The 125,399-nt window shown below is 34.1% G+C and overlaps 10 protein-coding genes and 4 long non-coding RNA genes across 19 annotated transcripts in view; 6 read left to right on the top strand and 8 right to left on the bottom strand.

Annotated features, from left to right (window-relative positions):
* The window catches only part of LOC108839714 (protein DA1-related 4-like), a 25,767-nt gene extending 17,613 nt beyond the window's left edge, over positions 1–8,154 (bottom strand). Inside the window, 1 exon segment of the mRNA XM_057001522.1 lies at positions 7,647–8,154. Coding sequence (XP_056857502.1) covers positions 7,647–8,035 — 389 coding nt within the window. The 5' untranslated portion in view covers positions 8,036–8,154.
* A 4,709-nt stretch (positions 8,155–12,863) lies between these two features.
* On the top strand, positions 12,864–20,109 carry LOC108839713 (disease resistance-like protein CSA1). The gene is given in 8 exon segments (XM_018612490.2): positions 12,864–13,656; positions 14,523–14,689; positions 14,692–15,579; positions 15,582–15,658; positions 17,977–18,066; positions 18,069–18,293; positions 18,382–19,272; positions 19,338–20,109. Coding segments are annotated over 8 exon segments (3,462 nt in total). The 5' UTR covers positions 12,864–13,153; the 3' UTR covers positions 19,959–20,109.
* Positions 20,110–20,712: 603 nt separating this feature from the next.
* Positions 20,713–21,263, bottom strand: LOC108840227 (50S ribosomal protein 6, chloroplastic-like). The gene has a single exon (XM_018613061.2). It carries the CDS (start codon positions 21,205–21,207, stop codon positions 20,887–20,889), a length of 321 nt encoding a protein of 106 aa, XP_018468563.1. The 5' UTR covers positions 21,208–21,263; the 3' UTR covers positions 20,713–20,886.
* Positions 21,264–26,083: 4,820 nt separating this feature from the next.
* On the top strand, positions 26,084–28,626 carry LOC108842158 (cation/calcium exchanger 1). The gene has a single exon (XM_018614988.2). It carries the CDS (start codon positions 26,725–26,727, stop codon positions 28,453–28,455), a length of 1,731 nt encoding a protein of 576 aa, XP_018470490.1. The 5' UTR covers positions 26,084–26,724; the 3' UTR covers positions 28,456–28,626.
* Positions 28,627–35,765: 7,139 nt separating this feature from the next.
* On the top strand, positions 35,766–37,209 carry LOC108836487 (probable F-box protein At4g22165). The gene has a single exon (XM_018609642.2). It carries the CDS (start codon positions 35,877–35,879, stop codon positions 37,041–37,043), a length of 1,167 nt encoding a protein of 388 aa, XP_018465144.1. The 5' UTR covers positions 35,766–35,876; the 3' UTR covers positions 37,044–37,209.
* Positions 37,210–44,451: 7,242 nt separating this feature from the next.
* On the top strand, positions 44,452–45,619 carry LOC130506809 (uncharacterized). 3 transcript variants are annotated; one of them, XR_008942128.1, is made up of 3 exons: positions 44,452–44,761; positions 44,833–44,949; positions 45,315–45,619. It is a non-coding gene; the product is annotated as an uncharacterized LOC130506809 (long non-coding RNA). The 3 variants fall into 3 exon arrangements; XR_008942127.1 differs by having other exon boundaries at positions 44,826–44,949; XR_008942125.1 differs by lacking the exon at positions 44,833–44,949.
* Positions 45,620–46,274: 655 nt separating this feature from the next.
* Positions 46,275–48,526, bottom strand: LOC108816013 (cation/calcium exchanger 2). 2 transcript variants are annotated; one of them, XM_018588568.2, is made up of 3 exons: positions 48,359–48,526; positions 48,143–48,261; positions 46,275–47,957 (listed from the first exon to the last, which is right to left on the bottom strand). In XM_018588568.2, the coding sequence occupies exon 3, from the start codon at positions 47,941–47,943 to the stop codon at positions 46,288–46,290; it is 1,656 nt and encodes a 551-aa protein (XP_018444070.2). In that variant the 5' UTR covers positions 47,944–47,957; positions 48,143–48,261; positions 48,359–48,526; the 3' UTR covers positions 46,275–46,287. The 2 variants fall into 2 exon arrangements, with proteins under 2 accessions (XP_018444070.2, XP_018444078.2); XM_018588576.2 differs by having other exon boundaries at positions 48,143–48,257.
* An 8,092-nt stretch (positions 48,527–56,618) lies between these two features.
* Positions 56,619–60,006, bottom strand: LOC130508594 (uncharacterized). Its single transcript, XM_057004176.1, has 4 exons — positions 59,669–60,006; positions 59,130–59,567; positions 56,753–56,914; positions 56,619–56,674 (listed from the first exon to the last, which is right to left on the bottom strand). The coding sequence occupies exons 1-4, from the start codon at positions 59,760–59,762 to the stop codon at positions 56,619–56,621; spliced, it is 750 nt and encodes a 249-aa protein (XP_056860156.1). The 5' UTR covers positions 59,763–60,006.
* LOC130499428 (uncharacterized) lies at positions 58,481–59,143 on the bottom strand. Its single transcript, XR_008938297.1, has 3 exons — positions 59,024–59,143; positions 58,845–58,909; positions 58,481–58,781 (listed from the first exon to the last, which is right to left on the bottom strand). It is a non-coding gene; the product is annotated as an uncharacterized LOC130499428 (long non-coding RNA).
* Positions 60,007–66,308: 6,302 nt separating the features above from the next.
* LOC130499134 (uncharacterized) lies at positions 66,309–68,340 on the top strand. 3 transcript variants are annotated; one of them, XR_008937994.1, is made up of 4 exons: positions 66,309–67,096; positions 67,170–67,299; positions 67,381–67,820; positions 68,035–68,340. It is a non-coding gene; the product is annotated as an uncharacterized LOC130499134 (long non-coding RNA). The 3 variants fall into 3 exon arrangements; XR_008937995.1 differs by having other exon boundaries at positions 66,314–67,096; positions 67,389–67,820; positions 68,040–68,340; XR_008937993.1 differs by having other exon boundaries at positions 66,317–67,096; positions 67,389–67,820.
* Positions 68,341–79,312: 10,972 nt separating this feature from the next.
* On the bottom strand, positions 79,313–81,619 carry LOC130508593 (uncharacterized). The gene is made up of 2 exons (XM_057004175.1): positions 81,533–81,619; positions 79,313–81,388 (listed from the first exon to the last, which is right to left on the bottom strand). The coding sequence occupies exons 1-2, from the start codon at positions 81,617–81,619 to the stop codon at positions 79,313–79,315; spliced, it is 2,163 nt and encodes a 720-aa protein (XP_056860155.1).
* Positions 81,620–86,883: 5,264 nt separating this feature from the next.
* On the top strand, positions 86,884–88,785 carry LOC108840715 (peroxidase 57). The gene is made up of 3 exons (XM_018613542.2): positions 86,884–87,201; positions 87,417–87,865; positions 88,276–88,785. The coding sequence occupies exons 1-3, from the start codon at positions 87,004–87,006 to the stop codon at positions 88,559–88,561; spliced, it is 933 nt and encodes a 310-aa protein (XP_018469044.1). The 5' UTR covers positions 86,884–87,003; the 3' UTR covers positions 88,562–88,785.
* A 5,244-nt stretch (positions 88,786–94,029) lies between these two features.
* LOC130498302 (transcription factor MYB56-like) lies at positions 94,030–96,100 on the bottom strand. Its single transcript, XM_056991539.1, has 3 exons — positions 95,666–96,100; positions 94,864–95,313; positions 94,030–94,450 (listed from the first exon to the last, which is right to left on the bottom strand). Exons 1-3 carry the CDS (start codon positions 95,994–95,996, stop codon positions 94,275–94,277), a joined length of 957 nt encoding a protein of 318 aa, XP_056847519.1. The 5' UTR covers positions 95,997–96,100; the 3' UTR covers positions 94,030–94,274.
* Positions 96,101–115,658: 19,558 nt separating this feature from the next.
* Positions 115,659–116,483, bottom strand: LOC108815903 (uncharacterized). Its single transcript, XR_001943766.2, has 2 exons — positions 116,058–116,483; positions 115,659–115,954 (listed from the first exon to the last, which is right to left on the bottom strand). It is a non-coding gene; the product is annotated as an uncharacterized LOC108815903 (long non-coding RNA).
* Between the last annotated feature and the right edge of the window lie 8,916 nt (positions 116,484–125,399).

Here is a 125,399-nt window from a genome sequence, read left to right as displayed (position 1 = left end):
TAGTCAAATCCTCAGCTGGAGAAGACCATATCTCCCACTTAAGGGAATGCTTCGATATCCTTAACAGTCGATATGAAGCTCAATCCCACTAAAATACTTCGGGTACCCTCAGGCAAGTTTCCTAGGCTATCTCGTAATCCGAAAGAGGCATTGAAGCCAACCCGCAGCAGATAGCAACCTTCCTAGAAATGCCGTCACCTAAGACAACAGAGAGGTACAGAGATTGACTGGACGAATCGCGGCATTAAATCGATTCATATCCAAGTCCACCGATAAGTGCCTCCCATTCTACAATCTTCTAAGAAATAATAAGAAGTTCTTATGGGACGAAAAAATGCGAGGAAGCCTTCAAGCAATTGAAAGGTTACCTCTCCGAACCTCCGATCCTATCAAACCTGTAGTAGGAGAGCCATTGTACCTGTACCTCGCTGTATCGACTGCTGCAGTTAGCGGCGTGCTGGTACGAGAGGAACAAAACGAACAATGACCTGTCTATTACACCAGTAGAGTTTGATAGACGCCGAAACAAGGTACCCCGCAATGGAAAAATTAGCTCTAGCAGTCGTAACAGCTGCCAAAAAATTGCGACTTTACTTCCAATCGCACTCAATCGTCGTAATGACCTCACAACCATTACGAATGATATTGCACAGCCCTAGCCAGTCAGGGCGATTGGCTAAATGGGCCATAGAGCTCAGTGAATATGATATTGAGTATAGACCTCGAGCAGCAGCGAAAGCTCAGGTCCTTGCCGACTTTATCATTGAACTAGCATCCGAGCAATTAGACTCCGAAATGGAATCTCCGAAGTGGAGCCTGTATGTCGACGGAGCCTCATCAAACAGGGCTCCGGTGTCGGTCTAAGGCTAACTTCTTCAGCAGGAGAAACCATTGAGCAGTCATATAGGCTCGGATTCAGCGCCTCAAACAACGAAGCTGAATATGAAGCACTAATCGCAGGGTTGAAACTCGCCCTAAGCCTCGGAATTCGAGAGCTAAACGCTTATAGTGATTCACAGCTAGTAGCTAGCCAGTTTCACGGAGAATATGAAACGAGGGACGAAAGAATGGGGGCATATCTCGAAGTCGTCCAGAACCTCACTAGGCAGTTCGACAAATTCGAGCTAACAAGGATCCCACGAGGAGAGAACTCCTCAGCAGATGCGTTGGCTGCTTTAGCCTCCACGTCAGACCCCCTCGTAAAACGGATCATACCCGTAGAAGGAATCGAAAAACCAAGCATCGACATAGCTACTAAAGCTGAGATAGACGACAAGCTAACAGAGCAACCCGAAGGTACCTGCCCTGAAACGGTAGCTACCCAAGTTCTCACAACATTTTGGTTCCCAAAAACCAGAATACGTAGCTCTAAAAAGCATACCTCCCGGAACACAATCCAAAACACGGAAGGTATTCCTCGAAATTCAGACTCCTTGGAGCCTGATCTCACGAATACCCCCGGGGCACCAACTCAGACCCACTCGTCTGCATAATTAAAACCAGAAGCCGTTCAGCTCTCCAAAATTCATCTGGGGGCACCATCCAGACTCCCTGGAGTCCAATCCTACAAATACCTCCGGGGACACCACGACACCAGGTCCCGAATAGGAACCTCCCTCGTCTCTTCATAACAAAGTTGTAAGGAGAGAGGATTGGAGAATTCCAATCACGCAATACATCCTGGAAGAATAGACTCCACCCAATAAATGGGAGGCTCGGAAGCTCAAAGCATTAAGCGCGAGATACTGCGTAATCGAGTCTATCCTCCACAAACGAAGCGTTTTCGGACCTTACCTAAAATGCGTCCATGGCCTCGTTGCTATGAGACTCATGAAGGAAATGCACGACGGCTCCTGCGGGAACCACTCTGGAGGAAGAGCTCTAGCCATCAGAATCAAAAGACAAGGATATTTCTGGCCTACCATTATTGCAGACTGTGAGGCCTATTCCTCTTCATGCGACAAGTGCCAGAGGCATGCACCGATTATACACCAACCTGCGGAAAAGCTGTCCAACATATCTGCCATTTATCCATTTATGAGATGGTCCATGGACATCGTAGGACCACTAGTAGCATCAGGAAGTGGAAAGAAGAAGCTACGCTTCCTCTTAGTCCTAACAGACTACTTCACAAAATGGATAGAGGCTGAAGCTTTCCAACAGGTAACCAGAGTCGAGGTCGAACGATTTGTGTGGAAAGAAATCGTGTGTAGACACGGCGTCCCATACGAAATCGTAACTGACAATGGAGGACAATTCATATCCCACGATTTCAAAATATTTTGTGACAAGTGGAATATTCGCCTGACCTTCTCAACACCTCGCCGACCTTAAGGAAACGGCCAGGCGGAGGCTGCTGATAAATCAGTATTAGCAAACCTCAAGAAACGCCTCGGAACCCAGAAGGAACTCTGGTCAGAAAAATTACTTGAAGTACTTTGGGCATGTCGAACCACCCCACGAAAGGCTACAGAAGAAACCCCTTTCTCCTTAGCATATGGGATGGAAGCTGTCGTCCCAGCTGAAACCATTGCAGGTAGCCTCCGCCAGGAACTCTGTACATCCGATCCCGCAGCTAATGATCAGCTCCTAACAGACAGCCTCGATCTAATCGAGGAAAGACGGGACCGAGCTCTGATTCGCATTCAGAACTATCAGCAAGCAATGGCACGACAGTACAATTCCAAAGTCAGGCCCCGACAGTTCGCTATAGGTGACCTAGTACTTAGGAAAGTTTTTGAAGGAACCAAGGAACCAGATGCTGGAAAGTTAGGAACCAACTGGGAAGGTCCCTATCAGATCATCCATGTAGTACGACCTGGCGTTTACAAGCTCCGAAAGGTGCGAACCAGGGTACCTGAAATCAGATCGTGGAACGCCACGAATCTTAAGAGATACTATCATTAGGTACCTAAAAATTCCTGAACTACGTTAGGCTTGATCCTTGACTGGGTACGTAGGCAACTCCGTCATGAGTGCAGCCCCAACCTCATTTCAACACTTTGTTCACCACAACTAAATGGGGCATATGTCTGATTAAAATCACATAGCCCAACCAGCAAGTGTATGATCATTATAATACAACAATTGTATGATTACCATGATACCATGTATCCAATTATCAATAAAGTAATTATTCTCGATGGCTCAATTCTTTAGCAACACAGGTCCCTGCAAACACGGACCTAGGGTCCTAAAATCCTTCGGATCAGCTCAGGTCTCCATGAACCTGGACCAAATGTCTTAAAATCCTTAATAATCTTGAAGGTCATGAAAATCCTTCAAACGAAATCAAATTTGATAAACTAACCTAAGGTCTTAAAAATCCTTAGAAACCACTAAAGGTCTTAAAATCCTTCAAGCAATATCAGGTCTCAACGAACCTGGACCTAAGGTCGTGAAGTCCTTATCAAATCTCAAAGGTCTTGAAATCCTTATCAAATCTCAAAGGTCTTAAAATCCTCATCAAATCTCAAAGGTCTTGAAATCCTTAAAAACAAATGTCTTAAAATCCTTATCAAACCTCGAAAGGTCTTAAAATCCTAAGCAAGTCTCAATGGGTCTTAAAATCCCACAAACGAACTCAGGTTCCCAAGAACCCCCACCTAAGGTGTCTAAGTTAAACTTAGGTTCCTAAAAACCTTAAGCTAATCTCGATATTCCAAGAATTCCTCTTAAGGAACTAAAAACGACCAAAGTCTTCCAGACTTATCATAAAACCCGATTATGATAAAATGTCATATTTTACGACTAAAGCGGAAAACTTAAAATAAAACTGAAAACCAAGTCTTGATAGATAAAAGGTTTAAAGGCCTCCTCAGGCCGACGAAGGTTCAAAAGACCTTAACAGAAACAAAGGTTTAAAAGCCTCCTCAGGCTATAAGTCTTAGAAATAAAAGAAACCAAAGCCCATTGGGCGGAAATCCTAGAAACACATGAAAGAGCCTCAGCTCTTAAACTTCCTTGTCATCCGAGCTCTTCTCAGCTCCCTTGCCAACCGGATCATCCTCCTCAGGAACCTCTTCCTCCATCTCCTTGTCGCCATCTCCAGGGGCGGCTTCGACCGGGGCTGAGTAAGAACCCACCAATCCCAAATTAGAACCGAACTCTCCAGAAAAGGAGAGATTAAACATATTAACCTCGAAAGTACCTGAGCTCTCAGAGAGCTGGGGAAGAGGGAGCTTGCCGATCGAGAAATCCGAGATCTGAGCCTTCTCGTACGCCGCAACAGCCTCTGGCATCATTGCCACCAAGCGATCATACTCGTCTTGAGTGCTCTTAATCTCACCATCCAGCATGTCTTTCAGGAGCTCGGTGTTGGCTTGAATCTCTTGAGCATGAACCAGGAGATCGACTTCATCCTTCTTCTTGGAGAATTTCTCCTTGACAACAACCAGAACTTTGTTGTAAGCATCAGCTACCTCCTTTTTTCTTCTCCGGACGGCTAGCCTGACCTCAGCTTCCTTGTTCTTCTGGCTGCTCTGGGATGAAGCAATCAGCTCCTTGACTTGGTACTCGGCTATCTTCCGAGCAGCATCCAAATCCCCAATCTTCCTATTCTTCACCTGGAGGTCAATCAACTGGCTTTTGATTGTCCCTTGCTGAGCATCACACTTGGAGCCGAGTCTCTTTACCTCAGCTTGGAGATCCGAGATCAGAGCCCGAGTCTGATTGAGCTCAGTCTTGTTGGCCTTGACCAGATCAGTGACCTGAGCTAATTCCTCACCACTGGGGGCATTGCGTAGGGCGTCCTCAAACTTGAACTGAGCCCTGTTAATAGCGCCAGCTAGCTACAAAAAACAAAAGAAAACGATTTAGTAAAAATCTTCCAAAAATAAATTAAGCTAAAAAGTTGAAATAAATTTCATACCTGACCCATGTGATGGGCAATGTCAACGTACTCATACTTGTTCGTGAGATTGGAGATCGAGGGGAGGGAACACCCGGTACTCTTCATATGCCTCATCAGAGTAGCCAAACCCCACGAATCATCCAAAACCGATCCAGGCTTCGAATGAGCAAAGTTCCAGCCAACGGTTCCTCCTCTAGAAGAGGAGGAGGAAGACCTCGAAGGTCTGTCAACCTGGTCAGTCCGGGACCTCTTGCTCCTCGGAGGCTCAAATTCTGGAGGATCCCTCGCCATTTGAGGATTAGCTTCAGTCACCAGAACCTCGGAGGGAAGGCCAACTTCCTGAACTTTAGGCTCCGAAGAACCAACACCTTTATCAGGAGCAGAGCCTCCCTCGTCAAGAGCTTCCTTCACAGAGTCAAGGAAGGATCCTCCTTGGTTCTTATCGCTTCCTCTAGAGGAGCTGGCAGCCTTGGTCGATCTGCCCCTGGAACGGAAGGAAGGCTGGATAGGCATCTTCTGTGAATGAGTCTTCTCGGAAGTACTTGCTCCGGACGAAACTTCGAATACTGAATCACCTTCAGAGACTGAATCGTAAAAAAAGATTCATTAACCTCACAAGAACATATTCGAATAATAAAAATTAGAAGTTATCAAGGGAAGGGTACCTTCTAAACCAGCAACCATCACTGAGTCAGGGAAGGACGCCTTGTATCGATCAGGGAATCTAGCTGACCCAACTCTCGAAGTGGTATAAGCTCCCCAATTATTAGGGCTGTGCTGCAGCTTCCTGTGAAGAGCTCTGGTGAGTTTACCAGACAACTTGATAGGATCCTCAACTTCTGCAAAAGGAGTCAGAAGACAATTAGCACATCGTGATAAGCAAAAATAAACATGCAAGCATATCCCTAAAGTCCTAACCAGAAACGTCAGACCAAGAGGTCCTGAGGTCTCGGCCTAAAGGAACCGTCGAGGGATCAATCTTGACATAAAAGTACTTCTTGCGCCAGTCATCGTCACTGGCCGTGAATTTGAATATGCCTAGCCCTGGACGACCGGGGAGGTAGTAGGTACCACTTCCACCATCCTTGGAAGTACTCTCCTTTATCGAAAAAAGACTCATCAGCTCGGCCAACCCCACAATAACTCCTTCCTCCTTGGCCCTAGTGATGAATCCGTTTATCACTCGGATAACCGAGGGACAAAGTTGGGGAAGGGCCAGTTGGTAGTGATTTAGGAGGTCTAGCAAGAGGGTGGGGAGAGGGAACCTAAGGTGGCATTTAGCAATATACTTCTCATGAACACAGAACAAACCCTCCGGAATGCTTTCAGGGGTTTCATCTTCGGTACAAGCCCTAGCTAGGTCACTAATGCCGTGGGCTTGAACGATAAGGTTGGCGACGTCTTGGCTCTTTAAGAGCGACGGAAAGTGGGGTCCAGAGGAGGCACCCTTGCCACTTTTCTTCTTCATCCTTTTGACTCTTGCCCCGATCGAATCTTTAACTTTCTTCTTCTTGGCGTCCTTCATCTTCTCTCCGGTTTCTTGTTTAACCTTCATAAGACGAGCACCGGAAGTAGAGATTTGAATTTCGCCGGAGCCTTCTTTCTTACTCATGATAAGTAAAGGGAAAAGAGAAGGGAGGTGAAAAGGGAAGAATCGAGTTGAGATGAACAAGAATGGGTTCTCTAGAGAGCTTAAGGATGAAGATCAAATTCGATCTAGAAACAGAGATATAAAAAAAAAAAAACATACGGTAAAATAAAGGAAGGGGGAGAAGTTACCTTGGAAACCGTCAGAGGCGTGGAGGAAGTGGAGAAACATGCAGTTAATACTCGCAGCTTTATATCCCATCATGTCTCGAAAATCGGAAACCACATTTCAAACTCCCCTTAATCTGAACCGTCGATTTAATCGAAGGGAATCAATAGCCGTTCGATTAGATAGGAATATACACGGTTGAGATAGCTAGTAATCATGATATCAACAAGAAAATCTAGGCTGGACGGCTAGGTCTAGCTCCCGAGAATAACGAAACCTAGTCTCGAGAGCTGGGGGCAACTGTTGGGCCCAAATATGGCCCATTAGCTGACGATAGAACCAAAACGAGCATTGGGTTAAGATGAAGCCCAACGCGTATCGGCGACCTGAGCTAAGGTTTATTACGAAGCCGGAGGCTGGAAGCTAAAGGCAGTCTTCGAAGAGGTCACGATGAAGAGGAAGCTCACATCACAACAGAAGGAGCATAGGACCCGGTCAAAGGGGAAGCTGTTGCGGATTTCTCAATAAGCGGAGAGGATCTCGGAGATCAGTTGAAGACAATCAAAAGAAGTCCAAGGCTATTTAAAGAGAAGGTTGAGGACTAAGGAGAAGGACGAGAAAACCCTAATTCATTTACATGATTACTGACACCATCTTTTAACATTTTTGCTATCTTTGTAATCATCAAGAAAAACATCTTTTGTAACCACTCTTTTATCAAAATCATCAATACAAATCGAAGTTCATTCAACAAGTTATTACGGCATTCAGCCCGCGTTATCTTTCTTAAACCTTTCCTAAACCTTAAACCTGATCTAAAATCTAGGAGGTCAGTTTAATCCCTCACACTAACCATGAAGTTTGATACCATGTTACTAATATGTCTAATTCTCACCTAAAAGCTACCTATATCACTTATATAATACCGCTATTATTCAGAAATAACTTTAAAATTTAAAATTTGGTAACTGAATAAATGTTTTAAGAGCACCAAGTATAGATATACACAAAATATGATAAATATAAACATATATGAACCTTGATTGGTGCATTGTGATGTATCCAGCCTCCAGCCATCTATTGGCCCACCCGTAAACACGGGTTAACGGATCAACATCGTAGAACACTGGGACCATCACTTGCATGCACTTGTCTTTCGGACGCTCGATGACCTCTACGAACTTATGACTCCAGGGATCGTTTACCTTGACTACATCGGAAGTAACCACCACAGAAATCGCATGATTCTGATCACCGGAGAAGGAGTTGATCTCCGGAAACTCGCATGCGTCCACAGAAAAAGAGATTCCTTCCCTGTGCAAAGCAGTAGAGAGGTGGCTGACGAACGAGTACTGTTCCGTTCCCTCACAGAAGATTCTGACGCTGTGACTATTGTTTTGTGGAGCTGGTGGATTCATAGGACCCATCTCTCTCTAGTCTCCTCCCCGACGAACGAGAGAGAGTTGGATGGAAACCACTTTACCTTGATTGAATATGCAGCTAATATGTCTCATCTCTTTTTTTTTTTTTTTGTAACACCATCTCTTTCTTTTTATTATTAATTAAAATTGGTTTCAATAAACTTCTATATTTCATTTACAACAAGGTTTGGCTAAAATGTAAACATAAAGAAATTATCGATTGTGTACTACTTTTTTTTTGTTCAACGATTGTGTACTACTTTTATGCCTTAGGGACCACCTAGTTTTACACAGTGGTGTATGTAATAAGATATCCTGAATTTTATTATCACATATTAAAGAAAATTATTGATTAAGTTTTCAAGTTTAATTTGAAATATCCAATAATCTATATATTATTTTGCATTTTATTACTTTTTAAAAATTTATGAGAAATTTGAGATGTAAACATTTTTAGAGCATTTTTATTGTAAATGTTTTCAAACCTGAGTATCTCGCATAAGTAAAAAAAATTGTATTTAAATAAATTGATATCTCAAGTGTTAGAAATAATCATGTATAAATACCTCAAAGTAATTTAATATACCTCTGCATGGATAAAATATCAGTTTTTTTAAATACAGGTTTTTTATTAATGTGACATACTCAATTTTTTTTTTCAAAAAAAAACCCTCCAGTAAACATGTCTCTTATGGATCTACATTTAAGTTAGAATCAAAGAAAATTCGACGGAGATGTTTCTCTAAGCACATATGGTGGATAGAATAAATTGGTTGGGGGACCTCCATTGAGGTGCTGATATACAATAATTGGTAACGACTGGAGCAGGCGAAAACAGCCGTCATTGTAACGACGAAATTTCTTCTCTAGGTAGCTGTTTCAGTAAATATCTATTTGAGCCAGCCGTCATTATTATTATTACCTCAGAAATAATTTTAATCGAGCGAGAACGGTCTAATGGTTTTGATGGAATTTCGGTTCCAATATAGATCTGGGTTCGAATCCCGTTGATTATTGAAGAATCAATATTTCGACATTATCAGAAATAGATGACCAACATGTGAACTGAAAACATAGTCTGGACCCACTTCTGTGGAAGTCAGGATACCTCTGTATAATCTAAAAAAGACCAGTGGCAGTCCTAATAGAAGGACACCAAACACCACAAGCTTTCAGCCCACTCAAAAAACTTGAAAAAAATCTGCCTTTTTAGAACAAATCGTTGATAATATAATATATACTAGATTTGTGCGACCGCGCGGATGTATTTAGAAAATATGTTTATATTTGTTTTTCATGTTAATGTTAGGCTGGGGCAAAAAAATCTGAATCCAAAAAATCGAACCAATTTGGAACAAAAAAAAATAGTACTAAACTTGAACCGGAATTAATTAAATATCCAAATTACTCAAAATTTTAGTATTTATAGAACTGAAACTGAATCCGGTCTGAACCAAAATATTTCGGATACCCGAATGTATCCAAAATAAATTTATATACTTATATATATTAATTATTTTTAGATTTAATGTATATAAAAACATCCAGAATATATATGGTACTTTTAAGTTTGTTTAAATACTTGAAAATATATGTAAAAAACAAACATATAAAATAGTTAAAGTATACTCAAAACACCAAAAATACTTAAAATAATTATTGATTCTCTATTCAAATATTTAAATCAAATCAATTTATATGTTAAGTTTAGGTATTCTGACATATGTTATTCAAATTTATATGTAATATTTTATTTTGTTTATATATTTTGAGAAATTTAAAGTATATAATGAATTTTACAATTTTAAGAATAATTTAAATGAGTTATAAGAATAATTTTAAGCAAATATCTGAATCGATTCCGAAACAAAATTAGAAATATTCGAATGGGGCTGAAATTTTTGATCCTAGAAACCTGAAATCCAAACAGATCCGAACCGAACCCGAATGGGTACCAGAACTCCAATCCTTACTCAAAAACTTAGTACATAAACACTCACAAATAATTAATCGTATTTTATATTTACCATCATATAAATAATCATATTATTAATAGTATTTTATACGTACTATCATATAAATAATCGCATATATTATATTTTTAAAATTTAATGTGAAATATAAAAACCATAATTTAAGTTGTTATATGAAATTCGATTTTGTATCGTATTTTTCTTATATATATTGAAAACATTTTTTAGTAATGGTTATTGAAAAATATTTTAGTAAAACTAATTTTTTGAATATATGTATTTTTGAATCATTTTTCGTATACTTTAAAGCTGGCTCAGATAGATAGTTTTCCATAATATAATGGATTTCTAATTTTTTTAAAACATAAATCTATTTTTTAATATATTGATATTCATTTTTCCAAACAACATTATATTTTTTATACTGTTATTCATTTTTCAAAATATATGTCTTTTATAAATTGTTATTCATGTTCCGTGACAAACTTTTTCTTTTAGTATGCTATATACATATTTAAATAATTTTTTTTAACTGCTATCCATGTTCCTAAACACACCTAATTTGTATTTCAATTTTAATAATATAAATGTTATTTAGTTACAGATACATAGAATACGGCAAGTTTTTAAAAAATTGCTTGTGGTCTTTGCCATGTTAGGACCGGCACAAAAGTCAAAAATGCACAAGACAAGACCTACCATCCAAGGTATTTACAATCAGATTTGGACAAAAGATCATCGACATGCTATTCATTTGATGCAAAAACCTCAAATACCCATTTACGTCTGATTTATTTTATAAGAAATGTCTAGCTTAATAGTTACATTTAAAAACTATGATTTCATGAAAATATTCCACAAAAAGAGGATAAATTTCCTATTCAAAATTTATCAAAATAAATATAACTATCTTATATCGCTTGAACTTTTCATACCAAAAAAATATTCCCGTAAATTTAAAGAACCAATTTGGTAAAAAGTATATAGAGACTACAACTTGACTAATATTATTAACAAAAACTTGTGGTTTGGTGGTAATTAACTTGAGTACAAAAGTTCAATACGGTGAAGCCACCAGAATCCCGACCACTAGAGAATTAATATTTTGATATTGCAAGATATATGTGACCAACATATGACTAGTATGAACCACTTCTATGAGAAAAGAAGACCTTTGTATAATTCCAAAACAAAAAGAACATATACTATTAAAACATATGACTGTTTATGAATCTGCCTCTGAAATTTCTAAGTAATTACAAAAATTGCATGTATTTTTTTGCCAACATTATTTGCAACCAATCAAAAGTCATTATTTTGCAATTACATTAAAGAGTATTTAATATAATTCAGTTCTTAGTCTTTTTGAAAATTTTGTTTCCTAAATGTTTGCACCATATCTTTCCAAAAAATCTTTCACATTATTAATTATTTGAAAGCATTTATTAAATGAAACCTTAAAATAAAATTAAGTTGAAATAACAAATGATTAAATCAACAAAATCATAATACGGGTCTGAATTATCTCAACTCCTTAAAAAACAGTTTCATTTAAAATAAAAACTAAATCACATAAACTAAATTTAATAAAATTATAGAAAATATTTTGAAACGCACAAATGAATTTTTCAATACAAGAGTGTTGAAGATATAAAATATTTTATTTAAATTAAAAAATAGTGTAAAATAAGTTTAACTTTGGTTTAAATAAATAAAATCATATTACGAGTTAAAATTATTTAGAGTCTTCTAAAATTTAGCCATATTGAAAATAACAAAAATAAATCATATAAGTAAATTAAGATAAATTTCATAAAAAGTTAAAATATATAATTTATCAAAAATCATAATTTTTATTACGTAAAATAATTTTCCAACAAAAAATATACCCGCCCTTTTTAAGGGCGGATCAAATCTAGCAGAAATTAAGATGGATGTCTTATTACTTATTAGTTAAATAGCAATTAACAAGTCAATCTATTCGAGTCTCCTCCCTTCCTACAACTTTCCAAAGTGAGTAAGTGATGACTAATGAATGACTTTGGAAAGTTGTAGAAAGGGAAATATTTTATTTCAAAATCCTTTTAATGTTAAAGTATTTGGATTTTACCATCCGTAGTTGTTATCACTTACCAATAATGTTCTTAAAATCGGATCGATCCGAGGGTTGAACCAAGTTCGACCATGAACCGGTCATGTAACTGGATTGATTCTAATAACTGGTTCGATCATAACCGGTCATATAGCCAGATTATGTCTGAAAATTATTTAATTGAATAAAAACCATTAAAACCATCAAAATTAATAATTTAACTGTATAAACAATTAATTAGTTCATATTTACAATATTTTATATTTGGTATTTATTTATATTTCAATTATGTATCATATTTACTAACATTACTTAAAAAATTTATATAGTATTAAAATATATTGAACCGAATTATTGAACCAGGTTTGACTCGATCGAATTATATTGAACTATGACCTAAATATTTTTCGGTTCAGTTTTCTGTCCGGTTTTAAAAACACTGTTTACCAGTTACAGCTTGACTTATTAGTAATAAGCAGTGTTTTTAGAACCTGACCGAAAGCTGAACCAGAAAATATTTGGATCACAGTTCAATATAGTTCAACCGAGTCAAACCTGATTCAATAATTCGGTTCAACATATTTTAATACTATATAAATTTTAAAGTAATGTTAGTAAATATGATACACAATTAAAATATAAATAAATATCAAATATAAAACATTGTAAATATAAACTAATTTTTTGTTATATAGTTAAATTATTAATTTTTGATGGTTTTAAAAGTTTTTATTCAGTTAAATAGTTTTGAGATATACGAATCAGTTATTAGAATCAATCCGGCTATATAACTGATTCATAGTCGAACCTGATCCAACCATCGGATCGGTCCGGTTTTAAAAACACTGACCGAAACATTTACGGTGGATATCTATCTCGATGTATTCCCACCACCAATAAGATTATTAAAAATAATTAAAGAAAAAGAAAGAAAGAAGCATTGACTTGTCCTTGGGAATGGGAAGTCTACTAAAATCTACTGCAAAATAGATCACAACGTTGGGTAGTTTTGAGAAAACTGAAACCAGAGGAAGTGTCAAAGTTAGGAAATTTGTTGCCATGGCACGCTCTTCCTCTTTCTCTTCCTCTTCCTCTTCCAGGGTTAAGGGAGAAGCTGTGATACCTCAAGACCAAGTGTTCATTAACTTCCGTGGAGTCGAACTACGCTACAACTTCGTCAGCCATCTCGAGAAATGCTTAAAAAGAAATGCTATCAATGCCTTCATAGATACTGATGAAGAGATGGGCCAAGAGTTGAATGTTTTGCTCAAAAGAATCGAAGGGTCGAGGATCGCCCTAGCCATATTCTCTCCTAAGTACACCGAGTCGAATTGGTGTTTGAAGGAGCTTGCCAAGATGAAAGAAAGAATGGATCAAAGTAAGCTCGTTGTGATTCCTATCTTCTACAAGGTGGAGCCTGCAACTGTTAAAGAATTGAAGGGGGAGTTTGGTGATAAGTTTAGGGAGCTGGTCAAGTCTATTGACAAGAAGACAAAAAACATATGGAAGGAAGCTTTAAAAGCTGTTCCTCTCTTGATGGGCTTCGTGTTGGACGAGAAAAGGTAAACTCCTACTTATGGTAATTAGACAAGATCTTCGAAACTAAGCTAGAATCTGATAGGAGTTGGACTCAAACTAAAAGACTTGGTCGTATTTCAAAAGTATTTATTTATTAAAAATTGAAAAATTGATAAAAAAGAGAGGATCTTGTAGTCAGTGGTAGTGGACGGGCTTTGAATGCAAACATATTTTGAATTTTATCTTCCTGTTGCGGAAATTAAGTCACATTGTTATGTTTACAATGACTGCGGATACGTTTGTATGAAAATCCGGAAAAAGATCTGTCGCGAGTTACATCTCCCATCTGAGATCAGATCTTTATCTTTAATAGATCCAGATTTAACCATTTTATATTCAAAAAAAAAAAATAGAACGAGAGACTATAAGAAGTTAATCTCATTTGAAATATTAAAAAACTCTATAAAAACATCACGATTTTGCTAAGTTTTTAATATCCTAATTTTTTGCTATCAATTTCAATATTATAACTAATTATTTTATTTATTTGATACACTAAATTTTGATTTTTTGATCATTTGAATACTCAAAATGTATTTATTTTAGTCAGAAATATTTATAAGTTTCATATGATTTTTTTTAAAATCAAATTTTAAAACAAATCTTGAAAAATTTTAGTTTTGTTTTAAGTTTTACAAATAAAATTAACTAAATTATAGATAATTTTTAAAATTTAGAAAACCTTAGTTTTGTGTAAAAATAAATAAATTTTAAATTTCAGAAAATAAATTAAATGTGATATTAAAACTAAAACTATAGTTATAGAATTATAATTTTTAAGATTATCAACATGGGACCTTTCCCATATTCTTCTTATCAGAAACATGTCATCTCACTCATTTTACCGCAGCTATGAGGGCGAAATCATCACAAAAGTAGTCGAGGAGGTTAAACAAGTGCTAAACAGGCTTTCACAGACTTCTCTCAAACCCTCAAAATGTCTTGAAAAATCACCACATAGACACCCAAAAGGCCATGAAAGCTCTTGGGGAATCCAACACCGACTTAAGCAACTGGAATAAGCCTTGGGTTTGAAGAGACAACTCGTATTATTGGTGTTGTTGGGATGCCTGGCATAGGCAAAACCACTCTAGCTAGGAAGCTATACGAGAAGTTGAAGAACGAGTTCTTGAACCACGTGTTGATCCCAGACATCCATGAAATATCAAAGGAACATGGGTTGGATACCTTGCCCACGATGCTCTTGGAAGATTTGTTGAATGTTAAGGATCCCAACATTGAGACCTTACAAGAGGCACACCAACCTTACAAAGACCAACTACTAAAAACCAAAGTACTTCTTGTTTTCGACAATGTTACTAGCAAGAAACAACTTGATGCTCTTCTCAGCAACCGCAACTGGATTAAGCGGGGAAGCAAGATTGTCATTGCAACAAGCGATAAGTCGTTGATACAAAGTTTGGTTGATTATACTTACGAGGTGCCTAGATTAACAGACAGAGACGCCTTGCAACACTTCAACCATTATGCATTTGATGATGATAAAGGAGGAGATCATGCCCTAAACTTCTCAAAGCTCTCTAAAGATTTCGTGCATTACACGAAAGGAAACCCACTAGCTCTGAAGATACTGGGCGCAGAGCTTCTAGGGCAAGACGAGACACACTGGGAATTAACACTAGCTGCATTGGCTCAACAGCATAAAAGTCCACCAGGACAAAGCACAACGAAGATGCTTCACAATGTTTGGAGAGGGAGCTATGATGGATTGAGTCAAGTACAGAAAGATACACTACTTGATATAGCGTGTTTTAAGTCGCTAGATGAGAGTTATATAACGAGTTTATTGGATTCCGATGGCCTTAAGAATGAAGTAGAAGACCTAGTGAACAAGTTCATGATTAATATTTATGCTGGCAAAATAGAGATGCATGATTCGTTGTATATGCTACTGCTACAGATGGAAAGGGACGTCATAGGTTGTGGCACCATCACGCAATAACTAATGTGTTGGAGAAAAATAAGGTAATAGTCTAATACTAAAACCTTGATTGTTACTTATGTTTTCATTTCCCTTCTCTTTAGAAGTAAAGTACCCTTAAAAACTAAATCATGTTTTTTTCTACACAATTAGTACACAAGAGAAATTTCCTAAATTAGCATTAATTAAAAGTTAAGAATACATTTTTGTTTTATATTGAGTAGGATTTAGAGTTTAGTATTAACTATTAAGTGGTTGGGTATGAGATAAGGATTTAGGAATTAGAGTAATTTAGTGTTTTTCTTATCAAATTAGTGCTATTTTGCAAAAAAAAAAAAAAAAAAAAAAATCATTGTATGCAGTTTTTAGATAAAACTTAAAAGTGTTAATTTAGAGATTGGCCATTTAAATAAAAACTAGAGTTTGATACGCACACTCGTGTGGATATTTTTATTTTAAATATATATTTTTGATATTATCGTAGACATTTTAAATATATGATTTAAATTTAGTGTTATATATTGTAGAAATCTATAATCTTAGTATTTAAACTTTTTATTCTTCATTATTAATATATAGTGATTTGTTATTTTTTTCATTTAATGATTTGTTTTATACATTTCATATTCTTATTTATTGTTATTGTTTATTAATACATTTTTGAGTTCAATACATAAATTATAATCTGAAATAATCAAATATATAATCTCTTTTAATATATCTTTTTAATTTTTACAATTTGCATACAATACATTTTAAAATTTATTTAGTTATACAGTAGATGAATATTTGTTAATGATCATTTAATATTTCCATGTTGTGTTTAAAAAATAACACTTTAACATCTATCACTTTAGTATTTTGCAAGATTTTATGAGTAAATATATATACTGTTATGTTTAAATAATCTAGCTCTATTATTTCAGTAAATTGTATACATAGTAGTATCTATCATATTATCTTAGTAAATTTTATTATTATATGATATTTTTGATGTTATGGTTTTAAGTTTTATGATTTTATAATTAAATTAAGATTTTTAAAATATTAGATTTCTGTGGATTTTTACAGCATAACTTTTTGTGTTGCATTTTTAAAAAGACATATATTTTAGCATATATGATTTTATTTTTTATAAAATTTGAAATATTACCATTTTTAATATTTATTTTTACAATTGTATACCTGTTCAAGAGACATTTAGAAAATTACACAGTTATTTATTTTATCTTTTGGAAGATTATATATATGGTTTTTGATTTTTTGTCACTGAACTAATTCAGTATTTTAGAAGTAAAGTACCCTTAAATAACCAAATCATGTTTTTCTGACACAATTAGTACACACGAGAAATTTCCTATAATTAAAAGTTAAAAATACTTTTTATATTGAGACCCCAGCCATTAAAATCCCGAACTTTCAAATTAAAGCAAAAAAAAATCTCAAACTTATGTTTGAGTTAAAAAAATCTTCAACTTTTAAATATTGGTCATTTTAACTATCATATTTTGTTGATTCGGCCATTTAAGAAACTTGAATAGTCAACGGTTGAACTCAATTACAAAATAGATGACGTTAACTCTCTAAACGATGTTGTTTTAAAAAATTAGTCAAACGACCTTGTTTTACTGTTCTAAACACTTAAAATATTTTTTTCCATGAAACTAAAGATTTCATATTTCTCACTCAAAAATGAGGAAGATGAAGTCGATTTGCGGTTTTGGTTTCCCAAAAAGATGATTTGAGTGTTTACAAAAGCAAAACTACGTTGTTTGATTAATGTTTAATCATCTTTAAAACAATGTTGTTTAAAGAGTTAACATGTTTCTATTTTTTCAATCGATTCCAACTCAGTTGACTATTCGGGTTTCTTAAATCGTCGAGTCAACAAAATATGATATTTAAAATAACCAATATTTGAAAGTTAAAGATTTTTTTAGCTCAAACATAAGTTGGAGGTTTTTTGGCTTTAGTTTGAAAGTTCATGGTTTTAATGGCTTTTTTTATTATATTTTATATTGATTAGGATTTAGAGTTTAGTATAAAGAGGCTTGGTACGAGATAAGGGTTTAGGAATTACAGTACTTTAGTGTTTTTCTTATCAAATTAGTGATATTCTGCAAAAACAAATATCATTGTATATATGCAGCTTTTGGATAAACTTTAAAAGTGTTCATTTGGAGATTTGTCTGTTAAACAAAAATGTTTACTTGTTTCTTTAATTCAGTCCAAAAATATGTTATGGGGCCTTGAAAAGATTATAGTTTTTTTCTAAAATGTGAGTTTTCTTTACATGTAAACATACGTTGACATACTTTCTTGCCAGTGATTTTGTGTTGTTGTTTTGCTACTGGTGTAACAGGGAGCATCTAATGTCAGAGCTATTTTCCTTGACTTGTCTGATATAACAAGAAAAATGAGCTTCCACAGCCATGCTTTTGCCAAGATGAGCTATATCTACGATATCTCAAAATCTACAGCTCTCAGTGTCCTCAAGAATGTGACCGTGACATTAAACTAAACTTCCCTGAAGGACTCCAGCTACCACTGAATGAGGTGAGATGTCTCCACTGGTTAAAGTTCCCATTGAAAGAAGTTCCACAAGATTTCAACCAGGAGAATTTGGTTGATCTTAAGCTTCCTTACAGCAACATTGAACGAGTTTGGGAGGAAAACAAGGTGCTTTCTCTAGTTTCTGCAAGTGTTTTTGTCTGAATCTTTGTGTAATTAGTTGATTTTATATTTATTTTCTTTTTTTTTGTGCCAGGAAGTATCAAAACTAAAATGGGTCAACTTGAATCACTCAAGGAAGTTGATCACTTTAAAAGGGTTAGGAAAGGCTCAAAATCTACAAGAACTAAATCTTGAAGGCTGCACAGCATTGAAAACGTTGCATGTGGATATGGAAAACATGAAGTGTCTTGTTTTCTTGAACCTAAGAGGATGCACAAGTCTTGAGTCTCTTCCACGGATTAACATAATGTCTTTGAAATCTCTCATCCTCAGCGACTGCTCAAATTTCAAAACCTTTCAGGTTGTTTCAGATAAGCTAGAAGCTCTATACTTGGATGGCACGGCAATAAAAGAACTTCCTTGTGACGTACGGAACCTCCAGAGACTTATCTTATTGAACATGAAAGGTTGCAAGAAGCTGAAGAGGCTCCCTGACAGTCTTGGTGAGCTGAAAGCTCTTGAAGAACTTGTACTCTCTGGTTGCTCAAAGCTCAAAGAGTTTCCAGAAACTGGAGGAAACATGAACAGTTTAGAGATTTTGCTTTTGGATGAGACATCTATAGAAGAGTTACCAATAATATTTTCAGTGAGGCGTTTATGCTTAAGCAGGAATGAAAGAATCTCCCGCCTTCCCAATCTGATCAACCAGTGTTGTCGACTGCAATGGCTTGATTTGAAGTATTGTAAGAATCTTACACATGTTCCTCAGCTTCCACCAAATCTTCAGTGTTTAGATGCACGTGGCTGCAGCTCTCTGAGAACAATTGCGAAACCAATGGTATGTTCTGTCCCAACAGAGCAGATCAACTCCAAGTTCATTTTCACTAACTGCAACAAACTGGAACATGCTACAAAGGAAGAGATTTTAGTCTATGCTAAACAGAAATGTCAGTTGCTATCAAGTGCACTTAAACGCTGTAATGAGGTATCTCTCTTCTTCCCTGTTGTATAACTTTGTTGGAAGAGAGGTTGATGACTTTCCTTTTGCAGGGTTGTGTTCCTGAGATATTGTTTGATACTAGCTTCCCTGGATGTGAAATGCCTTCATGGTTTTCTCACGATGCAATTGGATCTCTGGTGAAGTTTGAATTGCCTCCACATTGGAATCACAATAGGCTTTCAGGGATAGCCTTATGTGTTGTTGTCTCATTTCAGAACTGTTCAAAGCATGCCAGCTTGACAGTCAGATTCACTGGAGAGGGCTCTTCCACCAGCATTACTTGGAAGGTTGGAAGTTTGATTGACCGAGACACTTTTGAGTTAGATCATGTCTTTATTGGCTACGCAAGCTGCTTAGACTTTATCAATCTTTCTGAAGACCAAGGACCTCGTGAATGTGCTCCTATAAAGGCATCACTTGACTTTGGTGTGACAACTGGTACTGGTGGGGAAGGTAGGTTTGAGGTTTTGAAATCCGGTTTCAGTTTTGTGTTTGATCCTGAAGAGACCAAAGCTCCATTACCAAGGAATCATGACGAAGTCAAAGGTAAAACAAAAATAAACGGAACTCCAAATGCTAATGGTTGTTTCAAGGATCAGACAATTAATGGATATAAATCTCCAAAGGGACAGTGTCCGAGTTACATCACATGTCAAGCACATTCTTCCTAACACAACTGGTTTTGATTTCACTAATTTGTATTAGAGTTATCTGCTTTAAATCCAATAAAGATCTTGCAGAGTATTTTTGTTTTCAAACTGCCTATACATTGAACCCTTTGTATTGGTATCTTCATTTTTTGCACCTTTCTCTCTTGGTTAATGCTTCCAGGTCAAACAGAGGGTTTAAAATGGGTTCAAAGGGGTTAATGTTGTTTAATTCAGAGGTATGTATTAGAGTAATGGTTTGATATGGTTCAATGTATTGTATTGGTTATCTCATTCAGGTTAACTAAAACCTACAGTATATAAAAGATCATACATTGTAACTGACACTTTAACGTATATAAGACCATCTCTAATGGTCACCTCTCTTGCTAGTATGGATGGCAAACTCTGTTAGAAAATATTAATTCTTCTTGAACAAGACACACAAAGGTTTCACTTATGAAAGAGAAAGAATGTCGTGCTCTGTTTTATGAAGAGGAACACAGAGTACACTAAAACTTGTTTATATTGAATATGAATTAGACTTGTTGTTTTTACATCACGACAATAACGTTTAAATAGTATAACATACACGACTCAACAGATAGAACTTATTGTTTAGAAAGACATGACTCTTCTCTAAACAATTTAACTCTTGGATGTGTAACTAATTTAATACAAATCAATATTACTAATCTTACTAACTATACAAATGCTTATGTAATTAGAAACTCAATTATATTCAACAAACTCAACACAGACCAATGCATAGATTAAAGAATGAGAGTGATCAACCATTTAAATTTCAGACACACAAACATATAAGAGGGGGCCCACAGAATAACCAGACAGCAGGAAGAAAAGAAAAAACTGATAACACATTAACAGAAACAGAGAAATACAATATGCTTTCAGACATTATTACAAACAGACCAGCAGATAACACTCATAACTATGCGGCGGCGCCTGAAACCAAATCTCCGGCGGAGGTGGCACCACTGTCGTCGGAAGAAAGAGCGAGCGGAATCCAATCCGGAGGGAGAGGAGGAAGAGGAGCATAAACAGTAGGCTTTCTCTTGATGTCCCAAGGCTGCGTCTTCTTCGGCCTCGTCTTCCTGTGATGAGCCGTAGATTTCTTCTGCGGCCTCGACGAACACTCTATCACCATTCCCAATCCTCCTCCGTTTCCCAGTTTAGGAATTTGGAATTGGCGGAGCGCAGGAGAAGCAGCAACAGTGACGTTTCCAGTGCCAAAGATCGCTGACAGAGACATTGTTTCGTCTAATCTTTCTGCTGTAGTGGAAGTGAGTATGAGACTTCGGATTAACGACACCATATCTTCTTTAGGCCTTTTCAAGCTTTTATGTGGGCCGTTCTCATAATGGGTATATAGTGGAAGATGTATCCCATAGTTTTAACGGCCCATATCTAATTTTTTATGCTGCAAGCCTGGATATAAACAATTTAAAATTTACTTTAGCTTTTGAGTACACATTAAAAATATGTATAGTTTATGCATGGGAAGTGTTAAGAAGAAAGAAGATAATGTAAATACATTAGCTATGCTATTTTAGAAATGCATTACATATGTCTTGTTCGAATTTAGATGATGGCGTAACAATAACTGTGATATTAGACATCATGATATTCAAATAGTTCCAAGGCATTTTCATTTTTCGTGTCCAATTATCTAGTATTAAATAAATAGCTTTTATTTCTTTTAGGAAATTTGAACAGTCTCCGATTTCAAAGGAATTCTTGGATATCCCCGGAGAAACTTATTTTTGTAGCAATTTAGATTTTAATTTTTTTAGTTTTGGTGTTAGTTTGACTATTTTTTCTTAAATACCTATGCGTTTTGAATTTTTGGCAAGTGTAAAGTTATCATTTTAGTTGTAACCGGGTTATAATATCGATATTATATGGTGATCTTTTGAGAAAGCGTACAAGAAACTGAAGATTACACGAGATGCACTGACATTCTAGTACATTCATTTTGTTTTAGTGGCTATTAGGGATTGTCAATGCTGCCAAAGCGATCAATAAATATATATCATGTCCAAACCATTTATAATCATGGTTATGTATAAATAACACGCCTAAATTAGGCTTCAAACTAACTACTATCACCAACATAACTACCAGTTTCAGTTCTCCACTCTCACTCTCCTTTCATTTCCAATTATTATCTCTTTATCACTTACTTTCATTCATTTCTATGTGCATAGGATCATCACCTCTTGTTTTTGTCTGTCTACAAATAACTTTTTTGGTTTCTTTATATTCACTTATTACTACATATCTACACATCAACAGCTCAGCCATATAATTTATCGTACAAGGGGATTCTGTCGATTAGACCAAAATTGGGCATCACAAACCTATGGTATATGTGCTTTGAAAACCTTATCCTTATCTTTAATACCGTTGAAATGATAATAATCGTTATATAAACCTAAACCAAATTTGTTTTTCTGATGCATGTATATCAAGGACCTGACAAACCGAAAGAAACATTCGTTTTGATTTCCAAGTTTAAAGAACTAAAAAAAAAGTTTAAAGAACTATTCCCTCTGTTTTATATTAAGTGTCATTTTGACCCATTTTTCTTGTTTCATAAAGAGTGTCATTCTACAATATCAATGCAATTTATACAACCTTTCAGCTCAAAATTAATTGTAAAATGCATCGATCTTATAAATAAAACTATTTATCTAAAATACTATTGGTTAGATATGTGATATTAATTAAAACATAAATGCATTTTAATAAATTTCTTAATATGTGTGAAAAGTGTCTAAGTGACACTCTTTGTGAAACGGAGAGAGTATAGTATATAGATTGTATAGTTCCCAAATTGTTGAATTTAAACAAACTTAACTTACTAATATTTATGATTTCCTATGATTTCCTAAATTTCAGACCTTATATCTAAAACAAAAAGATGGTTAAAATGAATATCATGCAAAATAATATAATGAATATGTCATTTGTGATATGTCTATAGTTGTCTGTTTTACAGGTAAGAGTCTTGTGTGAAGGCCTAATTTGAGCAAATTTCAGCCATGTGGTTGCTTCTGGGGAATAAATTTTGGTACATCGAGAAGAGAAACATAAAAATCGAGTGTTCTCGTGTTCTTAAATTTATTGCGCTTTCTTATAAACCGGAGTATGTTCTTGAATATATAATAAGAGTTTATATTTTGTACTACACTGCCATGCCAGCTAGATAAAAATATCGAGAATCTGAAGACTTTTTTTTTTACTTCTCAATATTTTAGCTTCCCACCGAGGTAAACGTTCGGCTTAAGACGCGTTTGTACGATTTTCGGTGTTTGATGGCGGATCTGGTTTTGGCGAGTCGGGTTGTCCGACGGGTGACTCAGTGCATGTGACGGCTTCGCCTCGGGATGATATCCCGTTTTGGTGCGGTGACGTTCTCAGACGAAGGACGCTAAGTGGTGATAGATGGTGACTTCGGTAGTTTTGGAGGAGATCTCGGAACTTTTCCGATGAAGCTCTCCGATGGAACAAAGGCTAGGCGAAGGCCGATGGATGGGGTGTTTACAGTTTCCGGTGAAGTCCCGGCGAAACAACTGTTTGTTTTCGTCTTCTCCGACGAAGACTCGGTAGATTGGGCCACGGTGCGGTGGCGGTTCACGAAGCGGTGGAGTACACAGGACACGTGTTCCTCAATGGTGAGGATGAAAACACGTGTCCCTTTCTTTGATCAACCATGAACACGTGGGCCGAGTGGTTCTGCACGTGTTGGGTAATGTTTGTTGGGCTTCGACCCATGTTTTCATGTAGCCCTTTATGTTTTGGGCTGTTGATGTAATATTAAAGCTTGTAGTTTCTGGGCTTTGGGCCTATTTTAATAAAACATAATTTAGATGGCAAAAAAAAACAAAAGAGTACCGATCCTTGGTGGACTAGAATATGACAAAAATCATAAAAATGTGCGACTTTTTTACAAGATTGTACGTGCATGTTAGTTTATAAATGTTAGTTGGTTGTTATGATGATATGATCACGTATTCACGTGCCATGTGCTATAGATTTTTGTAGCGCCTCTCGTTTATATTATTGATCAAGATTTTTATAACAACTGCAAAGTACTTTTTTTTTGAACTTTAACTGCAAAGTACTTTTGAGAATTGGTTAGGAAGAATCAAGGTTTGTATTACCCAATTCAAAATATTGACATGTTTTGTTAATTTAATTTAAAACTTTAATTAATTTCAAATAATACGTATTGATAAAGGTGATTAGTTGTCCAATCAATATACTCCATAAAATGCTATGTACCACTAGGTTTGAATCTATACATATATTATGGACTGAAATTTAGTCTTTGTATATTTATTAAACTGTTATTTATCTAATATTAAAACAATCTTGAAAGTAGGAAATTATAATAGACGAAAATATTATTCATTGACGACAGAATCCGATTTGGACAAAGAAAATATTGGTCATATAATTTCCAAAAAGTTAAAGGTAATATATCTAACTATAAATTCCAAAAAAAAATTATTTTTAATAATTTTATGGTTTCTAAAATCCCATGATCTATAACTAAAAATATACACTTCAAATATATATATAAAAAAGAAATATGCCAAATAACACAACTGCCAAAGATAAGAGAGGAGGTAATTTTCCGAAAAAAAAGAAAAAGATGAGAGAGGAACTAATATGAAGACAGAGCATCTCCAAAGGTTCACTCTATTTTTTACTCTAAAATAGAGTGACTCTATAATAGAGATGTAGTTTGCTTCAATGATACTCTATTTTAGAGTAGAAAATAAAGTGATGAACAAAGAAAAACAATTTACTCTATATTTAGAGTAAACATATTTTTCACTTTATTAGGACATCTCCAATGGTACACAAAAATTCACTCTATATTTTACTTTAAAATAGAGTAACTCTATTATATAGTTGAATTTGCTCCAATGATTCATTCTATAATAGAATTACTCTATAAATAGAGTGAATTATAGAGTAACTCTATTATAGAGTGAACCATTGGAACAAATCCAACTCTATAATAGAGTTACTCTATTTTAGTGTAAAATATAGAGAAAATTATAGAGTGTTATTGGAGATGGTCTTATAAAGTGAAAAATAGAGTACCATTTGAGCATTTCTTATTCTAAACTCTATTTTAGAGTGAAAAATAGAGTGAGGTTGGAGATGCTCTGGCATCATATTTTCAATCCTCTCAAATCATGGATGAAATTATTCAAAAAAGCCGTCGGTTTCCGACAAAAATAAAAGAAGCCGGCGCGGCGGTCCGAAATTTATCGCCATGATCTTCTCTTTGTTTGTTTGTATCATCTATCAATTTTTACATATCTTTACGGTTTAATTAGTCGTGTATTTCATTATGCAAGAAATCAAATCATAAGAACATGGTGGATTTGATCCCAAAAAAAAACATGGTGGATATGATTACGTTTGAAAAGTCATGATCAGTTAGGATTACGTCGCAAAAGATGTCTCCCTCTGTGATCGGCCAAGATACTTCTTAATAATAACGATCGACCTTTAGGTTTGGACTTTGGAGTTTTCTCCATTTTTATTTCTTTCAAATTCTAGTTTTATATATTAACTATAAACCAATCACATGTATATTTCCATCAGGCATATATAGCCATATATATATGATATACTATTTAGTTTAAGTTTTATACCAAACAGTTAGGCCTAAAACATTAGGTAATGCACAGATTTTGATAGCCGTAAAAATACAAAAATCTGCAAAAAAAATCCTAATTTTGATGTTTTCAATTTTATTATTTGTAGAGACCAAGTATAACCTTTGGTGATGATTTCGACCATTATATGAAAACTATTGCAGCACTTGAATAGTTATGCTTTACTATGAACATGCTTTTATGATTTTTTATACTACTATTCTTCGAATATTAAAGTTGGTTAACAGATTTTTTTTTTGTCGAAAAGTTGATTAATAGATAACTGCAACATTTCTACCATCATAGTTCATACCCAAAAAAAACATTTTCTACCTCGTTCTCAGACTTACGTATTGGCACAAAATATCCCAACACGTGTGTTTTACATGCTTCGGTGACACACTAGAAATTGGACTCCAAGTTGGACCATATAAATATAAAATGATGTCACATACGAGAGTATCTCGTAAAAATCAATAATGGATAAACAGATTTTATAAAAGAAAAAAAAACTTTAGGCATGTTCTTTTGGCGAACGCCGTAATCAGCGGCAGCGTCTGCAATTTAACCTATCACCACCGGAAAAAACAGACAACCACAGCACTCATAAACAAAGCCAGCCTCTTTTCTTGACGCTGCGGCAGTCGCCGAGGAATAAAAGGAACGCTGAATATTTCAGCGGCAACTGAATTCCATATATTGCTCTTCCTGCAGTTCGCTAGCGTCTACTTTGATTTTCCTTGCGTCAATTTTAGTTTTCCGATCCGTTAAATTTGCTTCCTCCGCTGTGTTATCTTCTGACGCTGCCGCTGGTTTCTGCGTTTATCAACTTCGATTTTTCTTCCTTGTGTGAATAATTGAATGTAGCCTCCCCCAGGACCCCCACTCAATTTTTCTCATAAAAAACAATAGCTCCAAAGTCCACCTACTCACATCCGCATGAAAAGGAATCTTGTATGTTTCAAAATATTAACCATCCTAAAGTCTCACATAAACAAATAAAAAAAGATATTATGTTTTCTTTATTATATCAAAAAACCTAACACCCCTCATCATTACTCCCACTTCAAACCAATCTGCTTCCTTGAATGGCAAGTCTCTTCTCCTCACCTCTCAGCTCACGTTCTCTCTCTCTTCTAATCAACCTCTTCTTCATCTTCCTCATCTATCTCCATTTCGCTTCACCAAATCCTCCTCCCTCAGGATCCATCAAATCCCTAAACTCTCTAGCCGGCGGTGACAATGACAGCTGCAGCCAAGGACTCGCAGCCCTAGACGACCAGCGTTCCAAGTGTTCTTACGTTATATCTCAATCAAAATGTACCCCACAAGGTTACGTAGACTATCTCAAGATCTTCTTCTGCATCTTCGGACAGTCCCCTGTTTTGGGTCATCTAGTTTTATCCCTCTGGTTATTTGTTCTCTTCTACTTGCTCGGAGACACGGCCGCGAGTTACTTCTGTCCTTCTTTAGACAAGCTATCTAAAGTCTTGAAGCTATCTCCCACGATGGCTGGTGTTACGCTTCTCTCTCTAGGGAACGGTGCGCCAGATTTGTTCTCAAGTGTTGTGTCTTTCACTAAGTCGAATAATGGTGATTTTGGACTCAACTCTGTTCTAGGCGGTGCTTTCTTCGTCTCTAGCTTCGTTGTCGGGACGATTTGCTTGTTGATTGGTTCTCGAGATGTCTCTATCGATAAGTACAGCTTTATACGCGATGTGGTTTTTCTTCTGGTCGCTCTTTGTTGTCTCGGTTTGATCGTCTTCGTTGGAAGAGTAACCATATGGGTTGCACTCTGTTACATTTCTATTTATCTACTCTATGTAGGGTTTTTATCAGTTTCTCATTTCTTGGGCAAGAAACCTATATCCGGTCAGGTTCTTCGTACTAGAGAGGATTTAGCCGAGATGGGCGTCCCATTGCTCAGCTACATCGGTGAGGAGAAACCGATTCAGCCGCAAAAAGTTGCTCAAGAATCAAGAACTCAAGAACAAGAATATGAGATTTTGGTTCTTGATTTGCCAAAGAAACAGCCGTCTTGCTTCTCGGTGCTAGTGAGCATCGTAGGACTACCTCTATATCTCCCCCGGCGGCTCACGATCCCCGTCGTCTGCCAAGAGAAGTGGTCAAGACCTTGCGCGGTTGTTTCCACAGCCATCGCACCTGTTCTACTAACCGAACTTTATTGTTCTCATTACACCGGGTCCAAAAGCAACCTAATCATGTACATAATATCTGGACTTATCGGGTTATTCCTTGGTTTGGTAGCGTTCTTGACCACGGAAAGTTCTCGTCCACCAACGAAATTCTCACTGGTTTGGCTTCTAGGCGGTTTCACAATGAGTGTGACATGGACATACATCATAGCACAAGAGCTAGTCTCGTTGTTAATATCATTAGGGAACGTCTTTGGTATTAGTCCTTCCGTGTTAGGACTAACCGTCCTGGCATGGGGCAATTCGCTAGGCGATTTAATCGCTAATGTGACCGTGGCAGTTCATGGAGGGAACGATGGTGCGCAAATAGCACTTTCCGGGTGTTACGCCGGTCCGCTTTTTAACACGGTGATTGGACTAGGTGTTCCACTTGTTATTTCCTCTTTGGCTGAGTATCCTGGGGTGTACATCATTCCAAGTGATAATTCGTTGCTTGAGACACTAGGATTCTTAATGGTAGGCTTGCTTTGGGCACTTGTGATAATGCCAAAGAAGAAGATGAGGCTTGATAGGCTTGTCGGTGGCGGCTTATTTGCTATTTACTTGTGTTTTCTATTCTTGAGATTGGCTAGGGTCTTCGGAGTCCTTAATATCGACAAGTGAATTTTAAATATTGTGAATGTTTAGAATTTTGTGTTTTTTTTTTGCAATAGTTGTTTACTGTTAAAGAAGAAATTTGCAAACAGATGATAGTTGTGGGTCGTATGTAATTCCTTAAATTTTAAAGTGTTGTGAATATTGAGAGTGATAGTTATATTTGTTTGTTGCTGAACATTCAGTTTCTGTCAAACTCACTTACTAGGAATAGGATTAAGAAAGTATTGGCATGTTCTTCTAGGTTCATTGTTCATGGATTGTAAGTATATACAGTATACGTCATTAGTATTTCATTTCTACTGCCAGTCAAAACTCACACTGCAAGAAAATATAGTGATTTCTGGTCCTGACAGAAAAAAATCCATAGAAATTTTTTGACGGATTTTCGGTTAAATATCGATGAAATAAATGTTTGTTGGAATTAAATTCGTCTAAAATCTGTTGGTATTTTCTGACGAATTTCAAACAAATATAAAAATACAATTATTTTTATTAATTTCATTGGAAATTAGTAGAAATTTTTAGATATAATTAATATTTAATTTGTAGGAAAATTTCATATTTAATAAATCCAACAGTAATCCATCAGGAATTTCCAACAGATTGCCGACGATTTTAGTTTTTGTGGTTTTAAAATAGGTGTAAATACATAATTTGATTCATTAAAGATCATGTTTACCATAATAAGGTTCAAAACTCCATATGATATAACATGAATATTACCAACTTTACATAAAGTAAATCAAAATAATCAAACTCTTATGTAAATGATTTTGAGAATTTTTCCATAGTACTTTCAAATATATTTTACAAGTGATTCTGAAGGTATAAAACGGTCATAAACGGTTAATACAATAATACCCACTTGTAAATTGGGAAAGAGAAGCAAATTATTAAAAAAACTTAACTGTATTATTTAGTAGTGATATTTCGGCGCTACGCGCCGGATTTTTATGTTTTTTTCTTACTTAAATTTATAATTTATTATATGGTTTTAGTAAAGAAAATATGTAAAATGAAAATATGTAAAAATAATATTTTCTGATCTTTTTATAATGATTAGCGACCGTAATATATTATTTTGTTTGAAGTTATTTAGTTCAAAGTAAAATAGCATAAGTAGTTGTTATTAATCGATTTAATAAAAATAGAATAAAAATTAATAGTCGTTAAAAAGTTTTTTTAGTTGGAATCTTAAATACTCGTGTCATAGACTGAGCTTTCTTTTAAAAAATGTTTAAAAGTGTTAAACCTAAGAAAGTGATTAACGCATGTAGAAGCACCACCTGAGAAAGGAGATGATGCATAAGAAAACTGCTACTTTAAAAGTAAAAAATCATTAACTGGTAAACTGAAATAAGAAATTGGTGTACCTTCCCATTAATCAACAATATATCAACCCTAATATCTTTCACCTTTCTTAACATTCCAAACTTGCCAAAATTGTTGTAGCCTAGTTTGAACATCTCTACACTGATTTGTCTTTAACTCCGAGCAATGAAACTGGAAATTCGACAATGATTGAATTGGAAAAAGTAAAGGGAGTATCGTCCGAACTCTCACACCATCTATACATATACAATGAAACTGAGAAAACAGGAACTAAAAAAGCATTCAATAGGAGATAGTGAGATGAATGTGATTTCTGGATTGATTATATGAATGATTACGTCGATTGCGTTAAGGAAGGAGAATTGTAGAGGCTATATTCTCCATCGTCAACATCAAATACAAAAAAATTCTATAAACCAGTGTTTTGAAATCCGACTCGAACACTGAATCAGATGATTTACCGAATCACTGGATCATTGGATTAACCGCATATGAATTACGGGTTACTAAATAAATTAGTTTTATTATATAATAATATATTAGCTATGAAAATAAATATATATAAAAACTAAAGTTAGGAATTTTAAGTGTATATACAAAATATTAAGAAATAGTTTAGACTATTTATAAAAGTTGTAACATAAGAATTATGACATCTAAAAAAATCAAGACATTTTCCAATCCAAAATAAACCAGAATTAAAACATTATTGTAATAAATTGTCAATAACAAAAATAAACTAATATCAGATCACATCAACTAATTTTAGTTTTCTCAAATTTTAAAACTTACCAACAATTTTTTTCTAAATTTGTCACTTCATCATTTTTGGGATATTTTTCAAAAAGAGCATTCTCTAATTTATTATAATCAATTTCGTCAGATTTTTCTTCTTCAACAATCCAAACTCTGTTTTGTAATTCATATGATCATATGATTTTTTTTTTGATCTGTAAATTAAAAATGTAATGATTTGTATTAAATTAAACTAAAAAAAAAATTACTCACCTTTCTTCCCAAAGTAAATTGTAGTGTAGGGGAATAATAAGTCTCATCTTGCTTTAGTCTGTTTTACGGACGTGCAGCTGAAGCACAATCATGACTCACTTTTTTTGCCAACGTTAATTGTAGTGTAGAAGAAGAGGAAGACGACAATAAAACTGAAATTTCAAAATTTTAATTAGAAATTTAGAATATAAAAATATAACTTAAACTAAAAATAAAAATTATCTATTGGTTCAACCAGTGCTGCAATTAAACCCAAACTCGATTTCTATTGGGTCATAGATTTATCAGTTCAATTACGGATCTGAGTTACATTCAAAACACTCTTATAAACGCTTGGACATGTATTAAGAAAAAGTTTAACCTCCCCTCCCCCATTTATTTCACAACTAATACCAAAATTCATTAAATTTAAGTTGAGAAAATATTTTAATTATTAAAAAGAAAATGCCACATGGCATTTTTCTCCCAAGGAGATAAAAAGCCTACTTTATTAGTATAGATAAATATTTTTACAGTTTCATAAGCTAACAAAAGTTCTCTATTGTTGAAGTGGTAAATGCAATATTGATGTAGTTAAAAGTACATAGTTCAATTCTTTATATATATGATTTGCCTATTATATAACTTTTTACTCATTTATTTAAAAAGGGGAATATCGTAATTTCGTTTTCATCTTCTTTCTAGACCTAATTTTTTTCTTCTGTTCGCGGCAACCATTGTTTTCACTAGAGCTTCTGAGGATCTCATCACGAAATCAATTAGATTTAATATTTTCAAAATAAAACACACAATCCTCACGTGTTTCCAATCCAAAAATAACAAATCTGAGTATTTTTTGAGTGCTTACGAGATATGAACAAAACAAGACTTCAATTTGACGCTGCATTCTGTTATTCAACGCCCGTTGTTCATAATTGGTTCGCTCATCATCCGTGGAGATCGGGATGGCCATTCCACTTGCATGGATGATATTGAAGGGTATAATGATATTAAATAAAATATAAATACTAATTATCTAAATAGTTATTTAGAAATTTTATCGGGACGAATCTAAGTTGAAAATGTCTTTTTTTTTTCAATTTCCTCTTATTCTAATCTTCACATCAAACTATTTTAGAATATACTCTTCTCTATATTTGTCTTTATAATAGCAGTCACTTGAAAAATTATTAGGGAAAATTGGAAAGAAGAGACACTTTTAACTTAAGTTTGTCCTAATAGAACTTGTAGAGGATTATTTGGATAAATAGGATTTATATTCTCTTTAATACCATTTATGCCCTTTAGTTAACCAAATTAATTTTATTATTTCATAATTTATTTAAGCTTTAAAGGAAAAATAGTAAAACCAGAAAGTAAATATATGTATTGCGTGACATAAAAAGTTGGAGAGCTCAAGAACAGCCGCCAGCCTTCGTTGATTTTTTTGTTTGTGGACGTTCTTCGCCGCCACCGGAATGACTCGTCCCCTGTATTTTATTTCCTCTTCACCTTTCTCATCATCTCCTCTTTGTTTCTTAACAGATCTAAAAATTTTGGGGATTGAATTTTTAGATCTACAGATCTTGAGTTTTTTTCTTTTTAGTTTCTGTTTCAGATAGTGCTGTTTTGGGTCAGTTTGTTCGATTGCTTCGGCTTGGCTTGTGCTTCATATTTTTATCCCATATGTTTTATTTTCCTTGACAGAGATGTTAAAAATCTGAAGCATTCTTGTGGGGTTTTAGTGTTTGTCCTTTTTGTTTTTGTTTTTATCGGTTTGTATTTCATCTAGTATATTTTTTCAGTTTCATCAATCAAATTCAGAAGGCAAAAAAAGAAACAGAAAGTGAAAAAAAATTGTTTTTTTTCTATCTTGTGTTGAAAATAGATTATATGAGTTAGATCTATAAAGTTTCAACTAACTTAAGTACAATAATAATGAAACTAATGAAAAATCTGAGAAAAAACTTGAAACCGCCATTTTTGGAAGCAGATAATAGCAGGTCAATGTGGAGAAGACGATATGCAATTTATTATTTTGCCCTTCATTAAATAAAAAAGAAAAAATAAGACAAAAAGGTAAAGAGGAGGGTTCGAACTCAGATTATTTGAGCAATATGACGACCACTTACCATATGAACCGGCGTAAATCATTGCTTATATATGCATCCTCTGTATTTATACTATATACATTCGTAAAAGCTTATAAAATATAAGATGAAGAAGAGTGAGATACAGAGTACGAAAGAGAGAATGATCTTTGGGCATCCATTCACGAGATTTAACATGGATTGTAACCATGTTGTTGATGGAGAAAAGAAAAGATAGGGCGATGAAGAAAAGAGAAACACAGAGAATGAAAAGAAAGGAAACATGGGAGGAGGAGAAAAACGTGGGGTGTCTACAAAATATTCTCTCAGATTTTTAGAGTAGATTTAGGAAAACATCTATAATCGAAAATGGAAGTTTCCATATTTTTCGGATTTGATTAGAATACGTATTCTACCTCACCCATAACACAGTACAATACGTGGGAAGCCTATTCTTCCTTAGACGTCATATAAGGTAAAAAGTAGAAGACTATATGACACAAAACTACGTAAGATACAACATAGAGTTGAGGCTATATATCGTTATATAGCTGCAGGTAGACTGAAGACATGTTGCTAGATTGTAACGTAACAAATTCTATCTCAGATATAAGGTAGAAGAAATTTTAGTTTACGGTATATACCCAGGATATATCTATGTATAAAAATTAGTATCTGATTTCTAAAAGAAGTAGACTACCAGAATTTGTATTCTAACCTAGGTTAGAAGACAAAATAAAATATGATTCCCCACTTAAAAAAAATAATTTTAAACATATATATTGTCATACCTATGTTTTTAATAGTTTTCATATTTTTTTACATTTTTAAAGTTATGGTTACTATTTTTTCCATGAACGAAGGGTAAAACATGTCCAGAATTGCCAAAAGTATGAAAAATCCTAAATGGACAAACAAAAATTTAAAGTGTCTCTTTTTTCCATTATTATTGAGTTATACCAAAAATAAAGAGAAAATTGGTCTCTATACCCATAACTACTCTCCTAATTTGCCACTTACCCATCTAACTAAACAACACTATTCTTTTCCACAAATGCCCCTATACTCTATTTGATGTGCTACATCTAGCTGTCTCAAGTGAAGTCAGCTTTCTCATTTTTGTCTTCTTCTTCCTCTAGTTTCACGCTCTCTTTCTTCTTCCATTTTATCTCTAATTTCATTTTCTTCTTGAATCTGTAATTGCATCGAAATAAATCAACCAAATTGCACATTTTTTTTTGTGAATTCTTCTTATATATCGTTCTTTTGTTTTTTTTTCGTTTCTGGTTACCGTGAACCAAAACCCTACATATATCTGAAATCGAACAAGAACTTGGTAGTTGATTTCGTTTCAAGGAAAGGTGATTCAGTAAAAAGCTTACTGTCAGCGGTGAGTTCCTGTCGATCATTTTCTTCAGTTGGGTTGTTTGTTTTTTTCTTCTGTTGTCAGATCTGTTGTTTCGATTATTCGGTATAGGAATTATAATTTGTTTCTCAGGTAATTTTGTTTGTGTATCCACATCTGGTAATTTTGTTTTGATCTTTATCATTATCTGTGTTCTCCAAAAAACATTAATGTTAGCACGTTAAAACATATATATATATATAAGTAAATATATTTGTTATATGATACAATTATTGTTAACATGCTAACTTGTTTTATAACATGGTAACTGTTTTTATTTTGCTCGTTAACTTTAATATTAGCTGGTTAACTATATATTTTATCCATTAAATAATGTATTAAATTGATAAATAATACTAAATTATAGTTTATTATTAAGTTAATGATTTGTTTAAAGCTCTATAAATAAATATAACTTGATAACAAAATTTGTAGCGTGTAACAAATAGTATTTCAATGTTAACAAAATTTGTAACATGTTAAAAATATATTTAGTCGCTAACAAAAAATGTAAAGTGTTTGATGGAAATTCATCCTATATGTTTTATCCATTAAATAATGTATTAAATTGATAAATAATACTAAATTATATAGTTTATTATTAAGTTAATGATTTGTTTAGAATTCTATAAATAAATATAACTTGATAACAAAATTCGTAGCGTTTAACAAATAATATTTCAGGTTAACAAAATTTGTAACATGTTAAAAATATGTTTAGTCGCTAACAAAAAATGTAAAGTGTTTGATGGCAATTCATCGATAAGTTATCATGTTGTTAATTATATACATAAAGAAAAATACTTATCAGGTTTTCATTTTGTATAAGATCATTACCACAAGCTTACTTTTTTTTAGCAACTCCACAAACTTGTTTTCTTTATTGAATTTTTTTCGTTTTTTTTTTCTGTTGATTTTTTTTGAGATCTTAACAAAAAATTTATTAAAACTTTATCACGGTTTGTTTGGATCTAATTTAAAATGATGAAAAATTAATCTTAAAACTGGGTTTTGTTTTTTTTTAATCTGTAATCTTGATTGAAAAATGAAAGAGAAGAAAAAATAAGTTAGATCAGAAGTGGAATATGAAGAAAAAAGAATAAAAGAAAATATGCTGTAGGAAGAAAAATGTGGAGTTTGAAAAATAGGTGGAACCAGAGGAAAAAGATATCAGATGAGAGGAAAAAAAGCGTAGGTTAAAAAAAAAGAGACTGAAAGGCATATTCGTCATCCTGGTGAATAAATGGTATGATCTAATTGCTTTAAGTCAATGGATAAATTGCCAATATAAGCTTCTGATATGGGTATTTGACCAATTGTCCCAAAAATAAATTCAGCAAGTGCGATGGATAATCACCGCAATTCTAACAAAATCAACCAGCTCTCCTAAAAATCTGTAAACGTTTTTTTCTCATTTATACAATCTTTATAAAAGTAACAAAACCGAATTCACCGGTTGGGTGGGCCTATAAAGCCCATATACACATGACCAACTTGTTCCTAGTTTAGGTTCGAGTGGGACGGTCTTGTTGTGTAATAAGTACGGAACTTCTGAGGGTGAGAGTAAACACAATTCAACCGTCTCGATTTTATATAAAATCTCTCTGCTGAAGATGGAGGAGAGTCATGAGCGTCTCAAATCCTGGTCGGAGCTCCCTTCAGATCTCCTGAATTCGCTGTTGGAACGCCTAAGCTTTGCTGATTTCCTTCGAGCTAAATCCGTATGTTGGTCTTGGTACTCCGCTTCGAGACAATGCGTGCCCAAAAATAATCACATCCCCTGGCTCCTTCTTTTTCCCGAAGATAACAGCAACAGTTCTTGCACCTTGTTTAATCCCGAGGAGAAAGACAAACTTTACAGGACGCAAGATCTTGATTTGGAACTCCCAAGGCGTTTTTGTTTGAAGAGCTGTGGAAGTTGGCTCTTGATGCAAAACCGTTTGCATAATCTCTACGTTGTGAATCTCTTCACCAAGGAGAGGATCAATCTGCCTCCTGTGGAGTCACAGGATGGAACGACAAAGCTGGAGCCGGCCGTATTTGGGTTTCGCATTACACTTCCGGACGGAAGTAAGGCGGCTAAACCTATGCACATACGATCCCCTGTGTTTTGGATTGACGACAAAACCAAAGATTACGTAGTTTCGTGGGGACTTGGAACCTGTTGTGTGGTCTATTCCAAGAAAGGATATAACTCTTGGACTCAGATCCCGGAAGCTTTAGATTGTTGTGACATGGTTTACAAGGATCACAAGCTTTACTTCTTGAGTTATTTCCGTGATTTGAGGATCTATGATTTTTCAGGAGAGATTCCTCAACAAAGCTTTTGTTGTACATGCGCTTACGTCGAAAGATTTGTGTCGAATGGTCCCAGACGTCCTCGACAACCAAGTGACAGGAGAATACTTTGGGCCACAAAACTTGTAGTCACAGTGACTGGAGATGTCCTCAAGGTTGAAACAATCTTAAGACCTGTCTCTAGAATCTGGTCGTTCCGTCTCTTTAAAATATGTTCATTAGGGCTCTTTAAACGAGTTCGTTCCTTGGGCGAAGAGGCAATGCTTCTGGATCTAGGCATCACTGTGCTCGCCAATAACAGTGAGGGAATCTGTAGAAACTCCATCTACTTCAATGGTAGTCATAACAGCAACTCAAGTGATATCTTTCTCTTCAATCTCGAGACACGGAAGATGGAGCAGCTACACAAATTTGATTTATCGTCAGATCAACTCTCTGGAAATCGATGGTTCTTACCAAGTTTCACACAGGCAATGGCATGATTGACCTAAACTATGTCTCCCTCTTCAATATATTGTTTTACTGGATGAATATTACTTGCCGTAAATAAGTTTTATATATTTTTAAAATTCATAATAATATAAATTTGTTGAGAAAAATCAATGGAAATTTTTGGTTGGTTAATAATGGAAGAATAACATTAAATTTTGTTATTTTATATTTGTTTTCTTAACACGTGTATCTCATAATTATGAAAAAGTAAACTTTTAAAAAGAGCCTACCATATGAGTTTTTTTTGGATTTGACTAGTTGTGATATATATCTAATATTTAAATTTGAAAAGATTATAGTGTATTGCTTGGTTATATAATATGAATTTACTTTAGGATATTAAAAATATTATTATTAGGTATAATTTAGTTGTGTACACAATTAACCAACAGTACTAGACTAATTTTAATACATTCTGAAATATAATATAAGAAATCATGTAAAAAATTTCAAGACATTGGTATGTTTATTTATTTTTATATTACATATAATATATTATTTAATAAATTTTGGGTGCCAATAAATATATGTACATTCAAATAATTTGAAAAAGTTTAGGATATAGATAATCATGTTTGTCTTATAGCTATAAATTCATACTCTCATGAAAATAATGTAAAATGCAATCAAAATAATATTATTTCATTATAATAAACTATAAATTAGATTTCCTCAAGCCCAATATTTTATAGATATAATACATAACTTTTCTTGAAGATATATTCTTAGAATTATGTTCTAACTTTTAATTTTATTATAGATGTTTCCTAAGGATACAATATATGTAATACTTATAATAGATGAAATTAATCTAACGACAACATACAGATGGAATTTGGGGTGGGTGGGTGGGGAGGGGGGGGGGGGGGGGGGGTTTGTCATTGGTAAGGAAAATTTTATGAACTTTGAAAATTTCAAGAGTTATTGGTTTATGAATTTTAAAATTCTTAGTAAACTATCTTGTTATTGATTTAAGAATTTTCAAAATCTATTCAAATGCCTTATTGTTCAAAATATTTTGTTATTATTGATTTTATTATTCTAACTAAATTTAGTGTTACTGGTAGAAGAATTCTCTACACTTTTATTCATAAGACAAAACTTTTAAAATATCATGTATATCCATGAGATTTTAAAAATCCATGTGATTAAAAATCTAAAAAACAAAATAATTATTCTTACCAAATATCTATTGAACATTCAATTAAAATTATAATCCATTACATTTTATATAATTACTTTTAATGTATTAATTATTTTTTTATTTTTTTATCAATAAATAAAAATAACATATGAATTTTTAAACAAACATAATATAGATAAAATTTTTGATAGAATATTCATTTTCTCATATTAACATAATTTTTTATGTATCTTTATTGTATTACTTTTAACAAACAAACATGTTTTGCGAAAAATAAATAAATAATCATGCTATATTGAAAGAAAAGATTTCTGGAAAACTTTAAAAACATATATATATAATATACTTTACAAAAGGAAAGACAAAAAGGGAAAAATACAAATTCATGAAAATATGTGGCAATCTAGAAAAGGTTATGATCAAATTTTATAAGTCAACATATATATATATATATCATAATCCACAAAACTTTTAAAATCTATTAACTTTTGGTTCATTGGTCTTATTTTCTTGAGAATTAAGAAAATATAAAAAATTTAATCAATACAGTGACTATTATACATATATACTAGGATAAGACCTGCGCCTTGCGCATGATGAATTTATACGAAAATTATTTAAGAAATATTGTATGAAAAAAAAATGTATTCTTAATCGAGTTAATATTTTTGGTCCCTAAATTTTTTTTTAAAAATCTTTTTTGTTAATTATATAATTTATTTACTGATGAACTGATTCAATTTTAAAAAATATTTTAAGTCAATAAATCACTTATCTCATATGAACCTAATGTTTAGGCCGAAAAATCTCAGACCTACTATTTAGTTATAATGAAATTATGTCAGCTCGGTTTTATATAATGATTTAGATATTTAAAATTCAATTATGGTTTTAAGAAGTTTACATTCACATACTAATCATATTTATCTTCGATATTTTTCTCTTTTTATGTGAGTTTCTCATTTTTTTATTATTACTCGATATAAATATTGATTTTGGAGTTTATTCTTATTTTGTTCTTTTGTTTGACCTGAGATTTAGAAATGTTTAAGATTTAAATTGTCAAAGAGATATATACTTAGATTAAGATCTGCGTCTTGTGCAGAATAAATATTTTATGTTTATTACTTATTTTATGTTTTTCTGCATATTATGAAATAATAATAAAATAATATATATATTAAATAACTAAGAAATCAGTTATTATTATGTAATAAATTGGCATACACAGATAATTTAAACGATTACTATTGTTTGTTTACAATCATTTTAGGGTAAATATATTAAAGTAATCAATTTTATCTATGTATATATATGTATAATTAAATTTAAATAATATTAACAAAGATATATAGTATATTATTAATATGAATATTTATTAAATGAAGTTTCTTTTTTTTTTGTCTGGTTGATTATGCTATTACAAATTATCAGAACATTACATAGACGATATAACAGCCGACAATACTACCTGTCTTGTGAGGACACACGTCTGACTGCATCACCCTGAGCTGCCCTATGAGATCCATTCCAGACGGTATTCCTTGCGCCATGCTGAAGATCACTTGTAAATTTTTTCTCTAATTTTCTGCATAATCCTCCTTCTCCGGGAATTGAAACCCAGACCTCTTCCTGTAGAAATCTCCTCTTGTAGGAAAAAATAGCGTTGCCTGGGATTTGAACCCCAAACTTGGATGTAGAAGACTTTAAACCTTGACCACTAGGCCACGGTGCTTTCACATTAAATGAATTTTCTACTCGTATAATTTTATGATTATTTGCTTTCACATTAATATTTATTTTTTTGACACCGAACACCATGTTTTATTAATTCAAGACGAAAAGGTTAGCCTGTGGAGCCAACCACGTCGGAATCAAAGAGTTTATATGGGAGAAAATAGAATTTTTAAGGTGAGCTCCTTTGGCAAGGAGATCGGCTCTTACATTACGAGTACGAGGTATAAAAGAGATAGAAAAATCATGAAACTCAGAAACTAAAAAGGTGAACTCATTAATATTATGAAGTAAATTTTGTACTAAATGATTCATAATTAGCGAACATATTAGGAACCTTGTACTTAGAAAAAATATCTAATGAGGAGGCATGAAGATCGCATCACTATGATTTTTTAAAATTTGCCTGAAAAAATCAATGTTCTTGGGAACCAAATTTTGTCTTTAATAGATCATTCCTTTTACTGAATTCTCGAATAATTCAGATATAGGACAAATTAAATACATGATTGAAATTGCCGTTATGTGAGTTGACCTTCCACTACTTATTTTTTTTTACATTAATACATCATTCCCTTTTGTGTAAAAAAAAAGTTCGTGGTTAAGCAAAAAGAATTTTACTGTAAAAATTCAAAAAAAATTCTGAAGTATAGTGGGGTGAATAGGAATCAGTTAGAACACTTCAATTATATTAATAGCAATTCTAAATGATAAGTATCTTAAATATGCGATTACTTTGATTGAGTTGGTATTTGGTGAACGATGAGTCTGTCATAGTGATCTCTGTATCAAGTTTTTTTTTTCTTTTTTGAAAAAATTTCTGTATCAAGTTAATACCTTTTCTTGAGTTTGTTTGTAAACGCATGCCTTGAATTGTAAAAAAAAAACTAATTTTGAAAAGCCCATTATAAGTATTATTTTGGACATGAGTACTGTGTAAAGCAATGTTAATTATTTCGAAAGTGTTTGATCACGGTGACGTGTAACTCTTCAAATAACACATGTATGATGTATATGCAATAGGTAAGACCAATGACATTTTTTTGTAAATATTCTAGTAATAAATGGGTTTTTAATTTAGGATTGTGAGAATGTATATTAAGCTGACACATCAACATAATGACAGTTTTGTTAATAACTTACATATTTAAAGTTTATTATTAAAATTGCTTCTCTTTTAATAAGAAAGGGATCCTTTCTTTGAGAAAGACTGAAAATGATAACTAAATTATAAACACATAGTATATAGTACTTATATATGATATAATTTCACTAATTAAAGCATCTTACAAATCGATTGATATATATTAATATTACGCTACATAAATCTTACAACAAATATGATTTTAAAAATTGGGTGGAGCAAAATATTTAAAATTCTATCATAACCTTTTTTGGTCTAGAATTCTATGATAATCCTTATTTCTACTTATTGATAAAGTTTCAAATAATAGTTAAAATTTAAATTGGCGACTCATCACTCAAAACTATTAAGAACAGAAAAGATAAATAAAATTACCTAAAATTATGAGAAACATGATTTTATAAAATTTCAAAAATAGTATAAATTTTAGTTAATGATGCATCAGGAAAAATCACTAAAATCGGACAAATAAACAAATTATCTAAAATTAAAGAGGACATAACAAATAAGTGAAATAATTTCTCACTAGTCAAAATTATTATTAAAAACATGAAAATAAATAAATTTTCTAAAATTATGGAAAACATAACAAATAAGTAAGATCTATTTATTTCAAGTAATAGCATAAATTTTAATTAATGACTCATCAATCAAATTTATTAAAAATGACAAATAAGCAAATTATCTAAAATCATGGATAACATGATAAATAAGCAAAGTTAATTCTCAAATATTAGTATAGATTCAAATTAATGATAACTGCATATCCCAGTTTTTAGTTAAGACTGATATTTTTTTAAACACAGTTAAGAGTGATATATAATCAAAGTTTAAAGCTACAAATCAAATGAGCATATCAACACAATAATATCTAGAAAATTACATGTCAAGTCATTTTTGACTTCTTAGTTCTTAGTAATATCTTTAATCACATACTCACATCTCTATTATTAAAAGAGAAGTACACTTAGAAAATGTCCCTAAGTTTTCAATGTTAATTACACTTTCATGCCACTGAAACTATTAATTAACATTCCTAAAAAAAAAATCTTATCTTTTCAGATTATTAAATGCATGTTTTTTTCACTCTGATTTTTCTTTAAAAATCGGAAACAACATCTTCACAAAGAAGGAAGTTGTTTATTTTATTTTTAATGACTTAATCAATGATAGAGATAAATCACATATACTAATAGATGATTATTAAAAAAATTTCTTTAGCCAAAATAAATTCAATATCTAAACAAAATATCTTGGCTGACAATAAGTTCTAACCTATAATCACTCTCAGATATTTAATATACCTATAAAACACAGAAACTTATCCTATAATTACGCTAACTTCTAAAATTTGGTGAATAATAAATTATCTTTATATTTTTTCCATATCTAAGTAATAAATAAATTGTTGTTTAAAATGTTATATTAACATTAATGTAATACATATAATTTACAAATACATATATATATATATATATATATATATATATATATATATATATTATCAGTAGTACAAAGAAAAAATTTAGTGAAAACAAATATTTATACGGCCACAGGTCAAGCTATAGACATAAACAACAACAGCGCAAAATTATATTTTATTCATTTATACTTTTTTAAAGAATGTTAAGATTTTGGAATTGGAAAAAATTATGACCAATCTCTATATTATTTTAATTAGAAAATTTAAAATTTATATCAAAATATTTTGTTAAACATTTAATCTTAATTTTTATTATAACTATAAATATTAATTTCCAATCTAAATTTATATCTAAATATTATAAATATATCATTTAGTATAATAAAAAAACTAAAAACATAAAATAATACCCGCGGGCGGGTCAAGTTCTAGTTCTAGTTATAACGTACATCTACTTTGTTGATTGTGTATTAAATTCTTGGAACATCACCTTTCTTTTCTCAACTAGGTTTACTTTTATTCTAAACAAATGGTATCTGATGAAGCTTCATTTTTCCCAATTCTCACAAACCACAAACCCTAATCCCGCTTAACTCCACCGAAATCATATTTCTCTCTCGTTCCTTCGCCGCAGCAAAATCCACCACCCTCGAACTCTCAATCTCTTCCCCCACTGCAAAACACCCTCGTGCCTTAGCCGCATTGACCTCCGCCGTGGTCAGAAAAACCCAACCGGTGCTATGGACTCAAGAGGAGACTCTTCTCTTAATCGAAACCTAATAGGAGAAATCGAGAGACTCGGAAAAGAGACCGGCCTAAGAACCTTTATAAACATGCCTTGAGTGTATCTTTCTGGTTCTTATTATGGATCTGTCATGATTGTTAAGAAACTTTGATACCCATAAAAAGTTACATAATACAATTATGTCAGTTTCGTTTCTCTCAAAAAGAAATATTTCTTATTAATAATACCTTATCTATATTGTCTAATTATACTTTTTAATATAACAAGTAAATAAAAACAGATTAAATTTATACCTAAAATTCAAAACCATGAGAAATTTCTTTGGATAACCTTTTTAGTTATTTTCACGAAATAGCATTTAAAGAGAAGATGATTAAAATAGATTTTATTCAAAGGTAAAATATGCAGTTATATCCCTATAATTAACTAATCTAGATTTAAGTTTAGAGTTAAACGGTAAATTTTGGAAATGAAGTTTCAAATTTTAAAAAAAAAATATTAAAAGTTTCAAAATAAAAAGACTATTTTGGTCATTTTATTTTTTGAATATTATTTTGTGATTAAAATGGCTATTCAAAAGAATTGTCTATTTATAATTGAGTATGAAATTATTTTCCATATAAAATTTTAAATATGTCAACGCCTATGCACATGGTGCGCGCCACCCATTAAATCGTTGTCATGAATTTCGTGTTCCTAGTAACTTGGTTACAATTGGGTGATAATTAGGTACTTTCTAGTTAAGTCACGAAACAATCACGAAAAGAAAAGATATATGACCAGATCAAAGGAAACGCGAAAAGCTACAATTTTATAGAGAAGCTCTTAAAAATGAAATTTCTTAGAAACTGTAATTAAGTCTTTCAAGTGCAATCATGTTTTTCCTGAATGAAAAGTGATTTAATATTCTATATAGTTTTTATTTGAACTGATTTTATAATATTATATATGGTTTACTAAAGATAAATTATCATCAATGGTTTTCTTCTTCATTTCTCTTTTCTAGTTTAAATTTATATGAATAAATAAAGTACATTCTTGGATCAAGAAAAGAGAATAAAGTACATTCTTCATTTAGTTACTATTATTCTTTGTGAGGTCGATTATTGCTAAGAAAAAGTAAAGTACACACGTTTGCTTCCGTAACACACTGTCCAGTAATGGTTGACTCCGGCCATCCCCTTTCGTGAAAGGTCCGCGGGTAAGAAAGTTTAGTGTATATGTTTCGTTATGAATCTCATGTCTAAATGAACTATATATAGTGACTGAACCTAATCATACTATGTCAGTAGGTCTTGCTTATACTAGTTTTAAAATATGTATACAAAAACTGACATGGTTATATATTCATTGTTGTTAAAGACCTAATAATATATTTCTTGGATGCTAGTTTATAATCAACATTATTAATCAATCGGAATTAGGGATGATCTAACAGTGAATTGCGAGAAAATATCTTTGATGCCCACAATCTCCTTCACTATCAGTGGAAGAACTTTTACTATCTCCTCTAAAGATGTAAGTTCAAAGTACTTTTTTCGTTGAGGTTTTCTATGGTTCTTTTTCCTTTTCTTTTCTTCAGTATGTAGAAATATCGCCCTTCAGACGTGAGTACACCACCTTATTCAAGCCCAATATTTATAGCAGTAATAGACTGATAGTAGCAGTGGTGATGGTGATGATTATGAAATTGATGATAATCTTTGGTATGATGAACTTGTTTTGTTAATAATCTGTGAACCTGTTATTAAATGTTTTGGGCTACTCAGATGCAGGATTTTTGGAGAAGTATTTATGAGACCTTATTATATAGTATTGGACTTTGGAAAAAAAGAAAATAGGTTTTGCAGAGCTGTTCAAGAAAACCAACAAGGATGCGAAAGAAGTTATATATATTTCAAATAAAATCTAGTCATCCTTCATTTGGTTTTCTTGAACAGCTTCAGCGAAACTGATTTTCTTTTCTCCAAAGTCGAAAACTGTATGATAAGGTCTCATAAATACTTCTCCAAAAATCCTGCATTTTTGTAGCCCAAAATTGATAAGGTCTTAAATACTGTATGATCTATAGCTATGAACTATGGAATAAAGTTGCAACAAGACTACAGCTCCAACCGCACAGGATCTGGTCGGACACTATGGATCAGATGACTTTGCTTCAGCTACCAAAACCACATCGTCTTCTTGTCTTAACAACTTGCCAGGTGACGCCATACTGAATCTGGAATGAAAGAAACACTCAACTGCATGCTATAACCTATTGATCAAGCGACTCTGTCCAATTAAGTGAAGTCAATTAAGGTTTACACCGATGTGGAGATAGAAAAAAACAAGAGGCCAGGTATATAAAGAAAAGACCAAGGACCGAAGAAGAGATATACAAACAATAACTTTTCGGCATAAGATTAGAGTTTCCTCTGTTCAGTTTATTAAGTCTCACATTGCAATTTGAATTATTAGAAAAAGGCCATAAAATTCCTAATCAATTTGCAGACATACAAGAAAATGTGCCAAATACCTATGCAGGCGACTCATGAGATAAGGGAATTAAACAAGAAAAATGTGCTAACTTATTATGCACGCGACTGAATACTGGACGTTTTAAAGACTATAATAATTCCCTCTGAAAATAAATAAATATACATGTCCAGAAAAAAATATACATTATTCTATACATGATCTAAAGATTGTGTGGGCATCTATTTACTTCATCCTCATGCAGAGATTGTTGCTGCAGTCTCTCTCCAGTGGAGGTTCTTTTCACCCTTCCCTCATGGTAGTATTTTGCTATCCATCATCCATGATTATTTAGTCTTGTAAAGTGTTCCTTACTGATTCACACGGGATTCCAAGTGCACCCTGCTACTCGGATCGACTAGTAGAGTGTCTGACACCTATGAAAATTCTAACTACTCAATCTGAATTCAATAACTAACATTTATTATACATACACGTCTCCCTTACTCGAGCTATTCATAATAAACTACTCATATTAAGATTGTACATTGTATTCTACGTATGAAACTGTGAGTTGAAATCAAATGTTAGTAAGAATCTCCAACTGTTTGCACAATTCTTATAGACAACGAAACCAAGTAAATAACCAAAAGCCCTACCCCCATCACACCACCAAGTCTCATCCGGTTACTAAACAGAACCAAGAACGACCAAACCAGTCCTATCACCAGAAACCCAAGACTCTCCAACAAACGAGGATCCGTCTTTATCACAATACTCGTCGGATAAACCTCCCACGCGCATCCCACAAGCGATATCCCAAGAGCAAACAACGTATTAAAGATGGGACCCGCGTAACATCCCGATACAGCCACTTGAGCTCCTTCGTCCCCATCGTGCAAAGCCATGGTCACATTTGTTATAAGATCTCCTATCGAGTTCCCCCACGCGAGGACCGTCAAACCTAAGATCGACGGGCTTACACCGAAAATGTAACCTAGTGAAGTTAGAAGCGCGACTAGCTCTTGCGCTGAGATGTAACTCCACGTCATGCTCATTACAAACCCTCCTGCTAACCAAGGTAGTAACCATTTCTTTGGTGGGTTTGACTTCTTTGTCGTGGCTAATGCAGTGAGACCAAGAGCTATACCGATCAAACACCCGGTTAGATACACAATCCCTGCCTCGAAACTCGTTGGACTCCTCTTCCAGTTCCATAGAAACGATAACAGAACCGGAGCAAGCGTGACCGAGGCAACAGCTGTTGGTTTAGACCATTTGGCTTCACTCACAACAGGAATCGTCAGCGTTCTTGGCAAGTAGATAGGTAAAGTCATAACCCAAACCACCAACTTCAAGTAATATCGCTGATGATCATTAACAACTACAACATCTTCAACGCGCTCATCATGAACAAGATCGTCTCTCTGCAAGATTGGTTCGCTAAGACTACTCCCACGCTTATGAACCGACTCAAGATCAAACTCACCACCTTCTCCACCAAACCTCCAAGATAGATACACAAAGGCGACATAAACAGCATACAACGAACAGAACCCAAGAGCGCCCCATAAATTGATTTTTCCGTAAACCAAAATCAAACCCAAGGAGCCAATCGCCGCACAGAAGAAGCAAACGTCTCTTATAAAAGCAGACCTCTCGATCCTAACCCGTCTACTACGCAACGAGATGCTTATGATGCCCACAACGACGCACGTGACGAAAGAAGAGCCTCCCACAACAGTGTTGAGACCAACATCGTAAGTACCTTTTGACTCCCCCATGAAAGAGACCAAACTCGCGAACAGATCAGGAGCGCCGTTGCCGAGAGAGAGAAGAGTCACGCCGGCAACGGTCGGGGATAACTTGAGAAGCTTCGAGAGAGACTCGAGAGATGAACAGAAGTACTCAGAAGCGGTGTGGCCCAAGACGTAGAACAGAGCGAGGAGCCAGAGGAAGAGGAGAGATTGGCCCAAAAGTGGAAACTTTTCGAAGTTACAGTAGAGTAAGGAGAGGTAATCGATCAACCCTTGGCCTGCGCAAGGGTCGATGGTTTTCAGGTAAGCGCACTTTGATTGGTAGTCGTGAAAGTGCTTCAGGGCACTGCAGCCATGCTCTGTTTTGGGCTTCAGAGCGCTGGAATCAACAGGGGTTGCGAAGAAGCCGAAGAGGATAGAAGAGACGAGGAGGAGGAATGTGAGTTTCAAGTAACCAAAACGGATTGAAGAGAAGGAGAATCCCATCAATCAGGTGAAACCTGGAACTCAAAAAAACAGAGGAACTGGATCAAAACAGAGCAAAACGATTTATCAAATTTTAAGAGATTGGGTTTGTTTAACGTGGAGAATCTATTAATGGGTTTCGATTAAACAGATCATGAAGCGTGAGAGAAATAGATAGATAAACACGAACTCGACGCGGTGAGAGAGATAAAGGAAGAACCTTTATTAATATCTGGATAAAGCAAAAAGTAACGAATCCACCGGTTTGCGGAAGAGAGACGAGCGAAGCGAAGAATACACACACATACACACGTACACTTGAACAAGGGACTTACCTGCCTGACGAAGACAATCGTCAAAGAAAAACAGAGGAATCCAATTAAATTTTAATTTTTTATATATAAAGAAAACGAAAAGTTTGTCACTTTGTCATTACCGTTTTGGGCTTTGGTGTTTTCAGACATGGCATATCACCTATGTGTCGGCTTCACGATCGTCTTTGCGTCATTTTCCCGTGCCATTACGTTTTCGTGGAAAAGGAAAGAAAGTAGAGGCGAGGCTTTAGCGACTTAACAGCAAATTACCTTTCCAGTTTCCACAATTAAAGTAATAATATTTTAAGAAGCCGACCATTTTGTGCTGATTCCTCTAAGCACTAACTATGAAAACAATAAACATGTCGGTTGAGTTATCAATAACCGATCAAAATCGAACCGGATAGTCAACTACAAAAATGTATGATGTAAACCGGGTCTTATAGAGTGGTTTGTTTAGACTTTGAAGTAAACCCGGCCAATTTTGTTTGTTTTAGCACCGAACTTGGACCAACTTATATAACTAACATAATGATATTCTTTCAGCTTTCTAAATATTAATTTTTGATACTAAAAGAAACCAAGAATATATTTGAGTGTTGTATATTTTTATAAGAAACTCTATTCATTCATTTTCGTATTTTTATTTCGTTTTCCTTGGTTGGTCAAGTCTGGTATTAACAATTATTAAAAGTCTAGTAGTGGTGTTTTCTTATGGCATATTCGATGGTACTTTATAATTTCCTTATAAATAAAGTAATCCAGAGTAGTTTTTGCTCAATGGTGTTAGAGCATTTGCAGTGGTAGATACATTTCACGAATATCATCTATATAATCTCAATTTAATTTTCTTTTTTAACGACCATCTCAATTTAATTTTCTTTTATAATTAAATTTAAACAAACAAAACCAAGTGAGGGCGGTCTAGTAGTTTTGAGGGAATTTCGGCTCTAATACGGACCCGGATTCGAATTTCATTAGCCACTAAAGAATCAACATTTCGGCATCGTCAGGGATAGGAGACCAACACGTAAGCTGAAAACGTAGGCTTCAAACACGTGACTAGTCTGAATCGATTTCTGTGGGAGCCAGAATACCTCTGTATAATCCAAAAAAATATAAACAAACAAAAGGTTTAATCAATCATCACATTGCAAGTGTAGAAAACGTTTATTTCTTCCTCAAACAAGATCCCTTCTCTTGTTTCTCTCTTACTTTTTTTGTCTCTCACTTCTGGATATTTGTTTGTTACATTATTTTAATCATAAAAAACTGTATTAGTCACCATTGATGCGGATGCTCTTACTCTATAATCGAGTTATTATATTATAGAGTATAATATATGTATGTCAGCTTTTTATTTTAAAAAAGATTAAAATGTAATATATTTTTTCTTTTTTCTATCTCTATAATATTATTTGAAAAACCAGTTTTTTTACGTCTCGAGTTCACGTTAATTTCCACGATAGTTAATTACATACCCTAAAAGAACAAAAAATATTATTTCTGATTGAAATTAATAACAATTATTTACGTTTCTTTTTTTAATAAAATTGTGATTAACTTTTTAGTTTAATTTTCTTTTTTACTAAAGCACACAAATAATAAAAATAAATTATTAGTAAAATATAAACATAGATTTTAATATAAAAACAAAATTTATTTTCATTATTTTTTATGTTTCGTAAAACATAAATTTTTTTTTAAAAAAATACATATAAAATTGATTAAATTTTTAGTTTAATTATCCTTTTTACTTACGCACATAAATAATAAAAATAAATTAGTAAAATATAAGCATATATTTTATATTAAAAATGATTTTTTAAGTTTTATTATTATTTATGTTTCCTTAAACATAAAAAAATATTTATAAATATTTTATATATATATAATTAACGACTTACTTTTAAATATATATCTTTAAATATATATGTGTATATATATATATATCAAATTATGTTTAAAATATAAATTCAAAAATATATAATTATAATATATATAAAACATAACTTAAAATGAAAATAAATAATTTAGCTATTCTTTTCTGAAAGATAATAATATTTTTATTATAAATATATTTTAATCAAATAATTTAAAACAACATAAAGATCACTTAATATCTTTTTTTCAAAAATGTTGATATGTTATGATTATTTTAAAACCAAATAAATATTTAAAATGTGAGGCTGCAACAAGATAAATAATATTTCTTATTATCAATATATTTTTGATTAAACGATTAAATTTTTTATATCAAATATTATCAACATTTAAAAAAACTTATCAAAACAACATATATCAAATTATACATAATCTTACAAAATATATTTTTATCATCCTAAGATAAAAGTAAACACAATCTAACTTGCCAAGATATTTTTATCTTAGTCTAATTGGAACCAAAAAGTTTTGATCAGAAAATTGATACAATCAAATATACTAAAATCTTAATAACCAACCATTCTTAATATGAACAATCAAATCAACTAGTTGTTATGATTTAGTGTGTTATAATGTTGAAAGATGTGTGTATGAATTTTTATAATAATATAAGTTATGTTTATTAATGCAACTATGATTTGATATTTTTGTTTCCTGCTTTTTTTCTAAATCAATATATACCAATTTATGCAAACATTTAAAAATATACTTACAAATAAAAGAGGATGAAACGAACTACATGAATTTAAGAAAATAATAAACCAAATTAAAAAACAAAAATCGTTGTTTGATTTAAAATAATAGATGTATCCAACATATCAAAACTAAATGCTTGAAATAATACAAAATATAAATAACATATCTAATTAAGATAGAAACATAATAATACATAATATAACTTTACTATACATATATATTACCAAATATCCTAAAACTTATAAATAAAGGAAACATAAGCTTATCAAATTTTTTAATTTTACCATTATGTAAATGTTTGTATCTATGTATGAGAAAGGAAAAATCACTCAGCAAACTCTATTTAGAGTAGAATAACTCTATTGTAAAATAATACCATTGAAACAAAAGTTGTTCTATAGCAAACTTATTCTATTTTAAAATAAAAGAAATTATAGAATGTCATGAGAGATGACTTTTAGGATAGTGAGCTGGGAATTTAAAATTTGAATTGATAAAATATTATTTTTCACATTCGATGCGCAAATTGTTAATAGAAGGACAGCAACAAAAATCATAAATGAAACTACCAGAAGAGGACAGAGATATAAAAGTAAAAAAGGTTTTACACTCAAGATTATTATAAAGATAAAGTTAACAAAGGAATTAGTAGTTGTATTACTTACTCTGTTAAAGATTATTGTTTAATGAAGTGGTTTTACTTTACAAAGCGAAACGAGAGAGCCAGTCGAGAAATTAGATTTAGAATAAGATTTATTTTGTATAAAAGTTTGGGATATTGTTTATCTTCATTTAAAATCGAAGAGAAGTATATCAAGCGGGTTTAAAGCATCTTCAAAAGACACTCTATAAAAAAAATTGATCTCCAAAAAGAAACTTCAAATATAGAGTGTCACTATTTAAAACTTCAAATTTGAAGTTCCATATTTTTCATTGCATTTTGGTCTTTACATTTACATTTATATTTATGATTTTTAAATATTTTGTCTTTTGATCTTTTTAATCTTTCAAAAATTTATAACTCATAAATATTTCAATTTTTTTATAATTTTAATTTTTACAAATAAAATAAAATAAGAAATTTCAAATATATTTTTTTTAAAATTAGATAACAACAATATTAGAAAAAACTTAAAAATGCACTAATTGATCATATATGGAAGTATTACGAAAATAATTTTATAGAATAACATAGTATTTTATTTGTAATTTAATATTTAATTATGTATTTGTATGTAAAATTATATATTTTACTGTATCATTTTGCTAATTAATATTTCTATAATATTTTTATATATGTGCTATTTATTTATAAAGTTTTATGAATTTAAATTAAATATCATAAATATAAGCTGGACCATAATATTAAGATATAAATTCTTTTGAAGTTAGGTTTGAAATTTTGCTTTTGTAGAAGATTAACTTAAAAGTTTATACAATATGAAGTTTTGCAAACTTCAAAATAGTCAAAATAGGTATTTTTTTGGAGATGCTTAAGCAGTATGAACCGTGAAAACTAAAAGTACCAAGTCTTGAAAGCAACGCGGTCTTCAAACACGTTTCCCTTCGGCTTCACTTTCAATTACATTGCTTCTTCTTTAATTTTGTGATTTAGTTCATTGATTGAGAGCTAGGTGAGTAAATGCGATCCCATTAACACAAGAATCAACACGTACGTCCCCTTCGACGGAGAAAACATTTGGTTACTCATGGAGAGAAGATCAACTATATATCATACATTCATACTGTATAGTTGAAGAAGTTTTCGTATACTGACGAGTATAAGGGTTTAAACTCGCTTTCACATTTAACTGACCTTTTTTGAACTCACACAGTTGTATCTGAAGTAGACCATTAAGAATAGTGTGTGGCGGCATACTTTAGATGGTTTTTGTCATAATGATGATGATAAATGGTTTTTATCACTGTTCAATAAATCACTAGGCGAAAGATTAGCGATTAGATGAATTATTGATTTATTATATATATATATTTTATATTTATAAGAAACATTTTAGTTTTTTGACCAAAAAAAACATTTTAGTTTCTGAATTTAATTATAATATTATTGTGATGAATAATCAAAATTAGATATATAGAACAAAATAAATCAAACAAATTTATAGATTATATTAATATTATTGTTTAATGTAATATATTTAAACTAATTTAGATCGATAAACCGATGTTAATCGATAGGAATGGTAACTGAAACTGTCCGTCCCACAATGGTCCGTCCTGCTGCGGTCTCTATTTCTAGCAGATCTTTTATCGGTCAACCCGCCTTGATGTGTGGTTCCTAAACCTCTACCCAAAGCCGCCCCGCTTGCTAGATAGGACTTTGCGATCCGGCCTCCAATGACGAATCTACAGCATACAGGAAGGGGGTAGCTGCCCCCACAAAATTTACAAATAAATTTATGTATATAGAAAATCTTAAAGATCATTCCACTCATGTGGTTAAAACCTTCATTTTGCCCCCATTGGTCTTCTCTTCGAACCTCCATCTAAGTTCCATCTAACCCCTTTAGCGTGCTAAGTTTTCTTTTCTGGTTTTTTTACTGTTCCACCTGTCGTATCAATTTATTTCATCTTCTCATGTTTCCTTTCGTCTAATCCTTTTATTTTTCTTACATAGTTTTTTGGGCAAACATAGTAATTTCTTTTCACTCAAATTTTAGTATTTTTCACTTAACAACTTATTCTATTATTTTTTATTTCATTTTATTTTTAATGAATTTATCTTATATTTCTTTTCAAAACAATTATTTTTAGTTTGTATCAGTTTAACTTAAAAATAAAACTTTTCAAAAATATATAAATATTTATGTAATAATATTAAATATAAATATATTAATTAATTAATGAATATGCCTCCACTAAAATTATTTTCTAATCTACCACTGCCGGCCTTCGGATAGGAAAATGCAATCCTCATTCCTTTGTAAAAGGTTGTTTGAAAAGCAAGGTACTGAACTTAGCAAAACAATAGACCACATAAATCAAAATAAAAAATCAAAACAAATGCAAGACACTGAACCTAGCAAACAAGAGACAACTCATGATGAATATATAACAACACATTATCCTACGTTGATCAACAAACTACATAGCTACACAAAGGCATTAGATTTTATATCAAGTCATTACCAACATAAACAAAGCACGTTTTGGTTGTTCTGTTTTGTCAAGTGTTAAACATAGTTATTAGATTTTATTGTATACATATAATTGAGACTTTGAGAGCTGCGTGTATCTCTCTCGTTATCGTGCGAAAGCTTCTTCGTTCTTACCAACTCAGCACAGAGAGATACTTCCACAGCTTTTTACCAACTCAGCACAGTGGTTCTGTTTTGTCAACTATGCGTGTATCAACTATATAGCCCTTATCAGTTATCAGTCAACTCCCACAACGTGGAGATGAGATTAGGATCCGGTTTATGTTTTTGGTTATTGACACTTGATTTGGTTAGGTTAATGTTGATAGGAGATTGAGATCTGGTTTATGTTTTTGGTTTTAATTGACATTTAATTTGGTTAATTTGAAGCCAATATTCAAAAACAAAAACAAAATGATAGAAAAGAAATATTTTTAGTCAAAAGAAAAAACATATATAATGTCAAATATTCTGATTATTTAATATAAAATTCCGTTGGAAAATATTTATTATATCCCATAAAAAATTAGAAATAAGAGTTAAATATATACAAAACTTTCAAAGGTTAAACTATCACAAAAAATCCAAACAAAAAAATTCAACTATCACAAAATGTGTACATCAATGTAAAATAAAGTAATTTCAAACTCAAAAAAATATTCAAATTCTTTATATAAATATAAACACTACAAGAAAACAGATGTTTAACGAGGGCCATTTTCCTCGTTAGTTCCTCGTAAAAGGGTGTTTACGAGGAATTAACGAGGAAAAGTGTTTCGTCGTTTATCGTCCGTCGTAACAGAACGTTCGTCGCCATTTCCTCGTAGACTAGCGAGTGTTTTATTTTCTCGTAAAGACGAAGTTAATATTTCGTCGTAAGTTCCTCGCCGCTTTTCCTCGTAAATCACTCGCGGAATTTCATCGTACAAACCACGCGAAACACGCGTCGTTACTTACACGTAAGATCCTTGAAATCAAATCCTCGTAAATTCGATGTAATATCCTTGAAAAGATTTCTTCGTAAAGTCCATGTAGAATCGTTGAAACATTTTCCTCGTAAAAACCTCAAGGCTTTCCTCGTAAATTCCTCGGAAATCCTTTCGACGTAAATAACTCGTATAATGCCAATTTTCGAATTAATAAAAATATTATTTGATATAATAATTATTAATTTAATAAAATAAAAGTATTTTAAATATTTGGGTTTATAAATAAATTTTAAATAAAATTCAAAAGCAACAAAATATTTTATATATAATTAAGTTTTGGATTTTATAATACATAAACCGAAAAAAAACTAAAAAAACTAAGGCTCGTTCATGGCCTCGTAGAATTCCTCGCTCCTCCTCGTAACATCCTCCTCGTTATAAGTGCCCGATGACTCGCCTGGAATGAGATTTTGTTGTTTCATGTTCCTCAACAAAGCTTTCCATTCTGGGTTTGTGGACGCTATAACATCGATGAAGGCCTCGAGTCCACTCACACGGCTTTTGGTCGCGCCCAGCTCGGAACGCAACTGAGTGACTTCTTCGGTCTGTCTCTGAGCATAAGACGATGTCGCTCTCGGGACATCATTGACAGAACCGATCCCCAACGTACGTCCCTTTTTCTTAGGGACAACCTTAAAAACAAAAAAAAAATATTTGTTAGTTAAATTTAAAAGGTAAATTTAATGAATTAATAATTAAAAAGATATAATGTTAAAAAATTTACCTCCTCGTAAATCTTATCCACTTCAGTTGTGGATAAGGTAACGGGTAATCCGTCGGCGGACTGTTGGGTCAGCTGAGTCTGGCGCTCCTCAACCCGAGCAATAACGTCGTTGTAGATTAGCTCGGACTTTCCATCTAAAAACTGGCCCGCCTTGTTCTTGTGGGTCCGCTCGTAAAGTTCCGGAAGAGTCGGGAGACGTCCCAACTCTTTGGCCTAAAAATATTTAAGAAAATTGTTAGAAATATATTTATATTAAAATTAATAATTAAAAAATTATTATTTAATTACATACCATTTGCAAACGGACACCGGCATGGGGTTTTTGGCCCGCAGAGTGTAGCATCGGGCCGTTACCGTGCTCGTCTACCGTGTTACGGGCGGCAGCACAAATGTTTGCGATCCTAATGGAGTTGGGATCCTTCCAGTAACGGATGAGGCCGTCCCAAACACCCGTGGTAAGCTCAGCGGGTTTGCCACGGGTGTACCCCTTGACGATCCAGTCGCCCTTCCAGTTGCAAACCGTGTCCGCCAAGCGAACTTGCGCCTTCGCGTAAAACGCCTTCCTCACTCTCTCACTGACCCCGATAGACCAATGATACTTTTGCTGCAAAAAAAAAATTAATAATCTGTTATTTTAAGAAAAAAATATAAAATAATTAATTAATAGAATTACTTACAGCGTAAATCTTGAACCACGTCTTTCTGATGTAGATCGGCGTCAACTTCCAGTTTGGATGCGCCATGGAGAAGTAACCTTTAATCATCTCGGTTACATCTGTCGCAAGGCAATTGTCAACCCCAAACCTGGAAAAAGTGAAAATTTAAATTATTTAATGAAGTTATAAATTAAAATAATTAATTAAAAATGCACTTACCACAAAGTCCCGTCGGGTCTGTCGGGGTCCATAATTGGTAAACCAGCTCTGCCTGGCATACCGAAAATATCCTCGACAGTGTACTGCGAGAAGGGAACAGTAGGTGGCACCATGAGATCGGAATGAACACCGGCGGGAATCTCAGGAGGAGCCATCTGAGGAGCTACCGGAGGAGCCACCGGAGGAGCCACCGGAGGAGCCATCGGATGAGTCATCGGAGGAGGCATTGGAGGGAAGAAATGCTGAGTCTCGGGAACAGACTCCTGATCTGAAGAACCGGAACCGCCGGCACCTGAAGAAGAACCTGGCGGGTCTAACTGACTACCAGGCTCACCGAACATCTCTCTGTAGTGAGCAGTAAGCCTGTTCGCCCGAACCTGCAAAAAATATATTTTTGAGTTTATGATCATCAATAATTAAAAATCTATCAACAATAATTAAAAAATCTATCTAACGAACATAAAATCCGTAAACCTATCTAAATTCCCTAAACTAACCACTTAAACTAACGACCTATCTAAATTCCCTAAACTAATTATGGGGCGAGGAAATTACCATTTTCGAAGGAGAGAGGAATGGGAGAGGAGTTGGAGACGAAATGGGGAGGAAATGGAGAGGAAGTTGGGACGAATGGAGAGTGTGAGGTTGTATATATAACTTACGAAGGTCTCGCAATTTCCTCGTAGAGTTACGAGGAATTAAAGAGACCCGTCTTTCTGTTCCTCGTCAAAACCTCGTAACGTTACGAGAAAATTGCGAGGCCCGTCCCAAATCAAAAAAAGAAATAGCGAGGCCCGTGTTTCTATTTCTCGTAAAAGCCTCGTAGATTACGTGTTTTTAACGAGGTAAATTTATAAACCTCTAAAATCGAAACCCCAAACCCTAAACCCCATCTTTCTTATATTCTACCTCAAAATATATCTTCCTTTTAACCTCAATATCTTCTTAACATTTCAAACCTCAAAATTTAAAACCACAATTATTTAAACTTCTAATATCAATCTCTTCTTTCTAATATAAACTTATACAAAATCAAATTATTTATTTAAATTTTTTATTTTGCAACAAAAATATAATCTTTTGAAGATTTGAAAATATAATCTTTTCAAAACTATAAAATTATTAATGGGGTTTGGAGTTTAGGATTTAGAAAAAATAGATAAGAAAGATGAGGTTTAGGGTTTAGGGGTTTAGACAATAAATATCGTTAAAACCTCATAAACCCACGAGGAAATAACGAGGAAATAAAAAAAAAACAGAAAGCCTCGGTAATTCCACGTAAGCTTACAAGGTCTTTACGACGATTCTGTCTTACGTGGAATTAACGAGGCCCGCGTTTTTCTTTTTTTCTACTTTTCTCGTTATTTCGTCGTAAACTACAAGGAATTAACGAGGTTTGCTTTCTAAACGCCTAAAATCAAAAACCCCAAACCACAAACACCATCTTTCCTATCTTCTACTCTTCATATTCCAATCCCAAACCTCAATCCCAAATTCTTTATAAACATTCCCAAATTCTTATAATCTCAATACATTAAATAGTTTTTCATGATTAAAATAATCGAATCACATACATTAAGTCTGAAAATCAATCATATTAAAACACAACTACATCAATCGGATACATTTTCGTCATCACTAGAAACATCATCATTTTCATTAAACTCGTCTTCAACAGCTTCGTCTGTGCCATCGTCGGTAAGATATTCATACTCATGATTATGCGGATCAATGAGAAGAATGTCATCAATTTGTTGTTCAGGTTCCTCGACTTCATTTATCTGTTATTCTGCTCATGTATGCCAAATAAAGAATTTGTTGTACCTTCGTCCACCATTGACATCAACTACATCGAATTTGTTAAACCGAACACCTCTGTTGACGACGGGGTCGAACCACTCACATTTGAAGAGGACGCATTTCAGCTTCAATATCCCTGGAAATTCCACTTCAATAATCTCTGTCAAGATACCGTAGAAATCGGTTTCCCCTTTCACACATATTCCATAGTTACTGGTCGCCCGCTGTCTACCATACTCATATGTGTGAAAAGTATAGCCTCGTGTGAAATACATCTGTGAGGTGGTGACCTTTACATGTGGAGATTGAATTACTTCATGTAACCACTTAGGATAATCTGCATCGTCGTCAAAATCAACCTGCAAAAACAAAGTGAACGTTAAAATACATATCATTTATGAATAATGACTTTGAGTTAATACCTGATTCTTCAACCACTTTATAAAGTGTTGATCTTTCCTTTTGTCTACGTCAGTTGTGGATATACCTGAGAATGTTTCTTCGACTTGTGAAACAAATAGGCTGTAAAATCACATTTTATATTAATTAATATTTGGCAATTATATATATGTGTTAATTTATATGTGTCCATTTATGTTACCTTTCAAAATAACGAATCAATGGATCCTCACAATTGAGTAGAATATAGGTGTGTGCACTATGAGCGTCTTCTTCACTCGACCACCAAACCTCTTTTGATTTCCCACCCAGTCGCCCAATCTGGGTAAAAATGTCTGGAACACCAGCAACTGCGTATGTTGGCGCGACACCACCGTCATCATATCTCCTTGGAGCTCTTTTCCGGGTACGTACTTTTGACGCAAAGTAGTACGATGTGAAGTGAGAAGTTTCTTCCGTCAAACTTCCAGCAATTATAGAACCTTCAACCTTTGCAAGGTTCTTTGCTTTTCCCTTCAAATATTTCATGGCTCGCTCATACTGATACATCCATCCGTAATGTACAGGTCCACGAAGCAATGCCTCATATGGGAGGTGCACAGCTAGATGCTCCATGACGTCAAAAAACCCAGGAGGAAATATCTTCTCCAAGTTGCACAATAAGATGGGAATGTTCTCTTGAAGCTGTTTCACGACTTCTACTTTAAGAGTGCGGGTGCTCAGATCCCTGAAAAATGCTCCAATGCCTTGTATATTCCAAAAACAATTATGCACATTATTAGTCATATATTATTTCAAACTAAATCATTATATATAAAATTACTGCAATATATAATATATATAGTACCTGCAAGTGCTTCATGTACGTTTGTAGGAAGTAGCTCCGCAAAAGCAAAGGGAAGTAGTCGTTGCATAAAGACATGACAGTCATGACTCTTCATCCCGGAGAACTTTTGACCCTTTTCAATGCATCTAGACAGATTTGAAACATACCCATCGGGGAATTTCACTTCTGATGCTACCCAGTTGAACAACACCGACTTTTTTTCTGAAGACAATCTGAATATCGGAACAGGAACTTGCCCATTGCTGTTTATATGTAACTCACTTCTTGAGCAAATATCCGGCAAGTCTAACCTCGATTTTATGTTGTCTTTTGTCTTCCCCGGGACATTCAATATTGTATTCATGATGTTCTTAAAGAAATTCTTCTCTATATGCATCACATCGAGGTTGTGGCGGAGAAGAAGATCCTTTCAATATGGCAACTCCCAGAATATACTCTTCTTGTGCCAGTTATGATGAACACCGTAAGAATCAGGCATATTAGGGGGGACATGCCAATTACCACCACGAGGAATTGTTTCCAAAGCTCCATAGTAATCGAGTTGCTTTTCAGTTTCTTCTCCAGTTAAATATGGAGGAGGAGTTTCTCTCACAACCTTTTTGTGCCTAAACAATGTCTTGTTTCTTCGGTACGGATGGCCAATGGGAAGAAATCGACGATGACAATCGAACCAACTTGTCTTCCTTCCATTCTTCAGTTGAAACGCATCTGTCGCTCCATTACAATATGGACAAGCTAATCTCTCATGTGTAGTCCATCCCGACAACATCCCATAGGCAGGAAAGTCACTTATGGTCCACAAAAGCATCCCTCGCATCGTGAAATTCGTCTTCGTTGAGCAGTCATACGTCTTCTCCCCAGTTGACCACAAATCCTTCAACTCTTTTATAAGGGGTTGCAGGAAAACATCCAGCGACCTTTTAGGATGTTTCGGACCAGGTATTAATATGGTCAAGAATAGCAACTCCCGTTGCATGCACATCTCTGGTGGCAGGTTGTATGGCGTAAGAAAGACTGGCCACAATGAATATTGTCTCCCTGACATTCCGAATGGACTAAATCCATCTGTGCATAATCCGAGATACACATTCCGGATATTGCTAGCGAATTCCGGATATACTTTGTTAAAATGTTTCCAGGCTCTTGCATCTGATGGATGTGTCATCTCACCATCCGTCTGAGTATGCTCGGCATGCCATCTCATCTTTCCGGCAGTCTGCTCTGATTGGTACAATCTTTTCAATCTTACTGTAATTGGTAGGTACCACATCCTTTGGTACGGTACCCTATTACGTCCCCGTCCTTGCGGCTTGAATCGTGGCTTCTTGCAGAATCGACATTCTTCTAACTTCTCATCATTTCCCCAGTAGATCATGCAGTTGTCGATGCAAACATCTATCATCTCCGAAGGCAACCTAAGACTATAAACCAGTTTCTGAATCTCATAATAAGAATCAGCAGACACATTGTCTTCCGGCAAATACTCTTTAAACAAGTCTGCCCATTCATTCATGCAACTTTCAGGTAGATTGTGATCAGTTTTAATATTCATCATTCTAGCAGCCAACGACAATTTAGAGAGACCTTCTCTACAACCACTGTAAAGTGGTTGATTCGCCGCATTTAACATTTCATAAAACTTTTTTGCATCTATGTTAGGTTCTTCATCTTCATCATGAGCTACAAATGCATCAGTTACCATATCATGAACCCTATCAAAATCTACCATCTGCTCCTCCTGATGGTAACTATGTTCATTATGCAAATGATGAGCAACCGGTTCTTCCTGAAAATTGCTATTACTACTACTAGCTTCATTCTGATCATAATTATTATAACCTTCTCCATGTTGAAACCAGATATAGTAATTTGGCGTGAAACCTCTATTTATTAAATGCTTCCAAACATTTTCACGATTTGTCAATTTCGAATTGTTGCATTTCCGACATGGACAGAACATCTTACCGCTTTCTAGGGCGAGCGGTGTGGAATCTGCTTGATGCATAAATGTCTCCAGTCCCGCAATGTATTCTTTCGTCACTCTCCCGTTAGCATCTCTATGCATATACATCCAGTTCCGCAACTCGTAGACATTCCCGGAGCCTGACATTTTTTTCTTTTCACTTTTTTTTTTTGTTTTTGTTGGTGTGTTTAAAATGATGTTGAAACTTCCATATTTATAGAAAATTATCGAATCTGGTAGTTGAAGTTTTGCGATGAATTTGCAAGGAATAGGTAGGTAGCAAAAAAAAACGTATTTTAAAATTCTTCGCTAAGTTCACGTAAATATTTCCTCGTAAAGAAGACGCGAATTTACGTGGGTTTTACGAGGAAATTATATTTTCTCATTTCCTCGTAAAGATGATGCAAGATTTACGTGGTGTTTACGAGGAAAGTGTATTTCCTCGTTAAAACCACGTAATGTTACGATGGTTTTACGACGAAATGTTTTCTTCGTTACTTTACGAAAAAATAACGACGTTTTGTTTTTTCTTTGTAAATTCCTCGTAAACTCGTCGTAAAATTACGAGGATCATATTTCCTCGTTAATTTTCCTCGCCAAAGTGTTGTTTTCTTGTAGTGAAAATATTCATAAATTCACAAAAATATATAGTTTAGAATACAACATCCAACGAAATAATTGTATACAAAATATTTGAAAAATCAAAATTATCCCGGACGTAAACCTGGTTAATCCCTAGTTGATATTAGAAAAGCAAGTTTTTATGATAAAAAGAAATTAATAGTATTGAGACTAGAAATTATAATTTTTTAAAAAACTTCATAAAATCGTTTTAGTAACAAAAATAATATAATTAGAAAAATAAAATTATATAATATTATTTGGAAAATTGTAAATTATTATTATATTTCTATTTACTATTATATTATTATTGTTATATTAATGATGATATATTAGTTATTATCATATTTTAAAAACTTATTAAAAATATAAGTCAACATTAAATATAAATGTCTATCTTGTACAAACTTTAAATTATATAATTATTGTTAGTATACCATATCATCATTTATTTTTCAAAATCAGTATGGTGATGACAAATTTCTTGGTGAATATTTTTGCGAAAGATCATCAATAACTCATCAAAAAGCCCAACATAAGTTTGCATCATAAGAAGATGATAAACTATACCTTTTGGGCCTTTTGAACCTATTCACAACACTATAACATTACTTTATTTTTCAGAAGAAAAAAAAGAAAAACAACACTGTTTTAAACAATCACAAAAGTCTTACTTCGGTTTACCCCAACCGAGACCATCCAGCGAATATTATTTGACAAGGAATAAGTGTCTTAACAACCCAGTATCTCTTCTCTTTGATGGATAAACTCTGGTATAGTTTTTATTTTTAAGTCTGAAAAACAAATTCCTTCAAAAAATGTAGAAATTATTACATTGTATGGCAGATTTTAGTTATTTATTACAGAATAGAGCAATTTATGCTACCAACACACTTTATCCTAACAAATTCCTTTTTGCCAAATAACCTAGTTACATTGAAACTAAATAACTGTGTAACTAAACTAGCATTTTAGAGTGAATAAACACACACTACACATCTTTCTTTCCAATCGACGGCCCATATTAAATCTGAAATTTTTGACAATAGTGATATTTGTTTCTCTCTCCACCCTTTGGATTTACTTTATATTTTTTGTTCCAATGATCCAGATTATATTATGCTGTAAGATTCTTTTTCTTCTTTCGATATTCACATTTTTGCTTGTTTGGATTTTTTTTACGTCGCTTGTTTGGATTTGAGAAAAAATCAAACCTTAATCATCTTCTGTCTATCTCCATCAGATTACTGCCTCCATCTCCATCAGATTACCACATGTCTTAAGTTATTGGTCTCTTAACACCAAAATCGTGTCTCTTTCATCTTCCATTACCTAGCATCGCACCAAATCGTGAACTTTTTGCCACTTTCGAGACTAGTGGAGTCAAACAACAAAGTAGTCAAGTTGAAGAGAATCTTTTGATCGTGTACACTCTGGGTCAATGTCCACGGGTACATCGAGATCGAGAGAAGCCGCATACACGCGACACCTAAAGAAATAGTGTACAACGATTGACACATGTGTACATCGTCTGCTAACTAATATGTCCACAAACCATAGCTAGAAGTCTACAATGTTATGAAAATTTCAGTTTTTAAACGTTCATGTACAATTAGTTGAAATGTCCATGTACATCAAAGCCTTCATTGTCTATCCATTTACCAATACATGTGTACTTTAAAGGGTGATTAACATGTATATATTGGTACCAATGTCCAGATATACATTTCTCTCCATGAACATCAAGGCGTTCATTGTCTACTCATGTAGTGTACATGTGTACACAAGGCTGATTTACATGTATACATTAGTAGCAATGTCCAGATATACATTTGTGTCCATGAACATCAAAACGTTAATTGTCTGCCAATTTAGTGTACACATGTACACTAAAAGATGATGTACATGGTATGGATATTTGTATACTAAAGGGTCATGTACAATGTACACAATGTACATGGACACATACATAGAGTACATATGTACATGTATACATTAGTGGCAATGTCTAGATCTACATTTGTGTCAAAGAACATCAGGGCATCCACTGTCTACCCATTTTAGTGTACATGTGTACACAAGAGGATGATGTACAAGGTGTGGACATTTGTATACTAAGGGCGATGTACAATGTACACAGTGTACATGAACACATACATAGAATCCATGTGTACGTCAGTTGTTGTGTGAGGTGTTCACTGTAATCTACTACTTGCAAACAAAACCAAGGTTAACACATAATATCTCGGTGTGCCTGTTGTGTACACGTATTTGTACATGTGTACATTTAAAGGTGATTTACATGTATACCTTAGTGGCAATGTCTAGATATACATTTGTGTCCATGGACATCAAGGCGTTCATTGTCTACCCATTTAGTGTACATGTGTACACTACATGACGATGTACATGGTGTCGACATTTGAATACTAAAGGGCGATGTACAATGGATACAGTGTACCTAAACACATACATAGAGTACATGTGTATATCAGTTGTCATGTAAGGTGTCCACTGTTATCTACTACACGCAAAGCAAGACCATGAGCCAGAATTACTGCATCACATAATGTGTCGATGTAAGTGTTGTGTACATGTATTGTACATGTGTACACTAAAGGTAAATATACATTTGGCTTACATGCATACACTTAAGGGCTCTGTACAATATGTACATTGACACATACACAATTTTCATTGTCTATCCAATTTTAGTGTACATGTGTACACTAGAGGATGTACAAGGTATGGACATTTGTATATTAAAGGCGATGTACAATGTACACAATGTACATGGACCCATACATAGAGTCCATGTGTACGTTAGTTGTTGTGTGACGTGTCCACTGTAACCTTCTCTCTGGTATGCCGTTCAGCGCATCTCTCACCGCCAAGAGATAAACAGTGGAATACATGTTTACTCTTTCACTTGGGTACTGGTTAGTTGTGAATAGCCACTCCGGAAGCCCTTTTTTTACATCCTCAACCTCCGCCGTCTATGCAAAAGATATGAATCGAAAATTATATTTGAACCATTATCTTACAATATCTAAGCAAAATAATCGAATCATGAAACTCACCACCGGGTTTTTCCTTTTCCATGCCGGATTCATCTGCTCGACATCTATCCTGCTAGGTAAAACAACACTGGATTTTTTTTTATTTCTCAAAGTCGCCGTCGTCGTTCTCGTCTTCTTCATCGCTTTTTAGGTTTCTTTTTTCCCCTCAATTAAATTTTCCAAAAGTAAAACTATTTTTTAACACGTCCAAGTAAATTAAAATGGGTTTAAACTTTTTTAGTCTGCCATCGGGGTCCACCACCCAATTTTAAATTTCAAAAGCCTTAACTAAACAAAAAGCGTCCCAACTATATTTGTTATCATCAGTTATCTTTTTCAGGGGCAAATTAAGATTTTTCACACAAAAACTGCCTTAGTAGTGATAACTGCTCTATCTTGTAAATAAAACTCAAAAACTGCCCTGGAGTGTAATAAACTTGAAGATGTATATATGTGGTTCCAGTTCAAACTAGTTTGTAAGTAAACTTGTTTTTAGTATATTTAGATCTTTTAAATTTTCGATATGAATTCTTAACATCATGTTATTCTTAGGGATTATTTGTGAAATAACCAAAAAAATATTAAAATTAATTTTTAAGAGAGAGAGAGTAAAGAGAGACAAAAAAATGGAGAAAGAGATAGGAAGAGAAAAAGGGAGAGAATGAGATTTTGGTTACTTTGTCGATTATGGTTTTTTTCTTAGCTTCTGAGTAAAATTTTTCTTACTCTTATTAGTGTAATTTATTTGGCCATCTTGAAAGTTGTATAAAAAACACCTCTATCTTTACAAATAATTAGGGGTGGGCACTTCGGTTATTTTTTCGGTTTGGCTTCGGTTCGGTTTGTTTAATTTGGTTCAATGATTTCACTACAAAAAAAGTCTACATTGATAGCATATTATTATAGCACGTTTTACTGAACTGCTATCGTTGATAATTTTTAAATTTTCATATTTTTTAATAGCATTAGATAAAAGCTATGATAGAGTAAATGCTATAATATTACTAAGCGGGAACTAATTTCGCCAATACTCGGATAAAAATTAAGCGAGCGCCAAATACATAATTTTTCCCTCTCGTGATATCACTTTTAGATACTTAAGCTAATAAAAAAAATTATTGGCCGATAGACTTGAAAAGAAAAAGTCCAACTCTCTTTAGAAACTGAAACCCTATTAAAAAAAAGAGTCCCACCGATATCTCTTCCTCCTCTCCGCTCCTCTTCTCCTATCTTTCTCTCTCGACACCGACCAGTCTCCTCCGACTCTCCTTCTCGTTCTCTCCTCCGACAAGAGTCCTCATGGAATCGTCGTTCTCCCTTCTTCTTCTGCTATTTATTGTTTTGTATTAGTCATGGAGTATGGTTTCAATTAGTTTTAGTGTTAGGGTTTTGAATTGGGGATAAATGATTGTTCTGTATTAGTCCTCGATTTAGATTGTTCTTATCTCTGGTTTGATTTTTCCTGTCTTTCCATCTGTGTTTATGTGTCTGGGTTTCGATATATGGTTCTCCGTGTGTTCTGGTTCTCTCTGTACTACGGGTTTCATTTTCTGTACATAATCAATCAGTATAGTTTGGTAACTGGTGTGACTTGTTTTAGCTTTGTGTTGTTCCTTGATTTTGGAGCTTAAAAGTGCTTATAACTGTGGTGTTGTGACCATCAGTTTGGCTGTTGCATTTGGAAGGCTCAGGACAATGTTTGGCTGTTGCAAATACAACATCAAATTTGCCGAAAGTTGTGAACGGCTCGAGGAAGAAACCCGACGACTCTCCACCATCTGCGAGGTCAAATTTGCTCTCTCTCTATTTCCATCTCTCCCTCACTTCCTCTGTTTTGAATCTGATGGCGTTTTGACAGAGGCGAACCCGCGGCAGAGCTTCTCTTCCTCGGTAGCAGAGACGGAGAAGACAGAGGAAGAGGACGACGGCGGTGAAGATATAGTGGCCATATCATCTCACCGACTGTGGTTTTCAGTCTACTCCTCAAGGTGAGAGGTTGCAGCAGTCTATGTTAATATCTTTGATCCATTTCTCTTGTCTGGACTGTTTTTAAAAAATATTATTACTAGCTTTTCAGGATGGAGGAGAAGACATATCCAGCAGATGCTTGCTGTTGGGTTCTTTTGTTGTAAACTTTTCAGGTTCTTATGTTGTTAGGTGACCAGATACTTGCTGTTGGGTTTGAGGAGGCTGTGGAGTCTGATTCTTGAGAATCTCCCACAGAACTACAGAAGAGACAAAGCATGCTTTTCTCAGAAACTATGCCTACTTGGGTGAAGAAGTTGGCGAGGAAGTACCTTGACAATCCTCTGAATATCTTTCCTGATCAGAGGAAAGATTGACTCTCACTTGTTCCTGTCCATAGTGATGGTCTCTGTTTCTTTCTTTTGACCTTGCTGTAATTTTTTCCAGGTTGGCTATTTTGATTGCGTTTTTGGCTGCTTTGTTTGTATTGTCACATACCTTGTTACCTTGGTTTCTAAAGCTCACGACAAGCATTTCTTCTCAGGTATACACACATTTCTTACCTGCTTTCGTTTTTGGTCTTTAATTTTTTTATCAACTTAAGCGTTATTAAGCTCTACCAGTTGGCGCTGTAGCATTTTGTTTGCTTGTCGCTTGAGTCAGTCTGATCTCTTTGTTCTTCTTATCTGTTGGCTCTTTGCACATGTGTTATCTCAAATTTTCAGTTCATAAACTCAGTATTGTTTTGGCTTCTTCAGTGTAGTTACAAGCTCAGTCTAAGTCTTGAATTGGGTTCCACTGCGGCAGGAGTGATGATATCAACAACTGATTTCGCCCAGCACACTCTTAAGAGTTGAGAAGCGATAGAATTCGAAGATGGCAGAGAAAGGTAAACACTGGACGTTCGAAGAAGATGAGACGTGGAGATGGCAAGAGGAAGAAGAGTTTAGTTTTTTTTTTGTTTCTGGTTTTACTTAGATTTTCTTAATTCTGGTTAGTTTTATAAACTGGAATTTATGTGTAAACCAAATTTAGTTTATAAATAAAATTTGTTTTCATTTTTATTTTCTAATTAGAATTATTTTTTATTTAATAAATAAAATATAATAGCTATTGCATAATGGCTTATCATAGCACAAAATATTAATCGTAATCAATTTGTAACAAAAAATTTGTGTCATAGTTATGTTAATAATTGCATTCGTTTATTGCTATCATATCTATACATTACATAGCGTAAAAGAAAATGCTATCGTAGAGAGGGTATCTATGATGGCTGCCGATGACATAGCAGATCATAAAACGCTATGAAAAGCCTACGATAGCATTTATCGTGAGCTAAGAATGTACATATTTCTTGTAGTGTTTATACAACCAAAGTAAACCATAAGTAGTTCGGTTTAGATCAGTTTCGGTTCAGTTTGAATTCGGTTCGGTATGACTTCGGTTCGTTTTAAAACACAAACGCATGTTCATAAAATCATCATGTTGGCGACTATGAAAAACTAAATTATGTTAACTAAATCCAATATAAAGCTGAAACAAAATACTTTAGAAAATACAAAACATTTATAAGAGCACAATCAAATCAAAGTTAACTATAGTAAATAGAAAACTAAAAAAAATATTTTAATAATGCCGCTTAAAAATAAACTATGTAAACTAAATCTAATATAAAACTGAAACAAAAGTCTTAACAAACTACAAAAGGTTTATAAGAATACAATCAAATAAAAATTAACTAAAATAAATAGAAAGTAAAAAAAAATCTTTAAGAAAGTTAATAAAGCTAACAATGATTTTAGTCTTAGAATTTTTGTATATTGTATATTGCTAGTATGTTTAATTCAATAATAACAAAATCATATTGGTTATGTCATGTCCCTGATCCTGGAAATGATCATTAGGATCGGCCATGGTGCGAGGAGACGCACCAGTCAGGTCATGTGACCTAAACACAAGGGAATTAAGGCCTGGAAGTAAGGTTAAGGGCATCAGGAAGCTAAGATATAGCTAAACCAAGAAGGAGACAAGTATAAAGGAGCTGTACAAAGTGTATGGCAGCTGGGCGATGCGGGGAGCAAGCTCGACCAGCTAAGAGAAGTGTAGTGCAGCTCAGTGTAGCTCACTGAAGAGTGTGTCAGCTCCCTGTGCTGGATGAATTAGCTCACTCAGCTGGGTCAGCTGGGAATCAGCTCAACTCAGCTGGACTGAGTGTTCAAGTCTTGGGTAGTTGGGCCAAGTCCGGACAGTGGTCGGACCATGTGGACCACCCGGGTGTGCCGATGGGCCGGTGGGCACTTGGGATCAGACCAGGGGCTTGGGCAACCAGTTAGGACTTGTTTTTGACATGTCTAGAGGCAGTTAGGGCTGTCAGGGACGTCCGGTAACTGCCATAGGCGAACAGGTGTGATCTGGACCATTGATTAAATCAATAGCCAGAAATGAAACCGAAGGGATGCAATGGTTGGAAAGTAACCACCATTTCTTCTATAAAAGGAGGGCAAGTCCGTGCCTTTGCAGGCACGCCAGGACTTCATTCTGCACCCTGAAACACAAAAGAAAGCCAGAGAAAAAGAGAGAGATGGTCGGATTGCACCATCCAACACCAAGGGTGGTTTGAAGGCAGCAAAGAGGCAGTTTTGTGGGCAATCAAGTGGGAAGTTATCAAAGACCCTGTGATGGGTTTTCACCATTGATGAACACGTTCCAGGCTTCCTCTACATCCTTACTACACATCCAAATAGCCAGGGAAGAAGAGAGATGACCGGATTCACTCTCAAAGTCCAAGAGCAGCCTTAAGGGCAGTGGTGTGTAGAAAGGCAGTTTCATGGGTACTGAAGTGAGAAGTGATGGACGATCCTTGGGTGGTGTTTGATCATGGATGAACACACCCTAGGCTTCCTCTGTGTCTTAGGGACACACGCAAATGGTCAGAAGAGAATGGAGAAGGCCGGACTCCACTCCCAAAAGCATGTACAACCTTGAAGGTGGATGCAGTGCAGAAACTGGTTTCATGGAAGTTCCATGAAAAGGATGATGGGTGCGACCCATGGTTAGATCTTATCAATACTGGAAGTATATGATAAGGCATGATAGAGGCGTGCAATGGAGGAGCATGGCCGGACATGATACAGGAAGCACAAGATCTAGTAAGATCAAGTATAAGGTAACATGTACATATGATTACTTTGTGGTTTATGTTGGTGTCTCTTGAGGTGCATATGAGGCCAAGTATGGCACGCCCTTGGAGACCATATATTGTGATGTATTGTAGGGATACAGGACCCTGGAGAAAGGGGCGGATCATAGTTGAACTAATTCATCCATATGGGATAGTAATTAGATGCTATACAACAACTAGTGATTCATGGTGGTTCATGAGTGAACATGATCTATGGTTTTGCATTACCAATGGCTTCAGGCCGTGGCAATGAGGTAATGGAATCATATGGTATGATAGGTATCAACCTTGGGTTGGTACATGATTGGCTGAGAGCCATGAAGAAGAGCAAGACTGACCAGGTTCATTGGGACATGGTTCCATGGCCGGTTAGGTATGTGTGAAGACTCATCAGTTCTGAGTCATGTGGAGTGGTTGGTTGATTGACTCAGGAACTGGTGGGCATTATTAATCCTATTCTATGTTGTTCAGACGTGGAGGTACTGAACCATGGAGTGGCCGGTTCAGAGAAATCTCTCCATGGTCTTTGTTGGGCAGGTAAGTAGAGATCTGATAGTTCCTGAAGGAATTGTTAGGATCCGACTTCAAATATTTCTCAATGGGTATTTATCATGAATTATCATGGTGAAAGATTAGTTTTATCTCATTGATTTAGAGGTGGTCAGTTATGGCCATATGGGCTGTTCATGGGCGAGATCAGTATGATCGATGCCAATTCTGAGAAATCTGACTTGACCATTCTCTTAGTTATGAATTATCATGAATTGTTATGAATTTTAATTATTTTTTGGAGCATGTTTGCTTGAGGTTGGTTTTGCAGCTGAAGACTTCCCAAAGGTACTTGATCTGTGGGGATGGTTGGTTGAATGACTAGGTACCTAAGGGGAGAGTTTATACAGGTATAAGGGAGTTGTACGAGTGGATGGAGAGCTAGGCAAAGCTACCTCGCAGCTCAATCAGCTGGAAGAGAGTTGGGAACCTCAAGTGAAGTGGTTCAGTTCAGCTAGCTGGATGAGCTAGCTAGACAGCTAAGGCAGCTGAGACAAAGAGCTATCAAGCTCCGTGGATGTGGCAAAGGTATGATCTAGCAATATTGCATAGATCTAGATAGAATGGTTAGGGGAATGGAACCTCGGTTATTGTATGACCTGGATTAGGTTCAGGATCAACCTTGGAGCTGGTAGTAGTTGTTTATACTGACCATGGCTAAGGTGATTCGATCTGACCAGTGTTAGATTGGTTTTAGACCAATGGTTAAGTAGAGAATATTCCGCTGTGCATAAGTTGAAAGGATCTAAGCTAGGGAATGACTAAGGTAGTCTTAAGCTAAGGTCTAAGATAGACTTCGCCCTTAGGCGAAAGTACAAATAAAGATCGAAAAATTGAGTGGTTCGGTCAGGGTATGGACCGAGCGACGTGAGGCATCGACCGCGGCCTAGCCGGCCAGGTTCGGGTCTTACAGGTTATGAGTTCGGTTTAATTTGGTTCGGTTTAATCGGTTTCGGTTCGGATCGATTTCGGTTCGGTTGGTTCGGATTGGGAAAATCTTAAACCTAAGTATTTGGTAATAGACTTTGGTTCGGTTTAAATCGGTTTCGGTTCGGTTGGTTTGGTTTGATCGGTTTGGTTCGGGTTTTTTGCCTATCCCTACAAATAATATTTTGAAAATTTGAAGGGATAAGCGAGTCATATATTATGGGGAGAATTGCTATAAACAACCTAAATATTGAAGTCAAATGCATTAGTGTACCCCAATTTGAGTCAAATGCAGAACCAACCTAAATGGAAGATGAAAATACTATTTAGTCCTTATGAACAAACAAAAAACGGAGGGGTATTTACGTTTCTGTCCTTTTGGAAGTCTACATGTAGAAGAAGGACGTCTACATATTTTTAGACCTCCAGCGAAGTCTAATTTGTAGACTTGATGTGTAGTCTACACCAAAATTTTATCTAATATTTTGTTTTAAAATTGTTTAAAAATAATTATTGTGATAGATTTTAACTAATCATCAATATAATGGATAGTATGAAGTAAATATATTAAAATTTTATATAACTGAACAATTTTAAAGAATATATACTAAATTGGTATCTATGATATAAACATTGTTCATAGTTTAGAAACAAAATGTTATAACATGATAGGTCTTTTAGTGATAGATTTTTAGAATTAGACTTTAGATTTTATTTTTTTTTGGCTTTATTGACTTAAATCTGTTCATTAATGTTTAGTAGTTTATATTTTGTGTAATTTTGATATTTGATAGACTTTTTGAGTATCAAGTAAACTATTTAGGGTTTGATATTTGTGGTTTAGGGTTTCGTAGACCTACATTAAAGTCTATAAATCTGTAGACGTCTTTGTCAGTCTATTTAAAATTATAAAAAAATTGGTAAATCATATTTTAAATATTTTAAAAAAACCAGACAAAAATCGTTGTAGACATACGAAGAAGTCTACACACAAAATTTAACTTAACCGGATTTAACCAAAATAATTAACCTAAACGAAGTAAACCGTAAACCAAACCTTTTCTAACCTAACCAGAAAAGTTACCCAGCATATAAATACTCTTTCTCAAGCTTGTCGGGTAAAAACCCTAATCCACGCCGTTTCTCTCTCATGGCGATTTCCGGTGAACTCTAGCCACCACGTCTCCGCCGCTTAAAGTAGTCTCCGTCGGCCACCACGTCTCCACCACTGTCGGCTCAGTAAGTTAATTATCTCTCTGCTTCGACCGCTCCATCGCTAGCAACCTCCTCTAAACCTCCTTTACCTTTTTTCATTTCCAGATCTGCGCCGGCGACTTCCAACTAACGGTTCTTCTCGTCCGGTCAGTCTCACGGACGGTACTTCATCTCTCTCTGTCTTCTCGCGTTTAACAACTAGTTGACTTGTCTCTTAGTTTGTTTACTAATTTTTTAGTTTCTTTTGTTTCAGATCTGTGTCGGCCAGTCTAAGATCCATTTCTCTAAGGGCGGATCTTCTCTAATCCATCTCTGCTTCCGGTTAGTCAACTCTAAGGTAGGTAGACATCATTGCCGATATGTAGACTTCATTTCGAAGTAGACCTCTGGCGTAGACTTCATTATGAAATTGTAGACTTCCTGCTAGACTGAATTTTGATTAGACTATGTGAATAAGTTACATACTGTCCATCAAATTAATCATATCTATAATTGAAAACTAACATACTTATATACATGGCGAACATAATCTACACCCTGTGGTTGGTTTGTATGTCACCTTTTACAAATTAATCTACTGCTATGTTTTAATGAATGTGCCATTTTATAATTACAGGTTTTATTAGAGATGGGTATTGATTACAGCTATAGCCAACCTTCACAGTCTGCAACGTTTGGTGGTGATGCCTCGGACAGTGACTCCAACGAAATAGAAGCTCTGATTCAGGAAGACCAGGCTCAGTTAGAGTACGAGCACAGTCAGGCGTTTGTGTACCCTCCGCAGCCTGAAGTTGAATTCGGTTTTCCTCACACTTGCTATTGTGGGAGCCAACCTCAGCTAGCTACGTCTTTTAGTAGAACCAATCCAGGGCGCAGGTTCTACACATGTAGTAATAAAGATGATGGAGAGTGTCATGTTTATAAGTGGTGGGATGAGGCTGTAATGGAGGAGATGAGAGCCAGGGATAGACACACCCTTCAGTTAGCCGAGAAGGTTGATTCTATGAACTTCTATGCTGACTTTGAAACTGAGCAGAAACTTCTTAGACTAGAGAACATGGTCTGTGAGTTGGCTAAGAATAAATCAAAGTGTAGCTTTGATTACTTTGTTGCGGTTATGGTTATGGTCTTAATTTTCATAGGTCTCCTTGTCGTCTTTATGTAATGTGTATGACTCGGTTGTAATGTCACTTTAACTCTCGTTTTTAATCTGTATGACTAAATTCTCAACTTATTTTATTGTGTAACAACTTGTATGTCACTTTGACTCTCGTTTATATTGTGTGTAACCAAGTTCTCTACTTGTAGACATACGAAGAAGTCTACACAATCATACTTTTTTTTGTAACACATATTATGAATATTTAAAAGGGAGCCCTATTTAAAATTATAAAAAATTGGTATTTGATAGACTTTTTGAGTATCAAGCAAACTATTTAGGGTTTGAGATTTGTGGTTTAGGGTTTCGTAGACCTATAGTAAAGTCTATAAATCTGTAGACGTCTTTGTCAGTCTATTTAAAATTATAAAAAAATTGGTAAATCATATTTTAAATATTTTTAAAAAAACCAGACAAAAATCGTGGTAGACATACGAAGAAGTCTACACACAAAATTTAACTTAACCGGATTTAACCAAAATAATTAACCTAAACGAAGTAAACCGTAAACCAAACCTTTTCTAACCTAACCAGAAAATTAACCTAGCATATAAATACTCTTTCTCAAGCTTGTCGGGTAAAAAACCCTAATCCACGCCGTTTCTCTCTCATGGCGATTTCCGGTGAACTCTAGCCACCACGTCTCCGCCGCTTAAAGTAGTCTCCGTCGGCCACCACGTCTCCACCACTGTCGGCTCAGTAAGTTAATTATCTCTCTGCTTCGACCGCTCCATCGCTAGCAACCTCCTCTAAACCTCCTTTACTTTTTTCTTTTCCAGATCTGCGCCGGCGACTTCCAACGAACGGTTCTTCTCGTCCGGTCAGTCTCACGGACGGTACTTCATCTCTCTCTGTCTTCTCGCGTTTAACAACTAGTTGACTTGTCTCTTAGTTTGTTTACTAATTTTTTAGTTTTTTTTGTTTCAGATCTGTGTCGGCCAGTCTCAGATCCATTTCTCTAAGGGCGGATCTTCTCTAATCCATCTCTGCTTCCGGTCACTCAACTCTAAGGTAGACATCATTGTCGATATGTAGACTTCATCTCTGCTTCTATTGAGTTATAATCCATCTCTGCTTCTCTTGAGTTCTAATCCATCTCTGCTTCTCGCGTTGACTTCATTTTGAATTTGTAGACTTCTCTTGTAAACTTCTTATCGAGCTTGTAGACTTCTCTTGTAAACTTCTTATCGAGCTTGTAGACTTCTCTTGTAAACTTCTTATCGAGCTTGTAGACTTCTCTTGTAAACTTCTTATCGAATTTGTAGACTTCTAGAGTACGAGTTCAATTTTTTGTTTGTCTTGTTGCTGCAGACTTCAAAATGGATAACCTTGATTTCCCACCGAGGATGTATACTGTAGGGCAGGAACCTGTTCCGGGTAAAAGCATTACCTACTACAGTGATAACAGCAAGCTCTTCTCTGCTCTTAAAAAAGCACTCAACGAAGATGAATGGGAGGAGCTCAAGAACTCCACAGTAGGAGTGTTCTTGAAGTTCCACGAATTGGATTTTGGATGGGCTTCATGGTTGGTGCACTATATACTGAGTTATCAGCTTGATTGCAAGAAGAAGTACGAGTTGTGGAGTCTAGTAGGTGTTCGACCAGCGAGGTTTTGTCTGCATGAATTTGAAGAGATAACAGGGCTGAACTGTAAGTATGTGAAGAATCTCGAGAATCCGCTGGTTGAGGTAACAGATGAGATGAGAGCATTTTGGGGGAAGATGGGAGTGCATTTCGACCGGGGGCCAAGTATCGAGGAATTAACCACAGCGTGTCAGATGTGTGAAACATGGTCTCGAAATGATCGGCTGCGTTTAGGGTATCAAGCCATCTACGCTGGCTTCATCCAAGCACCAAGAAGCTCGTCACCTACATGTGCTAGCCTGGCTAGGTTGGTGATGGATCTAGAAGCTTTTAAAGCTTATCCGTGGGGAAGGGTAGCGTTTAAATTCTTGATGGATTCGGTGAAGGGTTTAGACTTGGCCAAACCTTCCTATGCTATGGAAGGCTTTGTTCAGGTGCTTCAAGTCTGGGTCTATTGGTGTCTCCCTGAATTCGCAGCAAAGTTTGGTGACCCTATAGAAGGTACTCCGACCCCACCTTTACTTGCCTACTCTGGTAATAGAGGCAAGAGATATCTGAAGGAAAATATTGTTAAACAGGTATGATTCATGTTTTTTTTTCAACAACACAATATTATTTTCTTCATATGGTTTTATACTGACATTATTATTTTTTTCCGCAGACTAGGGTTAACAACTTTGCTTTGAAGGACCTCTCTGAAATGTTTCCTCTCTGGGATGGTGATCGGGAAGACCAAAAGGCTGATAACATAGTGAAGGCAATGTTTAATAGACACTGGGTGTGGGAAGAAAGTCACTGGCCTCTTGTCGGAACAAAACTGTGGACAAATGTGAAGGTGGAGATCCATCCGATGAAAACAGACGCTGGTCAGATGGAGCAAAGCAAGGTGGCATTGTCCCCTTCACCCACTGAGTCTGAGGGAGTATCAATCAAAAAGGCTCGTCAGTCCCATGGCCTGGATGTGGAGACCATGAAAGCAGAAATAGCTCAGTGGCTTACTGGCCTGACTTCTACCATGGTTGAGGAGCTGAGCACTGTGAACAACACTTTGAAGACACAATCCGACAGGCTTGAGGGCCTTACTGCGAAGATGGGACATCTTGAAAAGATTGTGCAAGAAGGTTGGAAGGAAGACCACAGAAAGGATGGTTCATCTGCTGATGTATCTAATGGAGACAAAGATAGGGAGGACATGGTGAAGAAAGCAGAGCTGAGGAAGCACCTCCTAAACCCGCCAGAATGACAACAAGAGCCAAAGCCAAAGACACTGTGGTTAGTACCAAAAGAGGAAAAAAATCAGTGAAAAAGAAATAACTTGTTTTCTCTTGAATTTGGGACCTTGAAAAAGAAAAAAACTTATGCATTTGACTCTTCTCTTTTGGTTTGTACTGGATATTAATGTATGTTTTTAATGGCTGTTATTTGAATGTTCTCTTTTGGTTATTAATCTGTGTTTTTTTACTGAAAACAAATGCAGAGTGAGAATGGGAATGGAGACATAAGTGTTGTTGTAGTAGACAAATATCAAACAGGCATTGATTTTGGTTCTGTGAAAAAACTGAAACAAGTTAAAAAAAAAAGTGAGAGCTGCTTGCATTGTGGCCCGTGCTAGGAGTGATAGGCAACGTAGGCTTGCTGCAACTCAGCAATCTCCTTTTGCTGGAAACAGCACGACAAAGGTTATCATACCTAACCAGCCGTACCGAGGCCTGGGTTATAACCCATTTGCTGGTGTTGATAAACCAAAGCTCTCTGTTCTTATCGATTGGCTGCAACTTGACCCGTAAGTCATCCAACCTTATATAGCTGCTATTTATTTAAAGGACTTGGTAGTGTTTTAATTTCATGATTTGATTATTGACAGCAAATGGCGACAGAGGGTGAAAGGTTCTTCAAGTTTTTGGTTCTACACACTATTAACTCCTAAAAAATGGTTGAATGACACGGTATGTAGCCTTCTCTCGCATGTAAAAGTCTTCCTTTGTGGTAGCCTTCTCTTCTTTGTTGTAGCCTTCTCTTATTTGTAGAAGTTTTCCTTTGATGTAGCCTGTCTCTCATTTTGAAATGCAAATTTTGTAAATGCAGCACATGGATGCTGGAATAAATCTCTTAAGACTTCGATACACAAAGCACCCAGAATGGTTTAGGTCAGACAGAGTTTGCTTCCTGGATGCTACATTTTCTCAAATTTGGACATCAGGTTACTCAGAGTTTCTTGCCAGTCCTGACGAATCCGGTAGACTACTCCCTTCTGGGGCCTTAAACTACTACACTGGCGAGGAACCAGCATATTGCAGATCAGATAAGACATGGGCGCAGGAGATTGATGATATATATACTCCATTATTTGTCAAGGGTAATCATTGGGTAGCTTGCTGGATATCAATTCCGAGGAGACACATAGTGATTTGGGATAGTGATGTTTGTTACGCTAAGGATGAAGAAATTGCCGAGCATGTTAAGCCTTTTGCACATATGGTGCCGTACATGCTGCATATGATGTCTTGCGGTGAAGAGAGGGAGTTGTACACAGGTTATTTCACACATGAGCGGGTCTCAACATCTAAGGTACCACAAAACTACCAGAGCGGGGACTGTGGAGTGTATTGCTTGAAGTATATAGAATGTCATGCACTTGGCGTGGCATTCTCACCTCATGACCTGTGTGATAAGAAAATCAAGGCAATCAGGAGTTAGTTGGCGAGTGAGATATTTGATGAGACCAGCATCAACGGCACAGAGAAACGTGTTTTCAATCATCTCGGTGTCTATGACTAAGATAAGGATGAAGTTTGGGTCAAATAGGAGGAAAGGATGAAGTTTTTTTTGTGACTTTCCTCATCGGATATATTTAGGTTGATGTAGTGATTTGGTACTTGACTATTGTGAGGAAAGGATGAAGGTTTTTAGGTGACTTTCCTCAGCGGATATAGCGGATATATGTAGGCTGATGTAGTAGGATTTTGTACCTGACTTTTGTATTGTGCTGAGAGACAGACTGATGTAGCAGGCTTTTGGTTGTAACAAACTTATGTAATTTTCTTGTAGCAGACTTAAGTATTAGTTTTCTTTTACAGAAGACTTTTACAGAATTCTGCTACTGGACTATCTATCAAAAGATATCATCTTTGCTTTTATTACAAACGAAGTATACTATTAGTAAAAGAAGACTAACTCGTTAGTCTACACCACAAAAGAAGTCTACTATTAGTAAAAGAAGACTAAATCGTTAGTCTACACGACAAAAGAGAGTAACATTACAACATAAGATAACATCCAAAGCAATAAGACAACATCCATAACATCAATACAACTGATAAACACATAAAACAACATCCATTGCATCCAAAACAAACAACATCCAAAGAAGCAATACAGCTGATAAATTCAACATAATAGACATAAGACACCATATGGTTTAACCTGGACAGTGTGGACGAGTGTGACCCGGTTGTTTGCATTGGGAGGAACTATAATCCTTGTGTAGTTTTCGCGGTTGCTTTCCCCTCATCCTGGAAATTTCTAGCCAAGACTGCCACCTCGACTTCTTTTGCCTACCCCGACCACGCTTGACTTCCGGAGGTAGGCATTTGTCCTTAGTGGTAGCTCCTGCATCATCACTTTTGTCCTCTGCGGTAGCTCCTTCATCATCACTTCTGTCCTCAGTGGTAGCTCCTGCATCATCACTTTTGTCCTCCGTGGGAGCTTCGAAAACGTCACTTTTGGGAAAGATATTGGCCGCGTATGCTGCATAAAGATAATTCTTTGAATATGATGGACAGACCAGCGTAGAGACATGAATATTCACATTCTTTGCAGCTGCAATGGCATGTGAACAAGGTATCTTCTCAATATCAAAAACACCACATTGACACCTCCGAAATTGTAAGTCAACAACATAATCTCGATGTCCTCCCCTCACAAGAAACTGCCAACCATCAATTTGTTCCACACTCATCATATCTGCATACTCTTCACGAATAGCCAACAAATTTTCAACTCCCCGACTAAGTTGTGATGTGAGACTCAAAGCATCTTCTCTCCTTTTATAGAACCACCTTCCTAGCTTTTCGCGTATGAATTCTAGAAGGAATGAGATGGAAAATCCTTTGGCTGGCTTCAGTGCTGAGTTGATCGATTCTGCAATGTTGCTAGTCTTTATGTTGTATCGGTCACCTTGAAAGTGAACTCGTGACCATAACGAGACGTCAGCATTCTCCAAATATGTTGCAAGAGCAGGGTTTATACTCCTTATCTCATCCATGTAGCGGTCAAAATCGAATAGCGTGTGTGCATAAGCAGCGCCTTTGACCAAGTACAACATGTGCTTTCTCTTGAATTTTTGGACTATGTTCTGTTGTAGATGATAATAGCATATCCCTCGCTTTGCCCAAGGGAAAACCTTCTCACAGGCCTTCTTAATGGAACCGTGCCTGTCAGAAACTATCACCAAAGGATAATCAGATGAAACACACCTCCGCAAATTGGTAAAAAACCATTCCCACGACTCATCATTCTCTGCATCGACAATCGCAAAAGCCAATGGAAATATCTGAAAGTTACCGTCTTGAGCAGCCGCAACTAGCAAGGTACCTTCATACTTTCCACATAGATGAGTCCCATCCACCACAATAACCCTCCTAAGGTAGTTAAAACCAGCTATCGAAGCTCCAAAAGATAGGAATAGATACTTGAATCTGTTTTGACCATCTTTCTCAAGACATATGACAGTTCCCGGATTCGACATCTCGATTTGACGCAAATAAGAAGGCAGATTCTCATATCCATCTTCTGCTGTTTCTCTCACAAGCACTTGGGCAGCTAATAGAGCTCGGTACGAAGTGTTGTAATCTAGGCTCATCCCAAACATGTTCCTCATCGCGTCTTTGATATGCTTCGGTGTAAGCCCATCTATAATCCCAACCCGATCTATGAATAGCCTTGCAACATATTTTGGAGTATAATGTTTCCGCTGAGCCATCCGATCCGCCACTGAACAAGTATGAGTTTTCAAATATTTTGTCACCCAAAATGTCTTTGGTCCATGCTTCACACTTGCTCTAAGCTTCCAACCACATCCTTGAACACTACACTTAGCCACATACAGAGTTTTCGTTGTCTTATATGCTGTGAATATAAATTTACCCTTCACAGCAATCGACTTCAGCTTTGAAACAAGCTCATCCTTACTAGCAAAACTCTGAACGGCATATATATTGTCATTAAGAGACAAGGATCTTCTTTCACTACCAGAGCATTGTGCTTTATGGCCATCATACAGCGTTTCTTTTGCATCCTCGTCAGATTCCTCACCTTTCACTTTCCCATAATCACTGTAGTTTACACCATCGTCAACATCAACAGCAACATCACCACTTTCTTGAACATAGTCAGCAGCATTACTATCTTCATCAGCATCTTCATCAGCATCTTCATCAGCATCTTCATCATCAGACACATCAGCATCGTCACCATCTTCAGCTTCTCTTTGGCTCTGCTTGATACACAAAGGCGTACACAGTGTGTCTTAGACAACTCGATCAAATTCTGCACTTGTCTATCATTCATGACATGCATAGGAGGAGTATCCTGCCATTTGCTGTAAAATGACGTCTGGTAAAGAATACGTTAGCACCACCTTCTCGGTTTTCTTGTCTAGATCATAATCTTTTTGTACCATTTGAAGAAGTTCAACATTTGTACAACCATCTTTCAAAGGGAACATTCTCCCTCCCTTTTTTTATTGACCACAAACTCCCACAATGAGCCTTTCTCCACTCATTCTCCGTATACGGCCGATAATTGAGTCATTTCCTGCAAAAGAATATAAATTTATGCAATTAGCGAATAAATATTAATGTAGACTTACAATTATGTCTACAGTTAACACCTAACAACATTGTGAAATCAAAAGTATTATAATTTCATAACTACAACAGTTTTTCTTTTCAAAATCACTCCAACCTATTAGGATTAACTAACACACACTTTCAAACAAAAAAATCTAGAATGAACTTTATGAATAATACGTAAATTCAGTTTTAATTTATTTTCCTACGTAGACTTTTCAATCAGTCTACGACAGTGTAGACGTTCGTGTCAGTCTACGACAGTGTAGACGTCCGTGTCAGTCTACTTTTTGGGTTAATTTTTGCAATTGAAAAATTTACGGGTTACTTTTTTTATTTGACCAGAAACTCATCCAAGTTTTGACTTTATACATTTAGACTTCCGTTTCAGTCTACCACATTAAAAAGGTTAGTTTTTATTATTGACCAGAATTCACCCAAGTTTTGACTTTCGAAGGTAGATTTCATATGTAGTCTACATGTTTCGTAGACTTCGCATAAGGTCTAACTTCAAAACCCATAGGTTGGTTTTGCAATTGACCATTGTTTGACTTTCGAATGTAGATTTCATATGTAGTCTACAGATTCGTAGACTTCGCATAAGGTCTAACTTCAAAACCCATGGGTTGGTTTTGCATTTGACCAAAATAAATATGTAGACTTCACGAACAGTCTATATTTTTTTGTGAAAAATGCGTAGACTGCATTGGAAGTCTACAATTTAAAAAATATTTATTTTATTTAAAAATATTTTAGTCAAATACAAAACTAACCTATTCAACGAAGTCAATGTTTTGGTCAAATGCAAAACTGACCTTAAGTAGACTTCATTGGCAGACTACATTTAGTAGACTTCCGTTGAAGTCTACTTAAGAAAGTCAAAAGTTCGGTCAAATGTAAAACCAACCTCTTTTACGTAGCTGTCTTGGTAGGTCTACGTAGATTTTTGTTTTTGTAGTCAAAGGTAAGGATGTAGACTGCTGGGGAAGTCTGCGTAACAAAAAAAGTTAAAAAGGTCAATTGCGAAACTGACTTGTTCGTTGACAAATAGACGGAATCATACGTCTACACATTTGTGTAGACATATAAATAGAGATGGCAATTGGGCTCTCCCGTCCCGTCCCGTCCCGAACCGCTGCGGGTTCGACTTCTGGCGGTTACACGGCGGGCCTGTCCCGCGCGGGATGCGGTCCTTAAACTAGCTGTCCAATCCCGTACCGCGAAATATGCAGGCCTTCGCGGGCCGTCCCGCGGGACATCGAATATTACATTGCTTATTTCTACATGCACAAACAAACATAGACATGAATTGATTTTCATCTTGCACATGATCGAATATACTCTTATAAGATCAATACATTAAACTTATACAAAACAAATGTATTTATTATCATTTATGATGACTTGAAGAAAACTCTACAGTGCAGATTAGAGGCACTTAGGAGACCGGAAAGCATCATCGATACTGAAACCACCATCAATGGAATTCCATAGTGTCTAATCTCTCTCCTCTCTCTCTCTCTCTCTTCTCTCTCTCTCCTTCTCTCTCTCTCTCTCTCTCTCTCTCTCTCTCTCTCTCTCTCTCTCTCTCTCTCTCTCTCTCTCTCTCTCTCTCTCTCTCTCTCTCTCTCTCTCTCTCTCTCTCTCTCTCTCTCTCTCTCTCTCTCTCTCTCTCTCTCTCTCTCTCTCTCTCTCTCTCTCTCCTCTCTCTCTCTCTCTCTCTCTCTCTCTCTCTCTTCTCTCTCTCTCTCTCTCTCTCTCTCTTCCTCTCTCTCTCTCTCTCTCTCTCTCTCTCTCTCTCTCTCTCTTCTCTCTCTCTCTCTCTCTCTCTCTCTCTCTACTCTCTCTCTCTCTCTTCTCTCTCTCTCTCTCTCTCCTCTCTCTCTCTTCTCTCTCTCTCTCTCTCTCTCTCTCTCTCTCTCTCTCTCTCTCTCTCCTCTCTCTCATGTGAAAGCATAAATGGAGACTTAGTATTGCTGTAAAATCCCGCGGTTTAACCCATCCCGCTTTCGACCCGTCCCGCTTTGAGCCCGTCCCGCTTTGAACCCGTCCCGCTTTGAGCCCGTCCCGCGAGGCCCGCAATTTTGCGGGCTTATCAAATGGAGGTCCAATCCCGCCCCGCCAGCAAGTCTTTACGGGCCAGGCCCGCGGTCCAGGTCCTTTGATTGCCATCCCTACATATAAAGCAGTCTACCATCGCGACACAGACTGAAAAAAGTGGTGAAAACCATGTAAACATCTACCTTTTGCCGGTGTGAACCTCGATTCCGACCCTTTCAACCGTCCAAACTCATAAACTGAGCAAAAGGAAGCATCTTTGACGATTTACTAATGAAGAAACTCGAAAATGTGAAATTTGTGAGATGAAAATGAAAGTTGTGAGAGTTTTTTTAGATAGAAATGTAGAGGAAATGAAAGATTTGTTGAGTTAGAGAAGAGAAAAAGTGGTTAAATTGAGTTATTGAGATTTTATGAGCTCAAACATGGTGGTTCAATGGTTGGTTGCAAAATTGAAGATGATAGCATTGTTGTAAACAAGAAAGATCCTTAGGTGTAATTGGTTTTTACTAATTTCGATTTTATTAAAAAAAAAAATAATGGTAGTTTTGTAAATATTTCGAAAACATAAGGATGGTCTGGAAAATTCACTGATGAATAGTAATGAGAAAAAAAAAGAGATTGGTTTTGCAATTGACTTGAATTCTTAGGTTAGTTGTGATAAAAACCCTATATTATGTCACATATTGCAAAAATTGCAAGCAAATCATCAGTACCGCCCGTGACGGCTTCTTCACACATTTCGCCACGAAACCGGCTTTGAAATAATCTCTTAATTTTATAAACCATATAATATAATGTAATGTATCATATACTATTTCCAAACCTCATTGTCGCTTTTTCTCAAGTTTACAACTTTCCTTCTTTTCCTCATTATGCACCGGATTTGCGGTCACGTATATTTTGGGATTTTGACGTTAAAAGTGTTGAAATTGTAGATAAATTTCTAAAGTTTTTATTTATAAATTTCAGAAATGGTTTTTATTTGTAAAAGAAGTGTACTTTAAAGCTTAGATGATTGTATTGTACTGTCCATGCGTGTTTATTTCTTTTCGATTCGTTAAAATTATCACATAAGAAGATATAACGAGGAGTCCATATAATGATTTATATTTTCTCGCTTTATTTTGACACTGAATTACAACTAAATTCAATGTTTTGAAAACCGACCCGTACATTGAACCGGACGATTTATCGGATTACTGGATTATCGAGTCGACCCCGGGTAAATCACAGATTAATAAATAAATTAATTTAATTATATAATAATATATTGGCTATGAAAATAAAAATATAGACACTAAAGTTAATATTTTCTAAAAAAAAATTAAAACTTAAAATAATAGTTTGGATATGTATATACTTTATGTTTAAAAAACATTTAGAAAATTTTTAACTTTACTATTTATATTTTATTTTCATTTTGATATACAAAATATCAAAAAAATAGTTTAGACTATTTAAAAAAAATTGTAATTAGTTAAGAGTTATAACGTCAAAAAAATAAAGAGTAAAATTCATAAATATTTATGTCTAATGTGAATAATAAATTAAACTAAAAGTAAAACATTATTATAATAAATTTTCAATAACGAAAATAAAATAATACCAAATCACATCTACTAATTTTGGTTCTCTCTATCATAGTTCACTTCATTTTCTTCCGGTGTCATAGTGAAATCTTCATCAAAATCTAAAAATCACAAATAAAATAGTGTAATTGGTATTATATAGATTAAAAATCAGAAAGTTTAATCTAAATTGTAAAACTTATCAACAAACATTATACATATGATTTAGAATACGTAAACCTAGTACTACAAATTTATAATAAACAAAATAAGAAGAAAATCAAAAAATAAAAAAGAAAAAAAGATACTAAATCAGTAGAGAATAGCAGGGGAATAAAGAGACTGAAAAAAATTTAATTTTTTATTAGAAATTTAGAATCTAAAATAAAATTTAAAAACATAATTAAAAACTTTTAAAAATATAAAATTATTTATTGGTTCAACCGGTACCGGATTTCGGGTTTTGATGGGTTTTTGCAGGGTTTTACGGGTTTTTAAATTTTGGGTTTTTTACAAAATATAAATCGGTTTTATTTCAGGTCGCCGGATTTACCTGTTCAACCGTGGATCCGAGTCGGGTTTCAAAACACTGACTAAAATACATTAGTTGATATTAGTTACAAATTATGATCATAAATACAATATATTATACAAATTTCAGGAACACAATATTTACGGACACATAAAATTTATAAACGATAAATCGTAACTAAAATTAGTCTATCATCCTTAGCCATGCCGTATACGGTTTAACAACAAGTTGATCCTTTCGATTTTAACTACTAATGGAATTATAATTTGACGACTAAACAACTCAAATACCCAACCTGTGGGTACATGACATGGAACAATTGTTGTTGGTATATTATTCGGTTAATCGTCTATTCAGTAGAGCAAAATCCATTAAAATAGTTTTAATAAAATTAAAATGCTAACTCAATTCGTAAGTAGTTGTGGTGCAATTATTTCGGTTGTTGTACATGTGCCATTGGCTAAAATTAAATGAAACAGGTACAATTAACGGTAATGTCTAAAACTTTAATCAAATTATTCTCAATCATAGTATAAAGTCTTATTAATGTATATAAAAATTTAAAATAAATATGCTAGAGCCAAGTGGTTTTAGTGAAAACCCGTTTAATGTACTTTCATATATATAATTTAAATTAACTCTTTCCATTTTATTGACCTAAACAATTTTTTTTCCAAAATCGAAACCAGCAAGGGAAAACTGGAAGTGATATATATTACGATAATACTGTCACCCTTATATACCATGTAATTAATTACAATTCTACATTTATCAACATAGCTGGATCAAATCTTCAGCATATAAGTATAAAGTATATTAATGAAAATTACAACATGGCGAAGAAATGTTCACCAAGTCGCTCGCACGCCTTTGCAAACGTTTCTAGAGCTTATTTCTCTCAATATTAATATAACTTTTGACTTTCGCATGTCTTCGGAACATATAGGAAATGGGTTAGTTTTAAAAACTTAAATTATATTTTCCAGCGGTTGAGTTTTAGTATTTATACCTTATGGTTGATCACAAATTAATGTCTAACAATCCCTTCCACAAGAAGCAAAAGCAAAATACTTAGAAGAAAAACTTCATATCAATAAAAATGGTGAAGTTTTCTTCTCTTCTTGTACTTTTCTTTATTTTCCCGATCGCACTTGCTCAACTGCGAGTCGGGTTTTATAGCCAGTCATGCCCTCAAGCCGAGACTATCGTTCGCAATCTGGTGCGCCAACGGTTTGGTGTTGACCAAACCGTCACTGCCGCTTTGCTCCGTATGCATTTTCACGATTGTTTCGTTAGGGTAATAATCTAACCTATAACATTCTGATACGGCTCAAACATGTCCAAAAGATTCATGTTAATTTTTAGTTTAAACAGAGGATGTTGGACAAAACAGCATACTGTATAATGAAAGCATTTTAAACAAAACTCATAAAATTACATGAATTTCATATCATATACTATCATTTAGTCCGGTTATTCTTATTTTAATATATGATTGTTCATTCTTCGTAGGGCTGTGACGCTTCCCTTCTCATTGACTCAACCAACTCTGAGAAAACGGCCGGACCAAACGGAAGCGTTAGAGAATTTGACCTGATCGACCGCATCAAGGCTCAGCTAGAGGCCGCGTGTCCATCCACGGTCTCGTGCGCTGACATCATCACATTAGCGACACGTGACTCCGTAGCCTTAGCCGGAGGCCCGAGCTACAGCATTCCCACGGGAAGGCGCGATGGTTTGGTCTCAAACAATGTTGACGTGGCCCTTCCGGGTCCAACAATCTCAGTCGCCGGAGCCGTCAGTTTGTTCACGAACAAAGGGATGAACGTGTTCGACGCTGTGGCTCTTATAGGAGCACATACCGTTGGTCAGGGAAACTGTGGTCTGTTCAATGACCGGATCACTAATTTCCAGGGTACCGGACGACCTGATCCGTCCATGGACCCAGCTTTGGTTTCCAGGTAATTCTTAAATCAACCAAATTTAGTATTGAATTTATTGGGAAAAAGTTAAATAAGAATGAACAAAATTCTAAAGTTGGAGAGGATTTAAAATTTTATTTTATCCTAGTTAACGCATTTAAATGTTGAAAATGTTAATTTTATAATTTCTGAAATCATCAATAGGTACCCAGTTTTGATTATATAAAAATATGCCATTTACATGGTTGACATAATCTTTTTAAAAAATAACCTATATTTAACGTTATATATTTCCAAAATTTTGGATTTCTTAAAATGCATTTTAAATAAAGTTCGAAACGAGTTTTCCATGAAAAATATAAGCAAATTAGTTAAACATTCAAAACGAAATTTATTATTTCAACTCGTAGAAATAATAATGTGAATGTGTGATTTTTCTTGCGATATAGCTTAAGGAACACATGTAGAAACAGCGCGTCAGCGGCACTAGACCAGTCGACTCCACTAAGGTTCGACAACCAATTCTTCAAGCAGCTCCGTAAAAGGAGAGGAGTGCTGCAGGTTGACCAGCGGCTTGCAACAGACCGACAGACTCGTGGTGTTGTGGCTCGATATGCTAACAACAATGCCTTCTTTAAACGTCAGTTCGTTAGGTCAATGATAAAGATGGGAGCCGTTGATGTGCTTACCGGTCGTGCTGGTGAAATTAGGAGAAACTGCAGGAGATTCAACTGATGACCTTGATGAATTACTACTAAGTGTGGAATTAATTTTATTTGATATTGTTTAGATCTTATTTATGTTTCTAAATCATTGTTGTGTGTTTTGTTGGATTTTTGTTGCTTAAATAAGTTTTTCGTGAATTGGATATATAGTTTCTATTCTTGAAAATGTAACTATATGTTGGTCTGAATATTCAGGATGCATCTTAATTATTCTTATACATTTATTTTCTGGTATTTAGTCTATTGACAATGTTGATCAAGTTCCTGATTAATTATATACTAGATTTTGTTCCGCATTTTGAAAGCGCGGGTTTACTTTTGAAATTAAAAAAAAAAATTGTTTGTATAAATTTATGTATAAAGTGTACAGGTATAAACATATTTATCTGGAATTGAAGAATAAAAAAATGAAACCAAATCGAGCCGAAGCTCATAAATAACTAAATCGAGTTTCTATCTCCGCAACCAAAAATATCGAAATGGAACCGAACGAAAAGAAAATGAGTAACCAAAATTTTTAAAATACATATTATATACCAACAAATATTAATTATATTTAATTTCTGAATAACCAAATTTCCTAAAATACAATTTATAAACTGAATTACCCAAACGAATTACCAGAATTTTTAAATCCTAATTTTTTAAAATTATCCATGAATGCCAAGGGCTAATAGTGTATCTACATTTAAATATATGGATCTGTTTATTTGTCCAATTATTTAAGTCCTTTTAGTACGGTATATTATGTGATTTATAAAAAAAATATTATTTTTTTGATATTTGATAAATCCACGGTCGAACACGTAAATTCGATGACCCGTATACAATCAGGTTTATATTTAGTGAAAACCCCTTTAATTAAAAATCTAATAAAATTAAGAAATCTGTCATTAGAAATCTGTTTTCATATTCAATTTAAATCCACGGTCGAACAGATAAACTCGGTGACTCGTATATATCTGGTTTAAATTTAGTGAAAACCCCCTTTAGTTAAAAATTTGATAAAATCATGAAATCTGCCATTAACCTGTGACATGACACTGGGTTATCCAATAAAACCCCGTAAAAATATGATGATATTTTCAAAAAGAAATTATTTAAACTTCTCATTCTAACAAAATAGTAATGGAAAAACTAAAATTTGTTGACATGATAATATTGGTTTATTTTCAATGTGATAATCTATTAAGTTATTTATTTTATTGTTTTAGATTTAAATTTGATTGTATAATAATTTTTGTTTAGCTGTATATTATCTTAACCTTTAGTTAACGTTCTAATTTGGTATTTAAATAGTTAAGTACTATTTTTCATGGCAAAAAAAAGGAAATTCAGAGAAAATATTTTAAATGTATAGAAAACAATGTTGTAATGTCAACCTATTTTTCTAAATTATGAATTTTATTCTCATGGTGACACGTGGATACAAAACAATGTTGTAATGTCTCTCAATATATATATATAATTTAATTTGAATAGTTATTAAATTAAAATTCATATCAATAAAATTTTACGATCATTTGTATTCTGTTATAACAAAACAAATTAATTCATTGATCACAAATTTTTCAAAATGGTATTTTAAAATTTCTAATAATTTATATTCGTTTTAAAAAATTCAAAATATAACATATAAGAAAAAAATCTAATTTTTTTATTATAGGGTTAATATGATTATTTAATATATTTTAATAATATAAAATCAAACAAAAGTAGCTAAGATACAAAAAATGTTATTGAGTATTTATTATTCATAATCATTAATTGTCATATATATGTTATCATATTAGGCAATTATGTAGTTTTTATTTAAAGAAAGCGTGCAAATATGTTTTTGTACACTATTTATCAATTTGATCGTTAATTTAATAAAAATATAATATAAATTGAGATGGACCAACTTATTTTCTAAAAATTGTGAATTTTATTTCCATGGTGACACTTTTTTGGTGTGAAAATGGGAGAAATCTCTCAATCTTTATTATGAATCAAACTTTAAGTATACATACGAGTTTGTCTTGGCCTTAAAGGTCCATCAACATCCTCATTCAACAACGTAGCAACATCTAAAGGAGCAACATCAAAACTCTGAAACCCAAGCGGAAAGAAAAAGTCAGGTTAGCCAAACCATCTGCTATACGGTTTGCTTCCCTGAACACATAAACGATACGGACCAACCAGTCCCTTGTCAAGAAGCCATGGCACAGGCGTACCAGGAAAAACAGCGGATGCTCATCCTCAATCCCTGTCGTAAGAAACTCCACCACCATCTTGGAATCAACTTCCAACTCCAGCTATAAAACAATGTTGTAATATTTTTCAATTAATATATAAGGTATTCACTTACATTCAATAAAATAGAATTACTTATCAAGTAAATATACATTCAATAATAAATTTAATACGAACCATAACTTCCTTAAACGAACCTGTTAATAATGAATATATAATTAAAACTTGATTAATTTAGATTTATTGAATGTGTGTATAATTGGGAAGAGAACATTATAATTCAAAACCGGTCGGATTATTACATTGTTTAGAATTCGGTTCAATTAAAATATATAGGCCACAGAGAACAAACAATAACAATACAAAAACCTACTAACCTTTTTGCCGGTAAATTCTTATCGATGTGTTCATATATGATATGACTGGTTTTATATATCCAAAACGTGGGTTGTTATGAATGTGTTCGTGTATGAATGTGTACCTACGACCCACGCTGTGAATAATCGCCTATTATTTTTTGTTCGTATATGAGTGTGTTCTTATGAATGTTGTCTGTATCGTGATACAATACAAAAACCGACGTTAATATATAGTTATATACATGGTAAATAATATAGGGGATATGATTTGATATACGACAGAGATAAACTATAACATAGAAGGATATTTATTATGTTAGGCGACCGTATATATATTTTCAGAATTGTATTTTGCTAGAAATTTTATTTTTAGACTATGATCACCCGAAATACTCTATAAATCTGCCACGTCAGCTAATAGAATGCATAAATAACTGTCACATAGGATATAGTAATTTTTTAATTATTACAAAATTCAGGTTATAATTATTTAAAAGATCACTACAAGAATATTGTCACATTGCAACAGAAAAATCGCAACATCCATTTATGTTAATAATTTGCTACGATTATTGCAATATTTTTGCAATAATGAATATTTATTACAATTTTGTTACATATTTATTGCAAATTACAACCACAATATATGTTGCATGTTTTCATTACTAAAATGAAACATTTTGCCAGATAAAAAAATATATTGCAAATTTTGCAAGAAACATTCGACAGTTTGAAGCATTGCTAATTTGCAATACGTAGCAAAAAGTGTGACAATAATTATATGCTTTTGTTATTATATATTTTTCTAAAGTTAATTTTTATTGTATATTAAGTAAAAGAAATATATATATATATATATATATATATATATATATATATATATATATATATATATTATGCTTAGATATGTACAATATATTTTTAAGGTTTCAGATGATTTTATAAATAATTATAGTTATGAATTTTATATGATGTTTATTTATACGGTGCTTGGAATTGAACAAGCTATTTATGGTATAAATTAAAATTATAAGAAATGGAATAGTTTTTTCTGAATAAATAAGAAATAATAGTTCCACTAAATAATAACAATATATTTGCCTAAGAGTTGCTTGGTTTTTGGTAAATGCATGAAGTTGTTTAGTAAGTGTCTTGTAATCTTTTGTTCTTCTTTATATTTGATTCCTTCTTGATTTTAGTTTTTTTTTAACGCTGATTTATTATGATATTACAATTATTAGGAACATTACATAGACGATTCGACAACCGACAATACTACATGTCTTATGAAGATCTACGCCTAACTGCATCATCTGAGCGTCCTATGAAGATCCACACGTGTGACCAGATTTACTTGCACCCTCTTGATTTTAGTTTGTTGAGAGAATATTATTTTAAAAGATATGGAAATATCTCATATCAAGATACATTTAGATTTTATTGTTTTCATATATAAATAGACTACGTGTGTGCTTTAATAACTTATCACACTTTGCACAGAAAAAAACCTTTTTGTAAACTACTCATCTTCAGTATTTTTCTGTGTGTTTTGTTCATCTTTTATTATTTTGCTTTGAGTTTTAATTTCGATTTTGTTATTTTTCAGATGTATCATATGGCATATGATGGTCACTGACTCACTATCAAGTAGTAGCCCAACCAATGAATATCTTAGATGTTCTTAATCCATCAAAAATGACTGGATCATTGTAAAAAGAAACACATATATAACGTCAAGTTCAATGTTTTAGTAGAAGTTGTATTTTGATTTTTGTTTATAGATTCAAACAAGTGGGTCGTCGATATTTTGATAAAAGACATTGAAGTTCTTCATGAAGCACACAAGAGATCAGGTGAATCATCTGTGGATGAAAGGGCAAGGTTGGTTAGTGAGGGATTCGAAAAATGTACCTCTTATTTTTACCGATGGATCATTGACGGGTCAATGTATTTAGGTTTCAAATTGTCTCTGTTTTATGAATTCTTGTTGAACTTTTTAATATTTTATTTTATAAAAGCTGGTCATTTGACTTTTGTGTTATTATGTATATTATTAAATATAAATATACTACAATATCATTTGTGCCAAACTTGATACTGCTAATTTTGTGAAATTATTAATTGCTGACTTTGCACCAAATGTATATTAAAGTAACTATAGATAAAACTGCAACAATATTTTCTGTATTTTTTATGTCACAATGTATAACATCGTTATAACGATTTTTAATAATATTTTTCTTGTCAGGATAATACTATTACATTGCAAGAAACAAATTGATTGCAAATTTGCAATATTATTTGCTATAAATCGATAAATTATACGTTGCAATTATTTGTCACTCTCTACGATTGCAAAAAAAGTTGCAAATATACAACAAAGTTGTTATAAACAAATTGTTGCAATAATATGACGGTTAAAACAACAACTTAATTCCTTGCTAAATTTGCTACATATATACAATAAATGTGAATTTGCAACATTCAAACAGCAAAACATTAAAATGTGTTACATTTTTTTTGCAGTTTCATTTTTGCAAGAATATATTAGCATATTGCAATAACATATTACTATTGCAATATTACAATTTTCTTGTCGTGGATCCTCAAATAATAGTATATAGGAGATTACAAATACATTGATTTTATAAATAATTTCATTTATTACAAATAATATTGGTTGAATATGTATAATTAATGAAAACTTAAATGAATTTCAATGACAGTTTTTACGAAACAGATGTAATATCATACTAATTGTTAATTACTACTATTTGGATGTGCCATATTCTGGATTCGATGTACGTTGTAAACAACGAGACAAAAAATAATTGCAGAAGGCTTACCAAAACTTATTCTAATGCTACTGGAAAGGAAGTTACATTGAGTATTATACATTTATTTATTTTTTGAAAAATTATACATTTTTATTTGTTGATTACATACTTTTTAGGAAGTTATTTAATTTTTGTTTTGCTCTTTTTTCTTTCACTCCTACCCCGGCTAACTTCTACCAAAGCCCAACTAAAATGTTAAACAAACATGGCTAGGACTTAACCAGGTAAACAAAAGAAACTGAACCATTTTCTTTATCGAACAATTTGTTCCCTTATCATGAACCCTAATTCTTCATGATGTTAATCGAGAAGCTCCAACTCCAAGAAAATCAAAGAAGTAATGGCCACTTTTCATCTTCATTTCCACCTTTCTTTCACTGACTGTGATTGTGTGGTGATTTTGATGGTCCATATTTTTACTATATTTGCCATTTACTTCTGCTCTCTGCACACACTGACCATCTTTACCTGCAAGATTATCAAAATAATGTTTTTAACCCCCACGTGAAATTTTGTTGTATTGAAATAGTAATGTGACATTGTACTACAACTCCTAATATTATTATACCTGTAGGTACTATTACGATGTAAAACACTGTTTCTTTCTCTCTTGTCATTCAAAATTGTAATTATTGCCACATATATGAAAATTATCAGGAGTGGTCACTCGTCGTCGGCTATGTAACATGTATATCATTTAATGTGCTTTGAACTACTAAACAACATCTTAGCAAAACTTAAACTAAGCTAAAAACATTCCAAGTTTCTATACTTTTCAATTTCATATCTCAAGAATGTCATGAGGATGATTTTATAAAAAAAGAGAAAAAGATGTACTAACATAATAAAATAATAAAACAATCAAATACATAAGTTGTTACCTGAAGCAAGGGTATAATCGTAATTGAAGAAGCGAGGCTGGTGAGTTGAAGAAGGCGGAGTGAGAGAGAGCTCCGTTGTACAAGTAGAGACAGCTGAACCATCATCGTCATCATCTTCTTCATTGACGAAAGTACCATTCACCACTGTACCGAAGAACTCATCGCCGTGATTATACGAGGAAGAGACTGCCATTTCAGTGTTTCCTGACGGTGCCTCAGGAGGCTGATGACGTTGTCGTTGACTTTCTCTAGTCCGTCGAGCCATGATGACGTGCCAATGGTTCTTGACAGCGTTGTCTGTCCGGCCAGGGAAGAGACGTGAGATCAAAGCCCACTTGTTGCCATAGGCCCGGTGAACAGCTAAAAGCCTTAACTCTTCTTCCTCAGTGAAGGCACTCTTGTTTATTCTTGGGTCTAGCTGGTTAAACCATCTCAATCTACAACTCTTGCCTGAATTCAAAGACGCAACATTAATTACCCTTTAAAAAAAAAAAATATATATATATATATATAATGTCAAATTATATCACTGATGTGTATGATTAAACATTTATATCCCTAAACACATATTTCGTCTAATTAATTGGTTATGTATATAAAAGATATTAGTTTTAGTAGGCAATAATTTTGGAGAAGATGCCCTTTTGGTTAAATGAAGAGAATGCTTATTTGTAGGAAATGAAGAGTTGGACATTTTGTCTTTAACAGATTTAATTATTTTCTATAGTATTTAAAGAAAACATTTATATTTACGGAATTATATGTAAGAAACCAATAGGTAAATAAGAGTAAATAAATGTACCTGATCTACCAAGAAGGTGGTTAGAAATCACGTTCCAGTTTTGTGGACCAAACTGGGCAACAAGCTCCTTGAGTTTAGCATCTTCTGTTGGTCTCCAGTGTCCTCTTGAGCATACTTTTGCTTTTATTCCACTGTTACCCCTCCCTTTCTCATGTTCATCTTCCAACTTCAAGACTGAGACTGATGATTTGTTGAGAGGATGGTTTCTTGCGAGAGAGAAGTCGGTCTGCGAGTTTGGTGCAGATCCGAAGTTATTTGTTTGTTTGAATCTTCTTAACCCATGGATGGTTTCATTACTTGTTTGAACTTTCTCAAGGAGATTTGGATTCATTTTTTCTGAGGTTAGGGGTTAAAAGAAGAGAAACCAGGAATAGAATAGAGACTAGAGAGAGAGCAGACCACTTGAATGGCTTTCCACTGTTTATATGGTGGAAGAAAAAGAGATTCTCCAATTTTTTATTGAATCATATGTGAATATAACTGACATATTTTTCAATTAAATATATAAAAATTCACATCATAGATACAATAATATTTATAAGAAAATTGATAATGAGTTGTCATATAAAGTACATGGAAAATAAATGATGGGCTTATTGCAAAAGTGACTCAAAACTTGAATTCAAACAGAAAACTAACATTTTCTTTTGATTCATTTCTTTTTTGAGTTTTTAACCCTACATCTGCATTTTATCTACGAAAATGCCATTAACCCTTTTTTTGTTTTTCGAAAATGGCTTCTTTACTGTGTCAACCTCATTTTCTTCAAGTATTTACAATATTGCCACTGCCATGAATAGTGGGAACAACCTTGTACGAACTGTTTGGAGCTTTTAATGCCTTTTAATGCACGTAAATCTCTTTACACTCTCTCTGTTTCAATTGTTATGAACTAAAAACAACATTTCTTTCACTTTATCTCCATATTCATCCAAAAAACTGAAGCTTTTGATTCAAAATATGGTCGATGGTTGACAAAGCCATATTTCTTTCGTTTTGACTTACGGTTGCTTTCGTTTGAGGTTCTGGGTGGTTGGAGAAGACCCTGTGTGCAAACGAAGTCATCTCACCTAGTTTAAGGTACGAATTTGAATTTTTTTCAAAATCTGTTCGCGTAGAAGACTTACAAGTAAGTCATCTGTATGTAGAAGACTTACTGATGAGTCTTCTGGTCAAACGGACGACTTAAACTAAGTCTTCCAGCTTTGTTTGTTGAAAAAAAACACTCCAGACGACTTATATATAAGTCGTCTACGAGAAACAGGCTAGTTTGCATTTGACCGAATCGTATCAGACCTTTGACTATTTCTGGACGACTTATAATTTAGTCGTCTCTGGGAAAGTTAAAATTTCAATATTTTATTAAACTAGACGACTTACGTGTAAATCGTCTTAGGTTAGTTTTGTAGTTGAAAAATAAAACTTCATAATTTAACTTTTACCAGACGACATAATATAAAGTCGTCCCGTCAGAAGACTTAATTTAAAGTCGTCCGGGAAAAGCAAAGTCGTCCAGAATTTTTCCCAATTAAGTCGTCCAAACCTTGCTTATCCCGGACGACCTTAAATTAAGTCGTCTATCTGGACGACTTTTAGTTAAGTCGTCTGGAGAAAGTTAAATTTCAAGTTTTATTTTTCAATTACAAAACTAACCTAGGACGACTTACACGTAAGTCGTCTAGTTTGAATAAAATATTGAAATTTTTACTTTCCAGAGACGACTGAATTATAAGTCGTCCAGAAATAGTCAAAGATCTGACACGATTCGGTCAAATGCAAAACTAGCCCGTTTTTCGTAGACGACTTATATATAAGTCGTCTGAAATTTTTTTTTTAACAAACAAAGCCGGACGACTTAGAATTAAGTCGTCCCTTTAATTTTCAATTGCAAAAGTGACCTCTTTAGACGACTTACCTTTAAGTCTTCTGGACGACTTAAATCTAAGTCGTCTGCGATAAATGTTTATTGAACTTCTTCATTTTCTCTATGTTTACTAATGTGTTTTATTTTGAATATTTGCAGATGATTTTTAAGTTACATGCAGTGTATGGAGAATGGTTGTTGAGAGATTTTTCCGTTGGGATTTTGTGGTTGATGATCTCAAAGGAGCAAGATTGTTTTTATTGAATGAAGATTCAACACATGCTGAACTTGTTGCAATGGCTCAAGAAGATTATAACATGGACATGAGATCAGTGACTGTGGAGATTAGCTACTCATTACCTGCAGAAATGATGATGACTCCGGGCAGTCCTCCCATTCATGTTACAAGTGATAGACAAGTTCGAAACTTGCTCGAGATACTCAAAACGCATAGAGTATGTCTTTGTGTATCAAGCCGCAGCAAGGTGGAAACGGTTTCAGAGAAAAGAGAAGAAGCTGGTGAATGGGAAGAAGATGTTGGTGATAATGATGAAGCTGGTGAATGGGAAGAAGATGTTGGTGATAATGATGAGGCTGATGAATGTTTTGAAGATGTTGGTGATAATGAGTCTGTTGAAGATGAAAATCAAGATGGGGAGGAGGAAAATGGGGAGGAGGAAAATGGGGAGGAGGATGCTGATAACACTATTGTTGGTGAAACGGATCAGAATGGTGGGGATTACAGTCTTTATGGAAAGGTTCTAGATGAGGACGAGGAAGATGATGATAATATTTGTTTTGAAGAAATTGAAAAGACATATGCTAAGACAAATGCTATTGAAGGAGGAAAATCGGATTGTACCAGCATCTATGTCAACCAGAGTTTGTTAGCAAGGATGCACTGCTTCAGAGCTGCGGTTGACAGCAGTGAGGGGTAGGTTTTCTTTCAGAATATACAAATCAATAAAAACTCTCCTTGTGGCAATATGTCGGGTTAGCGGTTGTGGATGGAAGATCAGAGCGAGTGTGAAACATGGGCCAAACACGTTTTGGGTAACAAAGTATGTGGAAAAATATTTATGCTCAATTGGAGACCGAATCGCTCAGCGGAGACACTGTACTCCAAAGTATGTTGGTAGTCTTTTCATTGATCATGTTGGGATCATTGATGGGATAACTCCACAGCATATCACTGATGCAATGAAGAACATGTTTGGCATGACGCTTGATTACACCACTTCATACAGAGCACTGTTATATGCACAGAAATTGGTGAGAGGATCAGCAGAAGAAGGGTATTCGCGTCTGCCTTCATATCTCGAGCAAATCTCCATTGCAAATCCTGATTCTATCACGGCTATAGAACTTGATTCTAAGAAAAGATTTAAGTATCTATTTCTCTCTTTTGGAGCTTCTATCAAAGGTTTTAAGTATCAGAGAAGGTCATTGTGGTGGATGGAACTCACCTAAGTGGAAAGTATGGAGGTGTTATGTTAGTTGCAGCCGCACAAGATGGCAATTTTCAGATATTCCCATTGGCTTTGGGATCGTGGATGCTGAAGATGAACCTTCTTGGGAATGGTTTTTCACAAAATTGGCTAGTTGTATATCTCATGACAAGCCTCTGGTGATAGTCTCTGACCGGCATGCGGCCATTAAAAGTGCGTGTGAGAAGGTGTTTCCTTGGGCAACCCGAAGAATATGTTATTATCACCTTCAAGATAACATTGTCAAAAAGTTTAAAGGGAAACATCTCATGTACTTGGTGAAAGGGGCTGCTTACCGGCGTTTGATGACTTACCGGCGTTAGGGTTTACAGAGAAACGGCGCTACGGTTTACAGAGAAGAAGCGGCGGCGCTAGGGTTTAGAAGAAGCGGCGGCGCTAGGGTTTAGAAGAAGCGGCGGTGCTAGCTAGTGTTTAGAGGAAGCGGCGGTGAGAACGTTGGTGAGCACGGTGGCGAGGGCGACGGTTTGTTCGGAAATAGTGGAAGCGGGGGCGCTAGGGTTTAGAGGAATCGGCGGCGCTAGGGTTGAAGAAGCTGCGGCGACAACGGTGAGAATGAAGTGAGATAGATAGCCGACGTTGAGAACGATGGTTGTTCGGAAATAGTGGGAATTCGAATCGCCTTTGATATCGCCGGTGAGAGAGAACTGTTAGGGTTTCTGTTCGCGGAAAATGAAAAAAAAAAATCACCTTATATATTGGGTAAATAATCCGGTTAGCTTTAAAAGTACATTGGTAAACTTTAAGGTTTGGTCCGTTTAGACGACTTATTCTGGTTGATAATGTACATCAGACGACCTAATATTTAGTCGTCTGGGAACAGAAGACTAAATATTAAGTCGTCCAATACCCTAAAATGAACCCCTAAACTAAAATGACTAAATTAACTTACTAACCACGTTATAAAATCAAATTATACTTCAATAGTGTTTACTATACACAGAAATGTACACGCCTAGGTAATTTTAAAAATTTTCAAAAACGGTTTTAATGCTTTCCAAAATCTAACCCTAAGAACACATACAATACTACAACATATGTTGATGAAACATAAACTAAAGAATATCATGACTCACTACTTTCACTCATCTGGGCTGAAAACAATTGAAATTGTTATATATTAATTTATATCTCTTAAGACATATGTTAATTACATAATTCCAATTTTCACTTATCAAAATATTTTTTACAAAAATTTTTAAATTATGTTTAAGAATAACTGTCCAGACGATTTAACTTAAAGTCGTCTGGACGACTTATTTTCAAATCGTCTGTTTACAGACGACTTGCGAGGGGTAGAACGTAAAAAAAAATCCGTTTTCTTGTTTGTTCACAAGGAGATAGTTGTAATTTCAATAGCCTTTTAGGTTACTTTTGCCTTTGACCCAAATTGGGGTACTCTTTTGGGTTTGACTCCAGGTTTTGAGTCACAATTAGTAATTCTCCCATAAATGATAGCTGGTTTATTCACACCAAAAAGGGGTAGCGTAATATTTTTATTTAATATATATCACACTTAATTAGATACTGTAAAACCTATCATTTTCTTATAGACCCTTCCAAACATTTATAAAGTTTTCTTTTAATATATTTTGGTACAGTTTATCATTTAAACTACACTTTTAGTCACTGAAAGTATCTGAAGAATTATAATTTTCTCGTTAATATCTTTATGAGCTCCTTGTTAATTTATTTACTTGTAGGTAGAAATGAATTAGAAAGAATCTATAGTCACGTTTTGCTTCAGTTTGCACTTTGTTTTCTTAACGAAATTTTTTGATTAATGTCATACTTTTAGTTGCAGTACCCTCCTCTCTCTCTCTCTCTCCTCTCTCTCTCTCTCTCTCTCTCTCTCTCTCTCTCTCTCTCTCTCTCTCTCTCTCCTCTCTCTCTCTCTCTCTCTCTCTCTCCTCTCTCTCTCTCTCTCTCTCTCTCTCCTCTCTCTCTCTCTCTCTCTCTTCTCTCTCTCTCTCTCTCTCTCTCGAAAAGTCGGTGGGTACGTGTGGTTTAGTTGCATGCAAAACGAGACCCGCTCGTGTCGTGAGGACGCGATGGCTCTAGGCCCCACAGACTCAACAGTCTCGGGAACTCCAAAAACATTTTTGAACCGCTCGTGTGGCACTACTATACACACATACTGATAGTGCACGTGTGCACGTACGAACATGTTGGTGTGTGTTAATTATGGGATAAAAACATCATAATCGTTTTTTGTCCGTCTGGGAAACAAAGCAAGAAAATATCTTAAAGGAAGAGAAATAAATTGCTTTTGTGTTCTCCGTAACGTATACAAAATATGTGTATCTATATATAATATGAATACATTCGCAATCATGTTTTTTTTAAACCGAGTATCCGTGCTCCATCGAAGTGGTCCCAAACTGAGAAACAAAGATGTTTCCAAGACGTCACTATATGGCTCACCCTGAACGGTTTTTTGGTCTCGGGTGCTGGAGGGTTACATGGAAATCCTCTAGTGACCGGGTTTCGAATCCAAATGGCGATACTTACAACCGTGAATCTTTTACCATCTGAGCTAAAAGCCTTGGTTGCATGTTTTAAAAAATTAGTGTTTAGATTAATATAAACTAATCATGAGTAGCTCAACAACTATAGTTTTAACTTTAGTTAAGTACTATATTAATAGTCGGTTACAACAAACAACAACTTGTTTTTACTTTTATGTACTTCAAGATCTTTTGAACGGACGTTTCGGACGTATACATTTTTTACTTAGGGCCTGACTGGTGTAATTGCAGCGGTTGCGGTTGCGATTGCGGGAGTTTGCGGGTGCGGGTGGTTGCGGATTTAAGCGTTTTTTAGAGATTTGTACGACTGGTATAGCTGTTAGAAATTGTTGCGTTTGCGGGACTCTTATGACTGGTAAACTACAAAACGCAACATCTGTTAAATATAATTTAACAATATTTACATTTATGTAATTATAAAATATTAAAAATCATAATAATATGATAAATATAAAATTTATATTTATAAATCATATTATTCAATTTTAAAAATTTATAGAAATATTTTAGTTTTGAATTTTATAATATAAATTGAAATATAATATGAATACATTTTACAATTGAAATTATTTCAATTGAAATTTTTTATTGGATATTTTTAGTATTATTTTATTTACTGCTTTTTAAAGAAAAAAAATTTATCCTCCCGCAACCGCCTGCAACCGCAAACGCTAGCTGGAACCAGCTTTTGATTTTAAGAGGTTCGGAGCGGTTTGAAGCGATTTGTAGCGTTTTCTGTGATTGTTTCGAAACGCCAACAACCGCTATAAACCGCAAAAGCTGCAAAAGCTGCGGTTTGGTGGTAGCGGGAAAACCAGTCGACACCTTAGTTATCAATGAACTCAAACACACTTCAACTTATCTAAGCGAACTCAAACAATGGTGTGCCAAAATCACTGGAAAATAGGCGTCGCAAACTGAAAATATATGATGCATGAGATGAGACTACACATTTGAACGTAAAAGTGTTTTTTTTTTTCATTCGTAAGCTGACGCCAGACTTTGATATGAAAACGATTCTATATCTTCAGAGAAAAAACATTAAGTTTCACTAGTTCACTGAACTAGATCGACTATGCAACCTAATAATTATGATATATTAAAATGGAGGGGCCAGAAAAATGTAACTGAAGTCGAATTTGAAATTTAATTGAGAAAAAAACGAGGGTAAAATAATACAAAGAAACGTTCGAGGGAAAGAAAGAGACAGAAACGTACCAATTTTTATTTTATTTTATTTTATAGTGTCTAGTTTTACCTTTACGTGAGTTTCGGGTATGGGAACGGTTTCGTTAATTTTGAAATCTTCTGCTGACGACAAATAAAAAAAGTCTTGTACCGGCGTGGAATGACGACATCACGAACTGTTACACACGAGCGGATCGTGTTCTTACCTAACACATGTCCCGTCTTAGTTCACGTATTTCCGTTCCGGTTCAAAGAAAAGATCCTAGAACCGTTATGGACCCATTCCAATTTATTTTATGTGTTAAATTTATAGTTTTTACGTCATTAATTCAAGTTTCCAATACGGCAAAATGTTATAAATTTTTATATAGAACAAATGTGAACAGTTCAAAATAGGGGTGGACACTGCGGTTATTTTATTGATTCGGTTTGATTGATTTGACTTATTATTTTTTCAACTGAAATAAATTATATTGGTTTGGGCTTTATTGGTTTTTGTTCGGTTTGTATTCGGTTTGGTTTGTGTTTTAGTTTGGTTTAGCGGGTTCTCTTAGAGCACCCACAACGCAGAGTACATCAGGCCCAATAACCAAAAAGAAAATTTGGAATATTTTACTATTTTTTCTTTTTTCGTTCGAATTAAAAAAAAACTGACAAATCATGGGCCGCCACATGTAGCGGGGCCCACGAACAGTAACGAATTCACGGAAAGATCAATCCTTATTTACGGTGTTCGACAGACTTTGGCGGGCACAAAAACCTAAAAACTAAGTATTATAATATTTTCTTTTCTAAGAAACATTGTTAAAAACTACCGTTGGACGTGCTCTTAGTTTAAGTTTTTGAAGAGAAATCATGTTTTAAAACATAAATGTATGTTCATAAAAATTAAATGAAAATAAATTATTTAAACTAAATTCAATATAAAACTGAATTATTTTTTTTAAATTACACAAAAATTTATAAAAACAATAAAATCAATGTTAACTAAACTAAATAGAAAACTAAATTTTTTTTCATAATGTCTTTTAAAAATGAACTATATAAATTAAATCCAATATAAAGCTTTTACAAAACCTTAAAACCACAAAAGCTTATAAGACACAATCAGCCACAAGTTAATTAAAATAAATAGAAAATTAAAAGAAAAACTCAACATCACTAATAAAGTTAATAGTAATTTTTTTTTGACGGCAAACGGCTATTCTATTACTCAAACTTGAGGTGGTCTGGGTAGCCAGACCGTAATAGAACAACCAACAAAAAGTAACTTCCTATGGAAGGATCTAGCTGTCTTAGCTAAGAAATCTGAAATCTGATTAAGCGCCCTTGGAACGTAAGAAATCTTGAAATCCGGGAAGCATATAAGTAGTGTCTCTATCCGCTCCAGTTCCGTAGAAAAACTTGGCCAGGCATGAGGTTCCTTAATCATCGCAATCAATTCCTTGCAGTCTGTTCCGAAGTTCTGACATGTTGAATGCTGAAGCATGTTCTCCATCACCCATCGCAGTGCTTCCACCTCTGAATGTATAGCTGATTCTCTTCTGGGTAGGTTTTGTGATCCCATAAGTTGCGTCTTTCCTCCACTGTCCAACCAGACCCATCCACATCCACTAAATTGAGCAAACTCTGTCCATGATCCATCCAGTAAACAAATACTTGCCAAGCTTAGGACTTGGGGTTCCACTGCATTTCCCTCTTGTACTACTCGTGGTATCATCTCATTTGCATTAAACCAAGCTTGACATTCACTCTCAGCATATCGAACTAGTTCCAGAGGATCTCTGTCTATTCCCCTAAAAAGTTTGTCATTTCTAGCCTTCCAAATGTACCAAATTAGCCAAGGATAAGGATCCCTGTCTAGCTCTGGTTCAAGTGAACCATCTTTTTTCCAGAAGAGGTAGTTCATATTCGTGTAGATACTTGAAGCTGGAAAAATACCAGGATTAGTTGGAGTCGATGAATGTAACCAAACTTGTAACGCAGGTGGACACTCAAATATAGCATGTGTTACTGATTCCTCCGGTTCTCCACATCTCGGACAGTAATTGTCACATCTCATATTTCGCCTTACTAAATTTCTCGTTACTGCCACATGACCAGTTAACAATTGCCATATAAGATGACAAATTTTCTTTGGCGCCTTTATCTTCCAAGCAGAGGCTTGGAGCTTTGTAATACTTGGCTCTAACATTTGCTTTTCGTCTACATCCTTCAGTAAGTTTTGAGCAACCCAGTATCCAGACTTGACCGTGTATTGTCCATGTCTTGTGAAGTTCCAGCAAAACGTGTCAGGTTTATGAGTTGTGCTTATGGCTAGACTCCTTATGCGGGGTATGTCATCAGGGCTGACATACTGTTCCAACAGATTAACATCCCATTCCTTCAACTCTTGATTAATGAGATCACTTAATCTCATATTTGGATGCATAACTGGCGCTATAGGTATAGTTGGCCTAGCAGGATTCAATGGAATCCAGGGGTCTTCCCATACCTTAACCTCATAACCAGAGTGTATTTTATGCCTTATCCCCAGCAACAAAAGCTCCCTCGCAGCAGCAATACTAGTCCAAACATAAGAAGGGCTGCTTACAGAATTTACTCGCAATGGCGAGCTTAGTCTGTAATATCTTCCTCTTAAGACACGGGCGACAAGCGAATCCGGGTTTTGTGTTAGCCTCCATAATTGTTTTGCCAGTAGTGCCAGGTTGAACTCATGAATCAAGCGAAATCCAATCCCTCCTTCTTCTCTTGGTAAGCAGACTTTCTCCCATTTCGACCAGTGTATTCCTCTCTTAGGAGGATTCGAGCTCCACCAGAATTGAGCAATAGCACTAGCAAGGTTTTCACAAATCTCCAATGGGAGCAGAAAAGTAGACATAACATACGTAGGGAGAGCAAGTAGAATGGACTTTATCAAAACCTCCTTTCCTCCTTTCGAGAGCCAGCGCCCTGTCCAACCATTCACTCTATGCATTAGTTTATCTTTTAAGAAGGCAAAGAGCTTGCATTTAGAACCACTAATATCTTCTGGGATACCCAAATAAGTCCCCATCCCTCCATCCTTCTGTATTCCAGGTACATCTTTGATCTCTTGTCTTGTGGTTGCGTTAATCCTCTTACCAAAGAGTAAGGATGATTTGTCAAAGTTAATACATTGTCCTGATGCTTTACCATAGATCCTGATCACTTTCATTACTTCTTCACATTCACGGGGCTCCGCCTTACAGAAGAAAAGGCTATCATCAGCAAATAGTAGGTGGGATACCGAGGGACACGCGCGGGTAACGCGCATCCCTGTTATCTTTCCTTGGTTCTCTGCGTGATTGAGAAGGCTAACGAGCGCTTCCGTGCATAGAATAAAAATGAAAGGAGACAAAGGATCTCCTTGGCGTAGGCCTCTTCCTGGAATAATGTTTCCTCTCGGTTGCCCATTCATGAGGACTTTGTATTGAACTGATGTGATGCATCTCATTATCCATGTGATCCATGTTTCTGAAAAAACCATCTTCCTCATCACAGCTTCAATAAATGACCACTCCATCCTATCATAGGCTTTACTCATGTCTGTCTTAATAGCCATTCTTTTGTTACGCCCGCTTGGCTTTGTTCTGAGAGCGTGGAACATCTCTTGAGCAATCATTATATTATCAGAAATTTGTCTTCCAGCAACAAAGGCTGACTGGGTTTCCGATATCAAGCCTGGTAACACTTTCTTAAGTCTCTGGCATAGGACCTTAGAGACAATCTTGTAACTTACGTTACACAAACTAATAGGCCGAAAACTGTGCCATATCATTAGGTTTTGTTATCTTTGGGATGAGGCAAATATTAGTTTCATTTAGACCAGCAGGCATTATCCCTTCAGTAAGGAACTTATTAACCATATGAGTTAAATCGTCCTTAACTATATCCCAAAACTTATGATAGAAAAGCGCAGTCATCCCATCTGGTCCCGGAGCTTTTTCTGGATGCATAGCAAAAAGAGCTAATTTAACCTCCCACTCCGTTACCGGTGCTGTAAGACTTTCATTCATTGGCTCCGTAATTGTCGTAGGGACTTCAGATAGAGCTTCTTCAATATCATGTGGATTAGACGACTCAAATATCTGTCTAAAATAGCTAGTAGCAATGGCTACTAATCCTTTTTCATCGTCCACAATATTTCCATTTTCATCCAGTAACTGAGTGATCTTGTTCCTTGCTCTCCTTTGTTTCGTTAAGGCATGAAAAAATTTCATATTGCGATCTCCGTCCCTTAGCCAAAAATACACGACTCTTTTGTTTGCAGAACATTTCTTCTGTCTTAAGAGCATCAGAAAGCTCCTTCAAAGCCGCTGCAATCTCTTCAGTTGTTGCATTATCATCAGCATATAACCCTTCCACTTTTTCCTTAAGCTCTTCCACCAGTTTCGCAGAGTTTATATTATTTTGTCTCCTCCACTCGCTCAATGCTTTCCTACAGCTGGAAATATGATCCATTATAGAAGTATTAGGAGGAAGATCAGGTGATTTCCATCCCCCCAAAATAACTTGACGCAGTTCTTCATTATCCAACCATCTTTTATCAAACTTAAATTTCCTCGATCTCCTGGATGGTTTTTTGAGGATATCAGCAACTATCAGACGATGATCCGAACCCCATAACCTCATATACTTCATCTTCGAATGAGGGAACTTTTCATGCCAGTCGGCATTTCCTACTGCTCTGTCCAGCCGGCATCTAACAGTTACTCTCCCTGCTCTTTTACCAACCCATGATAGCATATCTCCAGTATATGGAAATTCTAACATCCCACAATCACTTAACATTTGCTTGAAGGGTAGAAAGGAGCTATCAGTACGTTGATTACCTCCTTCTTTTTCATTATGATCAGTTATCTCATTGAAATCACCTATCATAAACCAAGGTCCGTTTTTTGTTGTTGAAAAATGCGTAAGACGTTCCCAAACTTGATCTCTACGTTCTAATACAGGGTCCCCATAAACAAACGTCATAAAGACTTTTATTCCATCAATGACTGCCTCAATGTCAATCATTCTGTTATTTGAAAATAAAACATTAACTTGAAAATAAAACATTAACTTGAAACTCATCCATAAAAAATAAAGCTAAACCTCCGCTGAGGCCAAGTGGCTCAACGGTAAACAAGCGATCAAATCCTAAATCAGCCTGGATATTTTGCAATACCGGCTTCTTATTCTTCGTTTCAGAAAGGAACACAAGTCCTGGGCGATGCTTCTGACACATCTCCGTAAGGCGTGGAACTGTGAGGTCGCTTCCAATACCTCGACAGTTCCAACTGAGTGTCCTCATGGATGATTGTGTGATGAGTATTTGGAACTCATCAAACCATCATTCTTTGACGAACCTTCAAGTGTCTTCTTTACACCAGTTTGTCGCCTTGACTTGCCTTTCCCAGCTAGCGCCTGCGACCCAGATGAGGCCGTGTGTCGACTTGGAGATCCCCTACGGATGATCTCAAATTTACGGCTTGGAAAACCCAATGAGGAATTCTTTTTTATGCCACTTTTCCTATTCTTCATCACCTTAGAAGCCGGCTTCGAATCCTTCCTCTCTGACAATCTATTGTCCCCTTGCTTGGCCTCCAACTCCATGAGATCAGTACCCAGGAGATCGTCATCATCATCCTCAACAGCCAGCATATCACCATCCTGTGGTTCCATGATCTCCATATCATCCAGAGCCCCTATAATCTGATCATCAACAAACATAGGTTCCTTGTCAAAAGTAAGCGCCATAGCATCTTCTCTCCCCCGCACAGTTACGTTATCCTCCATGGAGAAATCAAGGCGTGTAGGTGTAATAATCGCGCTTGCGAGCTTACGGGAAGATGCAGACTTCGCCACCATGTGTTTCTCTGAGCTCACTTCCGCGGCTCGGGATGAGGCCTGACGTTGCTCATATGAAGCCACATCACTCTGTTTCGCTAACTGAATGTCCGTCTCTTTTTCTTGCGAAACACGAACATCTCTCCTTATATCCTCCTCCTTAGAAGTTTCTTGCCTATGATCTTCACGGTTCTAACGCCCACCGCGTCGAGCACCCACCTCTCCAGCATTGTGTACATTAACTACCCGCTCAGGTCTCTGTTTTTCTCTCCAAGCTTGTTCGGTTCTGCGATCATATGGACCAGCACGAACTATAGCTCCTCCATATCTATTACTCCTCGAGTAGTTATCCTTGGTTCTTATTATCCTATCAGTATGTCTCCCCCATGCCTATTATCCTCCCATGAACGATGGCTAAAACTTTTCCTCTCGTGCTCCCCAACTCGTGGCTGTCGCTCCATCGTATCCCGAGTGACCTGAAGGCCTTGTCGAGTTTCAGGCAGAGCCCGTGAGTACTGATGATAGGATGAGGCATCTGAATTTGTTTGTCGGCCTATGGTTAGTGAACCCGACAGCGCATAAGGATCTTGTACCCTCGAGAATACACCAGACCGAGTCTCAGGGATTTGAATCCGATTTTTGATATCCATGGTTGGGCAATACCCCTTCTCATGAGTTAACATTCCACATAAGGTGCAATGTTTAAACAACAATTCATACTTGATCTCAACTCGTCTCCTTCGTATTCAACTTTCCTAGAGAACTTAAGTGGCTTCCGAGTATCCACCTCTATCAGCATTCTTCGTTCTGTCAGCTCCATAGTGTCAATGTGACCGATCCGTCTGCCGATATTCTTCAAATTTATGTATGTCCATAGGTGTAGAGGAAATCCAACCAAACGTACCCAAAATGGAATGATCCATGGGTAGTCATCATGCACTATGGGTTCCCATCGGACCAAGACAAACATGCAGAAATTGAAATGGAATGGTTTCTGTCGCAACACATATTTGAGATCGTCCTCTGTTGTGAAGTTAAGCAAAAATTTTCCATTCCCGAGATCACTGGCTGTGATTCTCTCAGCCATTCCCCATTGAGAGGGCATCGTTTGAAGAAGTTTCTCCACAATCTGTTTTTTTGGATTAAGGATCTTTCCTATCAACGTTAAACCCGCCTCCTTGATAACATAAGAGTCATCTCTGTCAACAAGTTTAATTGGCGCATCATCATCCTCCTCGTCGTAGCAGATCCCTTTGCCTTTAATATCCACCCGATGCCCCGACTGCATATGAGATGAGGACCCCATACGCATAGCTAGAACTCTTAACAAAGATTAAGAGCTGTATATCAAAGTAATAGCTTCGGTATATATCAAGAGATATACGAACAATCCTTATCCCCACTGCAACTCCACTTCGTCTTCTTCACCAGGTTTCAGAGCGCAACAATGGAATAGAACCAGATCAGCAGGAAATAGATCGGATAAGGAAACGTAGTGTAACAGTATAACCGGAGACAGATCGGACACCAATAGATCGTAAGTGATCACTGGTTCGTCTATCAACTAAGACGATAGCGTATCCGAGAAGTAACCAATGTTGGTGGTCTTTCGAACAGGGAAAACGAACGTGCTGTGCCGGTAACGATGGCCGACGGCTAATCTAACGCCAATGAACGTCAGATTAGGGGAAGATCGCGATCTCAATGGAGATCACGAGCTCTGGAAAGGTGTCGCCTTTGGAGTCGCCGCTGGTGTTAGGGTTCTCTCTCTTTCATAAATCAATTAGTATGCTTAATTCAATTAGTAACAAAAATACATTAATTTCTCGATTCAGTTTAACTCGATTTGGATCAGTTTCAGTTTGATTGGTTCGGGTTGGGATAATATTAAACATAACTAATAATAGATTTTGATTTGGTTTGGATCGAATTCGGTTAGTTCGGTTTGACTCGGTTTGGTTCGTTTTTTACCACCCGTAGTTCAAAACCGTAGGCGAGGTTTATTGATGAAGATCGGTTAAACAACTAGTCTCATTAATGGAACAAAGTGATACTTAAAAGAGGTTTAGTCAATGGTAATTGTATTGTACCAGTATGAACTATAAAGTGTATATATGTGTCTGTGATATTGCACCCCAACCAAAATGATAAGTGGTTTTTATCGGCCGAGTCATAAAATGGACCAAAGAGGTTTATGATTATATGGTGAACCATAATTTACCAATAGCACTTGAACAGTTTAGTCAGTAATTTTGTATTTTTCTTACCTTCTTCCTTATCACAAACCATTACACGAACAAATGGTCTATTAAAATCATAAAACAAAAGGTGGAGAGAGTGAGAAAAGCCGAAACTCCAAATGCTACAGATTAATGTTTGGGTAATGATGAGATAAGCCACACTAATTACATTCGATTAGAGAAAGCTTCCAGACTAGTTATAAAGGGGACACTTTAACTCAGTTGAGGAATTTAGGGCTTTATCTCATGATGTAATGACATAAAGTATCTTTATTATATATGTAAAACTTAACTATAAATCATGTCAAAGTTGTTAGCCGGTCCATTGCACTTGTAACACAGGACTAACATATCACATCAGAGTGTGATATAGTAAATAACTATTATAAGATACATTTTCGGGAGAGTCCATGAATTTTGTATCTTACGGACTTTATCGAAAGTCATTATCGAGGCAGTTAATTGTCCACGCACTCACCACTAGTTTAGTCCACATGGATCCAAACAAAAAAAAATGTTTTTTTTTCCATCTTAAGTAATATTATTAAACATGGGAGAATTACAAAAGAGACCCATAAACCAGCCCAAATACATCTTCTTAACCGAAGCCCACAAAACAAGAACCCCAAGCCCGACAAGGAAAAACTCGAGACCCAAAAAACTTCATCGATCAAACCCATCACGTCAACCCCACGTGTTGCAACAACAACACTGAAGTGACGCGTGGAGACCGCGGAAGCCTTCGTCGTCTTGATCGGCTCGTGCTCGCCGCCGGGAACGCAAACCATCACCTCACCGGAAACTCGATTCACCAACTCCATCTCAACTGGAGGTCGACGCTGATAATCAAACGAAACGCCCACACCGGAAACACCGGGACATAACCCACGACCACCGAAGCCACCTCTAACAACTGTATTAAAGGTATGGGTTTCGGGATCAATCACCACATGCCCGATCTTCAGAGAGAATCAAACGGTAAACCACCGCAATCTCATCCGAACTCGGCCTCCAATCTCCGTAACAGAAACACCCTCCATTCAGCTCGATAGCATCCATGAGAATCGAAAGCCGGCGATCAATACCGACGACGAAACGGCACAGTCCCAGAATCTTAAGCCGGCGGCAACTGGTGCAAAGTCCACCGTTTCCTGGAAACCTGAAGGCGGCCCACCACCAGAGAGAAAGATGCATGGCCGATATAAAAAAGAAAACAGAAAAAAGGGAGGGTTATACAAAAAAAAATGTTATTCGTATGTAAATAGTTTAATGTATGTAAAAGTATTAACAAAAATAAACATTAGTCAAAAGTTGACGGCGGTGATCCGCAACTAATCCACCCAATTTTAACTCAAAATAATGCCCAAGTCGAAAAGAACAGAACTATTCTCTCCGTTTTACCACCTTTGAATCATTGATGTTTCATAAGTATCATTTGCAAATTTGCAAGGGTATCGCGAGGTTTCATTGCAAATCCCTTACAAATCCATGTCAATGTATTTTAGGGTTTAATTTGAAAACTTGTTATGTTTTCAAACTATATGTATTTTATGTATTCAGGTTAAGAAAAAATTTAAGTGAAAATATGTAATATTTTCCGGAAATTTGATAGACGTATATTAATTACATAAGTTATAAGGTTTAGATGTTAAGTACTTTTGTAATAGTATTTCTGAGAATTAAGTTCATAATCATAGTTGATTAAATTTCCAAAAATGTTTTTTGACATACATTTTAAACACTGAATAGTTCAATAAAATGTGTTAGCCGACACCAAAATATTTGATGAAACCCAAATCGTTCAAATTCTGGAAAGATAAATTTGCAAAGAAATCGCAAAGGGTCTCTTGCAAATCCCTTATAAATTTGCGAGGGAGTTTGCATCATTTGCAAATTTGCAAAGGTGTTGCGAGGGTTCCATTGCAAATCCATGTCAATGTAATTTAGGGTTTCATTTGAGGGTTTGTTGTGTTTGCGAACTATATGTACATTATGTATTCGGGTTCAAAAAAAATTATGTAAAAGTATGTAATATTTTCCGAAAATTTGGTTGACATATATTAATTACCTATGTTATAAGGTTTAGATGTTAAGTACTTTGTAATAGTATTTACAGGAATTAAGTTCATAACTATAGTTGATTAAATTTCCGAAAATGTTTTCTGACATTCATTTTAAACATACCAAAATCTATGATGAAACCCAAACCGTTCAAATTCCGGAAAGATGGTGTAGTCGTAGACGGCCATGAGTGCGAGTGACTAGCGGGGCATCTCGTATTACTGAATAGAGCATTTAATCTACATAGATTAGACATACAGTCATTCCAACCCATTTAGTATGAATTTGCAAGGAAATTGTAAGGGATCTCTCGCAAATCCCTTGCAAATTTGCGAGGGAGTTTGCAACACTCGCAAAATTGCCAGGGTATTGCGAAGGTTCCATTGCAAATCTCTTGCAAATCCATGTCAATGTATTTTAGGGTTTCGTTTGAGTTTTTTTGTGATTTCGGCCTGTATGTATTTTATGTATTCGGTTTTGAAAAAAAATAATTTAAGTGAAAATATGTATTTTCTGGAAATTTAGTTAATGTGTATTAGTTATGTAAGTTATAAGGTTTAGATGTTAAATATTTCGTAATAGTAGTTCCGGGAAATAAGTTCATAACTATAGTTGATTAAATTTTTGAAAATATTTGACATATATTTTAAAAACTAAATAATTTAATAAAATGTATTATCCGACATCAAAATCCTTGATGAAAATCGAACCGTTCAAATTTCGGAAAGATAGATTTTGCAAGAAAATTGTAATATACTATACACATAAGGCAAGTCTCTTGCAAATCCATAACATATTTGCGAAGGAATTAAGAGGAAATAAGAGTCACATGCAAAGTTCTCGTAATACTCTCGCAAATTTGCGAGGAAAATATTTCCTTGCAAATAAGCTGTTTTCTTGTAGTGATATGTTACACATTCTAAAACTAATTTTTTTTTGGCAAACAATCTCATTAAAATTCTAAATTGACAATTACTATGATATAAATTTTCTAAACATTTGCAAAATATTTTGTTACTTATTTATTTTTAAATCAATTCACATCTAATTTATCGAATTACATATAAAATTATTTGTGTTCTACATAGGGATGTCAAAATGAGTCAAATTGGTCAACCCAACTAGAGCTGGGAATCTGAATCTTTACCCGCGGGCCCCGCCTCATTTGACCCGCTGCGGGGCGGGTGCGGGTCAGCAAATTCGAAAAATATGCGGGGCGGGTGCCGGTGCGGGTTGAGCATATTTTCTGCGGAGCGGGTGCGGGTTGATCGAATTTACACTGCGGGTACCCGCCAACCCGCAAAATAAAAAAAAAAAATTTTTTTTTAATTTTTGTTTATAAAATTATGTTTTTATTAAAAAAATAATAAAAATTTCGAATATTTAAAATAAAATTATTAAAATATATTTTTTTTTACAAAAAATATTAATAAAATGTATAAAATAATTATTTTTTTATTTTTTTATTTTACCCGCGGGTCCCGCGGGTCACCCGTTAATTTATGCGGGGCGGAGCGGGTCTTGTTTTTTTCAGTTGCGGGTCAAACGGGTCGGATTTTGAAATCAAAAAAATGATTCGACCCGCAGCGGGGCGGGGCGGGTCGGGGCGGGTCGACCCGCAAACTCAGCACTAAACCCAACCCATAACCCAAATAGGTTGACTGTTAATGGGTCATGGGTCAACTCAATCCATTTATTAAATGGGTTGGATTGAACCATAACCCATTAAATTAAATGGGTCAGATGGATTAAGGTTGATCCATCAACCCAACATCTTTATAATGAATCATTTTCAAGTTAGTATCAAGTTACGTTTTTTTTTATTTTCGGGTTTTTGGGTTTTGCGGAAAATTACGTTTTTCATATTTTGTCGGAAAATGCAATTTTCCTGTTCTGTCGGAAAATTGCGTTTTCCGGTTTTTGCGGAAAATTATGTTTTTTGGTTTTTGAGGAAAATTGTGTTTTCCGTTTTTTGCGGAAAATTGCATTTTCCGGTTTTCCGGGAAATTGCATTTTTCCGGTTTTGATGGAAAACTGTGTTTCCAGTTTTCCCGGAAATTGCATTTTCTGGTTTTTGCGGAAAATTGTGTTTTCCGGTTTTCCGGGGAATTACATTTTTTCTTCTGATTTTTGCGGAAAAATTTCATTTTCCGGTTTTCCAGAAATTGCGTTTTTACAGTTTTGTCGGAAAATTGTGTTTTCCGGTATTTGCGGAAAATTGTGTTTTCCGAGAAATTGCGTTTCTTCTGATTTTTGCAGAAAATTGTGTTTTCCGGTTTTGTCGGAAAATTGCGTTTTCCGATTTTTGCGGAAAATTGCGTTTTCCGGTTTTTGCAGAAAATTGCGTTTTCCGATTTTCCGACAAACATCGTTTTCTGGTTTTTGCGGAAAATTACGGTTTTCCAGTTTTTTACGGGAAATTGCGTTTAGTCTGATTCGTGAGATTTTGTTTCGATTCGGAAGAAGACAATAGAGACTTAATTTTAACCTATTTTCTTAATTAAAAACTAAATGGGTCATAATTGACCCAAGCCCAATAGACTTATTTAATGTGTCACAATAAGTCACAACTTTATTTGTGGCTAATTGCCAAGAATAGTGAGAAATATATTTGTGGCTATATTAACCATAATAAGTTGTAGCTATGCAATTCTTTATAAAATAATTTTTAATAAATATCTGTATATTAATTTATGATATAATACATTTTAAACTATTTTTTATAATACAATTTTGTAATATATATCACCAATATATCTAGACAAAACAAATTATTTTATTTTATAACAATAGTATTTATGGTTTACAAATTTAAATTGGTTTACAAATGATATCTGGTTTACAAACTGGTTTACAAAATAACCTAAACCTATGTCTTGGATAGCCTCTTGTGCCGCCACGAGGAAGTGTATGGCTGGAGCTGAAGAGCCGTCGTGTTGCTCTGTTTTACCAAGCGCGGCGTCGCGCTCGTACACCATCACACTATGTCACGCCGTCTTTTCTTCTTCTTCCTGTTCCACCTTCTGCTTCCCGTTCTTTGATTCTTCAACCTGAGAAAAAAAATTAAACTACAGCAGCCGTATTTGACCTTAGATAAAGACAAAGAAAAAAGTAAACAAAGACAGAGAGGTTAAGCAAGCCGCTTGGTCTTACCTTCAGGCAACAGCGCCAAGTCCATTGATGACTCGCCTGGATCTCAATTCCTCCGCCGCATATGGCATCTCTTCTCCGCCAGAATCCAGTTCTTGAGACGTATGTTTGACTGGATTCTCCAATCAATCTGTACTTAGATTGTTGAACAGCTTCAGAATACGTTGGATTGCTGGAGTTAAATACAATTGTTTGTATAAATTAATCAATCTTTACTCGTGCATTTGTGTTTGAGAAAGGAAGAGAAAGAAACAATTGAATGAGAGATATCTTCTGTTTGCAGAAGAAATGAATGAGGAGAAAGAAGAAAAAAATGTCGGAAAGAGTAGAGAAAACCAAAAAAGTTTTGACCCTTAGGTTAAAATGAAATTAATGGCTGAGATGACAATCTTGGGAGTCATGTATCAGCCAATTAGGAGAAAGGGCGCAGATTCGGACCATTATTAAACTAATATAATCAAACGCTATAATCAATGGTGGAGATTGCCAATCCTTGCAATATGATATTAGCCAATAAAAAAAACGGAAAAACGTCATTTTAATCCCAAACTTAACAAAATAAGCTAAAAAAAGCCTCAACTGTTGGATAAGCCAAACAATTCCCAAACTTTCAAATTTTTGTTAAAATAATCATAAACTTGTGTTGACCATGCCTTTTTAAACACTCTGAAGTCAACCGTTAATTTTGCTTACACTTCTGTTAAATAATTAAACGATGCGTTTTACTCTATAATTAAAAACATAAACTCGTGTCTTCTCTTCTTCTTCATCGATTTTGCAAATCCCCAATTCCCAGAAAGAAAATTTCATCTTCACCATGGGATCAACTTCAGAAGCTCATGGATTTCCAAGCATGTGTGTGTGGTGAGCCTGTGAAATTTAGACGTTTAGGACGCTAGAAAATCCTGCCCGAGCGTTCTTTAGGTGCGTGTGTAAGAGAGATGGGGGCAAAGGTTTTTTTTTTTTTTGATGGGGGCAAAGTTTCTCTGACCAAAACCAATGTAAGTGATGATATGTTAAGAAAAAATGGTCTGAATCATTTAAGCTTCATCAATTTCTCATTGTTAATTGTATAGGAGCACTTATTTTAAATGGGTGGAAGAAGCTGTTTTTGAAGAGAAGAAGTTTGTTCGCTGTTAGGACCAAGTTATTAGATAAGAAGTTAATTGTTTGACTTCTTTAAGGAAATTTGTTGCTTAAATATTTAAGAAATTGTGTTGCACTGATGTTCAAGAACGTGTTGTTCATAATGATTAAGAAGATGTGTTGTTATGGTGTAACAAAATAATAAAAGAGATGGTTGGAACCGTTTGAGTCAAGAGAGATGGGAAAGAAACGTAACAAAGACGTAATTCTCAAAAAAAAACGTAACAAAAACGTGTAACAAGAAATACGTGATCCAAAATATCATCACCACTCTCTCCATCACTTACATTCTCTTCTTCTCTCGCGACATCTCCAAAATGTTGTGATAAATCTTCACAGTTCTCTTCTTCCACGTCTAATCCATTTTCTACAATCTCTTCTACTTGATTTTCTTCAACTTCATCCTCTCCGTTATCACCACCATCTCTTTCTCCCTCATCTCGGTCCACATCCTCATCCTGACGGTCTCTCTCAGTGTCGGGTCGAGGGTTGTTGCGTCTCGCATCTGCAGCGATTTTTTCAAGCTCCTAACCTTTTCCTGCATCGTGCTCCTCTTCAATTGTTTCACTCGATGTAGCCTTCTTCTTACGTCTGTGATCAAGCTTCTTCAGCCTCTCCATCTTTTTTTTTTTGAATAGTCAAGAGTTAAGCTTGCTTCCTGTGTTAATCTATGGATCTAGGTGAATGATTTTGAGAATTAGGGTTTATTATCGATGGAGAAGAAGAGAAGATTACGAGACCACACATTTTTTAAAAAAAAAGTAAAACGCATCGTATTTTAACTAACGGAAGTTTATAAAAAGTTAACAGTTGACCTCATGATGCTTAAAACGACCAAGTAAACATAAGTTTATGATTATTTTGGGATTTTTTTTAAAGTTTGGGAATATTTTGGTTTACTTAAAAGTTGAGGCTTTTTTAGCTTTTTTTGATAAGTTTGGGATTTTATTGACGTTTTCCCATTAAAAAAAACTAATAGTTTTGGTACTTTACTTTATGCACATTTAATTATATATGTATAACTACTTTGAATTCTATTATATGATACAATACTCTTTACTTTACTACTTAACACTATATTTTAGTTTTATGATTTAAAAGTTTAATAGTTGGATTTATGTTATAGTCAGGGTTTAGGGCTAAGGTTTACAGTTTCAAAATTTTGGATTTGGAAGTTATAACATCTGTATGTTTTTATTTAATGTAGTTTAAAGTTTAAGCCATAAACTTGTGTAGTTTAGAGTTTGAGATTTATGAAAGAGTTTGAGGTCAAAATTTAGAGTTATGATTTAAACTTTTTTATAAACTTATAAACTTTTTAATGAGAGTTAGATCATAGTTTTAGCTATATCACAAACACTACCTTGTTATATGTTATCTAAGAAACATTGATCTATTTTGTACAAACATATATAATCTATCAATATATGTTTTGATAACTCATTCAAGAAAAACCGTATTTCTGTTTTTTGGGTGAGATTTAAGATTTAAAGTTTATTTTAAAATAAAGGTTTATGTTTGATAATATAGTTATTGTTTGAGATATGTTTGGGGTTCAAATCAAAGTGTGATATAAATTTATTTATTAAAAAATTGTTAACTATAAGTGTTGAAGTTTATTTTGATATATTAATTATCATTTATTTTAAAAAGTTTTGGATTTAAGATTTAAATTTATAATTGAAAAATTTTAAACTTATGATTTAGGGTATATTTAGGGGTTACTTTTTCTTCAAATAGCCACAAAATATGTTGTGACTATATATTTCCACGATTGTGTTGTGGCTAATGGTGGGTTAGGATTTCCACAATTTACTTTGTAGCTATTTGTAGCTCATTTTCTTCAAATATCCACAAATTATATTTAGTAGCTGTTTTTCCACAAAAATCCACTGATTAGCTACGAATTATAACTTTTTAAAAAGTATGGCTATTTTGTAGCACTTTGTGGCGAAAAAACAGCAACAAATTATTTTTTGTGGCTAATTTGTAACTAAACGCAGTTTTTCTAGTAGTGATATATTTATGACTGATTTATAAGATATTTTAAATATCAATAAATATAATGTATTATTTAGATAAATAAGGAATATCTTATCTATATACTACTAAAATACTAAAATATAAACTTACAAAAAGTTATAGTTGGATCTTTACCTATTACCATTATTTTTTTGTCATCAACATAAGTAGACTCATGAAAACTTTTCAAAACAAACGGTCACCTATTCGTGACTGCGTGCATATGAATGAAAAAATTTACTTCTTCTATAAATAATGTAGTTATTATTAAATACATACCCTAATATAATGTATTATTTAAATATTTTCAAAATAAGATATCTACAAGAATATTTTAAGTAACATTTTTAAGATTGCATTTTGATAATGTATTTTGGGGAATTTTCATGTTTATCATTTTGTTGATACAATTATTCATGTTTACCACCACTATAAATTAAGATAATTAAATATACAAAATAAACTATATTCATGAATTTTACACCATATTTCAACTTAATATAAAAATATTAAAGTAATAAATAGTTTTATATTTGATAAAATACAATACAATACTATTATTTGATTATATGTTATTTGATTATATGTTACAGTAATAAATAGGGTTTATATTAGTTAACCTTATGATTTTTTATTGTCAAAGTTAATCTTATGGGTATAAATATCTTTTACTCTTCATTAAAATTGATGGTAAAAGTGGTTAATGTAAACATGAAAATATTTACTATGAAAATGGTATTTTACAAAATTTTCCTTAATAATATATATATATATATATAGTTTGTTTAGATTCGAAAATCTTTTAAATACGTGTATATCTCATTAATCATTAATGGTATAGATATATAGCTTTATTATTATATATCTACTTCTTATTATTTGAGGAGAACTTTTATAAATAAACCTTTATCCCATGTATGATTCACAACTTCACCATTTTCTAGGTGTCAACACCACATTCCACCTCACAACTTTTTTTAAATAATCCTCTTTGGCCTAGACTAATTACATGTCATGTCATTGTTAAAAACATATAATATGTGTTTCATTTTATGCATCTTGATTCTAAGCATTTATTCTAGGCATTTTTCCAAAAACATATAGTCTCATTTCATGAACGTGTTCAACTAAATTTAGAATTTTGAAATTTTTTATACATCCTTGTAACGACACTATTGTATAAAATGTGAACTCTATGGATAATATAATTTATATGTCCAGTTAAGTTATATCAATACTTTTTAACATCCATATCAACTCTAGATAATATAAAGTCATTGGCCATCATATTATATAATTTTCTAATTTATGTTATATAATATACTATGTTGAATAAACTAGAAACAAGCAGAATATTGTGCAATTTGTCTCTGTGTTGTTGTATATTAGTTAGTTATTATTAGTAATATATTATTAGTAATATGTTAGCATAATATTTGTATATATTCAATCACAGGAACAATATAATCGTATTTTTATGATTATAAACAATATTATTGAAAAATGAAACATATAGATATAGTCCATGATAAATTTGAATGAATCGGAAAAAAAGTTGTCTTAGGATCTTTTTAAGCTATATTTCCTTAATGGAGTAAATATTTATGTCAAATATTGAATGGTCCAATTCAAAAGATTAATGAAATTTGGTCATGAAATTTGAGTCAATCAAATATTTTTGGAATGATTGATTTTTCGTGTTTGTGGTGTTTCAATCAGTAAAAACCATATTTAAAATCTAATTTGATTACGATTTATAAAAACATATTTAGTGGTCAGATTGTATCATTGAAAAGTTCCAATCGTTAAAATATATAATTGAAATTTGGATTTTTTTTTTGTGATAACTAAATTTGGGGGGGGGGGGGGGTGTCCAAGCTAATTTCTAAAAGATTCATCTTATTAATTGTTCTTTCCGTATTATTTTGCTATGTCAATGGATGAATTAAAAATAGATAGATATGAAAAATTCTTAATTATAGCCATCAATTTATTACAGCGATTTACTGCTTTATACATATGTGACCCATATATTTGAATCGAGTTTGTTTTGAGGAAATTATATGTCTAATATACCACTAATTTAGGGATAATAGTTAGTAAATGTTTGCTTTAAACCTGTCTAACTCATGTTAATTACTTACGGTAATATGCAAATGTTTCAGCCTTTTTTTATTAGCTCAAACCTGTATTTTATCTTTATAGATATATAAAATTGGGGATAAAAATATATTGGAGCGTTAGGCTCAAACTTCATCTACTATCAATCGTTGATATAATTGATGGTATGAAACAATGGAAGAATTGTGGTGTGTTTAAGAAATAACATTCTTGTAATGTATAATTTTAACAAATATATCTCTATATATTTTTTTTGTCAACTCTCTATAATATTATTTTAGAAGTCAATGTCCTATGTGTCGTGCTCACGTTAATTCTCACGATGGTTGATTACAATGATATTATTAATGAATTAAAATATTACATTTATATACTATTACTAAAAAATTATTTAGTTACCTTTAAAAAAAATTCCAAATAACAAAGATTTATAAAGTTTAAGAAACACATTCAAAAACGAAATATATGTATATATAATATGATTTCATTAAAAAGGAAAGTTCACAAAATAGAAATATTCCGTCTAAAAAATATTTTTAAATAACATAAAATTTACTTCTGAAGTAATAAAATATTTCTTTTATCTATATTTTCTTAGATGAAAATATATATTTGTATATAATGTGATTTCATAATTTTAAACAATACAAAATATATATTTTCAAAGAAATGTTTTTCATATTTTAATATTATTAGTTCTTGGATTTTTCAGTATATATTGGTCTTATTTTAGTAATAATAATTTGTTTCTTACATAAATTTTTATTGATATTCTATTTCAGTAATCATGTTCCTTTAAATAATATATTAATATTTTTATTTTTAATTATTTTCAAAATAATATTAGTCGTAATTAATTGAATTATATAGAATTATGAAACTCTATATATTTTATATTGCTTAAGAAAAATTAAAAACAATACAATTCAAAATATTAAAAGTACACAACACCAATCAATAAGTATTATTGATAGTTAGCTAAATATCAAATATATTGTTAAATAAAATATTAAATTTGTTTACATTAGCATTCATGGTGTGACTTTAGCCTCTTTTATATATTATATATTATTAGAAAATAATATATAATATTTTGAAGTACACTGTTATCCTTATGTTTTAAAAGTCTGAAGCTATGCAGTTGTATTGATTTTTGATAGTATGATGTATAATTATAAGACTGGACTTGAAAAATATAGACCAAATTTTAAAGGTTTGATTTTAACTCGTGTTGATTTTGTCATTGCATAGCAAATTTGTATAGAAGATTAAGGTTATTTCAGTTTAAAATGACTTGTTAATTTAAAATCAGGAAATCTAGTTTGTTACTCAACATGTGACAAAAAAAATAGATGTGAAAATGTGAAAGAACATGCAGAAAACTCGTTATAATTCTTTTTATGATTTTTAAAAAGAATATTAACTATTTAAATAATAAAATTGATTATTCAAAAAAAAATATTTGAAATAGTTATTTCGCAAATATTTTCTGACTCGGATTTGAAAAAATGAAAACTACTATTAAACACAACTTTTACAAGTTTCTTATGTTTAAAATTATAGAAAAGGACAACTACTATCAAATATTATTTTACAGTTATATTTTCTTTAGAAATTTAGAAAACGAAAATTAGTATTAGATAAATTATTTGACTAATATTTTTTTGTTTAAAATTTTTAAAAAAATAAAAATAGAGAAAATGCTATTTTGTAATTAATTTTTTTTTAAATGAAGTTGATTTTATCATCTTATAACATATTTTATTAATCATGAGATATTTGAACACATGTCAAAATTTAAAGAGAAAAATTACCATCACATAATCTTTTACAATTATCTTTTCTTTAGGATTGTGGAAAAGGAAATTAGTATTAAATAAATTATTTGATAAACATTTTTTTAGGATTTAAAAAAAGGATTTTTTCTCAAAATTCCCTGTTAAATAATTTTAGATATTAATTTTTACTGATCACTTAATTCTAAAATTATTTATTCAAATTTTGTTTCTATTTTCTTAGTATGTATATATTTTAATTTTGAGATATTTTCTAACACGTGTCACAATATTAAAAAATATTAAATAACCATTTTAATTATATTTTGTTTACGATTTAAAAAGGAAAATTATCAATAAATAATATTTATAATTATTTTAAAAAATAAAATATTAAAATGATTATAATTATTCTCTAATAGTAATTTTCCATTTTACAATCCTAAACAAAAGATGATTTGATAGTAATTTTCCTTTAAAATAATTATAATTATTGCCTAAAAAGATTATTTAAAAAAATAAGTTTAAAATTTTTAATAGTAAAAAGTAACTTTAAAAATATCTAATTGGTTCAGAAATTTTACTTTTTAAAAATCTTGAAAAAAGGATTTGAAAAATAATATGTAAAAGATTTCAAAGATATTATTATATAAATTGTTTTTTAATTAAATAGATTTTAGTATCATGTTTATCATAAAATTCTTAAAATAAATATTAAATAAAATTTTAATATTCTCCTTCAACAGAATTGTTTTTAAAAAGGAAACAAATTCTATGTATGTTAGGAGTTTTAAAAGGAAAAATAATTTAAAAACCTATTTATTAGGAATTAAGAAAAATAAAATTATTATCACATATAGCTTAAAACTTTTTAATTAACATGATTGTGACACATGATAATATATTATATATTTTAAGATTATGACATGCGTCTAATAATTTTTTAAAAACATCCTGAGCAAAAAGTAATTTCATAATGTTTTTTTTAAAAGTATTTGATGATGAACTTGATACTAAATATTATTAACAAACACAAATTGTAAAAACAACAGTGATATGAACAGTAAAATAGTAATTATATAAATATTTGAGAGTAACTTGAAATAATTATTTGATATTAATGTAATTTTCTTAAACTCAAAACAGAAAATTATTGTAACAAACTATATGCTAATAATTTTATTTTTCTAAAATTATAAATAACAAAGATTTATTAAATAGAATATTTTCCATTTTCTAAATCTTAACAAAATTTTAGAAACTTATTAAAAGAAAATTACTTTTTTCAAAAATTCGTTTTAGACAACAATTACCATTATTTTAAGGAAAATTACTACCAAATAATCTTTTGTTTAGAATTGTAGAAAAATTAATATCAAACTATAATTATTTTAAAGAAAAATTACTATCAAATTACTTTTGTTTCTTCAAAATCCGTTTTTATCTTAATATATACATTTTTGATCATTATATATTTTAACATATGTAACAATATTAAAAGGAAAATTAATATCAAATAATATTTTGTAATTATTTTTTGTTTAGGATTTAAAAAAATGAAAATTACTATTAGATAATAATTATAATTATTATTTTTTTTAAAAAAATTGATATTATCTTAGTATATAATCTTTTATTTATGAGATAAATTCACACATGTCACAATCTTAATTATATATTTGCCATGTGTCACGATCATGTTAATTAGTAACTTTGAAGAACCAAGCTTTATACAATAAGATATTTTAACATATGTAACAATATTAAAAGTAAAATTACTATCAAATAATATTTTGTAATTATTTTTTGTTTGGATTTAATAAAAGGAAAATTACTATTAGATAATAATTATAATTATTTTTAACAAAATTTTTTTTTGTTATTATCTTATTATATATAATTTTAATTATGAATTATATTTACACATGTCACAGTCTTAAATATATATTTGTCATGTGTCACGATCATTTTAATTACTAATTTTGAAGAACCAAAATTTATATAATAAAATATGTATCCTATTAACTAACCTTCCTATTATTTCTACATATCTTTAAATTATTTTTATTAAATATACACTTTATCTCAACACATTATTTATTTAATCAATTTAAATAATATTTGTTTGGCAAATTCAATAGATAATATCACTGAATCATAAAACATGTTATATAATACTTCGATTCAAATATACCTTATTGATATTATCTTATACTTTCTACATTATAATGGCTAACATATTTCCTTTCCAAATCCAAATATTTTTGCTTCCTGAACAATA

This window comes from Raphanus sativus, chromosome 2, assembly GCF_000801105.2.
Source record: "Raphanus sativus cultivar WK10039 chromosome 2, ASM80110v3, whole genome shotgun sequence".
In the NCBI taxonomy this organism is placed as follows: Eukaryota; Viridiplantae; Streptophyta; class Magnoliopsida; order Brassicales; family Brassicaceae; genus Raphanus; species Raphanus sativus.
This window is presented reverse-complemented; position numbering and strand designations above follow the sequence as displayed.

Coding starts and splice junctions, on each gene's coding strand:
- LOC108816013 (XM_018588568.2), bottom strand. CDS start 47,943: ATGGGATTCTCCTTCTCTTCAATCCGTTTTGGTTACTTGAAACTCACA.
- LOC108840227 (XM_018613061.2), bottom strand. CDS start 21,207: ATGTCTCTGTCAGCGATCTTTGGCACTGGAAACGTCACTGTTGCTGCT.
- LOC108836487 (XM_018609642.2), top strand. CDS start 35,877: ATGGAGGAGAGTCATGAGCGTCTCAAATCCTGGTCGGAGCTCCCTTCA.
- LOC130508594 (XM_057004176.1), bottom strand. CDS start 59,762: ATGAAGAGTCATGACTGTCATGTCTTTATGCAACGACTACTTCCCTTT. Junction 59,568..59,668: donor CGTACATGAAGCACTTGCAG/GTACTATATATA, acceptor GGAATATACAAG/GCATTGGAGCATTTTTCAGG. Junction 56,915..59,129: donor TACCCAGATTGGGCGACTGG/GTGGGAAATCAA, acceptor GTTCTTCTTCAG/GTGCCGGCGGTTCCGGTTCT.
- LOC108842158 (XM_018614988.2), top strand. CDS start 26,725: ATGGCAAGTCTCTTCTCCTCACCTCTCAGCTCACGTTCTCTCTCTCTT.
- LOC130498302 (XM_056991539.1), bottom strand. CDS start 95,996: ATGAATCCAAATCTCCTTGAGAAAGTTCAAACAAGTAATGAAACCATC. Junction 95,314..95,665: donor CCACCTTCTTGGTAGATCAG/GTACATTTATTT, acceptor CTTTGAATTCAG/GCAAGAGTTGTAGATTGAGA. Junction 94,451..94,863: donor CGATTATACCCTTGCTTCAG/GTAACAACTTAT, acceptor ATAATCTTGCAG/GTAAAGATGGTCAGTGTGTG.
- LOC108840715 (XM_018613542.2), top strand. CDS start 87,004: ATGGTGAAGTTTTCTTCTCTTCTTGTACTTTTCTTTATTTTCCCGATC. Junction 87,202..87,416: donor TTCACGATTGTTTCGTTAGG/GTAATAATCTAA, acceptor CATTCTTCGTAG/GGCTGTGACGCTTCCCTTCT. Junction 87,866..88,275: donor GACCCAGCTTTGGTTTCCAG/GTAATTCTTAAA, acceptor CTTGCGATATAG/CTTAAGGAACACATGTAGAA.
- LOC130508593 (XM_057004175.1), bottom strand. CDS start 81,619: ATGTTCCCTTTGAAAGATGGTTGTACAAATGTTGAACTTCTTCAAATG. Junction 81,389..81,532: donor TAGACAAGAAAACCGAGAAG/GTGGTGCTAACG, acceptor TGTATCAAGCAG/AGCCAAAGAGAAGCTGAAGA.